Source organism: Leopardus geoffroyi, chromosome B4, assembly GCF_018350155.1.
Source record: "Leopardus geoffroyi isolate Oge1 chromosome B4, O.geoffroyi_Oge1_pat1.0, whole genome shotgun sequence".
Classification (NCBI taxonomy): Eukaryota; Metazoa; Chordata; class Mammalia; order Carnivora; family Felidae; genus Leopardus; species Leopardus geoffroyi.
This window is the reverse complement of record NC_059341.1, coordinates 115295185-115424611: the sequence shown is the minus strand read 5'-3', so window position 1 is coordinate 115424611 and position 129427 is coordinate 115295185. Positions and strand designations below refer to the sequence as shown.

Sequence of the window (129427 nt, the reverse complement as noted above, 5' to 3'; positions counted from 1 at the left end):
TTGTATAGTGTTTTTGTTTTTTTGTTTGTTTTACAAAATTTGAATTCATGTCATCCATTTAAAATTTGCCTAAGCAACCATAAAACGATCTGATTTTAAAAAGGAGCAAAAGACTTGAATAGATGTTTCTCTAAAGAAGAAATCATTAGAGAAATGCAAATCAAACCCACTGCGAGATACCACCTCATACTCATTTAAGGTGGCTACTGTCTAAAGAAAAGAAAATAACAGGTGTTGATAAGGATGTAGAGAATTTGGAACCCTTGCACACTGTTGGTGGGAGTGTAAACTGGTGTAGCCACTATGGAAAACAGGATGGTATTCCTCAAAAAACCCAAACTAGAACTAGCATATGACCCAGTAATTCCATTTCTGGGTGTAAACCCAAAAGAATTAAAAGCAAAGGTCTTGATGAGGTATTTGTACACCCATGTTCATGGCAATGTTATTCACTCTAGTTAAAAGGAGAAAGCAATCCAAGGGTCCACTGGTAGATGAATGGATAAAGAATTGTGGTATATACATACATGGAATATTATTCAACTTTAAAAAAGGAAATTCTGACACACACTACACTATGGATGAGCCTAGAGGAAATCATGTTAGGTGAAATAAACCAGTTGCAAAATGAAAATATTGTATGATTCCACGTATATGAGATACCTAGAGCTGTCAAATTCATAGATACAGAAAGTGGACTGGTGGATGCCAGGGGCTAAGGGAAGTGGGGGAATGGTGAATTGTTTCATGAGTACAGAGTTTCAGCTTTACAAGATGAAAAAACTTTTGCACACTGGTTGCACAACACGAATGTACTACAACTTGAATATTTAAAAATGCTTAAGATAATACATTTTACAGTATGTGTATTTTACCATAATTAAAAAAAATTGAGAGATGACTCATGAAAATCTGAATAGTCATCTTTTTTTGGGGAGAGAAATAACAGAAGATTAGGCACCTTGGGCCTTAGATACCAACTGGCAACAGCCAGCTTGAGCTGACATGGTGCTCTGCTCTTCAGATGCACCTCTTTGCTACTCTCCTTAGGCCCCCACATGCTGTCTTCTTTCAATTAAGTAATCTGGCCACTACACGCCTTTGGATTTGTCACCCGTGGACTAAACTATCTCTATGGTCCTTTCTAGCACTAATATGTTTGATTCTAGAATCTTAGTCATTAGGAACACTCTAAGTAAACGCGGTGAGTGAAAATGCAGGCAAAGTGCCATTCAAGTTACCTTCTTGGCATCTCTTGTCTCAGGTCCTTGGGAAGGTTAACACCCATGCCCATAATGGGCAGTAAAAACATTTAGCTAGTAACATTTGTTTAGTTGCTCCTTGACCTTTGGAAAACCCCAGTCCCTGGTGGGGGTTTCTGCTCCAAGTCTAAGCCTCTAGTGTGACTCAGGGTGCTGTGGCTTGCTGACACCTTGATCCAGGGGAGACTGTTGTCACCAAGATAGACGAAATCCTTAAATATTACAAAATGGATGCCCCTAATAGCATGAGAAAATGATGAGAGAAATAACCTAGACAACTGGAATATTTGCTTCTAGAAAAAGAAGATGATTTAAAAATGTCTGGAGGAAGCAAAGAAAAAATAGATCTGTTCCTTAAACAGCCCTCCTAGTTCAATATCAGTATGCTGTGTATGTAGTGTGTGACACCATGATATGCAACTCTATTTTTGATCCTGGGAAAAAACAACTTTATTATTGGAAGTCTGGAGTAAAGTAATTTTGGAAGTTGCCCCCATCCCTTTATGTGGAGAAAAATAAGATCAGCTCAAATAAAATATCAGACGGTTCTACTTTAGGAAGATTATCCCTGCCTTGGTCCCTCACTTGTTCATTCATCCATTTATTCTACCAATATTTGTTCAGCATCTACTTGTGCCAGTCCCTGGCTAATAAGCAAGACAGTTAAGATTCCTGCCCTTGTGCAATTTCGATAGTGGGGAAAGACAGACAACTAAATAACAGCTTGCTGATGTCTGATCAATAATTTCCTAGAGGAAATTATTTGGTTTCCTTTTTCCACTCACTATGTACAAGGCACTTTGGTAGATGCTCTGGAGTCAGCTTAGTGGACTTAGTGGACAGGCATTGAACAAGAATGGTAACATAGAGTTTTGTATTTTTTATTCGTTTTGACTGCAAGGAATCTGGGAAGTTGCCACAGGAGTGGTATTAGTATCTAGTCTTAGAGGATGTCTATGTTCTTAGTAGGCAGAGGCTGAGAGATTTATTGCAGGCTGAAGGTGGAACAGAGCCAGAGGCAGGAAGTATGGAATGGTAAGAATGTTTGTGGAGAGCAAGACTTTCTGTGGAGCTGGTTGGGCTGTATTTCTTCCAGTAAGCCTGAATATTGTACTGAGATATAATTATAGAGAGAGTCATTCCTAGGGGTAGCCTCTCTTACCGCAGTGCCTGGAGACCTGCTGAGAAGAGGCTGCCACAGGCCTAAGATTCACGCTGAAAAAATTTTGTATTTTGTAAAGTGTATTTATGATTAGGGATGGGTAGTTGTCATGTGCGAGATGACAGAATTGAAACTTCTGCATAGTATTTGCACCGTTTCATGGGCTACACTTAATATACTTGAAATTAAGCTTGTGGATTATAGTAAGTGATTCCAGAAGTATCTGGTGACCTTAACCTAGTAATTTGGCAAGAATATAAAATGCATTTACTTTAAAAAAGATAAAGTGTGCTATGTACCATTTTGGGCAGCTAATAGAAGAAAGTTTTGTGACCACTTCAGGCATATACACTTTACATATATGTACATAATAATAATAGCTAACATTTGTGTAGTTCTTACTAGGTGCTAGGTATCCTTCTAAATAATTTGCATATATTAACTCAGATGACTATCCTGATAACTCTTTTGACGCTAGTATTATCCCCATTTTACAGAGGAAGAATTACAGGGAGGTTGGATAACTTGCCCAAGGTAGCCTGGCTAGTAAAGGTGAGGCTGGGATCTCAACCCAGGCCTGGCTCCAGATTCTGTGCTGTATATAATGCCTCTGAAAAGTGAAAAAAGAACAAATTAAGAAAATGGTAAGCGTTGTGATATTGGAGTGGGTTGTGTTGGATTTGTACGTTTTCCGGTATTTATTGAGCACTTATTGCATTGTGTGAGACACTGGGAATGTGCTGGGACACGGAGAAGTACACAAAGCAGATGAAACCCTGCCCTCAGGATGCTTATGTCCCAATATGTCTACTCCTTTGATTCTAAAGACATTGATTCTCTGTTTGACTGTCTTCCAAGCTATGTGTTAAAGGACCAGTTTTCTTTTTTTAAAATTTCAACTTTTGAACAGACTTTAATGAAGTCCAAAAAAAAAAAGCAATGACTAGACAAATGAAATTAAAAAACCCCAAAGGCATATAAAATGCAGCCCGTTTTTACAGTATTAGATCCCATAGATACAAATTTACTTTGTCAGTTTTCTATAAATGTCTAAGGCTTACTCTCAATCCTCTGCTTATCTTATTATGGATCATGATAGCTCACCAACTGGCAACAGGCTAAGGCCCACATTTGGGATAGCTGCCATATGCTCTATCTTTGACAACTATCTGGACAGTTGCTGCCCATAACACCATGTGATCTGAAAAATAAAGATGGATTGGCAATACAGTAGACTTTTTTCTGTAAAGGGCCAGATAGTAAGTATTTTAGGCTCCATGGGCCAATCTCTGTCTCATTCACTCACCTCTACTATCTAGCTTTCCAGGAGTCATGGATGATATGTAAATACATGAGTGTGGCTATGTTCCAATAAAGCTTTATTTATAGTCAATGCTATATGGATTCTATATAATTTTTATGTACCACAAAATATTACTCTTTTTTTGATTATTCTATTTTTGATTATTTTAAGTGTAAAAGACATTCTTAGCATGTGGGTCACACAAAAACAGTCAGCAGGCTGGACTTGGCCTATGGGTTATAGTTTTCTCATCCTTGCAATAAGCGAATTCTGGACAACAGAAATATCCTAGAATATCTAATTTCCTTGATTTTGCTAAGGAATAAATGCAAGCTATTATATTGTTGTACTTTCTAATGACTATTCCTGGTAATATCTAGCTGTAAACACAAAACAACTTAAAAAGCCAAAACTGCACGTTGTAAATGATAATAAATATTAACAGAAGATTAGAACCCTCATGGATTGCTAATGGGAATGTAAGATGATGCAGCCAATTTGGAATACAGTCTGGCAGTGCCTCACAAAGTTAAGCCCAGAGTTACCATATGATTAATAATTTCACTCGTAGGTACATACACAAGAGAGTCAAATACTTGTATATGAAGGTTCAGAGCAGCATCATTCATAATAGCCCAAGAGTAGAAATTACCCAAATGTCATTAAATGATGAATAAACAAAATATGGTATATCCATATAATGGGATATTGTTTGGCCACAAAAAGGAATGGAGTAACAATACATACTTTAAGATGGATGAACCTTGAAAATATTAAGTGAAAGAAACCAGATACAAAAGGTCATGTATTGCATGATTTCCATTTATACAAAATGTCCAGAAAAGGCAAATCCTTAGAGACAGAAAGTAGATACTGGTTGCGAGAGGCTAGGGGCATGGAGACGGGAATGGGGAGTGTATTTTTGAGATGATAAAAATGTTCTGGAATTTGATAGTAATGATGAGTATACCCTGTAAATACACTAAAACCCAATGAATTATATACTTTATAAATTTTATGTACATGAATTTTATATAAATAAAGCTAATTTTTTTTAAATGTTTATTTATTTTTGAGACAGAGACAGAGCATGAACGGGGGAGGGTCAGAGAGAGAGGGAGACACAGAATCTGAAGCAGGCTCCAGGCTCCGAGCCGTCAGCACAGAGCCCGACGCAGGGCTCGAACCCACAGACCGTGAGATCATGACCCGAGCCGAAGTCGGAAGCTCAACCGACTGAGCCACCCAGGCACCCCTAAATAGAGCTAATTTTTAAAAATTAAACAAGGAGGTATTATTTTTTTACTGAAAAACTTCATTTTTTAATTTTTAAAATTTATATACAGTACTATATTAGTTTCAGATATATAATACAGTGGTTCAACAATTCTATACATTGCTCATCATAAGGTTGTTATTTTTCCAAAACTTAACAAAAAGAATCAAATTTTATCAATAACATTTGACCTGGAAAAAATTGACCTCAGTAAAAATAATAGCCATAGCAAAAACTTTATAAAAGTCTATAATTGATAACATTTTATTTAAACAAAACATTGATTGATAAATCTTTGTTGATGAGATGTGGTTCAACACATTTTTATCTACTATTGATAAAAATTGATTCAATGAAAATGACTTGAGCTGAACAAAATTAAAACAAAACAAAAAAACAAAAACAAAAAACCCTGGAAGTGGTTTAGCCCATCTCCATGGAGAATGGACTAAGAAATAAACTGGATTTAATGGCATTCACCCCCCAAATTATTTCTTAACCAAAATGAATAAATATTAGTACTACTCAATTATAATATTTGTATTACAAATGCAGAATCAAAGCATCCTGAGTCAAAATGGCAGACATGGGGCACGTGGGTGGCCCACACAGTTAAGTGTCTGGCTCTTGATATGATCTCATTGTCCCTTAGTTTGAGCCCCCATGTTGGGCTCTGCACTAACAGTGTGGAGCCTGCTTGGGATTCTCTCTCTCCATCTCTCTTTGCCCCTCTGCTGCTCACTCTCTCTCTCTCTCAAAACTAAATAAATATTTAAAAAAATGGCAGATAAAACACATCGTGCACTGGGATTCTAATATTGCTATAAAATTTGTTGTATTTGTTTGCTAGGGTTGCCATAACAAAATACCACAGACTGGATGGCTTAAACAACAGATATTGCTTTTCTCACAGTTCCGGAGCCTGGAAGTCCAAGATCAAGGTATGGGCAGAATTGGCTTCTTCTGAGACCTCTCTCCTTAGGTTGCAGATAGCCGCCTTCTTCCTGTGTCCTCACATGGCGTTTCCTCTGTTCATATGCATTTATGTGTCCAAATTTCCTCTTCTTATAAGAACACCAGTCACATCGGATTAGGGCACACCCTAACAGCCTTATTTTAACTTAATCACTTCTTTAAAGGCCCTATCACCAAAAAAAGTCACATTCTGAGGTACTGGAGGTTAGGACTTCAACATATGAATTTGTGGGGTGCACACTTCAGCTCATAACATTTATTTGGTAATAGTTCACATACGCACTTTATGACTTCAAAGACTCCTTGAGAGTTAAGAATTGGAAACCTCAGATGTCATCTTTCTATCAGAAAGAGGAATGGATGCAACATTACCCAAAGCACATGTCTCTGACTTTCAGCTTTCTGTCCCAGGACAGAAGAAGAGTCTATATTCAAGAGGAAACAATATCCTTCAATATTTGTTGTCATAAATGACATCCTGTTCTGTAACTAAAAGAGTGCTCTTTGGGAATCATGAAAATCTTGTTTGCATCGTTTAGCAATGATGGAACATTACTTATGAAAAAATAATGAACAACAGACAACATCTTTATAACCCCAAAGCTGGACCACACCCATACATAGTTTTAAAAAGTGCTTCAGGATTAAGTTCACCTTAGATTAGCATCAAGATTCTCACCTGGGTTGCCTGGGTGGCTCAGTTGGTTAAGCGTCCAACTTTAGCTCAGGTCATGATCTCACAGTTTGTGGGTTTGAGCCCCACATCGGGCTCTGCCAGCTGACAGAGCCTGGAGATTTCTAAGGATTCTATGTCTCCCTCTCTCTCTGCCCCTCCATTCATGCTCTGTCATACTCTGTTTCAAAAATAAATAAAATATTAAAAAAATTAAAAAAAAAAGAGTCTCTCTTAGAGGCTTCAGCTCTCTGATAACAGGTATTTGGGCCTGTTCAGAGGTCATTAGTGCTTGGTTTTTGGAGCCTCTTTACTTAGCTAGAGAAATTTAGGGGCTTCTTAAATTGCCGGGGAGATGTCATGAGGGCACCAATTTTTGATGAAATCTTACAGATTCTTTTGACAGTGTCTTAAAAGTGTCCTGTTTAGAAGCAAATTATAAATGATTATTATTAATTTAATTCATTCACTTTTATATTCCTCCTTCCACCAAATGTTTATTAAGTGTCTACCATATGTCAAGCATGTGCTAGGTGATTTAATAATGATCACATGGAGGCCACAGTTAGGAGACAGGCCATTAAACAAGTGATTACCATACAGTCTGATAAGGTCTGTAATAGAGAACGTCAGAGTGGATCATAGGAGCCTACAGGGAGAAGGGCACCCAAGTCAGGCAGAGTGGTCAGGAGAGCTTTCCAAAGAGGCATGAGGGCTGAGACCTGAAAATAAATAGGATTCAGGAGAAGATGGATGGGGGTGGGGATGGGGGTGGGGGTGTCCTGGTGAAGGAAATACCACGTATATGGCTTGCAGGCAAGAGATGCTGATGGGACCAAAACACATTCACTTTGGCTGAAGTGTAGCATGCAGATAAGGAGGGGACATAGGGGAGGCTGCAGGAGTAGGTGGGGTGGGGATGATGGGTGGGGTGTGGGGGTGCAGGTCCTAAAGACCTCTTGAGATATGATAGAAAAAGGAGCATATTCCGAGAGCTCCTTATTTACTCTTGGTCTGCTTCTACGATTCTGAAGTTCTCCAAGGAGGCTGTATTGTGACTGTGGGCCTTAGAGCTTCTTAACCTCATTACCTAATCTCTGTGTTTCAGTGCCCTCCCTCATCTGTAAAATGCAGCTAAAATAGTACCTACCTCAGAGGGATTTTGTGAGTATGAAATACGATTATGCATATAAACTGCTCTGGAGGAATGCCTACAACATAATACATCCTCACAAAAGTGTAGCTATTAACAAAATCCTTATTGTGAAGCCCATCTCACCAAATCCTAGGACCTCTTTGTTCTAGAATAAAATGACATTGTTTTTGGCTGTTGAAGATTTCTTGTCTTTCATACCTTGCATCCTGGGTTTCAAAATAATGGTAAGAATTTGTTCTAATTGCTTTATGACACATGCTTAGAATTATGGTCTCTTGACTGTTATTATGCCACAAATGCTCTGAGCCAAGAACCTAGGACACTTATGAGCAGGTGAGTCATGGAGTAGTATACAAGTCCAGACTGCTGTAGGGAACTTCCTGTTGGTCAGTGGCTGTAAGAGCTGGGATTGTCTGGATAGAGTCATCCTCATGGCCAAATGTCCACTGCTCAAGAAAGCTGAAGGAAGCGAGGGCATCCTTTGTGCCTTGTTAATAAAGGGACAAAGGTTTCAAGTGAACCTTGGAATTTGTGGTTTCTCGGTGGGAAGTTGGGTTAATGACTTGTTTGTACTTTTTATTTCCTTTCATGGAAAGCTAACAATAATTCCCTGATCTGGTGATTGCTATAAGAACTAGGCTTGTATAGTATTGTCCTAACAATATAAAAGCGGTTAATGAACTCACTTAGTCAATTACTTTCACAAGTATTTATTGATGCTCTATTAAGAATGGGATATAAATATTACTAGTACATGGTTCCTACCCATGAGGGGTGAGATGGTTGTGTTTACTAATAATTGAAGCAAACACTAAATGCTAACATAGAGTTCTGTTTGAGATGCTACAGGATCAGAGAAGGAAAAATTCTAATCTTGTTCATGGTTGTGATGGTTAATTTTATGTGTCCATTTGCCTCTGCCATGGTGCCCAGATACATGGTCAAATATTATTCTGGGAGTTTCAGTGAGGGGATTTTAGATGAGATTAGCATTTAAATCATTAAATTAGATGAGATTAGTGGACTTTTGAGTAAAGCAGATTGCTCTCCATAATGTGGGTGGTCCTCATCCAATCAGTTGAAGGCGTCAATAGAACAAAAGACTGGCTGACTTTTTCCAAGCAAAAAGGAATTTTGCAGCAGATGACCCTCATCCCAAATTGTAACATTGGCTCTTCCCAGGTCTCCAGCCTGACAGCCTTTGGACTTGAACTATGGCACCTGCCCTTCCCTAGATCTGTAGCCTGCCAGCCAATCCTACATGTTTTGAGTTTGCCAGCTTCCACAATTGCATGAACCCATTCCTTAAAATTAATCTCTTTACCCCTATATTCACACCCCATTGCTTCTGTTTCTCTGGAGAACCCTGAATAATACAAAGGGATCAGGGAAAGCTTCACAGAATAGGTGATATTTGAGCTAAGTCTTAAAGGATGAATCAGAGTCATCTATACAGGGTTGGGTGGGGGCATTCTAGGCAGAGAGACCTGTAAGCACAAAGGCATAGAGACTTCCAACAGCATGGGGCTTTGGGAAAACTGTAAACAGCTTGGTTTTCTTAAACTCAGGATGTTTGGGAGGCATGGAGGGAGATGGGAAGGGGAAAGAAGGCAAATCATGAAGGGTGTATATATGTATAATGGTGAATATGTGAGCAGTCACTCAGAGGTGGTGGGGAGTGGAAAGGAGAGTTGGAAAGAGTTGGAAGCAGGTGGGGTTCAGGCAAGAGATGACAAAGGGCTGCATAAGGTAGTGGTGGTGAGGAAGGGGCAGGAAAATAGCTTTGAGAGTTGAGAGGGATATTTATGGGACCTCGTGGATTAGATACAAGGTGGGGGTAATGGCAGCAAGGGTGGAGTAAAGGATGGCACCTAGCTTCTGGCTTAGTCCTATTGGTTGGGTGGTGGCACTGTGACTCATCTATTACAGATTTTATGATGTTGGATTATCCTGGACAACTTCCAAAATGGTTTAATTAACAAGGTGCTAAAACGGAACTAAGCCACAACAACAAGAATAGCAGGCTAGTGAGGTTCTGGAAAATGAGAGAATTAAAACATACGTTATAGATCCACAGCTCTTATCAGCTTCACTCTACATTGAAGATAGTTAATTTCCCACTCAAGCTGAAGCCTGTGAATTCCAAGGGGGCAACCTGAGCCTAAAGTAATGAAGTGATGCCAGCTTGTCTATTCCATGTATGTAATTGTCCCCACTGCCTGTGTAACAAAGCATAGTATGAACTGACACCATGTCCTAGAAAAAGAATGTGGTTGTTCCTTTGGGATAACATGATAAGACTGATTTTCCTGTGTTGCCCTCCCTTCCCTGTTCATTTCACCTAATGTGTATGATTCTAACCCCAGCTAACTTCCTGCTTTCAGGAACCTACCCCATATGATGTCAGCCTGCAATTAACTTGCTTGTCCCCATATTCCTTTGCAGCACTTTGGAGTTTATTATACATTGCCACGAACATCTCATTTATCTATTCTGTGAGTCCACAGCCCTCATCTTATTTACCGTCTGTGTTTTTCTTGAAGTTTCAAATTTCTAGTCCCTACCTTTGTGTACTGATTAATCTGCACTTTTTTTTTTCCTCCCAAGTTTTTATTTAAATTCACGTTAGTTAACATGTCGTGTAGTATTGGTTTCAGGAGTAGAATTTAGTGATTCATCTCGTGCATATAACACCCAGTGCTCATCACAACAAGTGCCCTCCTTAATGTCCATCACCCATTTAGCCCATCCCATCCCCACGACCTCCCCTTCAGTAACCCTCAGTTTGTTCTCTATAGTTAAGAGTCTCTTACAGTTTGCCTCCCTCTCTGTTTTTATCTTATTTTATTTTTCCTTCCTTTCCCCTATGTTCACCTGTTTTGTCTCTTAAATTCCACTTATATTTCATATGAGTGAAATCATATAGTATTTGTCTTTCTCTGGCTGACTTATTTTGCTTAGCATAATACACTCTAGTTCCATCCATGTTGTTGCAAATGGCAAGATTTTATACTTTTTGACTGCTGAGTAATATCTCACCTCTTCTTTATCCATTGATCAATCAGTAGACATATTTGGGCTTTTTCCAATTTGGCTATTGTTGATAGTGCTACTATAAACATTGGGGTGCATGTGTCCCTTTAAATCACTAATTTTGTGTCCTTTGGATAAAAAGCTAGTAGTGCAATTGCTGGGTCCTAAGGTAGTTCCATTTTTAACTCTTTGAGGAACCTCCATACTGTTTTCCAGAGTGATTGCACCAGTTTGCATTCCCTCCTGCATCCTGACAACAGCTGTTGTTTCCTGAGTTGTTAATTTTAGCCATTCTGACAGGAGTGGGGTGGTATCTCATTGTGTTTTTGATTTGTATTTCCCTGATGATGAGTGATGTTGAGCATTTTTTCACATATCTCTTAGCCATTTATTTGTATGTCTTCTTTGAAGAAATGTTTGTTCGTGTCTTCTGCCCATTTCCTTTTTTTTTTTTTTTTTAATATTTATTATTTCGAGAGGTGGGAAGGGGCAGAGAGAGGGAGAGAGAGAATTCCTAGCAGGCTCCGTGCTATCAGCACTGAGCCCCATGTGGGACTTGATCCCATGACCCACGAGATCATGACCTGAGCCAAAATGAAGAGTCATACACTTAACCAACTGAGCCACCCAAGGTGCCCCTCTTCTGCCCATTTCTTAACTGGATTATTTATTTTTTTGGTGTTGAATTTGATAAGTTCTTTAGAGATTTTGGATATTAGCCCTTTATGTGATAGGTCATCTGCAAGTATCTTCTCCCATTCTGTAGGTTGCCTTTTAGTTTTGATTATTTCCTTCACTGTGCAGAAGCTTTTTATCTTGATGAAGTCCCAGTAGTTCATTTTTGCTTTTGTTTCCCTTGCCTCTGGAGACGTGTCTAGTAAGAAGGTGCTAGGGCCAAGGTCAAGGAAGTTACTGCCTGTGTTCTCTTCTAGGATTTTGATGGTTTTCTGTCTCACATTTAGGTCATTCATCTGTTTTGAATTAATTTTTGTGAATGGTGTAAGAAAGTGGTCCAGTTTCATTCTTCTGCATGTCACTGTTCAGTTTTCCCAGCACCATTTTTTGAAGAGACTGTATTTTTCCCATTGGCTATTCTTTCTTGCTTTGTTGAAGATGGGTTGATGAAATAATTGTGGGTCCATTTCTGGGTTCTCTATTCTGTTCCATTGATCTGTGTGTCTGTTTTTGTGCCAGTACCATACTGTCTCGATGACTACAGCTTTGTAATACAGCTTGAAGTCCAGAATTGTGATGCCTCCTGCCTTGCTTTGCTTTTCAACATTACTTTGGCTATTTGGGGTCTTTTTTGCTTCCATACAAAGTTTAGAATTGTTTGTTCTTACTCTGTGAAAAATGCTGGTTTTATTTGATAGAGATTGCATTGAATGTGTATATTGCTTTGGGTGGTATTGACATTTTATCAATATTTGTTCTTCCAATATATGAGCATTGGTTAGCTGCACTTTTGCATAAGGCAATAGGAATTACCTGCCCTTATAACTGACATTTACCTATTCATTCATTCATTCATTCATTCATTCATTCAACAAATGTTTATTTAGTATTTACTAAGAGCTAAGTATGTAAGCAAACTACATCCTGACTCCCTCTTCCCCTCACTCAGTTGCAATCATAGAGACTTATTCCCATCTCAAGGCCTTTCCACCTGTCTTCTGGCTGCCCGGAGTGCCCTCCTCCAGAACTTTCCAATACTCAGGTTTCCTTAATCTCACATCCTCAAAGAGACTAGCCTCCCATGCATCTGCTCTCAATCTCATTATCCTTTTCTTTGTGTAGAGCACATATTGTTATAAAAAATCAGCTTGTTTGTTTAGTTGTTTATGGTCTATTTCTTCCTATTTGGATGTAAGCTACAGGAGGGCAGTATTGTTTTGTTCCCTGTGTAACCTGTGCACTTAGCATGGTGCCTAGCTCGTAGTAGGTGTTCTGTAGGTACCTTTTGAATTAATGAATCAGCTGTGGTAGGCAACTAGGCACCTACCTGCTACTCTTCATGGAGAAGATGGGCTTTAAGTACATACTTGTAATGAATATACCTTACAAAACAGTGCCTATAGAAGTATGGTAACATAACAGGGGGAATTCATTGAGACCCTGGGTTCAGAGAAAGGCTCCTGAACGCGGTGAAGTTTAAGTGGAGATGCAAAGGTCTTCACAACCTCTTTTACACATTACTCAGTATGTCCCAATTTTCTTGTGCTTTCTGCTACCCAGAAGCTCCTTCAGCTTTGACTCCTAGGACAAGACCTTTGATTATTGATGGGGTAAGTTCCATATAATGGACGCTTCTAGCTATTTTAAGACACTGAGTACTTTTTAATGTTTATTTATTTTTTTTGAGAGAGAGAGCCAGAGCATGAGTGGGGGAAGGGCAGAGAGAGAGGGAGACACAGAATCCAAAGCAGGCTCCAGGCTTTGAGCTGTCAGCACGGAGCCCACGCAGGGCTCAAACTCGGGAACAGCGAGATCATGACCTGAGCCGAAGTCAGACCCTTAACCGACTGAGCCACCCATTTCACTATAATGTTTATTAGTGGAATTCAGTGTTTCAGCTGTTTATTAATTCATTTAACTATCACAAGCATTAAGCTGATGCCACCACACACTTGACAGATCTTCCTTCATGTGTCTCCTCGTATGCAGAGGCAGTTAACCTTCATGCTGTCTGCGATTGTTTATTCCACTACAACAGCACTGTTGTGTTAGGATTTAACTGAAGAGAGTTTTTCTCCCTTACACACCACAACATTGCCAGTGAAGGACTGTCTGGTACGCATTTGTGGGTTGTTACTCTGATGATCTATTTTATTAAAGCGTCCCTTTGGATATTATTACCTTGATTTTGCCCTTGATATCAAAAATGTCACTGCCACATGGTTGATAGAAAAATGTTTCATTGCTGGGAGCAGAGCCACATAAACACTCAATCACAGCTCTCCCTTTCTCTGTTTTATAACCCACCATAACCATAACTATCTCCCCATATATTTATTTCATTGCTACAAAAATTGATGTTTGTTGATTCAGTGCCTAGTTAGGGCTCATTTCTAGTCGACTGAAAAGGTCTTTGTGTTTGGGGAATCAAGTTATAATTTTAGCCAGTTTCTCCATCACTTCAACAGAAAAATGGGTGTGTGACCAGAATGTGCAATATGTAATTAGACTGGAAGATGGGACTCTGTTATTCCAAAGCTACAGTCAGGCACCAGAGGATGAGAATCGGAGGAGGAATGGCTATCTTCGGAGTCCTCTGTCTTCTAGCCTTCTTTCTCTGTTGTCTGTGTGACCTTGGACAAACCTCACCTCTCTATGCAGCCATATCTTCCTCTATGAAGCCACGAGGTTGGATTGGATTGTGTGTGGATTCCCTTCTGGGAGGCAGCCAGAAGATTTATTGACAAGGTGTGGAAATCTCTTGCTACGGAAAACTTCTATTTGGTAGAACTGCTGAGGGACTCAGTGCAGGCGACTTTATGGCCTCTGGTTACCTCTTCTAGCTTTTAGCATCTTTGAAACCAGCTGGAGGGAAAGAGAGACAGAATAGAAAATTGTGCTTACTGTGTAAACAGTTAATAATGCTATCAATTTCTACCTCATTGCCATATAATGGAGATAGGAATCTCATTATTCAGAGACATGCAAATGTAGCAATTCTAGTCTTTACATACAGCCTCTGAATCACCATGCTGCTCACACTATGTAATTGCTCTGTGAACTCAGGCACATAAAAAATGTCACCCTAATCACTGCCAGTCATGGCAATACTGAAGAAAGAGCCAGAATAATAGGTATTTGAAGAGGGACATGCTGAGGATTGCACTGTTGCAAGGCAAAAACAGGTTGCCAGACACAATGACCTCTGATTGGCTTTACAGAGCAACTAGCTGGAAACTGACACAGCTGTCCCCGAAATAGTGGCAAAGTTTGAAGGTGGCTCTGAGAGACTTATTTTAAAATTGAACTAGCAAGGTTAGAAATGAGGGCTGTCTGTGTCTTTGAAGAATGCTGTAAGATCTTGTCCTCAACTACATTACTTGCTTCCACTACACTAGCAACAGGGACTTTTGGGGCACCTGCGTCGCTCAGTCTGTTGAGTGTCCAACTCTTGGTTTTGGCTCAGGTCATGATCCCACTGTCATGGGATTGAGCTCCATGTCGGGGTCCACGCTGAGTGTGGAGTCTGCTTAAGATTCTCTCTCTCTCTTGGGGCACCTGGGTGGCTCAGTCGGTTAAGCATCTGACTTTGGCTCAGGTCATGATCTCACGGTCCATGAGTCTGAGCCCTGCATTGGGCTCTGTGCTGACAGCTCAGAGCCTGGAGTCTGCTTCGGATTTTGTGTCTCCCTCGCTCTCTGCCCCTCCCCTGCTCATACTCTGTCTCTCTCTCTCTCCCTCTAAATAAACAGTTAAAAAAAAAAAAAAAAGATTCTCTCTCTCTCTGTCCCTTTCCCCCACTGCATGCTCTCTCTCTAGAATAAAAACAAACAAATGAAAAAGTAAAAAAAAAAAAAAGAAATAGAGACTTTTAGGAGTTTCTTTGGTCTAGATATGTGCTGTCCAATATGGCAGCCACTAGCCACATGGCTATTGAGCACTCGAAATATGGCCAGTGCAACTGAGGCAAGCTGCAAATGTAAAATATATATTGGATTTCCAAAAATTATGGAAAAAATGAATGTAAAATAGCTCCTTAATAATTTTATACTGGTTATATGCTAAAATAATAATACTTTGGGTATATTGAGTTAAACAAAATATATATTCAAATTATTTTCTCTTGTTTCTTTCTACTTTTTAATGTGACTACTTCGAAAATATAAAGTTGTATATGTGGATCACATTTTATTTCCCTTGGACAACACTAGCCTGGAGACATCAGATGCTTGTTTACTCTGGTTGCTAAGATTCTACCTTGTTTTTCTTGCTCTCTTGACAAATTCAAGTTCCTTTAAAGGGGATTCTTCACATTGATTCAAGGAGCCTGGTTCCTTGTTGCTGTTCGGGTGCAGGGTTCCTCATATCAGCCTGCTCACCATTCTTCCTGGCACCTCTCTGCCTGGCACCCCTAACCATAACTCCCAGTATGAACAGCCTGGGTAAAATATGTCCCTGTTTTTGTAAAGAAGGTACCATTTCCAAGGACACCTGTCTCCGTTCTAGGTAGACTATGACTCATGGTGGTCATTGGAGTCTAAATCTGACACAGGTTTAACCTTTTGATGGGATTTGGGTTTTGTTTCAGAAAGACTATGGGGGCATAAAAACAGCAGCATATCACAAACAGTATGTGGATGTAGAGAGAAGTAGGGGTTGTAGTTTGATGTCAGAAAATGGATTCAAATCCCTGGTCAGCCACTAACTAGCTATGTTTGATTTGGACAGATCACTGTATTTGAGCCTCAGTTTCTCTTTCTGTCAGATGCCTGCAAGGTGAACTCAACAATGCTTACTTCAGAGGGTTGTTGATATATCAAATGAGATAATGTATAAGAAAATACTTGTGAATGTGAAGCTCTGTTTATGGTGGCAAATTTATGGCCAGAGGGGGTAGATCCTGTGGGCAGATGGTTTTGTTTGGCTAGAAAACTGTGTTTTGTTTATTTGTATCAGAGTGTCTGCAAGAGGATAACTCTGTTTGTCACAGACTTTACTACTCTTGTTACCTTAATTCAGCTGATTGGTGTCACTTGCCTGGCTGCTGAAGACTGATGTGTTGGTATACCTTCTAAAATGGGAGAGGCGGGGCGCCTGGGTGGCGCAGTCGGTTAAAAGTCCGACTTCAGCCAGGTCACGATCTCGCGGTCCGTGAGTTCGAGCCCCGCGTCAGGTTCTGGGCTGATGGCTCAGAGCCTGGAGCCTGTTTCCGATTCTGTGTCTCCCTCTCTCTCTGCCCCTCCCCCGTTCATGCTCTGTCTCTCTCTGTCCCAAAAATAAATAAACGTTGAAAAAAAAAATTTTTTTTAAATAAAATAAAATAAAATGGGAGAGGCAACACTTAGTAATACAACCATGCCTGATGCTAGCTGATATGGTTCCTGTCCCCAGGAGCTCAAGGGAAGCATATAAGTTATACCATAACCAAGTCTATATGAACAAGTGTTTACCAAGCACCTGATGGCTGCTCCAAATTCCAGGGCTAAAAATTAAGAGGAACAAATCAACTGTGGATAAAATAAAAGGATGGGAAACCAACGCAGCCCTGGGGAAGGATATTTAAGAGGGGGGTATAGGAGGAAGAAAAGTAACATTTTTAAGCCGAGACTGGGCTATACTTAAAATTAGGCACTTGTCATACACTATCTCATCTATTCCTCAAAAAGCTCTCAGAACTGAATATTGTTATCTTCATTTTGTAGATAAGATCTGGTGGCTTATGGAACCCACCCAAGGTCACAGACAATGGACAGAGGTCCCTCTGAGTGGGCCCAAGGCCACCCAAGTGCTATTCCTTGGGATTAATGAAAGCGTGATTCATACCAATTGTTTTATTTCTGTTTGCTGTGCCTCTCTCCTACTCCCTACCCACTGCTTTCCAGGGGAGTTGTTGTTTTTTTAACCTAAAATTTATTATTTGTTAAAGTTACAATAACATACTTTTAAATGCATACGAAATCGCAGAATGAGTTTTTTCAACAAGGGTACCAGATATATTTAAGGATAAAGATATGCCTAATGACTTTTGTTCTGTTTTAAAGTCATCATGAGACCAGAAGTTGTACACCTAGGAAATGTACCAATGAAGCTCTCGTCTACTAGTGTATATATTTTAATTGGTGTCATGTGAGAGTCTCTTCCATTTTGGTGTTTGGCTAGAATCCAAGGTTGTTTGGAAGATGGTACTTGGAGTTCATAAGACATTACTAACTCTTCTAAGAGGCGATGGAATACAAACGCCAAAGAGAGGGAAGTGTCAGGTGCTAAATCCATCTTCCTGTGTTTGTTCACTTCCTAAGGAGACTGTGACCTAGGTATCCAGGCTTATCTTTCCTTCAGCGTAAAGGGGATGTTTATGGCCTGTGGAAGTTTGTTGCTAGGACATCTGACCAACCTGCAGTGAACTCTGTTCCCAGCAGTGACCAAGGTTGTTTGATTATAAAGGCTGGGGGACTCTGGTTCTTTTTTTTTTTCTTTTTTTTTTTCCCATTATTTTTCTAACGTTTATTATTTTTGAGAGAGAGAAAGAGAGAGAGACAGAGCATGTGGGGCAGGGACAGAGAGAGAGAGAGACACAGAACCCAAAGTAGGCTCCAGGCTCTGAGCTGTCAGCAGCACAGAGCCCATTGCAGGGCTCGAACTCACAAGCTACAACATCATGACCTAAGCTGAAGTCGGACAATTAACTGACTGAGCCACCCAGGTGTCCCCCCCACCCCCGCCAAAGTTTTTAAAAAATGTTTATTTTTGAGAGAGAGAGAGAGACCAAGTGTGAGCAGGGGACGGGAGAGAGAGAGGGAGACACAGAATCGGAAGCAGGCACCAGGCTCTAAGCTGTCAGCAGCACAGAGCCCAACACAGGGCTAGAACCCAGCAAGGGTGACATCATGACCTGAGCTGAAGTCAGGCACTCAACCAACTGAGCCACCCAGGTGCCCCAGGGGGGCTCTGGTTCTTGACTGTAGTAGCCTTTAGCATTGATTCTTAGTGATAAACAACCCCCCCCCCCCCCCCACCAGGTAAGTTGCTTTAACCCCTTTCCATTGCTCTCACAACCAAAAGGCCTTTGTCTTGCCCCTTTACTCTGGGCTGCCTTGGGATTGGCTCTTTAAGTGGGCAAAGGTCAGGGTCGGAGAGTTGCATTCCCGGGGCAGTGGCCTTGTTTGGGCTTACTGTGCACCAGGAGACAACAGCCTTTGTCAGCCTGTGTTTGACTTTCCTCTGCTACAATTGGGGGTAAAGGTCACTGTGGGCTCATTCTGAGCCCAGGCTCTGGAATTTGACACACCTAGGTTTGAATCCCTACCACGCCAAGTTCTGGGTGGGTCACCTGGCGCAAATTGACTTAACCCTTAGCCATCTAAGCTCTATTTCCTCATGTATAAAATTTTGTAGTAAGAATAAGGCTGTTGTGAGATTTTATTAACAACAAGCACTTCTATTGCTCTTCCTAAGTGTTAGACACTGTTTTGAGTGTTTTACATGTATTAACTTAATGAGTCCTACAACAACACTATGAGGTAGGTACAATTAGCATCCCCATTTTACAGATGAGGAAACTGAGACACGGAGAGGTTAAGTCATTTTCCCAATGTTCCAAAGCTACTAAATGCAGACCTGAGATATTAAAGCAGTAGAAGTCAAGTCTTTTCCTAAGCACTAGGCTATGCATAAATATTAAACACATGCAAATTTGGAACACAGTAGATGTTCAAGAAATACTGTCTGTTAATCCTATTATTGTTATTTTTAATGGTCCTGGCTTTCATGGCTTCCATGATCTGCTTCCGAAGTGGAGTGAGACTTTGAGGCATTTTTGTGAGATTCTGACTTTTTTTTTCCCCCTCATAATTCTGAGCTTGGATGAGAGTATTGTGCCTGAATTCAGTTCCTCTGTCTTTTAACTATAACTTAAACCTAAATATTTTCATCACATTTTGTAGTTTACATTTTACATTGTACTTAATGACGAACACTGACATCTTCTCATAGGTTTCTTGTCAGCTAAAGTGAGTTAATATGGGTGAATATGGGTTAGACATGTGCTTGAAAATATGTACTCTGTCAAAAAAGGATATAGAAGGATATAAATATGATTTTGCCTGATCCTCCACTTTGATCTTTCCTCGTGGGGATGCATCTGTCCCCAGGTCATCTAGGACCAGTCCAGACAGCTTACAGTTGCTGGGTACCGTGTTGCCGCCTGCCAGGTCAGGAGCTCCTTAGGGCCAGAGTCTGGCTTGATGCATCCCTAATAGTCAAGGCCCACCACACTGACTGGGGCACTGAAAGGAAGCAGGAACTTGGCAAGAAACTGAATTACCTTTCTTTGTGCCAAACTCCAATAGGGAACGGGCAAAAAGAAACAAGAGGAACATGTCCTCATTTCCCAAACTTGCTTTTCTGCCTTTTAGGTCCTTCATTTCAAAGATTATTTCATGACACAAGGAGTTAATAACACCTGAAGGGTGTTAATCTAACATTACCTCACTCAAATTGTCAAACATGGGAACTATGTCACATTACATAGAAAATAGGGTCAAGGGACTATAGGTACAATAAGGACAACATTGTCTCATTTGGTTTCTGTAATGTGAAGATTCTTTGCACATATCTTTGTATGCATATATATATTTATATGTTATATATTATTTATTGAGATTTACCTATGTATCAGGCATTGTATGTATGCATGTATTTAAATTTGAGAGAGAGCACAAGTAGGGGAGAGAGTGGGGGGGGGGCGAGGAGACAGAGAGAGAGAGAGAGAGAGAGAGAGAGAGAGAGAGGAGAGAACCTTAAGCAGGCTCCACATTCAGTGTGGAGCTCTATCCACATGGGGCTCTATCCCATGACCCTGGGATCATGGCCTGAGCCGAAATAGTTAACTGACTCCACCACTCAGGTGCCCTCAGGCATTATTTTACAAGCTTTATGTGTATTAACTCATTTAATCCTCATGATAGCCCATGAGGGTAGATACTTTTATGATCCCTGTTTTAGGGATAAGGACACTTTGGCACAGAGAGATTGGGCAGGCTACCCAAGGACACAGCTGGTAAATGGTAGGATTTGAACCTAGGAGACGGGCTCTGATATCTTACACATCACACTTAACAACTGATTCCTTATTTTGATGCAGTCTTTCACTTTCTAATCTATAATTAACATAGAAAACACTATGTTAGTTGTTAAACAAACACATCACAGAGATTTCAGAAGGTCTTGCAACCCCTCTAAGAGAGCTCTCCTGAGTAGTCAGCAACTATTTCCCTTCTGTGAACTTCCTCTTTAATAGCAAAAAGCTGGGAGAAGTGTGACTTCCCCAGAGAAAGTGACACAATTGGCTACTTTAATTGAGTGGCTTTTACCAGAGGTAGCACACTTGCCTTCACCTGCCGCTCTCATATCTTCCGCAACGACCCAGCCCGGGAACCGACATTTCCACTCTCCCTTTGTTTTAGCCAAGGGCTGTTATAACAAAATACCATAGACTGGGTGGCTTAAACAAAACATTTATTTCTCATGGTTCTGGAGTTTAGGAAGCTCCAGATCAGGGTGCCTGCAGATTCATTTCTTGACAAGGGCTCCCCTCTGGCTTGCAGACGTCTGCCTTCTCACAGATGTGCCCTCCTCCTGTGTGCTCCTACATGCTCAAGAAGAGAGAGAGCTCCTCTTCTTATAAGCCCACTAATGACGTAATGATGGCCCACCCTCGTGACTTCATCTACACCTGTATTCCCAAAGGCCTGCTCTTCAGATATCTTCATTTTGGTTAGGGCTTCAATATATGAAATTTGGGGTACCGTGGTCCCTAGTGCTATTGATACCAGTGCAAAGCGAGGCACTGAGTAGATAGATAGTAAGCACTTGTCGAAGTGGAAGGAGTTGAATGATGCCTGGTATTGTAAAGTCCTTGAAGATTTGGGCTTTCCTTTCTGCCCAGAAGAGGGACCGCAGAATGTACTGAAACTGCCAAAGTGCCCAAGAGGAATAGGGGTGGGGGTCAGAGTCACCTTTGCAGTGTCTGGTGAAGCCACTTCTCTTTAAGGTAAATAGAGGAAAGAGATGGGTGTCAGAGTGATGAAGCCCCAGGTGTGCATCTTGTTGCTGCCCTGGAGAGGCTCTACAGCCTGGGCAGGTCAGGTAACCCCTGTCCTTGCTCTTCTGTAAAGTGGGATGATACCAGTCTCATGGATGTGCTGGGAGGGAGGGGTGGAACAGCATCTATAAATCACTAGTACAACTCCTAGCTCAGAGGGGGCACCAGAAAATGTTTCCTCTTATTAAATTAGCCCTTTATCTGTGCCAAATGAAGCTTTCGGTAGGATGCGGGCAGCCAAGAGAGCAGATATGGGAATGCCATGTGCACGTGAGTCACAGACGCATAGAATCTGAAGTTGGTAGATGACCTAAAAGGGATATGTCATGGGAACCAAATAGAAGTGTTTACCTTGGAGGCCACCCACAAAGCCTGGGGTTATCTATTAGCTGAACACAAAGAGCTCTTGGGTGTCTCTTGTGGGGAGGGAAGGAGAGAAATGAAGAAAACCCACTACAGGTGAACTGTGCCTGTAGCCCTTGTAGCTCTCAACACCCTCGTCCCTCAGAAACTTTAAAAGAACTGGGAGTAGTCGGTAAAGGAAAACAGCTTATGGAAAAAGGCATACTAGACACACACAAGGAAGAAGGGGCTAATATGAAGCAAGTATTCGGAAGCAAGGGAAACTTGATTCGTTAAAACTGGAACAAAACTTACCCCCCTGGTTAGCGCTGTGTGAGACAAGGAAGTTTCCAGACCTTCTGTGTCCCCTGGCTCCCATCCATCATTTACCTGGGCAGCCCAGGTGCCTTCCTCCACCACTAGCTTTGACACTGGGTTAGCTGCTCACTCTCTGCAAATCCCCATTCTCATCACAAAGCCCATGACGAAAGCCCAGATTATCAGGAACCAAAGGGCAATGAGAGTTTAGAAAAGGCTGTTGAGGGGTGCCTGGGTGGCTCAGTCTGTTAAGCATCCGACTTTGGCTCAGGTCATGATCTTGTGGTTTGTGAGTTCCAGCCCCTGTCAGTCTCTAAGCTAACAGTTCAGAGCGGGGAGGCTGCTTTGGATTCTGTGTCTCCCTCTCTCTCTGCCCCTCCCCACTCATGCTCTGTTTCTCTCTCTCTCAAAAGTAAATGAACATTAAAAAAAAAAATTTAGAAAAGGCTGTTGATTCCCCTTCTTCAAGAGTAGTGTTTAAGGACATAGGCTCCACAATCAGACTCATCTGGCTCCACTGCTTATTTGTTATGTGACTTTAGATATGTTTCTTAACCTCCTTGAGCCTCAGTTTCCTTATCTGTAAAGTGGGCATTAATAATAGTACCTACTTCTTGTGGTTGAGTGAATTAAATTACATAATACAAGTGAAACACAATAGCGACTGGAAAATAATGAACACGTAGCAGAGGATAGCCATTATCATTCTTAGTGGTGATATTTTTACATACTGGGTAAAATCCATTATCTGTTTCCTCCCTGATCCTGATGGTTGAGGGCTGGTGGAGAGAACAAGACCAACAGATGGCTCTGCCATTAATTAATGGTGCAACATTGAGCAAGCCTGGAACCACGTTGAGCCAGAGTTGCCTCCTCTCTGAAATAAGGACAACGGTCAGGCTTCCACTTAGTAGACTACCAGTGTCCTTGAAGGTGCACAAGAGACAATGCAAGGCTACATGGGGAGGGGAGATGTAAGATAATATCCGTAATTACATGGCCATCCTATGGTGGTTCTCTACGTGTGGACCACAGCACCCCCTCTTAGAAATGCAAATTCTCGGGGTCACCTCAGGCCCTGTAGACCAGAAACTCTGGGGGTGGGGCAGGTGATCTGCATTTACCTGGCACTCCAGGTGATTCTGCTGCACCCTTCAGTTTGGGAACCCCTGCATTATGGTTATCCAGAGAAGGGAAGGGATGAGATGCCCACAAAAAACTAACTTTTTACTGAGTAATTCTTAACTTTGGAAGATATTTGTAAATGATCTTTCCCATCTCCCTTCTTATGCAGAAGGATATTCAAAAATATTTTTTATTTAGCCAATGTTATGGGCTAAACTGTGTTCCACCAGAATTCATATGTTGAATGCCTAACCTTAGGATGTGACTGTATTTAAAGAGGTGATTAAGGTAAAATGAGGTCATGTGGGTGGGCCCTAATCCAATATGACTGGTGTCCTTGTAAGAAATTTAGATATAGAGAGGCATAGAAGGAAGACCATGTGAAGACACGGGGGAAGATGACCATCTATAAGTGACAGAGAGAGGCTTCCAAAGACTCCGGTCCTGCCTACACCTTGATCTTGGATGTCTAGCTTCCAGAATTGTGAGATAATACATTTCTGTTGTTTAAGCCACCCAGTCTGCATTATTATGGCAGTCCTAGCAAACTGATAGGGCCACAGTGGGGCCCTAAGCAAAGTAGAGAATGAGGTTTGCATAATCGGGGCTGGCAGCTACAGGCAAAAGGAAGTGAGTTTGGGTTTGGACTCCTTTGAGGCAGCAAGGGGAAAGCCATTCTGAGATGCCTCTTTTGATGAAAACAAAATAGGTGGGGTGATCGCTCACTTTAAAAAGAATTCTCCACTTTACAAGTGACTCACTTGTCACGAGAGATTAGAAGCAATGATAAGAACACTATGGATCAGTGTTTTTCAGATCAGAATGAAAGTCAGTGGAAAAGTATTATTTGTTCTACAAACACCGCATTCACATATAACCTTTTAGGAATGTGTTTACCTCAGGAAGGCAGACACCTGGGACTACAGGCAAGGGATCACATGGAGCCTCTGGAAGAAATTGGTTGGAAGGGCCAGAAGAGCCTGGCCGTTTTCAGTCCACAGAGCAAGGGGCAAGAATATTTACACTTGCACCTAAGGAAAAAAGAAATGCAGGGCCCTGATGGTACCTTGATTATTTGCTGAATGGGTTGACCGCCCCTACCTTTGAGTTTCATCTGCATTTTATTTATTTGTTTTTAAAAAATTTCCCTGGAGATTTAGACTTAGAAGTGTGGCCAGATTAACTGGGGGCTGGATGGATAAGTGAGTCACAGAATTTGAGAAAACACCTCAAATAGTTTCTGCTGTCTAGCCCCCTTTCTAGGGTTTAACCATTGATGTCACAACAGAAAGACAGATAGATACACATACAGAACTTGCTTTCCCCAGGGCTTCCTCTGAAGCCATTATCCTGGGGTGGACATTAGACAGGTCAACATTTTATCTGTCTACTTTTGGAAACTGCTTATGAGAAGCGAGGCCTGCTCCTTTTTCCCCACCCTCACCCTCCAAATTTATACTGTGTGTTTTTTTAAAACATCATTTAAAATGAATATACCATAACTGAGTAGAAGGCTGACTTTCCTCGTTTTAAATGAAGAGACACATGTTTTTGTTTTGTTTTGTTTTGTTTTTTTAAGCATTCAGTATGGGATGCAGAAGTTCTTCCAGGTCCTAATCATTTCTTTCTCCCATTGGATAATCCTTCTGGGGAGTCTGTGGCATACAAAAAGCGTGAAGATTGCATGATCAAAACAACAATTTGACCTTTGAGCTCTGCGGAAAGGACATACCCAATAATAGACCATTTGTCTGTCATAAAGATTTCCATATAAGATTTTTCTTCCTCTGTTCATTCTGTCTGTTGGCATTCATATAAAAACTAATTGCAGGAGTCCCATGGACTAAGTGTAGTAGGCTCTCTTATATGAAATGCAGTTCATTTTGCAGCCATTGGCATTTGTGAAGGTATTGTCAAATGCTGGGTAAGGGGCTGAGAGGAGTGGGTAACTTGCATGAGGTTCAATGCTGGGCTGTTTTCAATTTGGGGCAGAGGAAAACCTGGGATCAGTCTTGTGCTGAATATAAGATGCTGCATTGTCTTGTCAGTGTCATGAAATCTTACCTCTGGTAAAAAGTTCCATGGCCCATGATTTGTTTTCTTTCTTTTTTTTACTAGTCTGCTCTTTGTTTAGGAAGTAGCCTTTACTTCCTGGGTCTACATAGACATTTTCCTGGTGAGAATGAAAGAATATGTAGTTCACACTTATGGTAGGCACTAGAGTGTGTCACTCTAGTGTGCTGCCCAGATGGCCCACGTCAGGACTGCAGCTGGAGTTGGGACTGGCTAACAGCTCACACCCGTGTTCTCATGCTCCCCCAACCCTGGTGAAGAGGAGCCATGTATTTCAAGATCATGACCTTTTCCTAGGAGCAGCTAGAATCCCATGACTGGCTGATGTGGGGGTAGAAAGTTTTAGCCTCATTGCCTTATTTTGGGACATTTCTGTAGAGCTGTAGAGCCGTCCCAGCTCCAGAGCTCCCCATGAGATTAACTGAGGTCTTTGCTGTAATTGTATTGCAGCTTATTTTCTGCTTTTGCCTGAACTGGCAGCTTTTGTTTCCACACAGGTGTTGATGCCCAGATCCTTCCCCAATAAACCTCTTGCATGCAGTTCTCCATCTCTGATTCTGTTTCCCAGGGAGCTCAACCTGCCAGCAATAGTTTCCCTTAAATGGCTATTGTTTTATTTCTCATATGGATAACTGTTAAGAGATAAATTCACATTTTAATTTCAGGAATTGATATGTAGTGCTTTTCAGAGACTTTATTTGTATGGACATTTTTTTTTCTGTGTATGCAAAGGGCATGTAAGAATTGAAAACACTTTGAAATCCATTTGAACAAAATAGCAGTGAGGAAGCTCAGTTGGTTAGGCCTGAAGTTTTGGTCATCATGTTTGAATTGACTGCCAACCACAGAGTGTGGCCATATGGCAGAGGTGCAAGTCTAAGACCAGGGGTCCTGTTGAGAAAGATCAAAAGTTCACTCTCCTTATTGATTGGTCTGTTTTCCATGGTTTCCTGGCCTCAAGCTGTACTCTAACCTGGCCAGTCATAGTAAAACTGTTCTCTTGACCTGACCTTGGAACAGGTGATAGGATGTGAATAACCACTGCAAATCTGTCACCGTGGCTGGAAAAACAATTCCCAGCACCTGCCCTCCCATGTATGGAAAGCAGAACATTTATCAAGATCAACCCAGGAGAAGCCAGTTTGGAATTTTTCCCCAAAAGATAAGAGAGTAGGTTTCCACAATTTGTTTTTTTCAAATTTAAAATAAACACAATTTTGACACAAAAATAAACACATAGATCAATGGAACAGAATAGAGAGCCCAGAAATAAACCCATGCTTATATGGTCAATTAATCTAGGACAAAGGAGGCAAGAATATACAATGGGGAAAAGATAGTCTCTTATAAATGGTTTTTGGAAATTGGGCAGTCACCTGCAAAAGAATGAAACTGGACCACTTTCTAACACCATACACAAAAATAAACTAAAAATGGATTAAAGACCTAAATGTGAGAGCTGAAACCATAAAACATCCTAGAAGAGAATATAGGTGGTAATTTCTTTGACTTTGGCTGTAGCAGCATTTTTCTAGATATGTCTCTTAAGGTAAAGGAAACAAAAATAAACTACTGGGACTACATCAAAATAAAAAGCTTTTGAGGGGCTCCTGGGTGGCGCAGTCGGTTAAGCGTCTGACCTCGGCTCAGGTCATGATCTCACGGTTTGTGAATTCAAGCCCTGCTTTGGGCTCTCTGCTGACAGCTCAGAGCCTGGAGCCTGCTTCAGATTCTGTCTCCCTCTCTCTCTTCCCTTCCCCTGCTCACTTGCTCATGCGTGCTCCCTCTCTCTATTTCTCAAAAATAAATAAACAGAAAAATAAATAAAAATAAATAAAAATTAAAAAAAAAGCTTTTGGAGTGCCTGGGTGGCTCAGTTGGTTAAGTGTCCAACTTCAGCTCAGGTCATGATCTTGCAGTCCATGAGTTCAAGCGCCACATCGTGCTGTGCACTGGTGGTGTGGAGCCTGCTTGGGATTCTCTTTCTTGCCCTCTCTCCCTCTGCCCCTTCCCCATTTGCATGCTCTCTCTCCCACTCTCAAGATAAATAAATAAACCAAAAAAAAAAAAAAGCTTTGCACATCAAAGGAAACCATCAACAAAACAAAAAGCAACCTACTGAGTAGGAAGAGATATTTGCAAATAATAGATCAAAAAAGGGGTTAGTATCCAAAATATATAAAGAAGTTCTACAACTCAACAACAACAAAACAATCTGATTAAAAAATGAGACATTTTTCCAAAGAAGACCTACAGGTGGCTAACAGACATGAAAAGTTGCTAAACATCACTCATCATCAGGGAAATGCAAATCAAAACCACAATGAGATATCACCTGACACATGTCAGAATGGCTAAAATAAAAAGGACAAGAAATAACAAGTATTGGTGAAGATGTGGAAAAAAGGAAATCTCGTGCACTATTGGTGGTAATATAAATTGGTATAGCAATTAGAGGTTCCTCAAAAAATTAAAAATAGAAATAATGTATGATCCAGTAGTTCTACTACTGGGTATTCCACTACTTGTGGAAAAAACCCACAAGACTAATTTGAAAAGACTATGTTTATTGCACTTTTATTTGTAATAACCAAGATATGGAAACAGCCTAAGTATCCACTGATAGACCAATGGATAAATAAGCTGTAGTACATATAAATGGAGTATTACAGAGCCTTAAAAAAGGATGAGATCTTGCCATTTGCAACAGCATGGGTAAATCTAGAGGACATTAAAGGTAAGTGAAACAAGTCAGTCTGAGAGAGGCAAATACCATATTATTTCACGCATGTGGAACCTAAAAAACAAAATGAATGAATAAACAAGCAGAATCAGATCTATAAATACAGAGAATAAACTGATAGTTGTCACAGAGAAGGGGCTGAGGTTGTTTACCAACAAGGAGGAGCAATGAGTAAGGCGGAAATAGAAAATAACATTAAAAATGTCTTTGGCTTAAATATTTTGTTAGGTTTTGTGAGCTGATGATTGCAAATTTATTGGGAACTTTGATGTTTTTGAAAATGAGTGGGCAGAGATGGAGGAATAGTCAGAATTAGTGAAAATTCAATGTAAGTATTGGAAAGTAATGAGAATTTGTATATATTTCATTATTGTATGTATGTATGTTTTATATCTTTCTGTCTAACATATGAACACTGACAAAGTTTGGGAGGATTGTTTTCCTAAAGTAAAAATAATCCTATTAGAGGGGTGGAATTAGACTAATTAGAAAGAATTTTATGAGCATTTTAATAGTGTTTTAATAAATTACTGTTTAAAAATAAGTATCCACAGAAAAAATAAAATAGAAGTTACTAAAATCGAAATGGAAAATGATAGGACAGGGAGATGTTGACATTTGAAATAAACACATGTTCCAGAGCAGCACTTAGCTGGAATTTAATTGATAACAAATTCTATTGTGCCTACTCTTGTGTCTAAGTTGGGTTTTAGTCTGGATTCAGATGCTTTGGGCATTTCTGATGAGCAGGTGGGCCTGGTAACCTGTAAGCATTTATTAGCATGAACTGATTTGCTTGGATTGAAAGGGTCTGCTCAGAGGAGGAAGAAAGGAAAAAGGATGGCCTGGTGCCAGTGTCAGATAATGACCCCTGGCTAGGTCCTGGGGATTCCTGGAACATAAGGGGCTGTTTTATGAGGAGTGGGAAATGTGTATGTATGTATGTGTGTGGGTTGTGTTGGGAGCCAGCAACAATGGAGAGGAAGAGCACTGTGGGTGCCATGAGGCAGTTGTGGCTAGTGGACTGAATTGTGAACACATGTGAGCTGAAATACTCAAGGAAGATTTGACAGGAATTGGGAAGCCTACAAGAGCAGATACCAGTAAGAGCCAATGGAATTTGAACAACAGATGTTACAAGTTAACATTTACTGAGCATCTACTATGTGCAAGTGCCATGCTAAATTCTACAGTCATTAGCTCCACTAATCCTCCAGCAACTCCTTAAGGAGGGTACTTTTACTCTTTTTTAACAAATGAGAAAATTGGAGCTTGAGGTTAAATAACTTGCTCAAAAATGGCTAAGCTACACATTGTTTATCAATTTTCGGAAATTCTATTGGCTGTATTTTCTTAATGGGAAGCACTTATAAGTAGGTAAAGTCTTGAGCTAAGAAGACAAATTTGGGTTTCTGTTATGTCTTTGCCAGTATCTGGTTGTGTGGTCTAGGATATGTTATAAAGCCTCTCTGAGCCTGATGGAGTTGTTGGAAGGGTTAGAGATAATAGACACAAAGAAAAATACTTGATGATGGTTGTTATCTATCATTCAGGACCAAAGCCTAGCTAATGACTATGAGTTCATTGATGAGTTAGCTGCTATATACTTTTCGGCCAAAAGGAAAAAGTAAACTTTGACCACAGGCTGTGACACTTGGTAAATTAATTGCACAGACAAATCTTTTTTTCAATATTCACTTATTATTAACTCAATGTGATAGTTAATTGTGTGTCAACTTGACTGGGTGACAGGGTGTCCAGATATTTGGTCAAACATTATTCTGGGTGTTCCTGTGCAAGTGTTTTGGGATGAGATTAACATTTAAATTGGTAGACCAGTAAGTTTGCCCTTCTTAATTTAGGTGGGCTTCATCCAGTCAGCTGAAGGCCTGAATAGAACAAAAAGGCTGACCTGAGTAAGAAAGAATTCTTTCTGCCTGGCTGCCTTTGGACTGGGACATTGGCTTTTTCCTGCATTTAGACTTGAACTAAAACATCAACTCTTTCTGGGTTGATTCTGCTGGCCTTTGGACTGGCACTGGAACTTTACCATTGTCTTTTCTGGGTCTCTATCTTGTTGACTCACTCTGAAGATCTTGGGATTTATCAGTCTTCATGATTATCTGTGCCAATTCCTTATCAATCTCTCTCTGGATAGATAGATATGTATATGTATATATGTGTGTATACACACACACACACACACACATCTTAAGTTCTGTTATGTTTCTCTGCAGGACCCTGAGTATATATTCACTCAATAAATATTGATCTAGTGATGTCTGGATCCCAGGCAATTGACTCCAAGTCAGAGGTAGAGAGTGAATGAAGCAGTCTGGTATCTTGTCCTCATATAGTTTAAGTTTACAGCCTAGGCTAGTTGGAGAAGCCTTAGAGACCTTACATATTTAATTGCAAATAATGAACTAAAATTGCAGTAAGTGCCACAGAGAAAACATAGCAGGGTCTGTATGTGCACAAGGCAGGGCCCTCCCCCACTTTGGGCTTCCCTGAGGAAATAACGCATGAACTGTATAAGCTGAGATGTGAGGGGTGAGTGGGCATGAATCTGGGAGCATGCAAGGGAGTGTGAGGGGAAGCATCCCGGGCAAAGGCAACAGCATGTGTTCATTCTTTTGAGCGGACAAGGTGCCTTATAAGTTTCAGAACTGAAAGAAGGCAGCTGCAGTGGAGCAAAGAGGTGCACGTTAAATGAATGAATAACCCATTTATTCCCTCATCTTCTATTTTTTGGAAGAGATTGTGCAGAATTGGTGTTTATTTTTCTTTAAATATTGGATAAAATTCTCCAGTGAAAATTCTGAGCCTGGAGATTTCTTTTCAGCAGTTTTTTTTTTTAAAGCTTATCTATCTATCTATCTATCTATCTATCTATCTATCTATCTACCTATTTTGAGAGACACAGAGAGAACAAGAGTGGGGGAGGGACAGAGAGAGAGGGAGAGAGAGAATCCTAAACAGGCTCCACACTGCCAGCGCAGAGCTCCATATGGGGCTCTACCTCATGAACCATAAGATCATGACCTGAGCTGTTATCAAGAGTTTAACTGCTAAACTGACTGAGCCACCCAGCTGTCCTTCTTTTCATTAGTTTTAAAGCTATAAATACAATTTCTTTAATAGTTACAGGGCTAATCAAATGATTGGTTTCATATTGGACGAGTTGTGGTAGTGTGCGCTTTTTGTAGGATTGGTCCATCTTATCCAGGTCCTCAAATTTATGTGTGCAGAGTTGTTTGTAACATTCTGTCATTTTGATGTCTACAGTACCTATAGCAATATCCCATTTTGTTCCTGATATTGGTAATTTGTGTTTTTTTCTCTTTCTGTTCTTTGTCAGCACTGCTAGAGGTTTGTCAGTTATTATTTACTTCTTTATGCTTTCTTTGTGTTTATTTTGCCCTTTTTAAAAAATGTTTATTTATTTTTGAGAGAGAGATAACGTGAGCAGGAGAGAGGAAAGGGGGACGGGATCAAAAGTGGGCTCTGTGCAAAAGACAAGTATCATATGACTTCACTCATATGGAATTTAAGATACAAAACAGATGAACATGAGGGTAGGGAAGCAAAAATAATATAAAAACAGGGAGGGGGGACAAAATATAAGAGACTCTTAAATATAGAGAACAAACTGAGGGTTGCTGGAGGGGTTGTGGGCTAAATGGGCAATGGGCATTAAGGAGGACACTTGTTGGAATGAGCACTGGGTGTTATATGTAGGGAATGAATCACTGGATTTTACTCCTGAAATCATTACTGCACTATATGCTAACTAACTTGGATGTAAATTAAAAAAAAAAAAAAGAAAGTGGCTCTGTGCTGACAGCTGACAGCAGACAGCCCAATGCAGGGCTTGAACTCAGGAACCATGTGATCATGACCTGAGCCGAAGTTGGACGCTTAACTAACTGAGCCACTCAGGTGCCCTGGGTTTATTTTGCTTTTTTAAAACATTTCTTTAAGTGGGAGCTTAGGTTATTGATTTGAGACTTTTCTTCTTTATTAATGTTAGCATAAGTGCTACAAATTTCCCCCTTAAGACTGCATTAGCTGTGTCCCACAAATTTTGTTATATTGTATTTTCATTTTCATTGAGTTCAATGTATTTTTTTTTTAATTTCCCTTGAGACTTCTTATGACCTATGGAGTATTTGGAAATGTGTTATTTAGTTGCCAAGTGTTTGGTTTCTAATTTGATTGCATGTGGCTAGAGAACATATTCTGTATAATTTCAGTTCTTTCACATTTCTTGATCTAGGTTTTATGACTCAGGGTATGGTCTCTTTTAGTATATGTTCCATGCATGTATTTTGCTTTTGGTGGGTGGATTATTCTATAAATGTCAATTGGATTCTTCTGGTTAGTAGTGTAATTGAGTTCTATATCGTTGATGATTTTGTGCCTCGTTGTTTCATTCGTTGTTCAGAGAAAGGGTGTTGAAGTCTAAAAGTATAATTCTGGGTTTGCCTATTCTTTCATTTATATCAGTTTTTGCTTTATATATTTTGTAACTCTCTTTGTTGTATACACATTTAGGATAGTTATGTCTTCTTGGTGGATTGACCCTTTTATCATTATGTAATATCTTTATCTCTGATAATTTTCTTTGCTGTGAAGTTTACTTTTTATGATACTAATATAGCCACTCCCACTTTCTTTTGATTAATGTTTGCATGATATGTCCCTATCTTTTTACTTTCAAACTGCCTACATAATTATATGTGAAATGAGTTTCTTACAGATAGCATATAGTTGAGTCATGCATTTTAATCCACTCTGCCAATCTGTCTTTTAATTGATGTGTTAGACCATTTATATATATGTCATTATTGATGTGTTACAGCTTATGTCTGCTATTTTGGTATTTGTTTTCCATTTGTTTTGTTTCCTCTCTGTTTTTTTGTTTGTTTGTTTCTCTGTTTTCTTTTTCCCATTCTCCTATGGGTTATTAAACATATTTTTGGAATTTTACTTTCTTACTGAGTATATTTGAGTATATCTCTCTGTATAGCTTTTTTAGTGGTTACTGTATTACATTATATATACATAACTTAGCACAGTCTACTGGTATAGACATTTTACCAGTTCAAGCACAGTGTAGAAATCTTAACCTCCCCTTCTCTCCTTTTATTCTACCTGTTTATAAGTGCCTTAGGTAATCTATCTGCATACATTTAGAACCACAACAGATGGTGTTATCATTTTAGCTTCAATTGTCAAACAATTTAGAAAACTCAAGAGGATTTATTCATTCATATTTTTACTGTTTTTGTTGTTCTTCTCCCTCCGTCCCTTTCTCCCTCCCTCCTTCTCTCTCTTCCTTCCTTCCTTCCTTCCTTCCTTCCTTCCTTCCTTCCTTCCTTCCAGATTACTTCTTTTATTATTTCCTTTCTGTTTAGAGAACTTCCTTTAGCTGTTCTTTTAGGGTATGTCTGATGGTGACAAATTTTCTTAGTTTTCCTTCATTTGAGAATGGATACATTTTTCCTGCATTCTTGAAGGATATTTTCACTGGATACAGAATTGTGGGCTGACAGAAAGATGTTGAGCTACTTCCTTGACTGCCGTGATTTCTGATGAATAATCTGCTGTCATTATAATCACTTTTTCACATATAGGTAAAGTGTCATATATTTCTTTCTGCTTTCAAGATTTTTTCTTTGTCTTTAGTTTTCAGAAGTTTGACTGTATGTCTTAGCAAGGTCCCTAGTGGTCTTTCTTCTTTCTACCTTTCAGAGTCTTAGGTTTGTCTTATATATAAGGTCCAGAGTTTTTAGTTGTACTTAGCAGGAGGAATAGGGAAAAGCACATCTCCATCTTTCTGGAAGCACAAGTTCCAAATGTGTATCTAGATTATTTATTTAGTCTTTTATCCTGGCCAAGAAATGGATATAAATGAAACTTTAGTCTTCAAAATTGAATCTAAATGGAGGACTGCTAGTTTGTGTTCTTTGAGATATTGTTAACCAATATTTTAGGGGAGTAAACTTCACACCCTGAATATTCCAGGGAAGTCTGAGTTTCAGGCAATTATTTTAAATTAAAAAAATCCATAAACTAAAAAATGTGATTTTTCATGTGAATAAACTAAAAATGTTAGAAAAACCCCTATATCTGATCTTAAGTTCCTATTTTTATTTTGGAAAATGAGGTTGCCTTATCTGGTCATGAGATGCTAGTGAACCATAGGTAACTAGCATTTGTTTTGAGGCACTCTTTGGCTAAACATCTGGATGATTATTAGAGATGAATGATAACAACAACAATGATAAAAGTGAGCGTTTACAGAATATTGTACTATGAGCTGGGCTCTGTGGTAAGTTTTTTGTTCACTGCCTCATGTTAAATTTTCTACAGGCCTATTCAGAAAATAGTAAAATGTATGTCAATAGAATCTTTAATAATATACCTCTAAAATTGATTTTTTAGTTTAAAATTACTTCTTTACTTTCTAATTACTTTGCAAAAATAATACAATGATTTTTAAAAAATTCCTAAGAGGGTTCATGAAATTAAATACTACTATGAAATGGGTTTAAGTACAAAAGATCAGGAACCAGTGTTTGACCCCAAGGTATAATGCTATTTCTTTTAGCTCTGATTTCTCTAAGTCATTTGCTCTTCTCCCTTTCTAGGACCATTGCCTATCAGCTAGTCTTTCCGTCTTATTTCTCGTTCCCCCTACATTAATTTTCCATACAGCACAGCACTAGCTACAACTTAAATCTGAGTAAAGTTCTGTCCCGTTGGTGATTCTCCACTGCCTACAAGAGAAACCTAAGTTTTTAGCATAGAATGAATATAAGGTCCTCTGTGATCTGTTTCTACCTATTTCTCCTTCATGCATTCAACAAATATTTACTGAGCACTTACTATATATTAGCCTAAGGTGTTGCCATCCCTGACCGACACTTTTGCTCAACACCATGCTTCTTGTAATTTCTTGAACTCATACTGTTTCTTATCTCTCTGGGTGGGCTCACAAGTTATTTTCCATTTGGAATGCCCTTTCCCAAAGTCACTGAGTATCTGAGCCAGGGTTCAGATTCATATTTCCTGGCTCTTCCCTGCCCCCCCCCCCCAGTTTTTTGTGTCTGCCATACCATAGTTCGGGACCAAACACCTGTCCTGCTTCAACCATAAGGTGGGTAGTAGCCTCTCAAAAAACGTTCCCTGAAACAATGAATGCTATGGTAATAACCAGACCAATTCTTAGGATATTTTTACCCTAAGAGTTCTTTTGGAAATTATCATATATCACGTTCTCACGACTCTCTTACTGTTAGTGAGTTTCAGATTCTTTAATCTTAGAAGGCACTTTGGCATGGTCTTTATTGTACAATGTAGGAGGAGACGTGCTGTGTCTCATATTGATCTAATACATGGGTCCGGACAATGGGGCTAAGATATCTGATATATCCTCTGTCCTTCAACACACATTTGACTGAGGCTGGAGAAGCATAAAGATAAACTTCTGGGTGGTCAACTCCCTATTTTCTCTCTCTTGAGCCTGCCGTGGTCCCTCTAGCTTAGGCAATCATTCATATGTTTACTGATTCAATCAGCAAACCTTCATTCAGTGTCCATTTTGAATCAAGCATTCTCTAGAATTACCTCATGTGATGCTATAGTTCCCTGCTTTATAAACTCTTCTTTCTTCCCCAAGTGATTTCACCCATCAGGTGTGGGTTGTTTGCTTCTTTCTCCCGGGTCCTGTCCTTGTCTGACCATGAAGTTTGGCCACCTCTCGTTGTTTTATCTCTATTCTCCTGCCTTTCTAGCCTTCAGACTGATTTGCAGGTCTAAAAAGTCTTTTTAATTTCACTTTGTCTTATTTCTTCCATAGGTGAATATAGTAATATGAGAATTTCTATAAGAATATAGGAACTTTCACTCCAAAGGTGACTTTCTAGGACATGTCTACTGAGAACCTGGGCACAGACAGTGTGTGTTTGGGGGATGATGGTGGTATAGATATCAGAGTAGAAATTAGGGGTTTTGCTTAGAAGTTAGTTTGACCAAATCTTAAGTTAGAACATGCTAGGATCACTGGGAGAAACAGGAGAGAAAACATGGCATAGAATACATTCCATAAGCATTTTTAAAATCCCATATAGATTAGTTTGGATATCAGACTAGGAAAACCAGGCCTGACTTTTAAGAAGAATATATCATTTGTGTCATCCAGCTGCTCTGCAAAGGCTTTGCTTAAGAAATACAATGTAAGAGGTAGTGGATTTCAATTTGCAGAGCATCATTGTTTTTTTCTAGGAATAATTATTGTCTCTTGCCTCATTTTCAAAAGCTACCTGTGACAGCGACAGACTGAAGTCAAAAGTATAAGAGGATTCATTATTTTAATTCTTTTGTTTCTGAAAATGATCATTTTACACGTGGATTCTCCTTAGTTCATAGAGGAAAAAAGATTCTAAGAAAAGCTTTGAGCTGTTTTGGCTTTCCCCAAAAGACTGTCTAGCTGGAGTGGAAAAATAATAGCACTGTACCTGGGCTGGTATTGACAGATACCCTATCTGTATCATTGCTCCAGCTCCCTTCCTATCTTCCCCCCATTCTTCCCCCTCTTGCCATTCTCCTTTCCCTATTTTTATTCCTTCTCCAAGGCCCAGGTTTTGTCCTAAATGTCATGACACCACTCAAATGGGAGACAGTAGTGACATGAGTATAAACTCTCTTCTCAGGCTGTCCTAAGGTTGCTTAGCACCAGCCTGCATCCTCTCTGCCTCCCTGGCCCACCTTCCTGGCATCTTGGGGCCCTGTACTTGTCTACTTGAGCTGATCCAGTCTTTCTCAACTTCAGTCATTTCCAAATCCTCTTCACAACTTTGAGATACCTAAGTAGTGCCCGTACTGTCAATTCCTTCATGGTTTTAATTTGATTTACTTTAAACCTTAAACTTATCTTAGAAAGGAAATTTAATTCATCACCATAAATAGAAAACCACTATCACTGTTCTAAAGCCCAGTGTGATGGTATTAGGAGGTAGAGTCTTTGGGAAGTGGTTAGATTTTGAGGGTAGAGCTGTCATGAATGAGATTAATGCTAAAGAGAGCTCTCTTGTCCACTGTCACCTTGTCGGGATATATGGAGAAGTTTGCAATATGAATGAGAGCCCTTGCTTGACCATGGGGACACCCTGATCTCAGACTTCCAGCCTCCAATACTGTGAGAAATAAATTTCTGTTGTTTATAAGTTACCCAGTCTGTGATATGTTGTTATAGTAGCCTGGACAGACCAAGATAGTAACCTTAAAAACAAATACAATAAAAACAAAAAATAAGTGTCCAACTGTATGCATTTAAAAGAATTTCTTAGACTACCTGTGTTTTAGTATTGCCTTTTGGAAAATTTCCTGTGAGGACCCACAGGTTTCCTCCTAGAACACTGAAGTGGGGGCTAAGGTGACATTCTCTCACCACCTGCAAGGACCTTGGGCTCCATGTTCACTCTGTGAATGACTTGGGGCAAGTTACTGTCTCCTGGGAGATTTCTATGTTTCAGAGCTATAGAAACAATGGCCACCTCTTAGAATTTTTATTAGGATCAAATGAGAAACATCTGTAGGGCCTACCACATACCTAAGAACAGGAAGCATTTGTTGGGAAGGAAAGCTTTTCTTTCACCTTTTAAGATTCTTCTGGCTGGTCTAAGAATGAAATTGACAAGAGACAGATTAATAAGAGAAAATCAAATTTAATTACATACATATGGGGAATCCATATAAACATGAGATCCTAAAGAGAGGCAAAATGAGGTATTTATGTCATCCTGAACTAAAGGGAAGGGAGTGGGAGTCTGAGACTTAAATGGGAAGGACAGCAATTCACGGGAAAGTAAAAAAGACTAAATGTTTGGTAAACAAATGTTTGCTGGGCCATACAGAAGCAATGGAACAGAGAGGACTTTGATCAAATAGGCTTTGCTAGGTTCTCCCTGTCTACCATACCTAGTTTGTATTATACTATAGTTATCTATGGTAATAACTCTCTTCCTGAAGCAGATCCTCTAAATTCTTTTAGGCAGTTAGAGAAAGATCACAGTTTCTTCTTGCATCTTTTGGGCCTTGCTTGTTTTTAGCTCACAATAATCCCCATGCCAAAGTAGCACATCTTGGGGTGATTTGTTCTAACCCCTACACACTCAAATAATTTTCATTTCTTTACCTACTCCTGTTACTGAGTCAATGAAACTTGAATGGTAGACCCTCCTGCCTTTGTATTTGGCAGTGTGCTAAACTGGGTGATTTGATCCTTAAAACAGCCATCCTCTCTCCCCATTTTATTGACTTTTCTAGAGTGACACAGTTATCAGTGGTAGAGCTAGGATTTAAATTCATGTATGTACGATTCCAAAATCTATGTTATTAATAATTAAGATGTACTGACTTCTAAAAAAATTAACCTTTTTGAGATATACTTTACATACAATAAAATTTAGCCATTAAAACACCTATTTTGATGAATTTTGACCAATTTGTATGCTTGTGTAATTACCAACACAATTTAGGTTTCATCTCTAGAAGTTCCCTTGTGTGCATTTCTGGTCAGTTCCCTTTTGCTGAACCTCTGAATTTCTGTCCTCTGAATGGTCTGTTCCTTTTCATTGCTGAGTAGTCTGTCCACAGAGTGGAATGAGTTTTTTCTTACCCCTTGCCTGTTAATGGACATTTACTTTTGCAGTATCTCAGTCCTGTCTGTTTCTCTTCATCTGTGCTAATCGCTAAGGAACCAGCATCTCTTGCCTGGACTACCGTGATTGCCTCTTCAGCTGATGCCCCAGCCTCCTTCATAGCGTCTTCAACTGATTCTCCACTCTGTAGGAGAGTGATCTTTTGAGAGGCAAATCTGATCAAGAATCATCAACTGCCTCTAAAATTCTTCAACCCAGGATAAAGATCAAAATCTGTATTTTGGCTGGCAAGGTCCTGCATGGCCCAGCCCCTTCCTACCTGCCCCACTGTTCTTGTGACTGCTTTGCCCAATGGCTCATTGCCCTGTGGGTATCTTTGACCTTCTTTAGATTCCTCTTTCACCCATGCTGCTTGCTGCTCACAAAAGCCTCAAGGCTTCTGCAGTGCAGTTTCCTTCATCTGAAATTGTTTTTCTTTCTTCAACCCCTCCTGGCAGCTCTCTGATCCCCCCATTAGTGCCTACTTACTCTTCTTTCAACTTCCACTCAAATCTTGTTTCTTCAGGGAAAGCTTTTTAACCCTTCTGGTTGGGTCAACTCATTAGTTTTCTCAAAGAATTGTAATTCTTTTCTCCCTCCAGGATACTTTCTCAGTTTGTAGTTTTCCCTTCTCTGGTGGCATTGAAGCAAATGATTAGTATCTGTTTCACAGTGCTCAGAGATCTGGGCAGTCAGGGTCTCCTGCTGACTCACTGTACTGCTCAGTGCTTGGCACATAACAGACACCAAGTAAATAGAAATTAAAGGAGTGAATGAAAGAACTGACCCTTAGATCTGCCAGTATCCTCCATGAACACTTGTACCTGCCACAGCGGGGTAAACTGTTGCTGACCGCTGGAAAGGAGGCATTAAGAAAGTCATTACATTTGGGAAGGATTTATTTTGTGCTAGATCAGGTAATTATCTTACTATTGGTATTTGGGAGAAATGGAGATGTACCTACCGTTGTGCTTTGAGCTTTGGAAACGAGATTGTCTTCTAAGAAAGGTAAATTGTGAAACAAGAGTAAAAGGAGTCCGATTATAGAGGTGGATTACCTGAAAGGATGGAATAGTTTCCAGGCTCCATGGCCTTGACTGCAACAAGCTTGAAGTTATTCTCAGAGATGAAGAAAGAATGAGTTCTGAGGGGATTAATAGCCTCAGAGATTCGAAGATAAACTAAATTAAATTGTCTGTGAGGGCTTATCTGCAGAGCAAAGGATTGGACCTATCAAGCCCCAGTATGAACTCTTCAGTTCTGATTACCCTGGAGATGACTCGATGTACCTTCTTACTGGTTCTACATTCACCAAGTAGCCTTCTAATTATAATCCAGTTTCCCATGCAGATTGGTTCACAGGCAGTGAATACGGCCATCAACTAATCTAGTCTCAGATCTGTTTGATGTGTTATATGTCCTTGTAATTAATCATTTGGCATTCTGGTTTTGTACATGGGTTTTGCTGATAAGCTTGGTTAGGGGGAATTTGTCCAAAAGAGATGGCTGTGTTCTTCTCAGCGGCAAGCTCCTGAGGCTGCCTAGCCAGTAGACCAGGACCTGGAGACTGGAGAATTCACCCTGAAAATGCCCTGCTGTTGGGGGGGGGGTGTGTCAGTTTGGGTTGCCCATTTTACAGATCAGTACATTGATTCTTATTGGAAAGGTGCCTTAGTATAATAGTTATTGCAGAATGTAGGTCTCCATTCAATCTGCGTAATTTATTGATGTGCTTTGGATATAATCAGTAATGTAAGAGGAAGGGTCAAATAATAATTGACAGCTAAACATTTTGTATTAGAAATCTACACTTGGAACTCTTTGTGTTCAGTTTAGGCAAAGCACCATTTTGAATAACAGAGAGTTGTTTTCACAGTGATCTCTGTTTATTATAGGTTGAAAAATAGCTACCATGTATGAATATTTACAAAGGCAAAATATTATAGGTTCATTAGTTAGATGTTAATTACCATTTCTTTAGCAAATAGACTTTCTCTGTCTCAGTTTCCTAGATGTAAAATGGGAGTAACAATAGCAAACGTTGGTTGAGTGTCTGCCTTGTGCCAAACAAACACTGTTTTATGTGCTTAACTTTAGTATTAGCTCATTAATTTTCATAAGCAGTCTAGGAGATAGATGCGACTGCATGATGATTCTGCAGAAGAGGAATTTGTCCAGGATTATGTAGCTAGTAAATGGGAGAGTTTTAAACACTTTACTATCTCATAGAATTAAATGAGCTAATACACATAAAACTTTGACCAGTGTCTGGCTCACTTTAAGGTTCAATAACTGTTAGCCGTTATTATTATCAATTTCTTTTTATTGCCCAAGTTTCTGGGCTAGGAAAAATGGAACTGGGATTGAAACCTTCTGTATCAGAGTCCACGCCAGCCTTTTCCATTATTCTTTGCTGCTGTGCATGTTTCCCTAAGGAAAACCAAAGTCAAAAAACACTTCAGCTTGAATTACTCCATTTGAAACTGTCTGCATAACAAAAATCACATATTTTAAAACCTAACATATTTTTTGATTCTGTCTTTCCCCTATTATTCTGACTCTTTCCTCTTTATTCCCTGTGCACTCCCAAAATTGTTTCACTACTTTTAACCATATGAAAAGCCAACTATCCATAGGGACTAAGTATTTTGAATCTTGTGACAAACTTGTCCCAATTTTTTTTTTTTTTTTTTAAGCATCACGCTCATTGCAGAGCCCAACATGGGACTCAAACTCACAACCCTGAGATCAAGACCTGAGCTGAGATCAAGAGTTGGATTCTCAACTGACTGAGCCACCCAGGTACACCAGTCTTGCCCAAATCTTAAGAACATTTACACGTGGTACTTTTATTGCTAATATCTAAGAAAATGGAAAGGTTAAGTCTGTTAGGAAAGGCAAGATTTATAAGACTATTTACAGTGCTAGGTATCATATTCTAGTTGGAAGTCAGAAGGTTTTAAGATCAGGGGAGATGCTTTTGTTATTGTTTCCTTGTTCCATAAGCCAGAGAGAAATAAGATTTTTTCAGCTTGTAGCTGACAGCTAAGATGTTTGTATCTACAATAACAAGCCAGCCACAGAATTAAATCTTTTCCAAAGGAATTATCATCCTGAGCTCTTTAAAGTACAAACTATTTTTCATGGAAAATAGGATTAGGACTTAAAACCAGGTTGGAAACCAGTTTCCAATTTTGTTGACCGAATATGTGAAGGTTTCCTATGAATGATACAAAATGGTTTTCAGTATCATTGGAAGTATATCGGACTAAAAACCTGCTTTTCCAACAGTGATAATATTTTCTTTTTTCTTCATCAGTTAATCAGTTGGTCATCTGATTTGAAGCTCTTCAGCTTGTTTTAGTCTTGGTATCTCTGCAGTATTATTCTCTGTCATAGAAGTTTTAGGTTTTGCCAGGAAAAGTTTTAAGTGAATTACTTTAACATTAGTTTAATGAGGTATTTCTGTGGGATATTAATCTCACTATATACATGAGGGTTATGTGAGCTTTGTCTGGCATTTTGGATGGGTTCTTAGAGGTTTCTAACAGTTCAGAATTAAATAATGTTGGCTTTGGTTTAGACTTGGGTATTTAGAAATCCACTGTTAAAAACCACTAATGAGAGTGAAAAATTCAATAAAAAAGTCATATCCTAAAGACCATGGCTTGAAAGAGCAGACAGTGGTTGTAGACAGTAGAGCTCATTTCTGTCTTCCCTCTGCTAATTGCTTTCAATTTTTTATTTGAAATGCAATCAATGTGTCTGCTTCCCTTCTAAAGATACTAACAATAATTCAGTGTGTAGAATAATGGACAATTTTGTTTTAACACTTAAACAAAGTGAAGGAAACACCCCCTTTGCCCTTTGGCCAACAAATGCTCTGTGGCTTCTTTCATTTAGTCTCAGTAGATTATTCCAGTCCCTAGATTCCAAAGCAAACACAGATTTGAGAATGAGAGCCAGGCGGGACGAATCAGGCAATGATTTAAAATTTTCCATCCATGGGCTGTAGAGTGCTTTATAAAGGCTTCATTTATTTATTTTAAAATTTCACCGGAAGAACTGTTATCACAGATTCATGATAAAAGAATGGAAAGATCTATGAATTGTGTTTCATAGATGTGTGTGTGTGTGTGTGTGTGTGTGTGTGTGTGTGTGTGTGTATGCTGTTTACTGGAGAGGAAAGAGTGTGGGCCTAGGATCTGGGTTGAGTCCTGGTGACGTCACTCATTAGCTGTGTGAACTTGGGCAAGAAACTTGACCTATCTGGACCTTGATTCTCGTCTGTTAAATATTCACATTGCACATTTTTAAAAAGTGAGATTTAAATCAACTAATGAATATAAAAAGCCACAATGGTGCCAGGCACTTATATAAATTATATATTGAAATGGTGTTTGATTGTCCTATAATACCTTTGTAGAATGAAACACAGTGTTATGTTAAGATGAGGGTAACACCTCTTCTGGAATCATAGACTATTTAAAGTCTTATATTTCTAAAAAATGGCCCCAACAATGAATCCATGATGTGTAAAAGATCAATTATGCTTTGGTATTTCTGGCCAATGTAGAAGTATAAATTTTTCAAATGACATATATTTTACATACAGAAAAATGTACAGATCTTAAATAAATAATTCAGTGGGTTTTGACAAATGTAACCATTGCCAAATCAAGATATAGAACATTTTTCTCACCTGGAAAGTTCCTTTCTGTCCCTTTCCAGTCAATACCTGCTCTTTGCAGAGGTAATCATGCTTCTGATTTCTGTCACTACAGATTAGTTCTGCCTTTTCTGAACATTCTATAGAATATACTCTTGTTTCATTTAAGATCATGACTTTGAGATGTGTCCATGTTGTTGGACAGTTTATCAGTTTGTTCTTTTGTGTTGCTAAGTATTATCCCATTGTGTGAAGATATTATACTTTTTCCTTTCTCTTGCTGATGGACATTTGGGTCTGTCACTTCCAGTTTGGGTCTATTAAGAGTAGATCTGCTATAAACATTCTGGTACAAGTTGTTTTGTTATTTTCATTTCTCTTGGGCAAATACCAGTTTCCCACCAGCAACTTATGAGACTTGAGGTTGCTCCACATCTTCATCCACACTTGTTATTGTCAGTCTTTCTAATTTTAGTCATTCTAGATACAGGAATTTAGATCAAATGCTTTATAGCAGTTATACTTAACCTGAATGTCTTGACACTGTATTGGGTCTGGATTGGTTTTGAAGTATCATGATAAATTTGTTAAAAAGCAGTAATAGTAATAGTTTAGGCAATCAAGCTTATGAATAGTTTTGTTTATATTTTGAAGAGGATTCAAGGTCATCTCCAAAATAGCATACCTCTGAATTATGGGTATCATGATACATATTTTTTCTGAAAGCGATAAAAGAGATACAGTTAATGTTGCAGAAATTACATGTGATAGACTCTTAACTATGCTTTAATCTATGGCAAGTGAAAGTTATAGGTGCATTCTTAAAACCTGTTGCAATTATGAATTACTGAAAGATAGGATGAGAAACTCAGGGGCCAGCAAGTAAAACATTTTCACAACCTAGTAAGACAGTGGGTGGTGTAAGTTAAGGTAGGTTATCTATCTGTCCTTTCATCCATCGATCTATTCATTCAAAAAATATTTACTGAGCACCTAACTTATTCCAGTAACTGGGCTAGGCTCTGTGAATACAAGAATGGCAAAAATGCAAAGAAATTTTCCTGTCTAGTGGGGTTAACGGACACATACATAGATGGGTTATACAAGAGTTGGTCATCACCTAAAACAAAGAGATCAAGATTACAAGTTTAGCATTATGATTTTTACACACATCACAAGAGAACCTAGGGACAAACCAGTGACACTACTTATTAATTTGCTCAACAACATTTGTTAAGCTCCCACTAAGTGTTAGGGACTTTGTTGGTCACTGAAGGACAAAATGAGAAAACAGTTCTGTCCAGTGGGTTTTAAATGTTAGCATGCACAAGAAAAAAAAAATGCTTTTTTTTTGTTTTGTTTTTGAGAGAGAGTGCACGTGCAAGCTGGGGAGAGGCAGAGGAAGAGGGAGAGGGGGAATCTTATGCAGGCTTCACGTCCAGGGCAGAGCCTGATGTGGGGCTGGATCTCACCACCATGAGATCATGACCTGAGTCGAAATCAAGAGTCAGATGCTTAACCAACTGAACCCCACCAGGCACCCCAAGAGTGCTTGTTAAAATTTAGCATAGATTTCCTGAATTAGTGGATGAGGCATGTCAGGAATCTACTTAACAGGAACTCCAGAATATTTTGATATCTTTGATATGTGAGCTACACTTTGAAAAATATCTTAGTCTATTAGTGAAGGAAGACATACATACTTATATGACCTCATGAATGAGCAATAATGAAAACATAGAGGAGGAAGGTAAATCCAGTCCCACCTGCAGGAAAAGGAAATCTCCTGTCATTATTGTATATGTCTATAGGTGATTGAGCAACATTAGCAGTGTGTTCACATCATAATTGTCAACAGGTAATTCCTGCCCTGCTGAATTCAGACTCAAGATGGAAACATCAACTATTACCTGAATTTTTGGCCTTCCCTATAGATTTTGGACTGCCAGCCACCATAATTATGAGCCAATCCTTAAAATAAATCTCTCTCTCTATTTTTAAAAAATCAATCTAGTAACACTGACTCTGCTTCTCTCTGGCAATAGTTGACTAGGACATTTGTGTTCCAGTTTCCTTACGTGGTACAGGTACTCATATCTCTGATCTGCTTGACCTCTACAGGTATTTGGGTTACTAACCCTTAAAATACAGACATAAGATGAAGCCTTTTTGGTATTTAATGGGCCAGGTCAGAATAGCATGGGAAAGAATATGGTGCCTAACTTCTTCTTTTTTTTTTTTTTTTTTAACGTTTATTTTATTTTTGAGAGAGAGAGAGAGAGAGAGAGCCAGAAAGAGAGGGAGACAAAGGATACGAAGCAGATTCTGCACTGAGATTAAGAGCCTGATGTGGGGCTCAAACTCACGAACTGTGAGATCATGATCTGAGCCGAAGTCAGACACTTAACTGACTGAGCCACCCAAGCGCCCCGGTGCCTATCTTCTATTCCCTACCCTCACTCTGCCTCTAACTATTTAAAACTGAAAATGATATCAAGCCATACAAAAGTGTAGGTCAGTTCAATAAAATTCAGACTTTTTTTCCCCTCAGACTTTTTGAGAAATACTGATTTCTTTCCAAAGTAATGTTTTCAATGCTACTGCTTTGCTGGTGTTGAACTATGGACTTGCTTAGTCTCAGGATACTAGGTTGCCTCCAACCTGCACCACTTCCCTTTACCCAGGTTTTTCTGTACTCTCTCTGCATCCCCAGTCTAGAATGTAACCCCAACCCTAGCCTGTGTGACTGTAAGCTTGGATAGTCCCTGTCTCTTTCGAGCCCTTCTCTTCTTAGGCCCTAGAACCTGTTCTCCTTGTCTCTGCAGCTCTAGAGGCCAAGCTATGGCTGCCAAATAAGTACAGGTCCCTTGGGCAGAGGGGGCCAGGGCTAATGCTCACAACCTGACCTCGAGAGGTTTGCATGTGGAAGTTGGCAGTGACTCTGGTTAAGAGACTGTCCCAGGAAGGCTTTGAATTTGTGTCATGCCTAAGGCTAGGACCTTTGTATGTATTATCTTACCAAATCTTCATTATTAATCCCATTCTCCAGATGAGGAAGTTGATGCTGATGATTTCTTGGTAAGTGGCAGAGTCTGGCTTTGAACCCAGGTCTGTGTGACTAGTTTTGGTGTTTTGTTTGGGGGATGGAACTTGAGCAGTCACTCTTGCCCTGTGGAGCCTGAGCAGATCACAGGGAAAACTGCAAGTTTAGTAATTAGGCTATCCTTTCTCAACTTAGCATGATGATTTTAGGAACATGAGTCCTTTGGACTCTGATAAGGAAGAAGACATTTAAAGGCAACAGGTAAGACTTCTGGGCTCTTCTTTACTTCTCAGTCCTCTGAATTACACTGTGAGAAATATTATCAGATTAAATCTTCTTTCTCTTTTGTTTTCAATCTGATTCTTGTGGCTAGAAGCAACAACACACAATTCTCTTATTCTTGTTCCAACGTGAAATGATATCCATAAAACTGTAGGCTACAGGAAAGCAGACCCCAAGACCAAATGTTAGAGTTGTTAGCATGTAAGTCTGTTTGGACCCCTTTACTTTACCTGGAAGAATCCTGATGGATTTGATTTTCCAGTTGTGATAGTTACAGGGCCCTAAACGAAGACTTCCTGAGCAGGGGAGGTAAAACAAAAGAGGTATAGAAGTGGATTCGGGGTGGGGAGTGGGGGCCTCTCCTAGGCTCACATTGCAGAACCTCCTGTATATGGAGTTGTGTTTTTACCTGTGTGTGTTCTCTCTGGACCATAAACTTCTCAAAGTCAAGGACCACCATCTCTGGAATCTCTGTGTCCCCTTCACCTAGCATAGTGCCTTGTACACTATAAGTGGCCATGGATGTCTGAGGGACAAGTGAATGCATGGATGGATGGATATGAAGCAGAAGGAAAGGTCTATAGGTCACAAATTATTGTGGGAAGCATCTAGGGATGCAGTACTGGTGAGTAGGCTCTGAAGTCAGACTACTAGGGTTTCTATTCTGGCCCCACCTTTCCATACCAGATAACCTTGGACAAAGCACCCCACCTCTCTAGGCTCCCTTTTCTCATCTGTAAAATGCTAGTAAAATGGATTATGATGGTCTATCTTGTGAGATTGTTATGGGGTTTAATGAGTGATAGTATCCTAGGTTGGGCAGAGCATTACATCCTTATGATAGTCAATCTGGATTTTAAATAAAATGTGAAAGGTATATCGAGATAGAGATCTTGGAAGGTTTTGATGGATGATATGGAAAAGTCAAGAAAAGTTCAAGACATGTGAGGATATTGGGTTTGGGAGAGAGGCTGAAATTAGGAAATAAATGGAATTCCAATGAGATTGTCAGAGGGAAAATGAGAGAATTGAGTGGTTAGGCAGCTTGTGTCCTGAGCATATGAAATTCCCCACAGTGACCAATGGACTTTTCCTTCAGGTAGCTTAAGAGTTTTTGACTAGTATTATTTACCCCAATTTTTGGTTCTTACGGAAAATAGATCTCCTCTTTAGTCTTCCAGGAAGTTGGTAATAGGTAAATTTTATGCTATTTTGAAATTTTAATCTATTCTGAATTTTGAGTCATTTTTGTTTCTTTTCCATGAAATTTCCTGTACTGCCATGAAACTTCCTAACTCTGCCTTCCACATATTACATGTTATATTCTATTACATGTTATGTATTAATATCATATACTCTCTTTAAATTTAATTTATTATTATTTTTTGATCATCTAATACATTTGCCTAATTCAAGAATCAGCATGATGTGAAAGCCATGTCTTGCAAAATCTTGCTCTCTCTCCAGCTATTGACCTTGCCCCCTGTTCCCACTTAGGTAGCCACAGGCAGTAGTTTCTCCAGCCAGTGTTTCTTAATGCAAATTAGGCAAATACAAATATAGTTTTTATTTTTCTCATTCTTATTCAAGCACCACAGTTTATTTTTCCAATTCTCTAGAGAAGGGCCCTTGAATTACTTCAGATCTCTTGCTGTTGCAAAAATGCTTGTCTGTACTCCAGCTTTGTGTTTGCAGGACTATCTGAGAGATATCCCACAGGAACCCACTGGAAGTACGCTTGCTAGACAGAGGGTAGATATTGCCTAAGGACCTTCTTATGGGTTATGTCATTTCTATGAGCAGGTATGAGCCTGCTTGTGTCCCCACAACTTCCCACCCAGTATCTTGTCACACTGTTCCTGGTCTAAGAGGTGAAATATGTTTCCTCAGTATAGCTTTAACTTGTATGCCTTTTACTATGACTGTATTTAAGCATCTTTTCATGTGCTTGAGAACCACTCGTATTTCTTTTATTTTGTAAATCGTGTGTTTATGTCCTTTGCCTGTTTTCCTATTACTTAAGACTTTTTGTTGTTTGAGTTCTAGAATACCTTGGGCATTCATTGATCAAATATTTACTGACCAACTGTTGTGCACTGACTCAATAGAGTTGAATAGGGCATTGCCTTCCAGAAGTTCACATTCTAATGGAGCAGCCATTATATCTATAATTACCTATCTGTCTATCTCTACATCTATCTTTATTTATATTTATACCTATAGGTAGATATCTATGTGTCTATATCTATCTCCCTATCTATCTATATTTCTGTGTGTACACACACACACACACAAAGAAAGAAATACAGTATAATTCTAAGCATTATACTGTAGGGGTGTGGAAGTTGTTTTGGGCCCAGTGAGGTGGGCTAATGCCCCCATCCAAGTTGGGATGGGCTGGAGTTCTAAGTATATTCTTTCTAGACTGACAGTGGGGCAAAGAGCAATCCAGGTTGAAGAAATCATGCGGCTCCTAGTTTCTTGTTCCTTTGTGCTGCTCTCTGGTCTTCATGCCCACACCCTCTTCAGCGCCAGTCACTTAGTGAGTGCTAACTACATGTTCCCTGAGTGCAGTAACTGAAGAGGAGTCTGACGTAAGAGCCCTGCTGAGGTGTGAGAAGGCTGGGGCAGTGGCGTAGGGCAAGGTCATTGTCACGGGGCAGACAGTGTGGCAGCATTCTGTTCTTTCTCAATCCTTTCCCTTACTGGCAGGGAATGCCAGAACGCCAGACCCTTCTCCCTTTCAAGGAGCTGACCCATCAAATTTGCTGTGGTTCTGTCTCCCCTTTTCACCCCTTCACTTCCATTAAACCCCTCATTTCCCTACCTTCATCACCCACTTCTGTCTGTCTCCCTTTTGTGGCTGGCATCCTCACCCTGTTCCCCAGGCCACTATGCCAGATATAGTCTTTATATAATTTGTCTGAAAGTTGTCTTGCCTTTTTCTCCCCTCCCCGCAATTCCTGTCACCCTCCCCCTCTTTCTCTGTAAACTCACAAAGACTGATGCTATATTCATTTCCTAAGGCTGCCTTCGCAAAGTGTCCCAGACCTAGTGGCTTCAAACAGCAGAGATTTATTCTCACAGTTCTGGGGACCAGATGTCCAAAATCAAGATGTTGGCCAGACCACATTCTCTCAGAGGCTCTAGGTGAGGGTCCTTCCTTGCTTCTGGTGGTTTCCAGCAATCCTTGAAGTTCCTGGGTTTGTGGTAGCATCTCTTCAATTTCTGCCTCTGTCTTCACATGGCCCCTTCCCTGTATGAGTATCTGCATCCAAATCTCCCTTCCTTACAAGGACTCCAGCCACTGGATTAGGGCCTACCCCTAATCCAGTATGTCCTCATTTTCACTTGCTTACATCTGAAAAACCCTATTTACAAATAGTACTTTCCAGGTACTAGGGGTTAGGACTTTAACATAACATTTTTTGGAGGCACAATTCAATAGATAACAGATGCCCTAAAACTGAATATTGCTTGGCATTTATCAGTCTGCTCACAATCCCTGTGGAAAGCAGCTTTACAACATCTGGATAAGAACACATACTTTGGTGCGGATCTGAGTTTGAGTCCTGCCTCTGCCTCTTAGGATGTGACCTTGGACGACTGACTTGATCTCTCTGCACTTCGGTGTCCACATCTGTAAATGAGGAAAGTAGTCCTACCTACCCCAAGGTTGCCACATATTAGGTACTTGGTACAGACCCAACACATAGGACATACTCCAGAAACAATAGGCCCTGGAGACTGTTCTCATTCCTCCTCCATTCGCACATGGTCATGTGGACTTAGAGCAGAGCTTGACACAAGACTTGCCAGTTCCAACTGAATGCTCCACGCACAGAGGCCTACCCATTGTTGGCACAGTAAGCCCTTTGGAGTATGAGATGTCAAGTCAGCTCAAGATTTATCCATGAGACAAGTTGAGCTTTCCTTTCTCTGTGTCCCTCATTGTCCTTGTCTGGTCTGTGTGCCAAGCTTCAAGTGGCAAAGAGTAAACGTTAAAAAAACAAGCTTTTGGAAATGGGGTGGGGGCTGTGAGCTTAGGTCACCCCAGTGAGATGCTCTTTGCGCAAAGCTCCCCTTTCCCCTCCCTTTTTGTTTGTCCTGTAAGCAAGCAAATTCCCTAGTGGGTAGGGTAGAACTACCCTGCCTTGGCTTTCTGCTGATTTCATGCTCTTTGATGCTGGTGTGGCTCTGAAGGAGCTGCTGGTAAGGACAAACCACCATTTGTTTTGGGGGGGAAAATGAAAAGAAAGGAAAAAAAAAGTCAGGTCTTTTATATCTGTGTCCCTCTAAAATGCCAAAGGTCTTATTGTGGAGAGAGGAAACAAGTAGGGTTTTATCTTTCTGTTCCTGCCAGGCAGCCACATGAGCATCAAAGCTGTCAGGGCCCTGGGGTGTGGGGTGTGGGGTGTGGGGGTAATGTGAGTCTATACAAACCCAGGCTGGGCTCCACCAAGGAATGACAGATGCTCCCAGGGAGCTGGGCTCATTTGATGGTGGCTCTCTGGGCAGGAGGAAGGAGGAGCTCCCAGTTGTAGCATGGAGAGGGGAGGCTCTAATGAGTGTGAAGTCAATTGATGAAACCACTCTGTGTATGGGGAACAAGGTGCTTTCCTCACATTGAAAATGCTGGCTGCCTATTGAAGAGGTAGGGTAATAATGCATGGCACAATGATAGTAATAATCATAAACACCATCAATTTTTTCTGTGCAAATATAATGTGCCAGGAACTGTGATAAGTACTTTATTTTTTTTTTTTTTTTTTCAACATTTATTTATTTTTGGGACAGAGAGAGAGACAGAGCATGAACGGGGGAGGGGCAGAGAGAGAGGGAGACACAGAATCGGAAACAGGCTCCAGGCCCTGAGCCATCAGCCCAGAGCCTGATGCGGGGCTCGAACTCACGGACCGCGAGATCGTGACCTGGCTGAAGTCGGACGCTTAACCGACTGCGCCACCCAGGCGCCCCTGTGATAAGTACTTTAAATGTGTAGTTTCACTTAGTCCTATCACAACCATATAACATAGTAATTGCTATCTATCCCCATTCTGTATTCCAGGAAACTGAGACATAAAGGGGTTAAATGACTTGCTTGAGGCCACACAGAGGCAGAATTTAAACCCAGGTCCACCTGACACCAAAGTTTGCTCTTAACCACTAGGCTCTATAGCTAAGACATTTTAAAGGATAAAAACAAACATCAGTAAGAAGTAGGAGAAATTAACCTTCATTTACTGACTAATAAACACAGAGGAGGTAAGTGGTATGGGAGAGAAAGTAGGTCTAGAGTTTGAATTGGTACAGATTTTGTCTTATGTGTGACTCTGGGTAGGTTACCTTGGATATTATCAAAAACCCAGGAATTGACCTTCTTTCTACTCTTCCATGTTTGGAGTGGCAAATTTTGTCTTTAGTCACAATAGCTGCTCTCATGAACACAAGATGGCTGCCATTGTTCCAGGCATCACATGTAGACTAAAACGAAACAAAACAAAACAAAAAAAGGTGTGCTTTTTCCCCAGTTTGGGAGTTGCATTATCCCCATATCTGCCCTCATTTTCATATGGCATCCATTTTATGTGCCTGTCTGTGTCTTTGTCCAAATTTCCCCTTTTTATAAGGGTTTATATATTGGTTTAAGGCCCACTTTAATAACCTCATCTTAACTCAGTCATTTGCAAAGACCCTATTTTCTTTCTTTCTTTTTGTTTTTCAGTAGGCTTTACACCCAATGCAGGACTTGAACTCATGACCTTGAGATCAAGACCTGAGCTGAGATCAAGAGTCAGACACTTAACACGATTGAGCTACCCAGGTGCCCTGTAAAGACCTTATTTTCAAATAAGGTCACATTCACACATCCTGGGGGTGAGGACTTTAACATTTTTTTGAAGGGGGGACATTATTCAACCTGTAACAACTGTTTCAAAGGAAAAACCAAAACACGGATTGATACAAGTAAAGGAATGTTGAGATGAATTGCAAATGGAGACGAAACTGTTCTGTCCAGTTTTAAGGACAGTTGGGGTGATGGTGGGCTGGTCAGTTAAATCACTACCAGACAGGATAAAAATTATACATCTATCCGTTACCTACAGCTTACAAAGCTTTACGAAATAATTAAAATACAATGAACAGAGCTAGAATCTCATAACCTGAAAGATTAGTCTGTAGAAGGGCGTGCATAGTTTTCCACTGAAACATATAACATTTTCCTATACTATTGTTAGTCCGTGTATTTTATTCTGTGGATGAAATGGTCTGAAAATCTGCTGTGCATTAAGTGGTCCTGACATCTCATGTGCATGATTTACTTTCTTGGCAAACTTACACCCATCTCCCTTTTCTAGGTCTGTTTCCTGTAACACTGAGTGGGAGATTTGACCACGTTTCCTTAGTGGCCCTTTGGGATGCTTGAGGCCAGCACTACCCTCTCTGGAGATGTATAGAGCATGTTACAGATGCTCTCTGTTCTTTCCTTCTTAGTCACCTTGTGGAGGCAGGGAAGCAGGGCCCTCGGTAGATGTGTCGCTACAACTACATAAGCTGCAAGATAGGACACATGGGCCAATTTCTGCATCGTATTTATGATCTGCAGTCCTCACACCTCAGCCTCCAAAATGTATAAGGGCATAACTTGTTGCTGTTACTATCTCCGTCGGCTGGGCCTATTGAAATTCTTCCCCCAGCCACATGAGAGAAAAGAACACACAGAGACAGAAACACATATTCAAAATGTCTGCACATTAAAAAATGAAACCCAAGCAAGAATTTCATAATAAAGTGTTTTTAAGGAATCACAGATACAGGGGCTCAAAAAGGAAATCTCTTTCTCCTTAATAAGAATAATGTTAGGAAAAATAAATTCAGGAATTCTCTCTCTGGTGATTCATATTCTCAGACGTTTTTTTGGCATTCTCACTACATAATCCGCCCCCCCCCCCCACTTTTTTTTTTTTTTTACTGTATTGCTATTTTTTTTTTTTTTTTTTTTCAGAAAGAGAAAATATTACTGGAGAAAACCATGCCAAGCCTGAGAATGTTGAGTACCCGAGGCCAAGCTCAACAAGGCCAGGGAACTTTCCGGTGAGAAATGATCCTATCTGTAACAAGGCCAGTCTCATGGGCTGTAGCTCACAACTGGCAGGAAGGCAGTGAAGTGTCCTTTGGTCTGTATGTCCCGCTTTTTGATTTATTCCCACTTATTTAACCTCTTACCAGTTTCCTAAGCTTCACTCTGCCCGAAAGTTTCACGAGCAGATGTCCTGCCCAAGTCAAAAGTCTCAATCTCGAATTGTTTCAGCACCCTCAGCCTCTTCAGGCAGAACCCGCACTGCAATGCCAAGGGGGCCCTCACCATGTTTCTTTCTTCTGTCTTGGTGAACTTGTCTCATATGTCTGGAGAGAAAACACAAAGGGGATAGGGCCACTTTCCACTCTGTCTGTAAATCCCAGGCCGGCTTCTCTCAGGCTGCTGCTGCAGCGGCTGCTTCTTCTTCCTCTTCTTCTTCTTTTTTAAATATTTATTTATTCTGAGAGAGAGAGAGAGAGCAAGCAGGGGAGGGGCAAAGAGAGAGGGGAACCGAGGATCTGAAGCAGGCTCTGAGCTGACAGCAGAAAGCCCAACGTGGGGCTCAAACTCACAAACTCAGATCATGACCTGAGCCGAAGTCTGATACTTAACTGACTGAGCTACCTAGGTGCCCTCTTTTTTTTTTTTTAAATATTGATTTATTTCTCTTGAAAGAGACAGAACTCAAGCATGAGTGGGGGAGTGGGGGGGGGGGAAGAGAGAGAGAGAGAGAGATTGAGAGAGAGAGAGAGAGAATGAGAGAATCCCAAGCAGGCTCTGTGCTATCAGTGCAGAGTCCAACTTGGGGCTTGATCTCACAAACTGTGAGATCACTGTGATCATGGACACACGGTTGGTTAAGGGCTTAACCAACTGAGCCACCCAGGTGCCCCAGGCTTCTTAATTTCTTTTGAGACTTGGCAAGTGTGCTACTTTGCCTAGTTAACTCATCCCTTGGAACCCATGGCACTTGTATCTCTTAGGAGCTATACACTCTTTCTAGACTTTCCCAGTTCCCCTCACCTACCCCTTCTTCTCACATATCTTCAATTTACTAAGTGCTGACTCTATGACAGGCAATTCGCTAAGCACTTTGGCGCATTATTTTTATCCCACCTTCAAAGCAGCTCTGTGGGTTAGGTAAAATAATGACTCCAGGCTTACAGTTGAGAAAACAATGTAAGGGCAGTTAGAAAACCTGTGCATGATCACTGCTTAACCGACTGCGCCACCCAGGCGCCCGATATATATATTTTTTTTTTCAACGTTTTTTATTTATTTTTGGGACAGAGAGAGACAGAGCATGAACGGGGGAGGGGCAGAGAGAGAGGGAGACACAGAATCGGAAACAGGCTCCAGGCTCCGATGATCACTGCTAAGTTAGAATCAGGATTTGAACCCAGGCTTCACTGACTGAAAAGCCAGTATAATTGACTTCCCTGATCATGTGCCATAGGGCTGAAACTTCTTTTATGAGATTCTAGGAAAAGAACAGCCAAATCTGTATATTTTGTCACTTATGCAACTTTAAGGACACTTGAGTTGCTAGAAGTGATTTAGGGTGGAGGACTAGGGTTAGGAAAATTATGATGGGTTATTGACATTCTTATAATGTGATGCTTCCCTCTTTCTATTGGATTGTTTCCTTTCTGGGACTTCTCTCAAAGGCTGAGACTATCCTGGTGCCTTGTTAAACTCTCTGGAGGCAAAAGATTACATGATTTTCAGGGGGCCAGACTTAATGAATTCTAGCAGGGATGGCCTTGAGTTAAATTTAGAAAAATCTAAAGTTTTATATCTGGGATGCCATCTCCAATTTTTGTTATTCTTTTCCTCTTTAAAATAAACCCGTTAACAAAAGTACTTTGAGCAAACGTTAATCAGGCCCTTGGACCTTCCTCTGGGCCCATCTTTGTGTGTCCTTATAAAATCTAGTTTTAGTGAGAACCTTGATAAGTCAGTTTAACTAGAGCCACTCACTCTTGATATCTGATCACCTTCGCTATCTGATCAGGTTCTTCATCCCCCAGGTGATGTCTGATCATCCTGGCCTGTTGTCAGCAAGAATCCCATTAGGTGGGTTTAGCCAGAACCCCTCTTATACCTTAGTAAGTTTTCATCCACTACCCCCCACTCTCTCCTTGGCTTTAAATTCCCACTTGTCCATGCTCTACTTGGAGTCAAGCCCAGTCTCTCTTCCCCACTGTAGAATCCCATTGTGGTATTCCCTGTATCTATCATGATGGTCCTGAATAAAGTCTGCCTTCCCTTCTTTAACAAGCCTCATTGAGTACTTTTTTCTTTAACAGTTATGGTGCTGTGACTCAGATAGGATCAGATTCATCATCTGGGCCCCTGGGTGACCTTAAGGCCACTTAGGACCTTAAGAATGCAACGTTGAAGTCTTTATCTTCCCTTCTGCCTGATAGGTTGGGGATCCTATGGAGAGTCTGACTCTGGAACCGGTGCTACAGACAGACGTTGTTAAAGCTGGTAAGGACAGATTTTGACTTGTAAGATTCTGAGTATACTCTACAAGCTGATTTAGAGTCCCAGACAAACAGATGCTGGGGTATAGTCCTACATTTCTCTATTTGTAAGAAGATGAGTTGGAGTCCCAGGCTTCCTTGAAAGGTACCTGCTGAGCTGGAAGTCTCTTCTTTCTGGATCTCTTTCCTGAGAGGGGATTATTTCCTACCTCTCTGGGCTGGAAGTCTTTCTTCTTGGCTCTCTGTGAGGCCTCTCTGTTGTCCTCATTGGATTCTGCTTCTCCCATGGGAACGTCTCAGTTGACTGAAACCCCCTTCTTGTACCTCTATTAATTATGAGCTCTGCCAACTCCACTGCTTCTTTTCTTGTTAGCATGATTTTGCTGAGGACAATGTAGAACTCCACTGGTCTCTTTGGAAAACCTGAGATCTCCCCAGACTGGCTCCTCTAAGGCCTCTCCTTCTCCATTGTGTCTCTCCTCCTTCCTCCTCTTACCATCTTCAGTATTCCCTCCTATGCCTTGAATCCTTTTATATGTTCCCCCTCACACCCCTTCTTCCTTTATTCCTCTGTCCAACCTTGCCAGACTTCTCCCTTCTCACCTTATCCTCTCAACTCCCTACAGCCACTTGAATTTTAGGCCACCTATCCTCCCTCGGGGGCTCTCAGGAGACTCTGGGACCTCTAAAAGCAACCACCTGAGACTGAAAAGAGAAAAAAAAAAAAGCTGGAACCAGAGATAGCTGTTTTGTCCACTCATATGTACACTGGAGATATCCAGACAGCTGCTAGATGTCTCTGTAGTCACCAGCCTAAAGTTTAGTTTACATTCAGAGCAAAAGAAAATGTTAAGTCTTCTCCACAAATATTGACATACAGGTACCTTAACTTGTCCATTTGCTGGAAATACAATACAGATAAAAACATAAAGTGGAGATAAACCAGTGAGTTTGTATTGCTATGTTTTATTAACTTTAAGACTAAAATTTTAGAATGAAAGCTAAAAAAAAAATCTCTATTTGAATATATGTTTATGTACATGTGTATGTATGTCTGTATGTTATTTACAAGTGATATTTTTCCCTCTCCAGCTGGTATTACTAAATTAATTTATAAAATCCCCCAGATGAGTTCTACTCAAATTGGTTTAGAGGCAAGTGGGTACTTACATAAATTAATTGTCTTAAAACTCTCAGATATAAAGAAACTAACCAATGTGTGTGTGTGTGTGTGTGTGTGTGTGTGTGTGTGTGTGTGTGTATGTGTATGTGTGTGTTTTAGGTTCACATGATCAGGGATATTCTTTGGTAAATAAAGCTACTTAAAAATGGTTGGTAAAATTAAATAGGTGTACCCTCAGAATTCTGAAGATTAATTATAATGTGGATATACAATTTTTCCTACCTAGATTTACCAGTCAAACAAGCTTATATTACCTCTACTATATGTTTAAAATTATAAAACTATAAATTTACCCTAAGAATAAAATGTACAATAAAAATAAATTGCTTGATGCATGTCAACATGGCAGTAAAAAAAAAAAAAACAAAAAAAAAGAAAAAAGGGGGGAAGAACCAAATGTTTAACTTTTAGATTCTTTGCTTCTGTGATTTGTTTGAAAGTTGCCTGATTTTCCAACAAGAAAAATAACTTACAATGATGGCTAGCTTTGTTTAATGTCTCATGAAATTTTCATGAGCAACTCAAGCATAATTATAAGAACAGGTGAATTAAAACGATGTAAGTGGGATACAAGTTTATTAATGAACTCTTCAATAATAATTATGCTTTATAATATGTCTACTTAAAAATAGATGCAAAAATCTAAGATTTTATATATGAACCTAATGGTAACCATAAATCAAAAACCACTAGTAGATATGCAAATAATAAAGAGAAAGGAATCCAAGTATATCACTAAAAAAAACCCAGCAAACCATGAAAGAGAGCAAGAGAAGAAAGGATCAGAGAAAAACTACAAAAACAGCCACAAAACAAGTAACAAATGATGATAAATTCATGTCTATCAATACTTAATTTGAATGTAAATAGACTAAACACTCAACCAAAAGACATAGGCAGACAGAGTAGATAAAAAAAAAAACAAGATCCATTTATAAGTCACCTATAAGGTACTCATTTTAGAGATAAAGACACCTGCAAATTGAAACTGAGGGGATGGAGAGCATTTATCATGCAAATGGATGTCAAAAGAAAGCCAGAGTATCAATATTTATATTGAACAAGATAGACTCTAAAACAAAGACTGTAGAAAGAGACAAAGAAGGACACTGTATAATAATAAAGGGGAGAATCCAAGAAGATATAACATTTATAAATATTTATGCACCCAACATGAAAACACCCAAGTACATAAAACAGTTAATAACAAACATAAAGAAATTAATTGATAGTAATAAAATAATCGTAGGAGACTTTAACACCCCACTTATGTTGATGGACAAATCACCCAAACAGAAAATTAATAAGAGGGGTGCCTGGGTGCCTCAGTCAGTTAAACGTCCAATTTCTGCTCAGGTCATAATCTCACGGTTCCGGAGTTCAAACCCTGCGTTGGGCCCTGTGCTGATAGTTCAGAGCTTGTTTCAGATTCTGAGTCTCCCTCTCTCTCTGCCCCTCCCCCACTTGTGCTCTGTCTCTCTCTCTCTTAAAAATAAGTATTTTAAAAAATTAAAGAAAATCAACAAGAAAACAGTGTCTTTGAATGACACACTGAACCAGATAGATTTAACAAATATATTCAGAGCATTGTAACCTAAAACAGCAAACTGCATATTCTTTTCAAGTACACATGAAACTTTGACCAGAATAGATCACATATTAGGCCATAAAACAAGCCTCAACAAATTCAAAAAGATCAAAGTCGTGGCATGCATCTTTTCTGCCCACAATGCTATGAAACTAGAAATCAACCACAAGGAAAAATCTGGAAAGACTACAAATACATGGAGATTAAATGACACGCTACTAAAAAATGAATGGGTCACCAAGAAATCAAAGAAGAAATAAAAAAGTACATGGAAATAAATGAAAATGAAAATGCAGTGGTCCAGAAACCTTAGGATGCAACAAAAGCTGTTCTATGAGGGAAGTTTATAGCAATACAGACATACCTTAAGAAGCCAGAAAAATCTCAAATAAACCTTACACCTAAAGGAGCTAGAAAAAGAATAACAAACAAAACCCCAAACCAACAGAAAGAAGGAAATAATTAGAGCAGAAATAAAGATTAGAGCAGAAATAAATGATATAGAAACTAAAAAATCAGTAGAACAGATCAATGAAACCAGGAGCTGGTTCTTGAAAAGATCAACAAAGTTGATAAACCTCTAGCCAGACTCATCAGAGAGAGAGAGAAAGAGAGAGAGAGAGAGAGGACTCAAACAAGATCACAAATGAAAGAGGAAAAATAGCAACCAACACCACAGAAATACAAACAATTGTAAGAGAATATTATGAAAAACTATATGCCAACAAATTAGACAACCTAGACAAGATAAATACATTCCTAGTAACATATAACCTACCAAAACTGAAGCAAGAAGTAGAAAATCTGAGCAGACCAATTACTAGGAGAGATTGAATCAGTAATAAAAAAATTCCCAACAGACAAAAGTCCAGGACCAGACAGCTTCATGGGTGAATTCTACCAAATATTTAAAGAAGAGTTAATACCTACTCTTCTCAAACTATTCCAAAAAATAGAAGAAAGAAATTTCCAAATTCCTTCTATGAGGCCGATATCACCCTGATAAAAAAAACCAGATAAAGACATCACACACACACACAAAAAGAGAACTACAGGACAATATCTCTGATGAACATAAATGCAGAAATCATCAACAAAATACTAGCAAACTGAATCCAACAATACATTAAAAAAATCATTTACCACACTCAAGTGGGATTTATTCCTGGGTTGCAAGTGTGGCTCATTATTTGCAAATCAATCGAGGTGATACATCACATTAATAGAATAAAGGATAAAAACCATATTATCATTTCAGTAGGTGCTGAAAAATTATTTGACAAAGTACAGCATCCATGTATGATAAAAACCCTCAACAAAGTAGGTTCAGAGGGAACATACCTCAACATAATAAAGTCCCTGCATGAAAAACCCACATTTAACATCATCTTCAATGGTGAGAAACTGAAAGCTTTTCCCCTAAGATCAGGAACAAGACAAAGATGTCCTCTCTTACTACTTTTACTCAACATAGTACTGGAAGTCCTAGCCACAGCAATCAGACAACTAAAAGAAATAAAAGGCATCCAAATTGGTAATAAAGAAGTAGTAGTTTCGCTATTTGCAGATGACATGATACTATATATAGAAAACCTGAAAGACTCCAACAAACTACTAGAATGGATAAATGAATAAAGTTGCAGGATACAAAATCAATGTGCAGAAGTCTGTTGCATTTCTATACACTAAACATGAAGCATCAGAAAGAGAAATTAAGAAAACAATCCCCAAAAATAATAAGACATCCTAACCAATGAGGTGGAAGACCTGTACACTCAAACCTATGAAACACTGATGAGAGAAGTTGAACATGGCACAAAGAAATGGAAAGAACTTCCATGCTCATGGATTGGGAGAACAAATATTGGTAGAATGTCTATACTACCCAAAACGATCTACAGATCTGATTCAATCCCTACCAAAATACGAACAGCATTTTTCACAGAATTAGAACAAACAATCCTAAAATTGTATGGACCCACAAAAGACCCCAAATAGCCAAAGCAATCTTGAAAAAGAATAAAACTGGAGGTATCACAGTCTGAGACTTCAAGTTATATTGCAAAGCTGTAGTAATCAAAACAGTATGGTACTGACACAAACACAGACACATAGATCAATGGAATAGAAAACTCAGAAATAAACCCACAATTATGTGGTCAGTTAATCTTTGACAAAGCAGAAAACAATATCCAATGGGAAAAAGACAGTCTCTTCCGTAAATGGTTTTGGGAAAACTGGTCAGCCACATGCAAAAAATGAAACTGGACTGTTTTTTACACCATACACAAAAATAAACTCAAAATGGATTAAAGGCCTAAATGTGAGATCTGAAACCATAGAAATCCTAGAAGAGAGCACAGGTAGTAATGTCTCTGACATCAGCCATAGCAACATTTTTCTATATATGTCTTCTGAGGCAAGGGAAACAAAAGCAAAAATAAACTTTTGGGACTATATCAAAATAAAAAGTTTCTGCACAGCAAAAGAAACAATCAACAGAACTAAAAGGCAACCTACTGAATGGAGAAGATATATGCAAATGACATATCTAATAAAGGGTTAGTATCTAAAATGTATAAAGAAATTATACAACTCAACAACCCCAAAACAAATAATCCAATTAAGAAATGGGCAGAAGACATAAACAGACATTTCTCCAAAAAGGACATCCAGATGGCTAGCACATGAAAAGATGTTCAACATTACTCATCATCAGGGAAATGCAAATCAAATCCACAATGAGATATCACCTCACACCTGTCAGAATGGCTAAACTAAGAAGGAAGTGTTGGTGACGATGGAGAAAAAGGAACCCTCTTGCACTGTTGGTAGGAATGCAAACTGGTGTAGCCACTGTGGAAAACAGAATGGAGGTTCCTCAAAAATTTAGAAATAGAACTATCTTACGATCCAGTAATTGCACTACTGGGTATTCCCCCCCCTCCCCCAATCACAAAAACATGAATTTAAAGGGATACATGCATCCCTATGTTTATAGCAACATTATTTACAATAACCACATTATGAAAGCAGCCCAAGTGTCCATTGATAGATGAATGGATAAAGAAGATGAGATGTGCATATATAATGGTATATTATTCCACAATAAAAAAGAATGAAATCTTGATATTTGCAATGACATAGATGGAGCTAGAGAGTATAATGCTAAGTGAAATAAGTCTGTCAGAGAAAAACAAATACCATATGATTTCACTTATATGTGGAATATAAGAAACAAAACAAACGAGTAAAGGAAAAAAAAGTGAGAGAGACAAACCAAGAAACAGACTCTTAACTATAGAGAAAAAACTGGTGGTTATGGCAGGGAGAGGGGGAGGTTAAATAGGTGATGGGGATTAGGGAGTACACTTGTGATGAGCACCAGGTATGCGAGTGTTGAATCACTATATTGTACACCTGAAACTAATATAACCCTAATTTAATTCCTATACTGGAATTAAAAAAACATAGTTGTGGGATGCCTGGGTGGTTCAGTTGTTTAAGCGGCCAACTTTGGCTCATCATGATCTCAGTCTCGGTGTCAGTTCAAGCCTTGTGTTGGGCTCTGTGGTGACAGTTTAGAGCCCGGAGGCTGCTTCCGATTCTGTGTCTCCCTCTCTCTCTGCCCCTTCCCTGCTCATACTCTGTCTCTCTCTTTTCCTCCCCCCGCCCCACCAAAAAAAAAAAAAAAATATTTGCAAAAATCTTTTTGATAACTTGAAACCTTACTTAACACTATACTAAGTTTAGTTAAATTATAGACATTCATTGAATATCTAGATCACTTCCAAGTAAGATACAATATTAAAACAGTTAATTGCCAAACCTAAGTTTATCTACTTTTGGCATCTTGTTTTTATACAGAATACAAAAGCTAGAAATATTTGAGTCTGTCAATAAACCTGAAAAATTGTACTGGGAGAAAGATACGCCTCTAGAGAATTATGAAATAATTTATTCATAAATTTGCTACAGAATGATAGTATGTGGCAGACAGCTCACAACAGCCTGATTCCTGGTTTTCACTGAAAACTAGGGTTACTGATGGTTAAAAATTCTAATCCATACTGTGTAAATGAATCTACTAGAAATAATAAAAGTTAAGAAAAAAGAAACTCTGTGTGCAAAGAAAGATGTATTTTTGATAAGTGAAAATATGAAGTATGTGTTTTTGTTAAAGGAAAAAGAGAGAAATTTTGTTCTAAAGTAGAATGACTAACTGTTCCAGACTTAAAATAGGAAAGAGTAGGACAAAAACTGAATGAATATTAAAATAAATTTTTAAAGAAGGTTTATGGAAAAGGAATCTTGGAAGAAGAATTTTTTTCTTGGGTGATCAGTACTTGCCAAGATTGGTTGGATTTATTTGTATATTTTTTTAATTAGGCTTAACATTACTAACTAGTACAATAATACAAAATTAGAACTTGTTTTTCTCTCTCTGTTAAAACAACAAAATTTTCTTAGATTACTGGTCTGCTCTTAATAAGACACTGTAAAAAAATTTTTTTTCCTTACTTGTTAAGTCATCTGCCTGGGAAATCAGGATTTTGTGTCTTAAAATAATTTCCCGTGCTTCATGTTGTCTTTATCAGGTCTTTGATTACTTAAGAAAGCCAAGTATTCTCAATATAAAAAGAGGTATGATTTTTTAATTTTTTTTTATGTTTTATTTATTTCTGAGACAGAGACAGAGCATGAGTGGGGGAGGGGCAGAGAGAGAGGGAGACACAGAATCCGAAGCAGACTCCAGGCTCTGAGCTGTCAGCACAGAGCCTGACTCGGGGCTCGAACTCACAAGCCCTGAGATCATGACCTGAGCCAAAGTCTGTTGCTCAACCGACTGAGCCACCCAGGTGCCCCAGAAAGAGGTATGATTTTTAAAAATAACTATGTAACTTTCTGTATTTGCCTTTGAAATCTTTTAATTGTCACTTTGGTTGAATGAGTAACTAAGTATTGTTTCAATGTGACTTGTGATCCTGAGTGGTCATGTGTTCAAACCTTTTGACATTTTTGATGATTTTCCAAAATCGAATGCTAAATGGAATCTTTGTTACTTCAAACTAACTTTGAGATTTCCTAGAGCACTCCTGGAAAGTCTCAAAGGATTTGTCTCTTACTTTGTAAAAGAGAGTGTTAAACTAATTAGGATTATTTGGTATGTTAAATTATGTGGGAAGCATTGTCAAATTGGAAGTGATTCCATATGAATCTTCATAGGTTATATGTGTATGGATATATACTAAATTGTGTGAAGGTCTTAGAAATTTGCAGTACTCTCATTGTCCAGTTATTATGTTAAAATGTTGTATGCCATAGAAATAACTATTTTTCCTTATCAAATGAACTCTCATCAGAACTTTAACCATGGCTATTTTATGTCTTACTATTCATAGATAGTTACTGTCTTACTCTGACTCTTTGAAGGGATTTATAACTATAGCTATAGTTATAGCTGTAGCTATTGACCTGTTAACTGTATGTCAGAATGCTGAATGATGGCATCACTTGAATAGTTTTGAGAGTATGCCACTGTACTGAGAATTTACAGATCTAATGAAAAAAAGCTGATGGATTCATAAAATGCTGACCTCAGATCAAACAGAACAAGAATTAATTCATGGGATTATATCAACTCATGAGGATGATTATAAGTTTTCTATGAATTTTTGTTTGAAACATTCACTGCTGGCTCTTTAATATTTTCCAGATTTAGAAAACCTTTCCCCCTTTTTCTTTTAAAGTAAACTTGCAGAAGTTTGGTAAATTACACCTTTGTAAACAGAATTGAAACATTTATCTTTTCTTTGTACTTGATCCCTTCAGAATGTGGAAACTCTTAGCATTCTTATTTTCTTTTTTTTTTTTTTTTTTTTTTTTTTAATTTTTTTTTTTCAACGTTTATTTATTTTTGGGACAGAGAGAGACAGAGCATGAACGGGGGAGGGGCAGAGAGAGAGGGAGACACAGAATCGGAAACAGGCTCCAGGCTCTGAGCCATCAGCCCAGAGCCCGACGCGGGGCTCGAACTCACGGACCGCGAGATCGTGACCTGGCTGAAGTCGGACGCTTAACCGACTGCGCCACCCAGGCGCCCCAGCATTCTTATTTTCATGACAATATAGTTATTTGCATAAGTTCAATAAGAATCTGTTCTTGTAATAAGACACAATTAGAAACATTGGTTATATTAGCAAGGCTTTGACTGGAATGTTATATTTGAGAATGATGTGCATCAGATCAGGTGTGACTCAACAGCTTTAAGGAAATAAGGTTGACTCTCAGGAGCCAATGCTCATAAGGCTCCCCCTTAGAAAATCTGGACTGTATCTGGCTTACATCATTCCCCACCTTACAGATGAGTAAGGAAGGTCACTTCTTGGCAGATCCAGGAATCTTAGGATATTTGGGAGATACTGAGAAGAGAGGAATCCCCCCAAATCAGTAGATATTGCAAGCAAAATATGGTAGTGAAGTCTTAGCTTGGCTTCCTAGCCTTGAGAGGCTTTTAAAAGTCCAATCTATAATTTCCAGTGAAAAGTTCCAGCAAAGCAAACCAAAAAGTGGGCTCTTGCTTCACTGGTGTAAATAATCAGGCCAAGATTACTTACACAGACCGGACTTACTTCACAAACAAATTAGTCTTGCTTTGATTACCTTTGAAATCAAGAAATGGGGTGATTATAGAAAGAATTTGTTTTTTATTTTGGTGGAGAACTATAGTGTACCCTTGTGGGCTCTGTCTTGCACGTTTTGCCAAATCTTAACTAAGTCCTGAATTCTTTCATTTTGCTCCAATATCTGATTACAACTCTCCAAATTAGTTTCTAATTATTCTCCTTTCTGATTTGGAGTTAAGACTGCCCTTTTCTGGAATTAAAATAAAAACTAAAATGCAGGAGGAGGAGGAGGAGGGGGGCGGGGGGGGGGAGAAGAAAAAAGAACGCCGTTTTCCAGAAGTCCTTCAAGCTAAAGCTGGATGACTTGATATAGACTTAAAAAAAAAAAAAAATGGCCACAACAGATTATGTATGGGCAACCTTCATGCCTTCTGTTGTGTGGACCGTTCACAAAGTTCACTGGGACACCTGATGCCATCACCAAAGGCATTCAAACGGCAAATCAGGAATATTGATCAGATGGCCACTGCCATCCTTACTCTACCTTCTAGAGATGCTTCAAGCTCAAGCCTAAAATCTGAACTGATTGCCCTCTGGACTCAGAAACTGGGTTTCTAACAAACTCTGTTTTTCCTTTAGTTTCCTAGAAACTCCCCTCATTAAATGCCTGACTACTAGCACCATCCAGCAAAGTGTCATTATATTTTTATATATCTATACCACCTATTCAAACCCCTGAACAAATCTCAAGGACTTGTGGCCATGACCTGTGCTATTAGAAGGAAAATTGATCAGATAAAATCATTCACTTGCTGTAATAGGGTTATTCTTCTGGGCATAAAAGAGCACTTTAAGGGGCAAACAATCTTAACCCAAAGCATGCCTGAATAATGGTGGGACTTAGACATCAGAGGCAGAGGTAGTTAGAGGTTGGTCCACCTTCCTGGTGACACTTAGGTCAGATCTCTTCTGTCTTCCCACCAAGATGGCTCCCTCTCAACACAAACGCTTTGCATCTGCCGTTCCTTTGGCCAAGACTTTGCCTCTCACCCCTATTGCTTTGTCTAGCTAATGTTCAATCATCCTTTAGATCTCAGTGGAAGCATTGCTTTCTCAGGGAAGCTCTCGCTGACTTCTCTAAATCAGATTTTTCCTAACTTATCAAAGCACCGTGACCACTCCTTCTTAGCACTTGTCACAGCCTCAGTTTTTCATGTAGTTATGTGGTTATTTGATTGTTGACAGACTCCTCCACTAGATACCAAGTTTCAAGAGGATTTGAGCGATGCCTGTTTTTGGAAATTTGTATCCGTAGCACATGGCACCTTACCTGGTACGTGGTGGGCCCACCCTAAATAGTTGTTGAATGAATGGACCTGGGACTTTCAATGACTTTAGGCATTTCCCTTTCTACTGCCTCCACCCCCATCTCATACTAGAGGGGCCAAAGATATACATCATTATCCATCTATGGAAGCATATTAATGTAAAATAGTAGAGCAAAGCAAAAGACATTAAATAGCCTCTCCTTTCTTATTCTTTCAAGGTATTCCTTTTTCAATGTTCTATATCAACACAGTTGATTCATGTTCTGCACGCACATGCGTGTGTCTCCCTGACATGGGGCTTTTACTAAGCTTATCATAATATTCCTTGGCATTCACTTGGGAATAATGCAAGATAAGCATACTATGAACCAACCTTGTAGGGCTGAGCTCGCTGTTTGAGGCCCACAGCATTAGGACAGAGGACTCCTCAGAAACTGATTAGCATGACTTGGACCACTGAATTAAGTAGGACTCCCTACCTACCCAAGTAAAGATTAGTTTGGACTGGTTCTGTTTTTGCATTGGAAAAAGAATTTTCCAGCCTTTGTAGATAAGATCTTGGTCATTTAAAAGGCTTTTACCTTTTTTCTATGCCCTGCAGGCCATGATGGTCACATATGGTCATTGCTAGGTCCACCTCACCCTGGGAGGTCTTTCTAAAAGCTGAAAGACAACACTCTGGCCTCAGACCAAATGTGGAGTGGAAGTGGCCTGGCTTCTTGGCAGTTTCTCTGTCCCACTGACAGCAGCCCAGTTTGTAGAGGCATCTGGTATCAGGAATATCCTGAGCTCGGGTCCTGGGAAAATTTTTCTCTGTGGCTTTTGCAGAAAAAAAAAAAAAAAAGATTTAAGGACTCTGTGTGTGTTACATATTATATGTCAAATATTTTCAAAAACCTTAGAACTAACCAAAATAGATTTTATTCTAGAAACATTAACTGTCATTTATAATGGAGACTTTTTATAACTTTTAAGGTTGAGATTACATCACATTTTTTCTAACGGCAGTTATTTTGGAAGACTGGGGATGGGAAAGCAGATCATAATGTAAATTGTGTGGGTAGACACTTTCCATGTGGTTTAATATGAAGTTTTAGGAGTCAGGCTCTGGGATCTTCAGTCCAAATAGATTTCATTCTTCATGCAAGGAGAGCGCAAAAGAAAAGAACAGTGATAATAATAGTGATTAAGTGTGTCAACTCAGGTGTCGGTCAAAATCTCAGGTTGTTAGCTATGCGACTCCCACACAATTACCTCTCTGCAAGCTGGTAAGGGTAATTTCCACTTTGCAGAGTTGTAAGGACTATTTGCTATGATATATGTAAAGTGCTTAACATGCATTAAGTGTCAGATAAATGATGAATTTTATTGTAATTATTATTCCTGCCATATGTCCAAACCATACTTGACACTTTTGGGCAGTAACCTTAAGGTGGTGAGAGGAATCCGGATTGTGGTTTCTAGATGGAAAGAAGGGTGCAGCGATTCAAGAAGCAGAGGCAGAAGCCATTGTGGAGTAGGTGCCTCTGATCTCTATTACTAGCAATCCCATTCAGGAACCATTTGTAGTTTATAACAGACTTTATCCTCCCCCCCCCCCCCAACATTTTATATTTTTATACAAAAACATGTGGGGTAGATGATGTTAGCCTAGTTCTTAGATAAGTAAGTGACTAGCCCAGGGAAGTTAAGTGACTAACCCAAAGTTGCATGGCTAATAAGTAACCGAATTGCAAAACAGGACCTAAATTTGGGTCTTCTAATGCCTAATTCAGGGGTTCTTTCTATATACCAGAGCAGTAAAACTCAACCAATATTCCCATCAGAAGTTTAAAGCTTTTGATGCTATCTTTTGTTAGCCTGGCATAGTAGTTTGAAACTTTTAGGTGATCTTCTTTACCTATTCCCCATGACCACCCTGGAAGACATGTATTTCTTTAGATGAGAAGATATGGATGTTTAGGGGCTCACAGAGACTGTCCAGATTCACTGGGCCAAGTTGGGGGGTGGGGCTGGTGATGGTGCAAACCAGGCCTGCCCCCATCGAGAGCCCCTCTATTGCCAGCACAGGAGCAAGCACGCACTAAACTCTCAATGAGTGTGAATTGAACAGTCATCGCTAACAGGCCACAGTTACATGCATTTTCTCATTTAACCCTCAAGACAACCCACCAGGATCTAGAGACTTACAAGCTGGGGAATGCTCTCTCTGAGTCTAATGTCCATGCTCAACACTGCACATACTCTTTTTTGATTAACGAGGTCAGGCCTGCTGATTCTTAATGTGGTGCCCTTTCTGGTACTAACTGGTTCCAGTGTGGGCCAATAAAAACCAGGATTCTAAATCAAACACAAAACAAACCAACCAACTGATAGATCCCTGGAAACAACCAAGAGGCAAGAACAGAGATAAATGAGATTTGGGTAGCTCTTGCACAGCCCTCCTCCTTGTAACTGTAGTCAGTATACAGCACATTCTCCCACAGCAGCCCCCACCCTCAGCCTGGAAACGAAAATAGAACACTCCACGATGGCCCACATTGGAATGTATGGCCTGAAGAAACTCAATGGTCTTAAATTCATTTGTGTTAAAGAAGGACAATGCTTTTTAAAGGTAGTATGCTTTTGATCCCTGACTGCAAATAAGCACCTTGAATCCAGCTTAACCTCTTCCTGTCTTATCTGTGGCTCCTTCCCTTTCCCCTCTGGTATAGCTATGGGCCACAGATTCTTTGTCTTGTGTCAAAGACCTTTCAAGCACTCATCCTGAACCATCAAAGATTCCTTAATTTCCTTTTATCCTCTATAAACATCAATTTATTGTTCTATCTCTTGTATAGCTTGATTCAGGGGAAAGCTGGGATCTTAAATATTTCAGAGAGTGATGGAAGCATTAGTATAGCCACTGAATTGACCCTTGGAGCAAAAAAGAAAAAAAAAAAGTTTGGTTTCAGAATTATAAGAATTACTTCTTTTTTTTCTAATGTTTCCCTCCCTCAGACAACTGCCCCTCCCTCTGCCTGCATCTCACAAGCACCTGCCCTGGGCTCAGCAGGGTGGCGGGGGGCTCCCAACTTTTCCATTCAGAAGGGAGGGTCTTAATTAACAATTATAAGAATTTTTTTCATTGTACCATGTACCAACCAGCTGAGTGGCACATCAGCTGGGCAGTTCACAGCTGTGAACAACACAGACGTATTTGCTGCCGAAGAGGAAGGAGCTGGAAGACAAGAAGTGTTATAGGCAGGAACAGAAAGGGCTGGCAGGCAAAAGTGACAAACCATTGACCTGAAATGCACTGAGAATCTTTGTATCTGAGAAGCAAACAGCAGGGTCGAAGATGGCCTAGGAGAGGACTTGTCTTCCTTTTGACCATGAACTGGAGCAAAGCTATTCTTTTCCTGCTCCATGAGTAGTTAAGGGGAAAAAGAACAACCACTGGCCTGGCTACTGACAAGCCAATGAAATATGCTGGGTTTAACCCATGTTCTTTCTTAGCAAGGCAATTGGTACCTGCTGGTTCTCTTAACTTCTCAGAGCCTCTAAGCACTAGATAGCACAGTCCTTCCAGCCCTTGAAGATGATCTCAAGTTTCAATGCTTTACAGAAGGTAGCATGGTGTAAAGCAGGGCTTCTCAAATCTTACTTAGCCTGCATCACAGTTGTCTGGGGGGCTTCGTAAACAGAGATTGTTGGGCCCCACAGCACAGTTTCAGATTCCGTGGGTCTGGGGTATGGCTCGAGAACTTACATTTCTGCAGATTCTCAGCTGATACTGATGCACTGGTCTGGGGACCATGCTTTAAGAATGGTTGGTCTAGAGAAAAAACAGGGACTTGTAGGCAGACAGGGATTCTGGTCCCAGTTCTGCCACTTTCTGTGTGCCTTTGAGTAGACACTTCTTTAGGCTTTGTCTCTTTTCATCTAGTAGGGCAAATAATGGAGGATAATGCTAGTGTGGTTATCTATATGGACGGTGTTCAACTCTGGACCTGCCACTGACCACTGGTGTGACCTTAGACAGACTGACTGCTTCACCTTTGAATCCCTCAGTTTGTTCACCCTGAAAGTGAGGGTCATAGCTGTTGACCACCTAGAATTGCTGTGAGCTTTGTGAAAATAAGTCAAAAGAGTCACAGCGGTGACTAGCACATGGTAAATGTGATAAAAATATGCACTCTTGTCACTTTTTGTAGTTGTGTGACTTACAGGAGATGCAGAATATGAGGTGCCAAATGTCATGTCAGGCATATAGGAAATGCACAGTAAATGTCAATCGATTTCCTCTCCTCACACCGAAACAGGGAAGTTAGAGCTGGAAGCGCTGACTGAAAGAATGTCCTCTAAGTGGAGATCTCAGTAGGAGGCGTGGCCAAAAAAAAAGACACCAGCATGAGGATTTTAGCTGTTAGCGAAGCAGAATGTGCCAGATGCCTCCTCATTTCAAGGTGTCTATGCCTGTAGAGCCTTCCTTTGAGCAAAGATCAGCAGCTTGGGAGATGGAGCCAGTTGATGTCTGGCACTCATAAGTGTGGGCAAGCCTTGAGGAACTCCCAGCAAGGTGGTGGATGGCTAGCATTCCATTTCCCTCTGAGGGCTGGAACCACCTAAGTGTGGCTCAGAACACAGAGACTTCAGGCTGGTGGTACTCAGCCTGATCCATTTACTTCTTTGTCTTCATTATACAGCTCAAGGCAACGCTGCAATCATTCTGGAGCGAACTGCCGAGCTCTAAGATGGTTGTAGCCTTTTATTTTACTTCCTGTCCATATTGTCTTGTAGTGGTCTGTGGATAAAGGGCAGGGTGAAAGGTTAGATAAAATTGTCCGCCATCCCTATTGTATCCAGTGAGAATTTAGTGAGCTGCTTCAGGATAAAACATTCAAATATGTTTTGGCTGCATATTAATAACTCCCTTTTGGATGTTTTTGATTCCAAATAGTATACTAAAGGCCTTGAGAAGTCCTGCAGTAAAAAAATAATGAGTTTCATTCTTAGCAGTTCTCAAATTGTTTGTCCATGGAAACGTTTTTCTTTTAAACAAGTAATATTTCTTAACATCTCTTAAAATGTGGAATAAATTAAATTATAAATAAATTATAAAATATAAACTATAAAATGTACATTATAAATAAATAAATAAATTAATTAATTAAATTGTGGAATAGGGAGAAATTTAAGTGTCTAGATGTGAAACTATTTAAACATTGAGGGCTACTGATCCCTTGGGAAAATAGGTTAAAGGCCATATGTTAGTCTTCTACCCTTTTAGTTTATTGCTAGACCTGTACTAAGCCCTTGTCAAGTGCTGGCTCTCCAAATATCACCGATGCAATCTGTTGATGTGACAAAGCTGTGTTTATTGTTTATTGTGGTAAGGCAGATGGCCACCTAGACAGAGTCTGGGCAATGTCTCACAGGGGAAAGGGCAAGGTTAGATGTTATTGCAAATTGGATTTTTGGTTTAAAGTCATCTTCTAATGAGGACCTTGATTGGGTAAGGATAATGGTACAATAGTTTAGGATTAGAAACAGCAAGACAAAGATTTTTGAGTTGAGGGATTTGAAGATCTTTAGGGTGTTAACTGTCTGTTGATGCTTCTTATTGAAGAAGTGAAGGGTCTTTTGGGGAAGTTCCTATAATGAGCAAGCAAGTTATTTGCCTGGACAAAATCACCTGGATTAGAAAAGATATCATAATGAAGACAATGGAGTAGTAAAATCCTGTTAATGTATTGTAGAAAGTGTGTGTTTATGTGTGTGGTGTATTTGGGGGAGGAGGAGGGTTAGATAGTTCCAGTCCTCAGTCCTCAGTTTCTAAGCTGTGTACATGAGATAGATGGTTTCCACTCTCACTCTTCATTCCTGAACTTATTACATTGATCTTGAATACTTACCTATTTTATTTTTAATTTTTTTTTTCAACGTTTATTTATTTTTGGGACAGAGAGAGACAGAGCATGAACGGGGGAGGGGCAGAGAGAGAGGGAGACACAGAATCGGAAACAGGCTCCAGGCTCTGAGCCATCAGCCCAGAGCCCGATGCGGGGCTCGAACTCACGGACCGCGAGATCGTGACCTGGCTGAAGTTGGACGCTTAACCGACTGCGCCACCCAGGCGCCCCTTTACCTATTTTATTTTATATATTTCCTCCAGGCCAGACTGCAACAGGATATAAACCTGGGGATATTATTTGTGTGGGATTCTATAACTTCATCATTGTTGAGTTGCTATTGTGTGCCAAGATTCCCACCTTCTGCCTCCTCCCTCCCCAACATACTTTTGAATGTGTATTGTGTCAATGCACAGAGATGAACCTTAGATCACTCAGAGCTGAGAAACTTCTCTTCAGGATGGTCACATCTGGAGACATATTTGACAGGAATGGCATCCATTCCTTTGTTGGATTTTAGCATATTTTAGAGCAAGGATAGAGGACAACTTTGAAATGATGAGGTAGGCCTTTGTTAGTTTTCTGAGGATAGAACCTCCTAGAAGTGCTGAATTCTTGATAATGACCATGATGGAGGATGCATTGACATGGACTGCTTTCCATTTACTTAGGAAATTCACATGTCTTTAAGACATCTCTTATTTTACAAATAGAAAATAAGAGATGTTCTGATCTCTCAAGGTTTATATTACATTTTAAGAAAAAATGATGAATTTGCTCTCCACAGGGTCAGAGGGCAGACTAAGCATAGATTGAACTGATATCTTTAATAACAATGAAGTTATATTCTATGAATTAAATATGAGTTAAAAAAATTCAACCTCCAATTCAACCCCAAATCTCAATTTAATTTACAACTCAGGCAATATTTTGTAGGAAATTATTTTACCTTTTCCATTGGTAAGCTGTTTTTATTTCCTGGTATTTGATATTATTTTGAAAAAAGGAATATTTGGGGATAATGGCACAGTGGCTTTGAAAGCACAGGAATGTTGCTACCTTACATGCTACTTAATCTCTTCTGTTAAAAGTTGATATAATTTGGGGCTTTATGGCTGGCTCAATTGGTAGAGCATGTGACTCTTAATCTCGGGGTCTTGAGTTCAAGCCCCATATTGGGCCTGGAGCCTAGTTAAAATAAATAAAATAATAAAAAATTATTTTTAAAAAGTTGATATAATTCTACTGCATAAACAAAAAAGACATGTCTAAGGTCTTGGATAGTAAAGATTTAGTATTAACTTTAATAGACAAATACTAGTTGAATAAACGTAGGCCTGGTTTAGATGGCAAGAACTACCTGAATTCATGAAAAACCTGAAATACAGATCATCTTATTTTTTTTAAAGGACATATAGTAAGTAAAGATAGTTCAGTCCAATAATATATACTTATTAAAGTCCATACCAATTACAGCAATATGCTAGATCCTGGGAATCTGGTAACCCAGGGGCAGTATCAGTCCCTGGCCTTGAGCTCATTGTCTAGAAGGGAAAGCTGAGATAAAAACATGTGAGTCAGAATATAGCAGGTGCTATGGTAGAGAAGGCACAAAATTCTGGGAGTCAGTGAAAGGTTTCTACAGGAGATAATGTATTAGTTACGTATTACTGTATAACAATTACGCCAAATGTAATACCTTTAAACAATAAAATTTTACCATCTCATATAGTTTCTGATAGTCGAGAAACCTGGAGAGGCTTAGCTCATGGTTCTGGCTCAGCATCTCTTGTAAAGTTGTCATCATGATGTTGGGCAGAGCTGCTGTCATCTGAAGGCTTGACTGGGGAGAATCCATTTTCAAAATGGCTATTGGCAGGAGGCTTTAGTTCTCTGCCACAGGGGTGTCTTCACAGGGCTACTCATGACATTGTCTCTAACCTATCCCAGAGTGAGGGATCTAAGTGAGTGAAAGCCAAAAGCTACAATGTCTTTTATAACCTAGCCTCAGGAGTGACATTCTTCACTTCCTCCTTATTCTGTTGATCATACAGATCAACTCTGATATAATATGGGAGAAGACTATGCAAGGGTGTAAGGCAGGGACCATTGGGAGCCATCTTGGACACTGGCTACCATAGATATTACCTAACCCTAGTAGAAGTTCCCAAGAAATATACTTTAATAAACAGTGATTTTAAATAGATTTTAGTTAACTGATAGCCTTAACTGGTATTATTTAGCTGAAATATAAATGTCTGTACATAAAAGGAGAATAATAATAGTAGCCAATATTTATTGAACTCTTTCTATGTGGCAAGCACTGTCAAAGTACTTTCCATGTATCATGAAAGAGAGTACAGCTTAGTGTTTAAGCATCTGGATTCTAGAGCTACATAGGATTTTTTTTTTAAAACATTGATTTGTTGTGGCAGATTACTTAACCCTTTTGTGCCTTGGTTTTCTTCTTTATAAGTAAAAGGAATAGTATGTCCCTCATAGGATTGTCTTGAGGATAAAGTAAGCCAAGCCATCAGGGTCTCTCCTAATTGCTGCCACACTTATGTTCAGAAACAGATTTTTAAATTACTTTATTTTTTTATTTTTTACCCATGGGAGATGCAAGGGATAGGCATCACATTGGACTGACGCAGTGGGAAGCAAGGAAATCTGAGTTCAGAGTTGGATGTCCTCCACAAAACAGGCTGGTCAACTCCCATGATGCCAGTCAGCTAGGCTGGGTTTCAAGTTGTTAGTGCACTGATATGTTCACTCCTTCTGGAAAAATGAAAAAAACAATGTGGGTCACTCTATGGACTACTGGGCAAGTATTTGCTCCCTAGGGGAGGCAGATCTGCTTACTGGCTTGGAATAACCCATGCTTTTTCTGCGGAACACCGAAGGCTGGCCAACAGGCCACCCCATGGTGTCCCTCTGACCTCATGCCCTATGACTGAGGACATTCTTTCTTCTTCGCCCTGGCACCCTTTGAAGTCCCACCTGCTATTCTCATCTGGTTTAATCTGGTTTAATCTGGCTCTTGTCATTTTTATCTCCTTAACATTGCTCAAAATGTCCCTGCAGGACCCTCCCTCCTCAACTATTTCTATCTTTAGAAAATAGAAACTTGGATACAAGAGCTGGCTTTTCCTCAGCTAGGTCATCTGCCTAAAGCCTTCCCAGGTTATTGTGGGCATACCATTGTATTCATATATCATTGCTCTGGATTGTGAAAACAGCTTTTCACCAACTAAATCACCAAAAGCCCCAGACAAGTTTATCTGAATTTGTAAAGGTCTCTGGGAGTGTTTTATTTCCTTTTCTTGTATACAGTTACTTAGAAATAAATGGTAGGGACTTACAATGGCAATGTGATAAAAACTACGTTCAGAATGGTGCCACCCCCTCCTTTGGGAATAATACTGGTAAGGCCTTTTAAAATGTACAAGAGAAACACCAACTACTCACCAGCTTACTCTTTAAATAAGAACAGAGTAAGAACTTCGTTAGTTAAAGCAAAACCTCATTAGCTGAGAACCGTCTATTAGGTTCCTGTATTTACCTTTCCACGATGAAAGGCAAGACTTGCCATCACCAAGATAAAGTACTTGCCAGAAGTTTGAGCAGTCTCCACCTTTTCCTGGACAGTTGTCACCTTGGCCTCAGTTCTTGCCTGGCTGGTGACACAGCATCTGTAGTCCTACTGTCCACAGCTGGGATAGGTGGGGATGGGGGTCCAGGAGGCACAAGCAACCCCTGTTCCACATCTGCTCAGCCCTCTCCTGTCCTTGTTGAAAACTTTTTTCAAACTCGGTCTCCTTAGAGAAATCTGTTTAAAATCAATCTCTGGCCAACCCCTTTCTGTGTCCTCACAGTCAACCATCCGTCCAGTCTAGCCACTGCCTCTGGATATGTTTTTTCATAAACAAATGCAAACATGCATCTCTGCAAAGAGAATATAAAAGACACGAGAGTGTAAGTCCATCTTATTGCCTTAGGAACCAAAGAAATTAAAGGAATGACCCCATTCCGAGACTTTACACTGTTGCAAGTTACGGGCATGCTCAGGATAGTAGCTTTGAAGTAGAGCAAATCAGTTCCAGATCTGCCCCTTAGTAGAAGTGCTATTCAGCTGCCTCAAGCCTTATTTTCTTTACAGCTAACATGCAAATAATGATAAGCAACTTAGAATTGTCGTGAAGATTTGGAGACCATATAAAGCATCTAGGAAGTGCCTGGCACATGTAAGCACTCAATATTCCACCTATATATCATAATTATTTAAAAAAATCCCTCTACACTCAAGGCTTCTGGAAAGGTTGGACTGCTGATACCTCACTGTATCTTCATTGCCATAGCTAGTAATACAGCCCCATTTTATACATGATTATTATTAACTCACATTTTAGATGTGAAAACTGAGCCTAAAGAGTTCAAGTGATTCAACCAAAGTTGTGTTTTGTCAGAGTGGGCCTCACATGGATTTCCTCAAATTCTGACTGAGCACAAATCTCAGGGTTCAACATTAAATGATAGTTATCTTTAGCAAGGCAGATGGGTGGGTAAAAACAACAACAATGAAACTATCACCAAATGTAGTGAGCACTATAAAGATATGTACAAATTGCTCTAATAAATCAGATCAAAGAACAGTTAATTCCAGGGTAAGGGATGGGTGGAAGTGAGGATGGGGTGAAGTTAGGGAGGCTCTGAAGAGTAATTGTTAACCCTTATCTAGTGGACTTCTGAAACAAGTGGTCATAAACTGGGCTGCTTGCAGATACATTTTATTTGTCCATTATTATTATTATTATTATTATTATTATTATTATTATTATTTGAGAGAGAGGGCAAGAGAGAGTGAGCAGGGGAGGGGCAAAGGAAGAGGGAGAGAATGTTAGGTAGGCTCCATGCTCAGTGCAGAGCCAGATGCAGGGTTCAATCTCATGAATCGTGAGATCATGACCCAAGTAGAAATCAAGAATAGGAGGCTTAACTGACTGAGCTACCCAGGTGCTCCTTATTTGTCCTTTAAAGTGCCTAAAATTATTTTGAATTGGTTGCAAACATTTAAAAACAGGACATTTCATGTAAAAATAGAAATTTTTGGCTTCTCTTAGAAAATCAGGTTTTAACATGATTGTTCATCATTCTACTTGGTGTCAGTTGGCTGTCCACTTCAGCTTGGGCTGACCTCCAACATTGTCCACACTGGGCTTCTTCTTGACCTTTGTCAAGGGTCAAGAAATGGAAAAGATAAGTTTTTTCAGAAACCAAGCTTGAAAATTTGAAGTGCTAGTGGGGTAAGGAAAATCTTTGTTTACTTAAGTAGAATAAAATATTCAGGAAATCTACTATTTATTTATTTATGTTTTAAATCTTTTAAATTTTTTTTTCAACGTTTATTTATTTATTTTTGGGACAGAGAGAGACAGAGCATGAACGGGGGAGGGGCAGAGAGAGAGGGAGACACAGAATCGGAAATAGGCTCCAGGCTCTGAGCCATCAGCCCAGAGCCTGATGCGGGCTTGAACTCACGGACCATGAGATCGTGACCTGGCTGAAGTCCGACACTTAACCGACTGCGCCACCCAGGCGCCCCATGTTTTAAATCTTTAAAAAAATTAAAAAAAATTTTTTTTTAATGTTTATTTCTGACACAGAGAGAGACAGAGCATGAGCGGGGGAGGGGCAGAGAGAGAGGGAGGCACAGAATCTGAAGCAGGCTACAGGCTCTGAGCTGTCAGCACAGAGCCCGATGCGGGGCTCGAACCCACAGACCACGAGATCATGACCTGAGCCGAAGTCGGTCGCTCAGCCGACTGAGTCACCCAGGCGCCCCTAAAAATTTTTTTAAGTGTATTTATTTATTTCGAGTGGGGAGAGGGGAGGGAGAGAGAGACTCCCAAGCAGGCTTTTTGAGAGAGAGGGAGAGAGAGAGAATCCCAAGCAGGCTCTGAGCTGTCATCATGGAGCCTGATGCAGAGGGCTTGATCTCACCAACCCTGAGATCATGACCTGAGCTGCTATCAAGAGTCCAACCCTCAACCTACTGAGCCACCCAGGTGCCCTGCCTGAGAAGTTTGCTATTTATTGACTAAACATATCCTTTACTACTTAGATTTCAAGTATATGTCTAAACGTAATTATCACAAAGGGACTAGAGAGTTGGAAATCCTGTGGAGACTGTGAAGGTGTTGAAGTGAATTCAGAAAGAAATATGCTTCAGAAAAGGGAAGTAGTAAAGTAGGAACTCTAAGGGCTTGCATGCCACCATGTTTTGCTGATTTTGCTGATTACTATTAGATATATATTAATAAAAATTAACTGACTAATTTATAATTTATTCTGTTTTTTCAAATTCCCATATCTGGACATATGATTTAATGCAGAGGCTTTCAAACAATTTTGCCCAAGACCCACAGTATGGAATACTTTTTCATCACACATACATGCATGTACATTAATCTGTGGGTGGACACTTGGGTTGCTTCTACCTTTTGGCTATTGTGAAAAATGCCACTATGGATGTGGGTGTACAAATATCTGTCCAAGTCTCTGCTTTCAGTTGTTTGGGTATATACCCAGAAGTGGAATTGCTAGATTACATGGTAAATCTATTTTTAATATTTTGAGGAAGACGATGATATTTATAAGGATGATTTTCAGATTACAGCTACTGTGAAATAATGGACTGCATTAGAATGTTCATCTGCATCTCCATTACTCTCCAGTATGCTGCCATTTTTCAAAAAATTCTCAAAGAAATTTTGTTATTGTGGTTCTGAGGAGCATAGGACTTTGTAGGGGCAGTGTCAGAGTAGCACCAACCTCTGGGGACAACCTGCCACTGAATGATGAATGAATAATACCCAATAAGAAAACTTCATATGGAGATTAAGAAATTGCCTCTGCTTTCTGTGTTAAAATATATGCTTATTAATCTAGTCTGTTTTGTGTCATGACTATACAACCTTAAAAACTTATGCTCTTCTCCATGGGCTCTAAGCAGCCTCAAGTGAGATGGCAAGGAATGAAGAAAAGTCCTAAATTCCAGTCAAAGCCATCAATATTTACATGAAACAAAATAGAAACCCCAAATAAAACCAAGAACCCTAACTTCTATTTCTAAGAGGTACGTATCAATGTAGGTTCATTGTAGGATAATAAAAAAATAGACATAAAAATATAGAAATGGAAACCATCTGTTCCCATCCACTTTTTGTTAAATTCTTCCCAATTATTTTTCTGGACATAAATGCATTTTGTGCACATTTTAATTTATCAGACAAGTCATGCTATAATTTATTATTTTGTGACTTTTCCCCCCAATTTGTATGTTATATACACATTTATATACCATATCTTTTCTCATGAAATAATATTTATGATAGAAAAACATCAGTTTTTGTAGAAAAAAACATTTGACAAAATACAGCATCCTTTCTTAATAAAAACCCTCAAGAAAGTAAGGATAGAAGGAACATACCTCAAGATCATAAAGGACATATATGAAAAATCATCCTCAATGAAAGAAAACAGAACTTTCCTCCTAAGGTTAGGAATACATCATGGATGTGCACTCTCACCACTGTTATTCAACATAGTGTTGGAAGCCCTAGACTCAGCAATCAAACAACAAAAAGAAATAAAAGGCATCCAAATTGGCAAGGAGGAAGTCAAACTTTCATTCTTCACAGATGACATGATACTCTATGTAGAAAACCCAAAAAGCTCCACCCAAAAATTGCTAGAACTGATACATGAATTCAGCAAAGTCTCAGGTCATAAAATAAGTGTACAGAAATTGGTTGTGTTTCTATACATCAATAATGAAGCAGCAGAAAAAGAAATCAAGGAATCAATCCCATTTGCAAATGCATCAAAAATTCTAAAATACCTAGGAATAAACCTACCCAAAGAGGTGAAAAATCTATATACTGAAAAGTATAGAAACCTCATTATGAAAGAAATTGAAGAACACACAAAAAATGGAAAAATATTCCATGTTCATGGATTGGAAGAATAAATATTGTTAAAATGTCAACACTACCCAAAGCAATTTACATGTTCAGTGCAATCCATATCAAAATATCACCAGCATTCTTCACAGAGCTAGAAAAAACAATTCTAAAATTTGTATGGAACCACAAAAGACCCCAAATAGCCAAAGTAATGTTGAAAAAGAAAACCAAAACTGGAGGCATCACAACTCCAGACTTCAAGCTGTATTACAAAGCTGTAATCATCAAGACAGTATGGTATTGGCACAAAAACAGACACATAGATCAGTGGAACAGAATAGAGAACCCAGAAATGGACCCACAAATGTATGGCCAACTAATCTTCGACAAAGCAGGAAAGAATATCCGATGGAAAAAAGACAGTCTCTTCAGCAAATGGTATTGGGAAAGATGGACAGCGACATGCAGAAGAACAAACCTGGACCACTTTCTTACACCACACACAAAAATAAACTCAAAATGGATGAAAAACCTAACATAAGGCAGGAAGCCATCAAAATCCTAGAGGAGAGAACAGGCAACAACCTTTTTGAACTTGGCTGCAGCAACTTCTTACTTGACATGTCCCAGAGGTAAGGGAAACAAAAGCGAAAACGAACTATTGGGACTTGATCAAGATAAAAAGCTTCTGCACAGCAAAGGAAACAATCAACAAAAATAAAAGTCAGCCTATGGAATGGGAGAAGATATTTGCAAATGACATATCTGATAAAGGGTTAGTATCCAAAATCTAGAACTTTTCAAACTCAACACCCGAAAAACAAAAGAGATGGGCAGAAGACTTGAATAAACATTTTTCCAAAGAAGACATCCAAATGTCCAAAGGACACATGAAAAGATGCTCAACATCACTCATCATCAAGGAAATACAAATCAAAATCAAAATGAGATACCACCTCACACCTGTCAGAATGGCTAACATTAACAACTCAGGCAACAACAGATGTTTGCGAGGATGAGGAGAAAGAGGAACCCTTTTGCACTGCTGGTGGGAATGCAAACTGGTGCAACCACTCTGGAAAATAGTATGGAGGTTCCTCAAATAATTAAAAATAGAACTACCCTGTGACCCAGAAATTGCACTACTAGGAATCTATCCAAAGGATACAGGAGTGCTGATCTGAGGGACACGTGTACCCCAATGTTTATAGCAGCACTATCAACAATAGCCAAAGTATGGAAAGAGCCCAAATGTCCTTCGACTGATGAATGGATAAAGAAGATGTGGTATATATATATATATATACAATGGAATATTCTGTGGTGATCAAAAAGAGTGAAATCTTGCCATTTGCAACAACATGGATGGAACTAGAGTGTATATGCTATGCAAAATAGTTCAGTCAGAAAAAGACATATCATATGATTTCACTCATATGTGGAATTTAAGGAACAAAACAGAGGTACATAGGGAAAGGGAAACAAAAACAAGGTAAAAACAGAGAGGGAGACAAACCATAAGAGACTCTTAAATATAGAGAACAAACTGAAGGTTGCTGGTGGGTGTTGGGTGGGGCAATGGACATTAAGGAGGGCCCTTGTTGGGATGAGCACTAGGTGTTATATGTAAGTGATGAATTACTAAATTCTATTCCTGAAATCATTATTATACTATATGCTAACTAATTTGGATTTAAATTTTAAAAATTGTTAAAAAAATTTAAAAAGTAAAATATCAGTTTTATGGATACCACTTTATTTGTTTAATGTTGTATTATGGGACTTTGTCTTTGCAATTTTATTTTGCGAATACAACAATGAATATTTTTTTCATAGGTTAATTTTTAAGTTCATCTTGATTTTTTAGGATGAATCTTAAAAATAATATGGCTTTTGCAAATGTATGCATCAATTCTTATTTTTTCATATTTGCATATTTTAAAAATATATTTGCATATTTTTGATATTTTTAAAAATGTTTTTATTATTTTTATTTTTGAGAGAGAGAGAGCAGAAACTGGGGAGGGGCATAGAGAGAGGGAGACACAGAATCTGAAGCAGACTCCAGGCTCTGAGCGGTCAGCATAGAGCCTGACATGGGTCTCAAACACATGAACTGCAAGATCATGACCTGAGCTGAAGTCTGATGCATAACCGACTGAGCCACCCAGGCACCCCTGCATATTTTCAATATTAAAAGTAATATAAATTTATTATTATTACAGGCTTGAATAGTACAAAATAGAATAGCAAGAAGAGTTAAAATTTCTCTTTTTCCTCAAGGTAATTGTGTTAACAATTTAGTGAACATTCTTTTAGACTTTCAGTGCATGTATGCAAACATACATATTTATATAAATGAGATCCAATGCTACATTTGAGTTTGGTAACCCAAACTTTTTAACTTAGAAAATAGTGGATTTTTTCCATGTCATTAAATATTCTTTTACAGTATTTTTTGATGGTTTCAAACTATTGCATTGTGGTGGCAAAACTTTTCCTCTACTGTCTTTGGTTCAGGGTTTGGTGTCTATGAATTAAACTGACAAGAGACAGATTAATAAGAGGAAAAAACAGATTTTTTTATTTATCTATGTGCATGGGAATTCACAGAAAAATGTGAATCAAGGAAGTGGTTAGAATTTGGGGCTTATATACCATCATCATAGGGTCAGAAGAGGGGGAAAAGGGCATGTAGGGGAAAATAAAAGACTTTTAGGGAAGATAAATGGGCCCTTAGAAGAATAGATAGATGTAACAGCTTAGCAACAATGTCTATTTAGGTGATTTCTTATCCTGGTGCTGATCTCTGGTGATAGAAGGGCACTTAGGACAGCTTAATTCTTTGGGTGAGGCTCTGCTTTTAGGCAGATGGGGGGAAGTTCAGAAAAGAAAACTCTTCACAGTGGTATTTTCTGAATCCTTTCACCATATTTGTATTACCCAGGTCAATCCAAGTTTCTGCAGCCTCTGTGGAGGGGAACATGCCGGCTGACAGCCTCTACTAACAGGTTGGGGCTCCCTCCTGCTGCTCCTGCCCTCCCAGCCACCAGCTCATTGGAGCAAGACCAGGTACTGACCATGGGCAATTACTCTGTTTTGAGGGGGCATGGTGCAAAATCTTTGCTCATGCAGAGAAGCTGGATCAATCATGATCTCATTATTGGATTTGAGTTGAGGTATAAGTAGAACGTTCAACTGTTCACAGTGAATTCACGGCTTAAAGATGCATGAAGGAGAGCCATGAGGGAGAGTAATTGCCTTGAAAAGTCAAAAATAGGTCAGTTAACATTATTGGGAAGCAGGATGTGTAAGAAAGTCTATCAGGTTGATATAAATACGTAGAATAAATAGTTATGTTTTAGGGTAAAGACCGGAGATGAAAATTTGAATCTTGATACCCCACTTTATGGTATGTGACTTGCATCAATTAACCTTCTGAGCCATAGTTTCCTTATCAGTAACATGAGGATAATAATATGTCTGTTACTGAGTTGTAGGAAGAATTTACTGAGATAATATAGGTAAAACATTAAATAAATGTAGTCATTATTTAGCTATATCTTCCCATATTTACCTTATATTTGATATTCTTCCTGTGCTATATTTTTGCCTGTACTGTATTTTTGAATCTCTGGCATTTAATATATTAATTTATGAATATGTAATTAATGATTGCTATGTTATGTTCCAGGAAGTTTTCATAATGAAGTCTGGATTTTTTATTGACCAAAGTTCTAAAATAACCAAATAAATGTTTATTCTACAACTTTCTTTCACTTTGAAGGGTAAAAGGAATATTCTACCAAGACTGATCATTTGATTTTGGGCTTATAAAACTTGAATTCATTTAATTAAAAAGAATATCAGCAGTGAAATACCAGTTGACAACTGGGTAGACTACATGCATCCTCACAGGATTTGAATTTCTTACCTTATTATTTTTTTTTTCCTTAGAAAGGAAGTACCTAGAATTTTCTCTCTTGTGGAAATAGTATATAGAGGGGGTGGGTAGATTCAATTTTTAGAATATGTCAACTTTCTGCCTCTTCCCATCCCCACCCTACTAGATAATTAAGGACTACGTGGCATGTATAAATAGCCTCGGCTGAGAACATCCTCATATCTTTGCCCCTCTCATCACTGAGCAGGACCCATAACTGATGTTGCAATTAGAGCGCTGATTTAGCTCTGAGAGACACATTGCAAATGATCCACTGAGGAGGATGGTATTTATATCACTACTGACTGATGAGGACTTTGTCAACTGTGCCTTTGGCAGATCATTCAATGGCACACCCCTGGGTTAATCTACTTCTCATTATAACCGATGATCCATGGTGATATATTTTCAGAACCACTCATCTTACACAGGGTGCCATGATGTGGAACAGACCTACATAAATACAGGTAATTAGGGAAATACTCAATCCAAAGTATAGAGATCAACAGAAGAGCTGTAGAGGTCAAGATATTTAGTGACTTACTGGGGCACATTTGGTATCATTTGTGCCAACAGGAATTTACACTTCTGGTTTTAGGGTTTAATTGTTTGTTTTGACATAAGAGAAAGGAAATCAAAGTAGATTGACTACTTACATTTGCCATAGAAAAGTCAGGCAATTTGAAGTTGTCTTTTTTCATTTCTTAGATGCTATGAGTGCTTCAGAATCATAACATATTCTCAGGTCAAAGATTTAATACAGAGTCAGAAATCCTAGGATTATATGATTAAGAGTTGAAAGCCTGTAGTTCCCTATCTATTATCTATCTATCTACCTACCTACCTACCTATCATCTGTCTTATCTTTCCTTTGTGTAAAATGAATAGTAGAAACACAAATATGGAGTTGGGCTCATAGTCTTCCTAACTCTTCCTTAATGGCTAGAAGGTGGGATGTTGCAGTGTGTTAGAAGAAAGCTTAACTTTTGCTCTCTTCTTTAATGTGGAGAATTTATATCTACTATGCTTTGTGAAGAACTTTGAAAACATAGCTTCATGTTCCAGCAATCCTCCTACAATCCTGCAATACTCCTGCTCCATGCTGATCCTCCAGCAATCCCAAAGAGATTACCACCTCTAAACCTTTCCTACATAAAAACCTTTCTATCAAACGTACACTGGGAGTCCAAATGATATTGCAATATGGAAAGCCATTGCTCAGTACACACTGAGTCTCCCTAATGGGCATCAAGGAACTCTTCTCCTTTTTCCATGCTCTCCTTCTCTCAGGACCAACCTCTTTCTCCTTTCTGATTTCTGGCTCAGGTGCTCAGCCAGTCAGATGGGTCCTATTGGAGCTGGAGAGAAGGGAAGTAGGGTGGGGGTGTCCTTACTCCAAAGAGTAAGGGCAAAATGAAAATGGTACCTCCTGATTCAATCTTAAAGTGAAATAGCTACCAAGTTAACTCTTCCCTTACTGGCTTTGGCCCACTTTTAGAAAATGTTTGTGTTATTTTGTGTCTTTCTTCCCTCTTACCAAAGACCCTCGGTATTGTTCTAACTTGTATGGAACAGAATGAACAGAGTGAAAATCTCTGGGTTACTACACAATCAAGCCTTCCCTGTCTTCTTCTATAAACATCTGCCTCCCTTGTGACTAGTGGCTATGGTCTAAGGACCATCTCAATTAGCATCTCAAAAATATCAGATGTAGCCCCTTGAGAGGATAAAAAACTAAGCAGGAAGTCCATATGTGACTTAGGCCTTGTATCTAGAATATATAAAGAACTCCCAAAGCTCAAAAATAAGGAAAAAAAAAAAACCCCACAATTTAAAAAATGGATAAATGACTTGAAAAAAAACTTTAAAAATCTACAAATGCCCAATAAGCACATGAAAAGATGCTCAGCGTCATTGGAGAAATGCAAATTAAAACCATAGTGAGATGCTATCCACATAAAAGAGTGGCTGAAAATAAAAATAAAAATAAAATAAAATAAAATAAAATAAAATAAAGTAAAATAAAGTAAAATAAAATATAACAACTGTCATATGCTGATGAGGGTACAGAGCAATTGGAACTCTCATCCATTGGTGGTGGGAATGCAAAATGTATAGCCACTTTAGAAAACAGTTTCACAGTTAATATACACTTATTGTATGACCCGGTAATCCTACTTTTAGGTACTTACCTCAGTGTATTGAAAACATGTTCATTCAAAAACCTACATGCAAATGTTTATAGCAACTTTATTCTTAAGCACCAAAAACTGTAAATAACCCTGATGTCCTTCATCTGGTTAATGGATAAACAAACTATAGTTCATCCAAACAATGAAACCACTGAGCAATAAGAAGGAACTAACTTCTGATACATGCAACAATATGGATGAATCTCCAATTGTTATTCTGAGTAAAAGAAATGAGATTCAAAAAGCTCAAAATCATACCATCTGATGCCATTTATATGACTTTCTGGAAAAGGCAGAAAACAGAAAATGGAGACAACAAAGGGACATAAGGGGACGTTTTGAGATCATTGCAATGCTGTATATCTTCATGGTGGTGGTTACACGATTGTACATATTTCCTAAAACTCATAGGACTGCACTGAGAAGGGCAAACTTTACCATATGTAAATTACACTTCAGTAATTTAAAAAAAGAAATAGCTATCGAGAAGATAGAAGACAAAGATAAAAGTGGTCAATCATGGCAACTTACTTCTTTAAGAAAACTAACAAAATTAGACAAACCCCTGGTGATATTACTCAGGGTTGCCAAAAGGACCAGGGAGAGAAGGCAGGACATGTGGAATAACAGGTCCATCCAAGGCAGCCTCTTTTGTCCCTTGAGATTCAGGACTGTGGAGGAAAGGGACAATGAGTGAAGGCTGGGAAGATAACATCTATGAGGAAAAGTTGATAGTTTCCCTAGCAGCAGGGGCTGTAAGGGTAACTTGAGAGCCATGAGTTTCCAAGCCTCCTTCACAGTTTGATTACAGTTTGATTCTGCTATTTAGAAGTGAATAGCTGTAATGATCTTTAGCATATTATAATGGAATTTTGTCTACAACATTATTTAAAAACTAACAATTTATTGTGCTTATGATATGCTAGACACTATTCTATGTTCTTCATATTTATTAACCCATTTAAACATCTCATCAATCCTATGAAGGGAGGGATTATTATTGTCTCCATTTTACAGATATAGACATGGAGGAGCAAGAGAGGGAGTTGCATTTGCATCTCCTTGTTGAAACAAAATGATGTTTTTTTGCAGATTTCTCTTTCCAGTGTGTCCTTTTTCTTTTAATAGCATTCTTTCATTTATATTGTCTTTTATACTTGACAGAGTACTTTCAAAAGCCATATTTTATTTGCAACCAGAGGAATTTTGGTGTGAAGTAGTAGTTATTTGTATGTGTGGTTGAAGTGTAATGATGATAGTTTCTAGAAAGTTCTAGGAAGAGTTAAATGCTGCTCTTCTGAATTCCTTATCTTAGTTTTTATTTTCTATGCCCTTATAAAATTTCCCCTTTTCTTTTTTGATTCCTACTGATCCTTCAAGGTCCAGGTAAAGGCCCCACCTCCCCATTCAGTGATGTTTATGAAGTGCCTGCTATATGCTGGGCATCAGCTTTTCTTCCCTGACCCCTGAGAGGGTATGCCACCACCTTTCTTCACAATGAGAGTACAAAAATGAATGAACCCTGCCTTTGGGAAGGTCACTGTCTAGTTGGATAGTGGACGGATGCATGGTCCACTCTATATCACATATCACTGCAAAATGGAGGCAGTGAATGAGTCTAAGGATACACATATTCTCCTGAAATAGGAAGAACAAAGAAGAATAGAGTAAAAGATGAGGTAGAAGAGAAAATGAAGAATATCCATTTGCCAAGAATAAGAAGATCAGGGGTAGAATTGGGAGCCTAAAGAAATAAGGGAGTTTTGGAACAATTACCTTGGGGAATAGGAAAGGAGTCAGCTCACAATTAGTAATAGCAGTCATTCTGAACCTAGTGCACCATAGAATCACCTGATTAAAAAAAATACCAATGCTTGTTTCCTATCCTAGAGTTGCCAATTCAGTTGAGATTGTGGACGGGGTTCAGTCACTAATGGTTTAAGAAAGCTCCCAAGTGAGAAAGAGGATCTCTTTTGCATTGCTGGTGGGAATGCAAACTGGTGCAGCCACTCTGGAAGATAGTATGGAGGTTCCTCAAATAATTAAAAAATTAAATAATAGAACTATCCTATGACCCAGCAATTGCACTATTAGGTGTTTATCCAAGGGATACAAGTATGCTGTTTTGAAGGGACACATACACCCCAATGTTTATAGAAGCACTATTGACAATAGTCAAAGTATGGAAAGAGCCCAAATGTCCATAGATGGATGAATGGATAAAGAAGATGTGGTATATATATATACATACACATACATACACACACACATACAATGGAGTATTACTTGGCAATCAAAAGAACGAAATCTTGCCATTTGCAACTATGTGGATGGAATTAGATTATATTATGCTAAGCTAAATAAGTCAGTCAGAGAAAGACAAATATCATATGACTTCACTCATATGAGAACTTTAAGATACAAAACAGGTGAACCTAAGGAAGGGAAGCAAAAATAATATAAAAACAGGGAGGGGGACAAAAACACAAGAGACTCTTAAATATAGAGAACAAACAGAGAGTTGCTGGAGGGGTTGTGGGAGGGAGGGATGGGCTAAATGGGTAAGGGGCTTAAGGAATCGACTCCTGGAATCATTGTTACACCATGTGCTACACTTGGATGTAAATTATAAAAAATAAATAAATTATAGAAGGTAAAAAAAAAAAAGAAAAAGAAAAATAAAGCTCCCAAGTGATTCTAATGTGAACTGGGATTGAGAAACACTGCAAATATTGCTGAATAGTGCTGAGGGGCTTGTGCTTATCCTGTGTAAGTAAATTTCTCACTGTTACTTACTCTCAGATTCATTTACTTGTTCATTAAAAAATGTTTGTTGAGCACCCATTATGTGTCAGGTACCTCACTGGACAGAGAAAAAGTCATCTAAGTGCTTTGATAACTATTTCCCTACCATTTTGGCACTCACATTGTGGATTAAATCTTCTTTAAAAAATGTAGTAGAAGATATTTGAACACTTACTATGTATTATTGAAACGTTACAATGCCTACATGTGGTAGGCCCTGTCCTTGTCATGCCCCACATTTTATAATGAGGGAAATGAGCCACAGAAAACTGAGGTAACTTGCCCAAGATCATACAGCTAGTAGCTGGCAGAACAGAGAGACTGTAAAGTGGTGTCCTTAACCACAAAGCAGTATTGCCTCTCTGCTGCCTCTATCTCCATGCTGAGCCTAAAGCCCTCAGAAATACTGAAAATACCATAAGCCAGTTATATTCAAAGTGATGGAGGGTATCTTGTCCTGAATGAATGCATTTCATTGACCAGTATGCAGTCAGTCACATGGCTACATCTTGTTGCTGACAAGGCTGAGAAATGCAGTCTGACTATGTGTACAAGAAGTAAACACAAAAGGACAAGTGAACAACTAGGCAGCCTTTGATACAGTCTCCTCTGATGAGACAGAAGTTATATATTTAAAGTAGTCAAATGTGTCATTTTTTAAATAAGTTGTACATTTGGTGACTTCTCTATTATAAGGATATAAAGACATTATGCCGTATTCTTTCCTAAAGGATTTTACGTTTTAACTTACATACTTAAATCTATAATCTACCTGGCATCAATTTTGGTGTATGGTGTGAGGTAAGGATTACATTTCTTCTCTTTGTGTCTGGTGTTCTGGAATTTCATGATGCTGTTTTTGGTCTAGCTTTTTTCTTTCATGCTAAATTCTCTCACTCTGAAAATTCATGTTCTTCAAGCTCTAGGAAAATTTCTTGAGTTCTTTTTTTTGATAATTTTATGTCATCTGCTTTTTTTTTCCTCAAACCCCTATCAGATATGTGACCTGGATTGATCTTTTATATATTTTATCTTTTCTCTCATACTATACATCTTTATCTTTTGTTTTTACATTTTAGTGTGTGTGTGTGTATGCCTTTAATTATTATCATTAATTTAATACTAATTATCACTTTACATAGCATTTTCTCAGACTAGCATTGACAAAGACCATTAAAAAAAATAACAACTGATGTCACCATTTTGGCTGATGGTGGCAATAAGACTGCAAGCCAACAGGTGTTCTGACACACATGATTCTCTGGAAACTTCATACCACAGCCTGGATATAAAACCTGGTCTGTGTAATTCCGAGGCCAATGTTCATGTACTCATAAACTTTGCCAGGAATCTCTTCCATGCAGAGGGGAGAGAGAATATTCAGGAAGGGGCAGCATAAACTGAGCCAAGGGGGCTGGCAAAGGTATGACACTGGAGGGAGCTTCACTGCTGCCATCAATCACTCAATCTTTACTTCACTCATTGGATATTTGCCAGCCTCATGTGCCATGGGATTTAAGATTACAGATGTCTTTAGTGGTCAGGAGACCTCCAGGGTAGCCCAGGGCAGGGGACATGGAACAAAAATGGGGTAGGAAAGTTAGAATCTATGCTGCCGCTGTTGGGGGGAGGGAGAGAGGATTGAGAACAGTTGGAAAATAAAGTAAAAAATATGTATTATATATAAAAGTTTTATTGAATTTTCAATTTTAGCAATTCTATTTTTAATTTTACAAGAACTCTTTCTTGTTCTCTGTTATTTTTTTTCATAGTATTTTTATGCTGTTTTATAGATGCAATTATCTTCCTTAATCTTTCAACAGATTATAGTTCTTTTCAGTTCCCTGTCTTTTCTTTATTTACCCAGAGATGCCAGTATCTGTTTTTCTTGGCATCTCTCTATTGTTAAAGGTCTGTCTATTATTAGAATGGGGAATGCTTCTGACCTGGGTGGGGTTCACTGCCTGATGGTAGTTGTTTTAGGGTGATTGGCAGGGAGTTAGCTCAAATGCTGGGAAACTTCCAGATGCCATTCTATGGAGGTCTTTTCTCTGGAGCCATTCAGTTTTTCCAGATAAGAAACTTCATAATTCCTGTCTGGAGGAAAAAGGGCCTGACTACCAGGAAACTGGTCAGGCATGTTTGGGTGCATAACAATTCATTGATTAAGTGTTTCAAATCAATCCCACCCTTTGCCATAATAATAATAGAAATGGTAAACTCTCATCTATAGCTTACTCTGTGTCATGTACTAATCTAATTGCTTTACACTGTTCATTGCTGTAGTAATTGCTTTAATCATTTAAACCTCCTAACAAAGCTATGAGGTTACAGAAGAGGAAACTGAGGCACGGGGAATTTAAGTAACTTGCCTGAGATCACAGAACTACTAAGTTGTGAAGCCAGGATTTGGACTCAGGCTCTTTGACTGACCATAACGCCTATGCAATGCTGCCTCAATAGAAAAATGACATAGGCTGGTATTTGGACAATATTAGTTCCACAAGACAGGGCATTTGCCTATTTTACTCACCATTGCATATCCAAATGACAGATCAGGGCAATAAATATTCACGAAATGAGGAAAAATATAAACTTCATACAGAAAAGGCATTTACCTCTCCTGAGAGTGGGCTTACTAAAGGAAGGTGTAGTATGTGCCTGTACTGATGCCCTCTCTTTTTTTTTTGAGTGCTAAAACTCACTTTTCCTTTTTTGTCAGGGGAAGAAAGTGGATCTGAGGTTGAAGGAGAGGTGGACCGGGGTACATTTCTCCAGTAGAACTTTGTCATCTCCTCCAGTGGTTGGTTATCTCATTCTTTATGCAGAGACAGCTGCTATTACTTGGGAAGGGAGCTTATTAAATTTTTCTCAATATTGTATGCAATGAATCCACATTCCCATCATTAGCTATCATCTGAAGTTCAAGGCAATCCCTAGCCCTCACCATTCCCATTAAAAGGAAAAAAAAAAAAAAAAAAAAAACAACAAAAAACAACCAAGACCAAGGCTTGTTTTTTTATATTGTTCTGTCTGAAAGAAGACTCGTACCATTCTTTCCCTTACAGAATAGGTTTAATTTTACAATGATTATTTAAAGCATGAATTTCCTGAAATGGAGTAACTTGAAAGCAATGGGCATACACAGGCTTCTTACATGCTTGAGTGAAAAAAAAATATGGTCTTATTTCAATGATTTATTGCTGTTTTGACAATGTGCTATCTTCCACTGAAATGTTTTTGTAAAAATGGGCCCATGCATAATCCGGACCTGAAGTTTTATTGCCAATGCTGCTAATATTTATGGTAGTCTGTGGAGTAGAAATGATTACTTTTATTTAGACTGCTTGTTTGCAATTCCAAACTTCTCAATGGCTTATGATTAAGGAAAATACTTTCTGTGGACCTTCCCTGTTTTAGAAGGATGGCTATCTTAGTCAGCTCTGTCTGCCATAACAGAATACCATAGACTGGGTGGCTTATAACAACAAATATGTATTTCTCACAGTTCTGGAGGCTGGGAGGTCCAAGATCACAGTGCTGGCAGATTAGGTTTCTGGTAAGAGCCCTCTTCTTGGTTCATAGACCACTGTCTTCATGTTTCACATGGCAGGAGGGACAGGAGAGCTCACTAGGTCCCTTTTATACAGGCACTAATCCCATTCGTGAGGGCTCCACTCTCATAAACTACTCATCTCCTGAAGCCCTCACCTCCTAATACTATTGCTTTGGGGATTAGGATTTCACCATAGGAACTTTGGAGGGATATAATCATTCAATCCATAACTGTGGCTCTTATAATAGTTTTTTTTTTTAATATATTAAACAGAATAATTGATGGGAAGAAAGTATACTATCAAGGGAAAAATGAACAATTTCTTAAAAGAAATTAGCAGGTCTCAGGAATTGCTTGGTTATAAGTCACAGGAACCCATTCTATCTATGTTAACTAAAATAGGAACGTTTATAGAAGATTATAGAAGCCTAGGACAGAGAATACAAAGAATTATTTGAACCAGGAGCTGGAAAGATCTCAAGCTCAACTGGAGAGCCTGAGATCTCCCTCCCACCCTTCTTCCCTTCCATCCTTCCTTCTTCCCTCCCTCCCATCCCTGCCTTCCTGCCTGCCTGCTTTCTTGCCTTCTTCAGACCTCCCTAGTGCCAAGCACTGTGGATACAGTGGAGAAATAGTTAGATGAGAGCTTAGAGGCACGGACAATATATGCTAAGGAGCATATATTCTTGTAGGAGGAGATAGACAATAAGCCAAAGTCAAACAATTACAGTAAAACCTTGGTTTGTGAGCATAATTCGTTCCAGAAACATGCTTGTAATCCAAAGCACTTGTATATCAAAGCAAAGTTCCCCATAAGAAATAATGGAAATTCAGATGATTCATTTCACAACCAAAAATTATTCATATAAAAATGATTACAATACTGTAATATAATACAAAAAATAAATGAAATACAAAATATAAAGAAAAATAAACAAATTAACTTGCACTTACCTTTGAAAACCTTCGTGGCTGGTGTAAGGGAGACAAGAGAGAGTAGGATTATTGTGTAGGACAGCTTCACTATCACTAACAAGGTCACTGCTCTCTGTTAGCTCAATGGAATCTTTTTCTTTTCGTGCAATTTTAACAAGGACCCTAACTAATGACCCTTGTTTTTGCCTCCTTTTTAGGATTTTGCAGAAATGTGATACTGCGTTGTCATGAAACAGATTCATTGCTCACACTGCTACAGCCTTATTCGGGTGGTGCTTTTCTACAAAATTTTGCACTGTTTCTCACATTTTACACATCCCCCTAAGCTCATTTGAAGTGAGGGATTCCTCTGCCTTTTTCTCTTCCTCCTCTGTAGACTAGATACAGACATAGACTTCTTATAAAATCTTCCAATTTGAGCCACTCGCATACCTCTTTCTTACTTCCCAATGATTTCTTTCTTAACTTCCACCATAATCATCTCCTTCTTACCGCCTTTCTTTTCAGACTTTTTCTGCATGGGGGCCATTGTATACACTTGCACGGATGTTGACTAGAGTATACTTGACAATAAGTGTAGTAAGCTGTTGTCATATACTGTATTTAATGTAACTGGCAATAAGGCAGCAGAGGAAAGGGTCTATATCTGCAGGCAGCCTGACCTAGAATGAAGCAAGGCATTCCTAAGCTTACTCTTGTATGGAAAAACAAAGGACTGTCCATAGGTGCTTTGAAGTGAGAAAAAATACACTAGTTTCAGTTGTGGGCACCTTCCAACTTGGCTGAAAAATCACTGATATCTGCCAAACACCATGGCCTGAGACGGAGCATCCAAGCATGGGAGACAATCACCCACAATCCCACAGGGAGGGATGGGGGTGGGGGAAGAACCTTTGGCTTAGCTTGTGATCATGTGACATTTGTTGTCACGTACTACTCGTATTGCAAGACATTGCTCATTTATCAAGTTAAAATTTATTAGAAATGTTTGCTTGTCTTGCAGAACACTCACAGAACAAGTTACTAACAATCCAAGGTTTTACTGTAAAAGATTCTTATAATTCCAGTGACCATAAATTGCTTGCCCACATCTGAGATCCAACGGGGTACTATTAATAGTCACAGTTGACAATAAGTGTAAACCTGTCCAAGGCACACCAGAAATGTCATGGGCAAAGGACTATGGAGAGAATTAGGAGAGGGTTATGTTGTAATGACTGCGTGGCTACTTGAGACTGGTGACAAGAGGAGTTCTATGTAAGCTGAGACCTGAATGACAAGAAGGAGCCAAGTGTAGGAAGATGACAGGGATGAGCCTTCTAGGCAGAGAGATCAACTAAGGGCTCTCAGGGAGGAACAGGCATGGAGCATTTGCAGAACACAAAGAAGGCCAGTGTGGTTAGCATGCAGTGGATGGAGAGAACCTGGCTGGAAAGGGGACCAGAGACATTGGCAGGGGTCATGTGAGGTCAAACCTTCTGGGCATTAGTAAAGAGTTTGGCTGTGTTTATACAAAGCATGAGGGAAGCTGCTGAAAGGTTTTCAGCAAGGAAGTGACACAACCTGCTTTACCTTTGTAAAGAGCATCCTGTAATGTTATATAGTTAGAGTTTTAAAAAAATTGTTGGCAATTTTTATTGATCTTTCTTTGATGTAGTTATTTTTTTTCTTTTATTTTTTTTAAAAGATATTTTAAGAATGTTTATTTTTGAGAGAACACACACACACACACACACACACACACACACACATACACACACACAAGTGGGGGAGGGGCAGAGAGAGAGGGAGACAGAGGATCTGAAGCTGACAGCACAGAGCCCCATGTGGGTCTCGACCTCACGAACCACCAACTGAGCCACCCAGGTGCCCCTGTAGTTATTTCTTTTAAGTTTCCTATTTTGAAGAGATGCAAACTTATGTAAAACCATATCATTGTATATCAAATTATATGACATCTGAGATTTTCCTTAAAATTAGAGATAGAGGTGCCTGGGTGGCTCAGTTGGTTAAGCTGCTGGCTTTTCATTTCAGCTCAGGTCATGATCTTGCAGTTAGTTGTCAGTTCAAGCCCCACATTGGGCTCTGCGCTGGCAGCATGAAGCCTGCTTGGGATTCTCTCTCTCCCTCTCTCTCTGCCCTTTCCCTGCTCTCTCTCTTTCAAAAATAAATAAACATAAAGAAAAATTAGAGATGAAACAGGATTGGCCATGATTGGGTGCTTGTTGAATTGGGGTTTGATTTACTATTATTTCTACTTTTGTATATGTTTGAAGTTTTTTTTTTTTTTTTTTTTTTTTTAATAATGAAATGTAAAAAAGAAAAAAAAAGGCCCACTCTGGCTGTGGCAGGTTGGCTGTAGTGTGGACACAGAGAAGTGAGTGGATTGGGGATACATTTTGTAGTTAGAGCCAACAGGACCTACTGGTAGGGGGGTAGTGAGGAAATGAGAAGATCCAATGGTAACTCTTTGATTTTTAGCTTAGCGACTGGTTGGATTAAGATGCTATTGGCCAAAAAAGTGAAGGCATAGGAGGAGCATGTTTGAGTGGGAAGGGAGGAAAAGTTCTCTTTTGAGCATGTTAAGCTTAACATTAGACATTCACATGGAAATGTCCAGTGGGCAAGTGTGGAATCATGCCAAAAGGACGGACATATTGTATAAGACACGTCTTATGAGCTACTTCAGCCACTCTCAGACTCACCTGACCCAAGAGCCTTTGCTTATTTGTTCTATCTCTGTTGCTGGTTCTGTGTGGGCTCCCACTGGCTTTTTGTAGGTGCCACCTGACAAAGTAAAAGCCCTGTTTCCCAGGGGATTCCGTATTGAAGCCAGCCTGCTTAGTGCCTGTATAAAAGCAACTGGGAAGTGAGGAAGAATTAACGCCTCATGGAGTCAAGCTTTGGTCAAGGGGGAATGGGAGCCAGTGGATAAATTATTCCCTCTTTCTCTCTTTGGAGCCAGTCCTGAGATGCATTCACTCATGTGGCCTCTTGGAAGATGGTCCAGGGAGTTAGAGCAATCAGTCATGCTTGATCCCAAGCAGAAGCCAGCTCTGTAATGTACCATTGTATTTGCTTTCCTTCCTTTCCTGCCTCACTCTTCTTTCCTTGACATTTGCAGAACAAAAGAAGGTAGATTCAGTAAAGCAGATGGAAAAGGAGGCAGCAAAGTAGAAGGAAAGCTAGGAGAAAGGAGGGCCATGTAAATCTTGCAAAGGAGATAACGCTCATCTTTGTTGAATGCTGCAGACAGCTCAAGAGAAAACTAGGAGGGTGATCCTTAGAATTGGCAAAATCAGAGGTCACTCATTAGTAAACCTGTTGAGACCTTTCTCAGCTTTCATGGGATGATTGAGAAGGAAACATGACTACAATGGACTGAAAAGAGAATAGAAGATTAAAAATTTTTCAAAAGTGTAGACAGTAAATAGAGACATCCTTTGCTTTGAAGGGGAACCGACGTGGTGGCTGGAAAAGGATTGTGGAAGAGGAAGGATTTTCATTTTTTAAAGAAGGGCAATAATTACTGTAGGTTCATGGGAATAAGGGGGGGGGGCAGCATAATTGTGAAAGTGAAGTCTGTGAGACCATCATAGGGAATGTATTTAAGGGCTCAAATGAGAAGTAGGTGGGCATGGGAGGACTAATGTTTGAAGAGGGGAGAATGTGCATTTTGGGAATGGAGAGGCAAATAGGCCAGGGATGTGTGGTAGGATCACTTGGCAGTGTTAAGGGCAAATTGAGAGTTGTGGCTGGGACAAGTCCCTTTGGGTGGTGCCAGTCTCTTTCAGTGAGCCTGCTTTCTTGTTCCCACTCTTCCCTGCCAAGGTTGACTTTTCATTTCTTATCAGTTCTAGAACCTCAAGGGAAGGCACAGAAGTTCCTGAATTCTAGTCTCTGGGAATGTTCCCTAACAGGGACAACTGGTCCCATCAGCTATGGTAGGTAGGTTGGTCATGGATGAGGCACAGCTGTCAAAAGATGAGGACATAGTAAGGCAGGCACCCCAGGAGATAACTCCAACCTGGTCTTCTGGACTTCCTGCCCAATAAAAGGGCTGGAGAATAGCTTGCATGCATTTGGCTGATTTTTTGTTTATTTGTTCGTTTGTTTCTTGGGAGATCCTTGTTATAGGTATGGCAATCATAGTCAGACTGTATTCTGAGTTTTAGTTTGGGACATTTGCTCTCTATAGCTGCAGGGAAATATTTTCTTTTATTAGACCCAATCATCTCAAAGAATTTGTGTAGGAGGAATTACAAATAGAGATGAGAGAGAGAGAGAGAAAGAGAGAGAGAAAGAGAGAGAGAGAGAGAGAGAGAGAGAGAGAGTGTGTGTGTGTGTGTGTTCTTCCCATTAGTGGTATTTTGGCTCCTGTTCCTTGCCGAATACAGGAGGACCAACCTTTTTTCTGTAAGGGAGGAGTCTTGTGTAGTGATTTGCTCACAGGAGCCAGTGGCCCATTTCAGGGAATGTCCTGGGGAACCTCCTTTGGGGTTGCAAGGGGGTAGAGGAGTTTAGAGTTCGATGATTCAGCATTTTGGCCTTTCCTACTACTTGCAAGTCTGTGTGCCATTGTGTTTTCAGGGTTGCCAGGTTATTCCTATAGCCAGGCAGAAAAATGCCTTGTTTGAGAGCTCCGGCCTGTAGTCAGATATGGTTAGGTCTCCACTCTACCATTTACACGCTTGGTGACCGTGGGACAGTCTTAAAATATACCTTCTTTATGTGGTTCTTGGGGAGAGGAAACGTGTGAGGAGCCTTCAGCGAGAAGCCTAGCACAAAGTAGGCATGGCACAAATGATAATAGTTTAATTTCCAGGGGCACCTGGGTGGCTCAGTCGGCTGAGCCTCTGACTCTTGATTTCAGCTCAGGTCATGATCCCAGGGTCATAGGAGGGGAGCCGAGCATGGAGCACGGAGCCTACTTAAGATTCTCTCTCTCTCTCCCTTCGTCCCTTTCCCCTGTTCACATGCTCTCTCTCTCAAATAAAATTTTAAAAATTAAAAAAAAATAGTTTAATTTCTAGGAGGACCTATTGGCATAAAATGCTATTATTGGATGCTCAGTGCAGTGTATGATCTAGAGAAAGAAGACAAAGCTATTTGGTGAATGAGGTGAGACTGGTGAATAGAAGAGTACCAGGTAAAATACAGAATTATGGAACTTGAGTTTGTGAGGAAGATTTTGATTAACATCTCAAGTATGCTGCTTGGACCCTTGATGAAATTGCATCTCTAGGCCTCAGTTTCCCATCTATAACATGGGAATAATAATTTCTGCCATTGGGTTGTTGTAAGATACAGATCAATAAAACACTAAGCATAAGGCCTGACATTTAGTAGCTATTCATTAAAGAACTTTGATGATTAATAATAGTAGATGGTAATCATTACTCACACAATAGAGGCAGTGTAGTTGAGTGGGACAGAGTGGCCTCCTGCATTCCTGAAATTGCACCAAATTAGTAATTACCCACTTTGCTAGGGCAGAGGTTGACCCTGCACAAATCTCAATTCTGATTATTTCACAAAGGTTGTTAGATTTGACATGACAAGGGCTCCTTTCAAATATATAGAAGTTAATAATAATCTTGGACATGAATCTTGGATACTCATTCTTTCATTTTGCTTTGGACATCTCACCCTTCTGCTAAAAGCAGTATATATTAAATCTCATTTTTTTTTCTTACTCTTTTGAATCTGATCACTCAGGCCTTGATAAAATCCTTGTTCTGGAGTTTGTTCAAAGTTCATGGGAATAGCATCACAATGTATTATTCTTGTCAAAATTGCTTAAGTGGAATTGAATCACAAGGAAACAATCAGATTAATTCAGAATATGGCACATTCTACAAGACATCTAACTACCCTGGACTCTGCAAAAGACTTGAAAAACAGAGCGAAACTAAAAGGTCAGGATTGGAAGTATGTAAAGTTAGATTAAAAGAGACTAATAAATATATAACCAGATGCAATGCCTGCACCTTGAATGAGTATAGAGAGCCCTCCACCTGAAAGAAAGAAGGAAAGGAATAAGGAAAGAAAGAAAGAAAGAAAGAAAGAAAGAAAGAAAGAAAGAAAGAGAAAGAAAGAGAGAAAGAAAGAAAGAAAGAAAGAAAGAGAAAAGAAAAGAAAGGAAAGAAGGAAAGGAAGGAAGGAAGAAAGAGAGAAAGAAAGAAAAGAAAAAAGAGAAAGGAAAGGAAGGAAGGAAGAAAGAAGGAAAAAAAAGAAAAAGAAAGAAAAGGAAAGAAAAAGAAAAAGAAAGGAAAGAAAAAAAAGAAAAAGAAAGAGGAAAGAAAGGAAGAAAGAAGGAAGGATAGAAAAGAAAAGAAAAAGAAAGAAAGAGAAATAAAGAAAAGAAAGAAAGGAAAGAAAAAGAAAGAAAGACAAGAAAAGGAAAGAAAGAAAGAAACCCAACTATAAAACATATTATGAGACAACTGGAGAAATTTGACTATGGACTATATATTATAAAATATTATTCACTTTATGATAAGTTTCTTGGGTATGACAATGGTAGTGTGGCTATGTAGGAGAACATACTTGTTTTTTTCAGGTAATACACATGTAAATATTTAGGGGTAAAATATTATAGTTTCTGCAATTTCTTAAAAATTTTTTAATGTTTATTAATTTTAGAGAGACAGTGCAAACAGGGGAGGGGCAGAGAGAGAGGGAGAGGACACATCAGCATGGAGCCCAGTGCAGAGCTTGAACCCACAAACTGTAGGATCACGACCTGAGCCAAGGTCGGATGCTCAACCGACTGAGCCACTCAGGCGCCCAATTTCTGCAATTTCAAATGGTTCCACCAAATAGGATGTAAATGTGTACATCTATATCCATAGGTAGATGTATAAAGAGAAAGAAAATATTCTTTGGAACATGGAAAATACTAACTATTTAACCTATATGAAAGGTTCATAGGTATCCATGAACTGTTCCTTCAACTTTTCTAAAGGTTTGACAATTTTCAAAATAAAAAGTTGGGGGAGAAAAGCTTGTGGGAGAAAACCAGCTAGCCCATCTGCATAGTTACTTCCCAGGAATGCTCATTGAGGAGCCCTCTATCCAACCTCACAGACACTGGGGCTTTTATCCTTTCAGGGACTAAGGGCTCACATCATAGATTTGAGCCATTGGCCAATTCTCACCTGGGAAAGCCTCTGTTCTTTACAGTCCTGCAGCTGAAAATCTGGAGTAGGAGATGGATGTGGAGAGAAGGCTTGTTCAGAAAAGGAAGTAGTAAAACAAACATGCATTTGAGGGGGCAACCATTAAAAAGATCCTAGGAGGTAAAGTCCTTTCAGTTTTCAGCAGGCATATGGCCCATTAAGCATCTGTGTAAATTTAGTAGGAATCTTGTCTGCCTAGGTGATGAAGAGTAAGAATTCCAGGGTAAAAATAATTCAGGAATTTATACCTGGAATTTCTGGGAGAAATTGATAGAACTAGGAGAAAGAATTTCCTTTCAAGAATGGATTTATTAAGGACAGATGGGTCCTGGGGTCATTCTTCTTAGAGCTTAATTACCATGTTCTGAAGCAGTTTGAGATCTTAATGACTTGACTCCTTCCTATCCACTGGTGTCAAATTTAAAACCAACCACACAAAATGTTGGGGACAAAAAGTAGTCCAGTAAACAAACTTATTAATAGAAATGAAATTCCACAGGGAACACAGGCACACACAAGTCAGTGGGATATTAAATTCCTGTGATAAGTTAACATGGATTAAGCAAAACTTTTTATAGTGCAAGTTCTTAGTATCAAATTTTGAAGCACAGCAACATCTAATAATATAATTATAATATATTAACTATTTCTTTTTTTAATGTTTATTTACTTTTGAGAGAGAGAGTGAGCAGGGGAGGGGCAGAGAGAGAGGGAGAGAAAGAATCCCAAGCAGGCTCTGTGCTGTCAGCACAAAGCCAGACGTGGAGCTTGAACCCATGAATCATGAGATCATGACATCAGCCGAAATCAAGAGTCGGTTGCTTAATTGACTGAGCCACCTAGGCACCCCTATATTAACTATTTCTAATAGGTTGCAAATAATGCTAAAGGGCTATATTGAAGGAAAACATTGATTCACTCAATAAATAATTATTGGACACACTTTCTGTTCTGCATTTGGGAATAAAGCCAGGTACATGTCTTCCTGGAGTCCACTCTCCACCAATGAGGTAGACTTAATATGTGATGAGTTACAATAGTAACAAAGGCTACAAAAGAGTAGTTTGTAGATCTGTCATCTGGAATAGCTTAGATTTTATGAATGCTAATCATCACAGAAGAAAATTATCAAATGTAGAACTATTTTTTAATGTAATTTATTTTAGAGAGAGTGAGAGAGAGAGAGAGAGAGAGAGAGTGTGTGTGTGTGTGTGTGTGTGTGTGTGTGAGTGGGGAGGAGCAGAGAGAGAGGGATAGACAGTATCTGAAGCAGGCTCCAGGCTCTGAGCTGTCAGCACAGAACCCAATGTGGGGCTCAAACTCATGAACCGTGAGATCATGACCCTAGCCGAAGTCAGTTGCTTAAGGGACTGAGCCACCCAGGTGCCCCTGTAGAACTATTTTTAATATATTTAAAGTTTTTCTGAAATTTTTTCATTGTAAAAAGACTTTAATTTTCTTTTCTTCTTCTTCTTCTTCTTCTTCTTCTTCTTCTTCTTCTTCTTCTTCTTCTTCTTTTTGAGAGAGAGAGGGCGCAAGTTAGTGAGGGGCAGAGAGGAAAAGAAGGAGAGAGAGAGAAAAGCAGGCTCACCCAAAGCCCAGCTCATGTTTACTCAAAGCAGGGCTCGAGCTCACCCAAAGCTGGGCTCAAGCTCACCCAGTGCAGGGCTCAAGCTCACCCGATGTGGGACTCGAACTCACAAACTGTGAGATCATGACCTGAGCCAAAGTCAGATGCTTAATGATTGAGCCACCCTGGTGCCCTGAGGCTTTAATTTTCTAAGACAACTTTAAATCCTGAAGGTTGGGATTTTTGTTCTCTTGTTTATGTCCCCCACCATCATGCTTGCAGATAGAGTGATTGACAGGGTCAATAGCTATGCATGTGGCTGTCGGCAGGAAGGCTGCTGGGACAATGCTCACGGTCCTCTATGCCACCAGCATGGCAGCATATAGCCAGTGGTTAAAGGTACCAATGCTAGTGTTAACTTCTTGAGTTCAAGTCCAGGCTCTGCCACTTGGTAGCTAGGTAGTATGGACAAATTACTCACTCAAGCTCAGTTTCCTCAGCTGAAAATGAAGATAGTCGTAGTACCACCCTCCCCAACTCTTTTTTTTCCTTTTAGCATCCTAAATAAGATAATGCAGATAAAGCACTGGGCAGAAAGTAAGTCTTCAATAGATTTTAAACATTTTTTTTTTACTTGAAAATCTAATTTTTTTTATTAAGCAATCCAGGAATCAGGCAGCATCCCATCTAGCAAAAAGAGGGGAGCTCCTTAGGTTTTAACTATTATATGGTTGCTTTAATTTTTATGACTAGTCGATTGTCTGATCATCCCCACTCTGAACATGCTCACTGGCTTTTTGTTCTTATTTTTCAAGTTGAATGTAGTCAGGTCCCTGATTTCACACCAAATGCATTCACTTCTAGTCTTGTATGCACAGTAATCAAAGTGGGCTTTTACTGTCCTAGAGGTCAAAAACCATAAAATTTTATCTGTAGTATAAAAACCCAAAGCTGACATAGGAAAGGAAGTTGGAAAGTAGCAGAAATTAATACAAGAAGGTTCAGGCTTTTCAAAGGCAAATATGCAAAGTTGAGAATGATCTTTTCCCTGAATGAACATCTGGAATGACTGTATGTAGATTAGTACACTCATGATACCAGCAAGTGCCGGCTACTTCTGAGTCCATTGGAGCTTTTTTTGTAGCAACTTTGGGAAATCCACATCTTTATTACTTTTGTTTTTTTAATGCTGGACTGTGTGACAGAGATGGCTGATTGTCTCAATATTCATCTCTCCCTTCTTTTTCGTTAGAGGACACTGATTGTTAGTTGGACTTTTGGCTACCCAGAATATGGACTACATTTCCCAAGCTCCCTTGCAGCTAGGCATGTGATCATGTGACTAAGTTCTAGCCAAAGGGCTGTGAAGAGATGTGTTCTTGCAAGGAAAGATGTGCTCTCCTTTCTTTTCCAACTGAGCCAGGATGTGGATGTTGTGGTGAGCTACCTGGACCATGCAGATGAGAATAACACCCTAAGAAAGGTGGAAGGAACTTGAGTTTGGACACTATGGAGCAGCCACATTATATTAGAGAGAAATATAATTCTATTTTGTTTAAGTCATGACTACTCAGTCTCCATTAACTGCAGTTGTATCTAGATCATAAATAATACAGGCAGGAATGAGTATGGAAGTAGAAGTGTCTCCTCAACACCTCCCCCTCACCATTGCTCTTTTTTTGCTGGCTTGAATCCTGGGGGGGAAATGCTGATGTGTGTGTGTGTGTGTGTGTGTGTGTGTGTGTGTGTGTGTATTATTTTACTCTGTATGTAAGAATTCATTCACTGAACATACACAGTATTTATATCGAGAGTTCCAGGCATTTTACTTTGAATGTGTGCATGTGCGTGCGTGCACACACACACACACGCACACACATATGTACACTTATATATCAATCACAATTATCATGTTTAATAAGCATACAGTCTAGACTGGAAAATCTATATAATATGAGAAGTAATATATTGCCAAATGAACAAGATAATGAGCTCAGAAAGTTTCAGAAAGCCTGGGCCATCATTTTTACTGTGAACCCAATGAATTACCAATGAAAGTAGAAAGCTAGTCTCCAGAAGGACAAGGGATGGGATTTGACTTCATTTAGCTTTCCCCATTGTTTACAGAACACCCTACTCATAGCTTTCCTTCAGTTCTGTGTCAGGTTGCCCTCTTTGTGGTCTTCTGGCTCTTTCTTGGCACCCTCCTCTTTCCCATCCACACGATGCCTGTTATCTCACAAGCCTGGCCCTCCTTCATCCCTTTGTGTGAGACAAGCAGCTGGCATCTCTGTCCCAGTTTCATAGATAGAGCAACGGTCATTTTTCTATTGTTACTAGACCAAAGTTAACTAGTGAGTCATTCTAAAGTCCTAGAACCGGATCCTAATTCTTGTTCCTGGAATCATTTGCCAAACCGAATTACACCGAAGGTTCAAGAGGATGCTGGCCTTTGAACAGCTCAGTGAGGAATGCATTTGCGTGTGACTTAGTTAAAAACAAGGATTAACTCTCTATTGAAAACTGCTGGCCTGAAAGAGAAAGGGGAGAAATGTATCAATGTAAAATCATCTTCATAGCAAAAAGATGCTTAACCACTCTGAAAATGCACTGCAAGCTCTTTGGTTCATGGCTTCCTAAGTACTAGGTTTTTAAACAGAATATGTCTTATTTGCAGTTGAGGAGATCAATTTTCTTCCTCTTACAATAGTCACATATGTGAATTTAGATCTGGGAGGAAACAATTTATTTCCTTCTTTTCACAAGAGGATCTTTAAAGTATCTAACAACAACAACAACAACAATAACAGCAACAAGAATAAATTTAAAAGAAAGTATCTAACAGAGAAAAAATGAGCTTGCTCATGTATTAAAATTAGTACACAAGCCATTCCAAACACAAGCTGTTCATATTTAGTAGGGAGATGCTTTTTATGTAGCATTTTTGGCATAGCTTAGAATTTACTAATTTTTTCCCCTTCCTTGTGTCTTTCTTTGCATCACATGTAATCCTGTTTCTTCATCCTTTCACGCACCCTCCTAGCCAACTTGATGAAAGGCACAAAGTGTGCCTGCAGTAGTAACTCTGGATTTAAAAGTAGAAACAACGTCAGTGTGAAGACAAGTTAGAGTTTGAATATTAAGCTTAGTGACTTTATCCTTTGTTTCATAGCTATGGGAAAAGGAAAATTTTGGAAAGCGGAAACAGGATTTCTTACTTGGAGTCCAGGAACCCTTAAAGCTGTCTTTCTTATAATTATCACCTGCAACTACCCTTTGGGCTCTACCCAGACACCCTGAGTCAGGATCCCTGAAGATGGGTCATGGGAATCTTCTTTTCAACAAACTTCCCAGATGGTTCTTATATCCATTAACAGTTGGAGAGTCTCTGCTCTGAGGAGTTCATGGATGGTCTTTAAGGGCTTTATGAAGCCCCTCAATATGTATACAAAGTATGGTGCAGGTGCACAGGTGTGTTTTTCTTTTTCTTTAAAAATCTTTTTTAAGTTTATTCATTTTTCAGAGACAGTGAGACAAAGCGTGAGTGGAGGAGGGGCAGAGAGAGAGGGAGACACAGAATCCAAAACAGGCATCTGGCTCTGAGCTGTCAGCATAGAGCCTGATGCGGGGCTCGAACTCACAACCGTGAGATCATGACCTGAGCTGAAGTCAGCTGCTCAACAACTGAGCCACCCAGGTGCCCCACAGGTGTGTTTTTCTAAGGGAGATTCTCAAGGAGTTCTGTGACCCTGGAAAAGGTTAAGGGTCTAAATGGTCGATAAATGTAGGGAAAAAAAGTTCCATCGCACTTATTAGTGAACAGGAACTAAAAAAATTAGTGAACAGATTGAAAAATCTGACACAGTGTTTGGCAAAGATCTAGAAAAGTAGGGATTCTCATACATTGATTATGAAAACCAATGGTTACAGACATTTTGGGGAGCACTTTGACAATAGCTAACAAAACTTAAAATGCATTCTCTTTACAACCCATTTTAAGTAAGTACAAACTCTTGAACACATGAACATGACTTGCTTAAGGATATTCTATGGGGTATTGTTTGTTTATAATTGCAGAAAATTGGAAATAACCTAAATATTCACCAATAGAAGAATGAATAAATAAAATGTAGTATAATAAAGTGTTCATTACTATAAAGTGATTACAAGGAATGATATAAAGCCTCATATTAATAATTATGAAAATAATGGTTAATACTCACATGTTTACTGGCAGTAAGAGTTCTGCATATATTAACAAAAAGTCTGGACCCCAAAACATAATACTGAGTTAAAAAAAGACATCACAAAATGATACACATTGTGATACTACTTATGTCTAAAAGCACAAAATAATACTTAAATGATTTATCAATACACATGTAGTAAAAATATGAAAACATGGATTTCCCAAATATACACAAAATTCTCTATAATTGCGATCCAGGGTAGCACCAGGGAGGACTTATAAAACTGGGGGCATTTCAGTCTGCTTCAGTTTATCAGAAACCTGTCATTTTCTAAAGACCTGTAATTAACAAACATTTATATAGAACTGTACTCTTACAACCAGTTACCAAGGGGTGATGAATAATTTTATATGCCAACTTGACTGGGCTAAAAGGTGTCTAGAGAGCTGGTAAAACATTATTTTTTGGTTGTATCTGTGAAAGTGTCTCTGGAAGAGATTAGCATTTGAATCAGGAGACTGAATAAGATCACTTTACCCTATGCAAATGGGCATCATCCAATCCATTGAGTGCCGTCATAGAGAGAAAAGGAAGGGCAAATTTGCTCTTCTCTTGAGCTGAGACGTCCACCTTCTCCTGCCCTCAGACATTTGTGCTCCTGGTTCTTAGCTTTTGGATTCATATCAGGACTTACACCACTGGCCCCAATTTTTTAGATCTTCTCAGAATTCATGATAACTAGGGAGTAAAGGGCTTGGTGTTGCCAGACATATGCCTTAAATTTAAGATTAAGAAAACTGGAGAAACTCAAAATATGCAATTTTGATTTAAGAAAATCAAGTGTCTTTCCCTCTTTTCCTACCCCACTCCATATTAAAAAAAAAAAAAAAAGGAAAAAGGGCTAGGAAAAAAAAAATTATGGTTACTCGGGTAATTATTCTTTCAACCAGATTTCAAATTTAGAGCTCTTTACCTCCAACTTCTGTCCTCTTTGTTGACAGGATTAAGTAGACCTACAAGGATCTGCACATTTGGTCCCAGTACCTTCCCAGTTCACCCCATATCCCACCCACGTGGACTCCTCATCCTCATTTTTGTACTGCCAACCTTTGCCTGGGAAAGGCTTCTTTCTGACCCTGCTTGCCTGGAAAAGCCCAATCATCCTTCAAGAACCAGCTCAAAGTTCACCTCCTCTGTGAAGGCTCCCCTGAAATAGGAGTTACTCATCCCCACATGCTGATTGAATACTGTCAGTGCCCTTCAGCCAAAGACCACCAGGAACACACCAACAGTGAGACAAGGTAGGTTTATTCCTCATTGATGGAGGGAAAACATACTCCATGGGGTATAACAGAGTGTCACAGAGAACTTTTAAGATTTGGGCTTTGGTTGGGTGATTTGGGGAGGGTCTATTAACTCAAAAATCTTCTCTAGATTGGAAACCACCAAAGAGCAAAGGGCAGTTCTATGCTTTGGTGTTTTATGGGTGGCACAGTGACCTTGTTTTTGTCTTGGCATAGACAAAATTATAAATCACAAATTTGTAAAAATTTACAAATTACAAATTTACTGTGAACTTGTTTTGTTGTTCTTTATCATGGTTCAGAGTAAGTTTATCTGAGGTTGGTGTACTATGAGATTATTTATGTCCAACCGGAGAACAAGATGGCCTGGCTATGAGTGTCAGACCAGCTTGTAATACTATTGGGGTCTAACTGTGATTATTTGTGGGTGTCAGGGGCTGCTTTCCTTTTTCTTTTCTTTTTTTTTTAAAAAAAATTTTTTTTTTCAATGTTTATTTATTTTTGGGACAGAGAGAGACAGAGCATGAACGGGGTAGGGGCAGAGAGAGAGGGAGACACAGAATCGGAAACAGGCTCCAGGCTCTGAGCCATCAGCCCAGAGCCTGACGCGGGGCTCGAACTCCCGGACCGCGAGATCGTGACCTGGCTGAAGTCGGACGCTTAACCGACTGCGCCACCCAGGCGCCCCTGCTTTCCTTTTTCTTAGCACCTACAGTACAACAGTTATTGGACTTTGATATTGTTTGTGTGTCTTTTACATTACTCAGCATGTCGTGTTGTGACACAGATAGTGCTGTCCATCCAAATCCTCCCCGCCCCCCCCCCCCCCCCCCCCCCCCCCCCGACAGTGGGGCAAGCATGGAATGTCAGTGGGACTGACCCCACCCCCAGCTTCAGTGATGAGACTTGATTTGTCTAAAACAACCCAGTGACTGGTTCAGGGATGGGCAGTGCAGATGATGTTGCCTGGAAATAGACACAGAGATTTGTATGCAAGAGAGTTAGTGGGGAAGGCTCACAGGAAGGATGTTAACAGAGAGGGAAATCCAATGGAGCAGTAGGGAAAGTTGACCTGCTGTGCGGTTGCAGTAAAGGCCTCATCTGATCCTCCAGGGGAGCTCTGGAGCTGGGATATCCCTTCAGAGAGGTCTGAATTGAGGCAGGACGAGGCTTTTGTACCTGCCCATTGACCAGCAGTTTCTTCCCAAAAGGGGCAGGCAGCTCCTATTGGCTAGAGCAATGCCTGTAGAGGAACTCACTTATGAACCATCAACAATCACCCATCCCAGCGGTGGAGGATGGGAGTTTCAGTCCTGAAAGGAAAATCTGGTTGGTGTAGCCACTAAAATGGACAAATGTGAATAAGCTATTTTCTCGTCTTACTGATAATTTCACCTTCTAGAAGACATGATTTTGGTGCCAATTCTATCCAACAAGGAGCACTTGGTAGGTGAAATGGAGAGCCTTGCAAAGCAGTTACTATTACTTATTTAAACACATTGCTCAAGGCCAGCCCAGTTGGGAGTGTTCTTTGGGTACAGTGATTATTTCAGGGAGCTCAGGAATTTTTTGGTACTTAAGGGTAGAGAAGCATGTTCTCCATTAGATGCCAGAATAAAGTGTATAGTCTCAGCTGCTGGTTGCATCGTCAGGACAAAACCAGCATATAGACCATGGAAGAATGGAGAAACTTGTAGAGAAATGAGGGTGGTAATAATGGACTGGAGCTACATCAATCATCAGGCCACAGGTGATTGTGCACCTCTCTTTCCAATTCTGTGTTCCGTGATTTTATACTCTTAGCTTGAAATAGGCCATGGTGGGAGTATTTACAACATGGAAATCGGCAAACACTGTAAGTCAAGGCTTTGTTCTCCAGAGAGTCAATTAGTTGTTGTACACACTTTCCAGCAAACCACTAGTGGAGCCCTAATCAAACCATGCCTGAAGCCTGTCCTGTTACATGACAAGACTTTACAGTTCCAGGAGTCAATAGATTCTCTTTGTAATATAACCTGTTTTGACTTCTAATTACCACATATTATTGTTTATCGATTTGTACTTTCGTTTTCTCCAATAAGCTGAAAGCTTCCCAAAAGTCAGGGAACATATTTTTCTTTGAATTTTCAGTGCCTAGAACATAGTCAGTATCCCACATACATTGAATACATAAAGTAGAACGATCCTTGAACTGAAAAGGATCGAACAAGCACTGATAAAAAGGTAACAGACATTTAAGATTAGTGAAAGTGCAGGTGTTCAAACTTGTCCATTTTGTTGGCCTAAAGAAATTACATTCCAGAGTTGAGAGAATTATGACAAATTGTGGATGTGGGAGAGAAGATGAAAGATAGGCAAATGCCCATCTGGTTTTTTAAGAAGAAAGAAAGCAAATTCTGCAAGCTGTGTAGTTTCCTGGTTATCTCACATCAGGTTCTAGAACAGATTGTTGAGGGGCGCCTGGGTGGCTCAGTTGGTTGGGCGACTGACTTCGGCTCAGGTCATGATCTCGCGGTTTGTGAGTTCAAGCCCCACGTCAGGCTCTGTGCTGACCACTTGCTCAGAGCCTGGAGCCTGCTCTGGATTCCGTCTCTCTTTCTCTCTGCCCCTGCCCCACTCACACTCTGTGTCTGTCTCTCTCAAAAATAAATAAATATGAAAATAAATAAATAAATAAATAAATAAATAAATAAATAAAAGAGATTGTTGAAATACTAGTGAAGGAGAAGAAGCAGTGTTCACCAGGATATGCTCATTAATAACAAAATCAAAAAAACAAAAAGCAAAAATGGACAGGCAAGGGTTTGCATGATATGACATGGCCATAGAGTTAAATTTAATGGGGATAAATGAAAGATACTGTATTTGCATCCAAAACACCAATGGCACACTGTCAGGATGTGACTTGGCTTAGCAGCAATATGTACAACAAAGGTGGAGAGATTATACTTGAAAATCAATCCAGTTTGAGTCACCCATGTAATGTGACCATGAAGAAAGCCAATACAATCCTGGGTTGCATTAAATTAAGCTTAGTCTGGTCTTGTGACTTACTGATTGATGTGCAAGTCTTACCTGATGACCTAAACAGAAACAGATCCTGTTTGAACAGCATTTTGAAAAATTAGTTCTCCTTCCTCCCTCAAACCTGGCAGCGTCTTCTTGTGGAGACACCAGTGTGTGTGATTCAGTCAGGGGTAGTACCTGCTTATGAATCACGTTGGTGGCTGCATGGAGAGTAGGGCCCACCCAGGTTCAGGTGATCTGTCTGTCTATTCATGTGCCATTACCATGCTGTATTATTTATAGAGACTTTGTGGTGTGTTACTATCTGATAGAGCTGGTCCTCCTTCGTAGCCCTTCCTTTTTAGTGTTTTTGAGAAGATTTTTGATGGTGTCCATGATCGACAGGCTCCTATCCTCTCTGGCACCTATCTCCCCATTACACACCAACAGGAACTATATATGGATGAGAAAAAGGAAACAGTGCTTCTGGGCATTCATCTCTCTCTCTTTCCCCACCTCCACACCCCTTTTTCTCAAGGACTCTTGGTGAATGTGGGCTTGGCTGACAGACAGCCACAGCCTGACTCCCATTCTTGGCTGCTTATCACTTGTGATCCTGGACAAGTTCCCTAAAATCCCTAAGCCTCAGTTTCCTCATCTGTTAAGTGGGCAAAATGATGCCTTCCTCAGAGTGAGAATGAAGGGAAATGAAATGCAGAAAGCACTTATCCCAGAGCCTAGTATAGAGAAGAGTCTCCATACATGGCAGCTGTGTCTGCTGCTGTTCTTGTAGGAGATGGTGCTTTGTTAGTATAGTTCCTGTTACTATTATCATCAGACACTCCTTTGTTTACTTTATTCTGGTTCATGAATTTGAATGGGAAGAAATGATATCTCTATTTTATTCAACTTTCTTTGAAATCTAGCTTTTCCTTCTGGTAAGAGTGCGGGCAACTTGACTGCAGTGGTATTAGCATTGTGACTTTGTCGCCATTGAAATCACAGATCTTTTCACATCACCTGATAGTTATTGCAGACATCTCAAAATATCTCCCATCACTCTTTGTTTTTTTCTTTTTTTTTAATTTTTTTTTTTTTTTACCGTTTTTATTTATTATTGAGAGGCAGAGAGAGACAGAGCATGAGCAGGGGAGAGGCAGAGAGAGGAAGAAACACAGAATCCGAAGCAGGCTCCAGGCTCTGAGCTGTCAGCACAGAGCCCGATGTGGGGCTCAAACTCACAAACCGTGAGATCATGACCTGAGCCGAAGTCGGACGCTTAACCGACTGAGCCACCCGGGCGCCCCATCCCATCACTCTTTGAAATGACAGTAGCTTTTTGACCCTTCATCAGGTCTTAGTATGTAAAGCATTGATTGGGGTGCCTGGGTGGCTCGGACAGCTGAGTGTCCAACTTGGGCTCGGGTCATAATCTCACGGTTCGTGAGTTTGAGCCCCACATGGGGCTCTCTGCTGTCAGTGCCAAGCCTACTTTGAATTCTCTGTCTCCCTCTCTCTCTGCCCCTCTCCTGCTCATACTCTCTGCCTCAAGAATAAACCTTCATTTTTTTTTTTTTTAGAAATAAAGCATTGCTAAAGGAGTACACATATTACTCTGGTACATTACTTAAATATTTGATGACCATAACAGTATAATTATTTTCTTTTGTAATTTTATGTATTTAAAACATTATTCTGAGAAGTTGTCTATAGGCTTTACCAGCTTGCCACTGGGAGCCATGGCACATAAAGGATTAAGTGCCCCTGTGCCGGTCAGCTCAGTTCGTTAAAGAGCAGTGAAGGTCATAGGGGCTCTCTTGTAAGGTCAAGATCACTTCACCTCCCTTCACTCTGTGCCTCAGCCCCAGAGACTGGCAGCATTTTCAGAGACACAGAAGGGACTAAGACCCACCCGAACAAGCCCGTCTCTGGCAGGAAATAGAATGCCTTGTGGATGGTGGATTAGCTTTGGCATAGCATTATGGGAGAGGCGGACCATTTGGATATGAAAGCTGATAGTTGGCAAAGCAATAAAGGCAGAATGACTCACTTGTAACTGGTGGCGGGACCTGTGATTGATCAGCAGTCCTTCATTCTGACTCTCTCTCTCTCTCTCAGTCTAGGCCTTTTTTTAAAAAAATTATTTATTTTGAGAGAGAGCAGGGGAGGAGCAGAGAGAGAGGGAGAGAATCCTAAGCAGACTCTGCACTGTCAGAGAGGAGCCCCATGTGGGGCTCAAACTCACAAACTGTGAGATCATGACCTGAGCCAAAATCAAGAGTCGGACGCTCAGCCGACTGAGGCACCCAATGCCCCTCTCAGTCTAGGCCTTTTGTTCTACATCAGGCAAGACTCCACACTTCCTATTCCTCTCTCTCCTCATCCCTACTCATGTCTCTTTCTCCATCCTGTCTCTGCTTCTCTCTCTATTTCCTTCCCTCATTTTTTCTCCTCCTCCCTCATTCCCTTTCCCCCACTTCTACAGGGAAGAAGCAGTAGAAACTTCTGAATTTAGTATTGAACACATAGTGGACATTCTTCTCTATGCCTGACCTCATGTTCTTGATACTGATACTTGTTGGCTTTGGGCCTGTGCTCGCACCCCTTTCTGTCATCACATGCACACACACACACACACACACACACACACACACACACTCTCTCTCTCTCTATCTCTTTCTCTCTGACACACACTCACACCTCAGAAAGATTATATTTATAATACCCTCGGGTATTTCCAAATGCCAGTACTCATTTTGGGAGCACACTTGTCTCTCCTGCTTGGAACAAACTGAACTTTCCACTGGCTCAGAGTTTTGAAGTTCTTCCGGCTGAGGGAAGAGTGAGAAACTCCAGGGGACCAGCCATATGTCAGAGCACTATCAACTTTCTACTCTGAGGGTCGTGCTCGCCAGAGCAGAACATTTGTTGAAGGATTCGCAGCCACATTTGGCCCAAGCAGCTCATGTTGGGTCTTTTAAAAAAAAAAAAACTTGCTGGTGGAAAGGGCTTCTGGAGTAGAGAGACCAGGTGTCGAGTGAGAATAGATCCTACCAGGCTGACACGGGCCATCAGAAATGATGTTTCGGGGCACCTGGGTGGCTCAGTCAGTTAAGCGTCTGACTTGGTTTCAGCTCCAGTCATGATCTCACAGTTTGTAAGTTCAAGCCTCACATCAGGCTCAGCTCTGATAGCATGGAGCCTGCTTGGGATTCTTTCTCTCTCCTTCTCTCTTTGCCCCTCCTTTCTCTTTTTCTTTCTCTCTCTCTTTCTCTCAAAATAAAAATAAATAAACTTAAAAAAAAAAAAAAAGAAATGATGTTTCTGAAGCCTAGAGAAGAGAAGGGTTTGAAACCAATAAATCCCCAAAGGACAAATGATAACTCTCACTCAATGTCTGTGAATTAATCTGAATTCACTTTCAGTTTGGAGTGAGCTGAAGGCTCTCATTTCTCAAAACTGGACTCAGGGCTGCCTTTATGCACAGGCAGATTTGAGCAGTTCCTCTCCTCTTCCCCAAATTTAGCTGTTTCATGAAATATCCTTAAAGGGGTTCAAAACAGTCATTCCACAATTAGAGCTATGGCCTGAAACCTCATTCCTGTGAGAGTTGACTCACTGACTTAATTCACACTAAAGTGTGAATGACTAACCCAGGATTCTTTCCTTTCTTGCAAACAGGCTTATGAAATAAATATAGTGAGAGAGAAGGCAGGAGACTCAGAGAGAAGAAGAGGGAGGGAGAGAGAGAGAGAGGGAGGCAGATGTTTGAGAGGAAATTGGATGGAGGGACATAGAAAAATGAGATATTGGACATTTTATAACTTCATAGATTTTTAACTTTATAACTTTATAGATTTTACAACTTGTATGCTCAGAGTTGGTCCCAATTAATTTTCAGGAGGCAATTGCCTAGCTTAATTATGGATAAGGTTTTAGCACTCAGTTTCAACTGTACTTTATATTGGTTGGTTTTCTTAGCCTTTCATATGAGAAGCTCTTTTGTGGGTAAAATGGGAAGGTGGCAAGAGAGAGGAGGAGGTACTGAACTGGATCAGAACCGTTGCTCAGAGGATGATGTTTCATCACCTTCCACGTAATTTTATCAGATGTCATTTCAAACCAGTAAAGAAGCTCTTCCCTTCTACTTCACAGTAAACAAATCTAGGGAGAATCCTTTCACTTCCCCCAAATCACCATTCTTTAAGTGGAATTTATTTGAACAATTTGCTTTGTGTGGACAACGTCGATGTCTAGTCTGGCTTCCATTTGGTTCCTGTGTGGGTCACTAAGCCAAAGGGCATAATATGTCACATGTTCCACATATAAATACCACCTGATTTGAGCTGTTCGGTGAGCTCCAAGGTCAAAAGAGGGATTACCAGCAACAGAAAAGTATCGCTTCCAACACGGGATGTGCTGTACCACATGCACAAGTCCCACATGCGTTAAGTAGTTTGTGTAGGTTTTCATGACCTTGTTATCAGGGTCTGGTGAGCTTCGCAGCGAAAGTCACTTTGCACTCAGCCCAGCTTCTTAGCTCCCCAGGCAAGAAGGCAAAGAACATGGAGGAGGAGGAAATGGGTTCCAGGGTACCCTCTGCCTTGAGAGGCTTCTCCCTCTGACATCTGGAAGGGAAGAGGGTGGTTGAGTTCAAGGTTGCGGCCCCCGGACTGAGACTTGGAGAGAAGAATTTCCCTCAGATTCCTCTCCCTTTGGTAGGAGAGTGGGGCTCCAGGCCCAGACTGGGGGGCTTGGTCTGCTTCTGTTAAGTTGGAGGACGGGGGTTGGTCAAAAATGTCTGTCTGATTAATTCCTAGTCTTTCTGGCTTGAAAGACTAAATTGCAGTACTTGAGTACTGTCAATATAGCACTATATGTTTTGTATTTATATATGTTTTATTATTTTCTTGCTTTTTCTGGACAGTGACTTTGTTTCCTTCTTACCACTCGGTATGGACATACCGCGTGATCACCCGTTATAACACTAGCTGACATTTAGCACTATGCTTTTATATGGTTCTCACGGTGTGGTCCCTGACCAGCTGCAGCAACATCCCCTGCCTGGGAAGGTAGAAATGCAAATTTGCAGGCCTTACCCTAATGAATGGAACCTCTGGGGGTGAAGCCCGTAGTCTGCGTTCTGACAGGTGCTCCAGGTGGTGCTGACAGAACCTCAAGCCTTCAAACCTGTAACTTTTGAGTTAGTGAGTTCTTCGTTCATTTAGTAGCAACGCTCTTACATGTATTCTCTCAGATGTCATGTTGACCCACCTCTGCTTTAGGGCTGGAGAAGTGGAGGCTTAGAGATGTGATGGGGAGGGTCCAGGCTACTCTGCTTCTGTAGTTTTTCTTTCTCCTCTGCGTTTCAGAGCTTATCACAGGATGTCTCTGCCTCTGCTGGCACGCCGGAAGGGAGCTATCCTAGAACACCACTCAGAACACTTCCCCACAGCCTCAGGCAGGAGAGCAGCGCTGGGCAGGCTGTTGAGTGACAGCTGATTGACAGCTGGCCTCATCTGCTACCTCGCCCTCCTGGCTCCCCTCTTAACCTCTGTTCCCCTCTCTCTGCTGTTGCACCCGCCGAGATCAGCTGAGCCACTGTGGCTGCCTGTCGTTAGAGAGGAGCTGTGGGGCCCGAGGAAGTTGGGTGGATGGAATGGCCTCTCCTTGGAAGCAGGTTCTCTTTAGGTTCAAGGCCTTTGGGAGATATCCACTTAGGACATGGGCAGTCTTGTCTGTTTATTTAGGGTGTGGACTGGGAGTCAGGACAGGAGGTTTATGAACAGGGAGGGAGTTTTGTTGTGTTTTTACCTTTGTGCTGATTCTTTCAGGGAAGTTGAATAGTGTGATAGAGAAAACTATGATGAGAGGGAAAAAATCAATTTTAGCGAAGTAAATGTAGGTTCACTTTCATTTGTAAATATATTTCTTCCATTTGTTGTTACTCCATCCATAAGTTGCATGCATATAAACCTTAGATTCAGATTCTTTAAAAAAAAATTTTTTTTACATGTATTTATTTTTGAGAGACAGAGAGAGACAGAGCATGAACGGGGGAGGCACAGAAAGAGAGAGGGAGACACAGAATCCAAGCAGGCTCCAGGCTCCGAGCTGTCAGCACACAGCCCGACGCGGGGCTTGAACCCACAAATCGCTAGATCGTGACCTGAGCCGAAGCCGGACGCTCAACCGACTGAGCCACCCAGGCGCCCCTAAAATCTTTTTTTATTCACAGTCAGTGTTGCTTTCTTTCAAGGAGGCACAGAAACTTAGTATCTGCCAGTGTGATGGTAGGTTCTGGCTGCCATACACAGGGTAGGTTGTGGCTTCTGTTAGTTGATAGTTACTGATGGACAGCATGTACCCCTCATTCTGTGGTGCCCACACACACAGGCACACATATGCATGCACACATACTCACGTGCATGCATGTGCACGCACACGCACACACACACACACACACACACACACACACACACACACAGAACCTCTTATGTCTTTTTAACTTCCCAAAGCCATTAGACATATAAAATTTGCCTTAACCTAAAGTTTGAATAAAAATTCTGAAATAATGGATGATATCCATTCAAGCAGCTTGATGGCTTAAAGCAAGGCTGAACTTCCTATGTCTTGAAAAGCTTATTCCCAGAAATAAAGCTAAGTGGGCAAAGGAAGACCTATATCTCCCTGCTGAATAGGAAACAAAACTGCACATATTAAATGATGTCTCCAAGGTGCTATGCTGCTTGGAACAAAGGTGCTGTAGACACCCAGGCACTTCGTGTTAAGATTGAGCGCATAGTTTCAATGTGAACTATAAGGCCATGGTAAAGTTGCCTGAAAATGAGTCAGCAGGACTTTGTGAGCCATTCATTCCCCTCATAAAACACCTTCCTCCCTAATAAAACATCTCTTGCCTCTCTCTTTTGACCTTGGGCAGTCTATAAAGGACAATGTCCTTCCTTTGGGATTATCTAATCTCTAAGAGAAAATGCCTTGCCCTCCTATATTGCTGGTGGGAGCATCAAATGGTGCAGCTGCTGTGGAAACACTTTGGCGATTCCTCAATAAGTTAAAAACAAAGTTATTATGCGTGTTTATAACCCAGAATATTCCACTCCCAGATATATAGTCTAAGATAATTTAAAACATATGTTCATACAAAAACTTGTACATGGGTGTTCATAGCAACATTATTTATGATAGACAAAAAGTGGTAACAACCCAAATGTTCATCAACTGAGGAAAAGAAAAACAAATGTACCCACACAATGGAATATTACTCAACCATAAAAAGGAATGATGTATTGACACATGCTATGACCCAAATGAGCCTTGAAAGCGTTATGCTAAATAAAAGAAGTCAGAGACAAAGGGCTGCACACTGTGTGACTATATTTATATGAAATGTCCAGAATAGGCGAATCCATGGAGATAAAAAGTAGAGTAGTAGTTGCCAGGGCCTAATGGGAGAGGAGAAATGGGGAGGGACTGCTAATGGCTATGGGCTCCATTTTGGGGTGATGGAAATATTCTGGAATTATATAGTGATGATGGCTGCACAATAAGACTATACTAAATACTCCTGAATTACAACCTTAAAATAAGGAATTTTATGGTATGTGAATTATCTCTCTCTCTCTCTTTTTTTTAAAGCCTTAACAGGGCTCTGCCACTTTATTTTTTTCCTTTTGGATTAAGACAGGTAAGTAGAATGCATCTCAATTTGGGCCTCTGGTGAAGTGTTTATTAGGCTGAGGGCTCTCTTTTGCCCTTCTTGATATGCTCTATGGAGCTGGAGGAGCAGATACTAGGAATCCAGAGGTGTGCAGGAGAGCACGGATGAGAGCTGGATGGGTCAGCTGCAGTCTTTGGGGAAGAGCAGTACTCTCCATTTACTCCGTTGACAAGTGTCCCCAGAGCCCTTTGATGGGCTGAATCTTGTGTGATTACTAACATGAGTAAGACCAGTCTCCACCTTCACGAAGGTCAGGCTAAGACAAATGTGTTAAGCAAACAATCATAATTCAAAGTGATCTACCTACTACAGGAATGTACAGTTGACAGGAGAGCTTGTGGAAGACATTGGGGGGTGGGAGGGTCGTCCCAGCCTTATCAACAGGAACAAAGGGGAGAAAGTAGGAATGATGGTGTGCTTGGGACAGATGGGGAAATGGACAGCATTTCATTGACATCCTTAAGGCAAGTAATTACTCAACAATTAACTTTATCTTTTTTTTTTTTTTTTTTAGTTTATTTATTAATTTTGAGAGAGACAGAGACAGAGCACACGGGGTAGGGACAGACAGAAAGGGGGAGAGAGAGAATCCCAAGCAGGCTCTGTGCTGACAGCTGCAGAGTCCAGCCCAGGGCTCAAGCTCACCAACCATGAGATCATGACCTGAGCCCAAACCAAGAGCGTGTCACCTGACTGAGCTTCAGTGACCCTTAGTTTTGTCTTTTGTAAAGCTTCTTTCTAAAGGTTATATATGCACTGGCTGAAGTTTTGAACAGATCAAGAGGGAACACAGTGGATAGTTATCTTCCTTGGACACCCTTTCTTCTAATTGTCCTCTCCAGAGGGAACTATCTTCAGATAGTCTTCTCTCTTAATAGATCCCTCTTTGCTTTATTTTTGAGAGACAGAGACTTCATTGTCAAGACTAGATCACAGAGAGTTAAGATGAAATTTTAAAGATCAAATTCTATAGATTGGTTGGTATTCATTTACCTGATTCAATTCCATTCAGTTCAGTTCAATTTGCCCCAACCAATTCTGTTATCTTTACCTTGTGGCAGGCCTTTCATGTCAATTAATTGATTTTAGTGACTTAACAAAAACTTTGGTTGTTAATTCACTTATTAAAAAAATATTTCCTGAGTTTCCTACCAAGTGACGAGCTCTGTTCTAAGACTTGGGGATAATGTCGTGAACAAGAGAGACATAATGTCTGTCCTCAGGGAGCTAATTGGGGGGTACAGAAGATAAGAAAGTCAGGTCAGGGGAACTACTCTACATTATCTAGTCTTTGAAGATGTGATATTTGAGACCTGAAAAACAAGAAAGAGCCATGCAGATATTGGATGGACCACACAGCTAGTGCAGAGGACCTGTGGTGGGAACGAGTCAGGCATATGGAAAGAAACAGAAAGGAGGCAAATCCTCAGAGGAGGAGTGGAGAGGGAATGGGCTTGTATTTATTTGTTAGGGCAGCTGTAACGACCACAGCCTGAGTGGCTTAAGTAACAGAAATTTATATTCTCAAGGTTCTGAAGGCTAGAAGTGCAAGATCAAGGTGTCAGCAGGTTTTATTTCTTCTCGGGCCTCTCTCACTTCCTTGTAGATGGCTGCCTTCTCCCGCTGTCTTCACATGGTCTTTCCTCTATCCCTGCCCGTGTCTAATCTCTTCTCCTTGTAAGGACACCAGTCACACTGGATCAAGGCCCACTCATATCACCCCATTTTACCTTAATTACTTCTTTAAATACCCTATCTCCAAACCAATCACAATTTCTGAGGTACTGGGGGTTAGGACTTTAATATATAAATTTGGGGGGACATAATTCAGCTCATAGCAGGGCTGGTAAAGTCTTAGAAGTGGCTAGATTGTGTAGGGTTTTGTTGGCCAGGGTCAGAAGTTTTATTTCAGAGTGATTAGGAACCACTGGAAGCTTTAAAGCGGGGAGGGGGGCAGTGTCTGATTAATATTTGGGAGTTAGTTTCTCTGGAGATCCCAGCAAGGGGAACTAAAACCCCACTGGCCCCAAGCCCAGAGGTGATCTTCTCTATCAACCCAGGGCCTGGATTACATTTTCTTCATCCTGTTCACTGTTCTTGTTTTTCAGCAGAGTTTGCACAAAAAGAAAACAACACACTCAGGATAGTATGCCTCAATATTCCAAACAAATTCTGAAATGCATAAAAGCTTAACCATAAATACACATTTTGCAAGACTCTCTGATCTATTTATGGCACAAAAACCTCCTAAATAGAGGGACTGGATCAACTGCAAATAGCCATTGTTGACTTTCTATGAGTACATTGGCTATCACGATGGCTTGTGTGCCGTGGGATTGTTACAAAGACACATTTCTGTGTGCTGGTACTTTTCTGTGCTCCTCAGTGGATTTTGTTTTGTCATATGGGTCAAGATCTCCAACCATAAACAAAGAGGAAATGTTGGCTTGAGAAATACCTACTTTAATTTGTTAATAAGCAGAGCTGAAACTGGAAAAAATAATTTTGTTATGTAAACAAAAGTTTGTTGTTTGGTTAGTGCAAAGTATAACTCTTGCAAAATGCTAAGGGGACATGGTCCCCATGGGCGAACGTTTAAAATGGCTTTGGAAGAAAAGAAACAGCAGCTCTGTTTATTGTGCAAATGTAGGGAATGTCAAAGCCGAATCGTCAAAATCATTTTCAACAACTGAATGCCATTTATGAGCTGTGAGGTACCTACTTCAACAAAACTCTTTCAAGTTTAAAGGGAGAAGAATCTCTTTTTATGCATCTAAAGACAGCATCAAAATTAACATCTGAGTTATAAAAATAGTCCATGAAACAGATGACTTGATTCTGTGACTTGATATTTTACCAGATAAAATTCCAAGTGAATCTCTTTTCTCTTTTGCATTTTTGAGAGCTATTTCCCTTCTCTGGTTTGGTCCTCTGGTTAATGTGTTGAGGCAGGCTCTTGTCAGCCAGATGGAATATAATCTATATTTAGAGCTTCCATTAGCTCTTGTGTTTGAATGTGCTACCATGTCCTAATTTCAACACAAATATTCTACAAGAGTGGATTGCCATTTATATTACTGCTGCATAGTAAAGTCAATTATGCTAATACACCTTATTTTTTGTGAAGCTTTTAAAAAAACTCATGCATATTCCCTTTTTATTGGGTACCTATTGATAAATGGGAAGTTGTTAACTTGATAACATTTACTAGTTTTCAGACTGGCCAGCCTTAGTTCTGGTTTCTCTCCATGTCCCTTCCAAGCTGGTTTGGATGCTGGTTAGTACCTCCTTTGCAGCTTGGGAGAGTTCAGCAGCCCAGTTAACCTTGAGAATGGAAGAATCAAAAATGGAACCAGTCCATCCTCAGCTAAAAGGTTCATTTTGCCAGAGTAATTCTTTTTTTTCTAAAGTAAGAAATTATTGTGTTATCCCAAATGCACAGGTACTACTGTGCCAAAGTGCTGTGGAAACCTTAATGCTGAACTTTCCTAAAATCAATTGAGTGTTAATGAAAGTTTGGGGGTAGCAGAATTCAAGAGAAAAGTACTCTTTGTTTTAATCACCATCTCTCAAAACTATATAGTGGAAAGCTCTGCTGACATTTATAAAAATAACAACTCCCCTTGCTTGTGCTGGACAGAATGGAAAGCCATTTCATAAGCTTTCTGCATGGAATCAGAGTAATCCTCCTGGTGCCCCCTGGCAAAGACCTCTTCTGGGTGAACAGAATGCTGGCATTGTCATCAGAATCCTGGGAGCGAGGCCTTGGACCAGGTCTTGGGATTTTAATAAACATAGCAGATGAACAACCTTCTGGAATCAGAGTCTTTAACAAAACAAAACAAAAGTCTGAGGCTACAATTACTGGAAGGTTTATTTGGACCTTGGAAGGGAGATGAGGAACCTATAAATGGCCTTATGTACAGGAGAAGGCAGATAACCAAATTCATGCTTGTTCTCAATCAGAGCAGCTATCTGTACTCAGAAGAAATATCTGCTGTGTGATTTGTCACATGAAGGAAAAGATCAGGGGTTCAGTGGAGTCGCCAGAAAAATTGGGTTGTGTCATTTCCAGTCACCAAGGTCAGCACAGAAGATCAGACATGGGTAGACGTCTGGTGTTTGCTCATTCACAGGTCAGCTGAGACACACTTCTTGCTACCATGTCCTATGACCCCTGGTTGGAGGGGATGATAAGTGCAGACCCCAAGTTACACCAATAATTCTTAGGCCCAGCTCCTGCTATTTTTATGGGGTCTTTGTTTTCTGCTCACAACTGGACCGCAGCCACTGCTGGCTTCCCTCCTACTTCTCTGCCTGCTTTTCTCTGCTTTCCTCCTGGGCCTCTATGACTCTTGATTCCAATTCCAGTGGGTGGATTTTTTGCCCCCATGCTTCCAAGCAGTTCTCTGACCCCAACTAGATGTCCTACAATTCAATTCAATTCTGACATCATGTACTTGCAGACAGTGCCAGACCCTATAGGAAAGGATTCAGTTCTCTCAAACCCTGTCCTTTTGGGTTTTTATGGAGGCTTCATTACCAAGGCATGATTGATTAAATCATTGATCGCTGGTGACTGATTCACGTCCAGCCCGCGCGCCACGCCCCCCCCCCCCCCCCCCCCCCGCCCCAAGAGGTCAGGATTGGGGAGAGGTAGGAATGAAAGTTCTAACCTTGAAAATCATACTGTTGGTTCCACTGGTAACCAGCCCCCACCCCCCACCCTTAGGTGCTTTCCAACTGTCACCTATTAACATCACAAAAGACACCTTGATGGCTCTCATCACAGGAAATTTGAAGGGTTTTAGGAGGTCTGTCAGGAAGGGGACAATGGCCAAATATATATTTCTTATTATAAACCACTTCCTGAAACTGTCACTTAAATGTTGACATTCCCCGGGGTGTGCCCTATAAACCTATCTGTTCTCACTTTATGTGCAGACCAGAGCTCTTTCTCTGGTTCCATAGATGTCTCATAGTCAGTACTGAGTGATCTGAATTCATGATGCTCCCACCCCTGAGATTGTGCCTTCTCCTGAGATCCTCATCTCTAATAGTGATGGGGATTCATGGTGCTCGTGATTTTACTGGCTCTGTTCCAAGCATCTGACATGCTTTACCTCATTTCACCTTTTCGAAAACCTGGTACAGAGGGTACAGATATTATCCCCATTCCACACATCTGAAGCACAGAGTGATTCGGTGCCTTGCCACAGGTTCAACAGCTAGCTGTAGGTAGAGCTAGGGTTTGGCTGCAGGCTGTGTAAGCCAGAGCCCATCTTTTGAACAACTCTGCTGTGCTACTTGCTGTTTGCATTCACCCAGGTCAGAAACCCGGTCATCATTTTTGATCCCTCTTCTCCCTTGGCTGCCTCTTCCAATCCAATGCCCATCCCATCGCTCTTACCTCCTGAATAACTTCACTGTCACCACTGAGTCCAAGCGATTGCCCCCTAACTGGATACACACAATGGGCTCCCAACAGCTCTTCCTGCCTTCATCTCTTTTCTGCTTCCCACCCCATATACTTCTGACATTACAACCAAAGCAATCTGTCTAAATTGTAAATTCACTGTGTCACTCTGCTAATTAAAATGCTCCAATGGTTTCCTGTTGTCCTCGGGTTAAAGTTGTTAAGAAATAAACTGAGGCATATTAAAAATTTTTCAAGTTTATTTGAGCAAAAATCTGTTCTAATTGGAATAGAATCCCAAACTGGAAGTAGTTAGGAGCGCTTCCTTGACAGGAGCCAGGGGAAAGACTTACATAGAGTGGATGTAGAAGCCAAGAAAGGAAATTATTTGATTGGCTGTAACTTTAAGCCTAGTTAGAAGCTTGTTTGTAATTGGTTACCCTTAAGTTTCGCTTTCTTAACTTGGAGGCATTTACAGGCTTAGATTTTGGTTTGCTTATGTCAGTCACCCTGGCATTTAGAGCCACTTCTGTCTAAAGGCCTCCTTTTTAAAACTAATTTAACACCCTTAACATTACGAAAAAGGCACGATTTGGCCCCGTTCTCCTTTCCAGCATCATTCTTTCCGGACTCTCCTCTCACCTTGTGCTGTCCACATGCTCCAGTCTTTCTGAATCTCTTTCCTTTCTTGATTCTTAGAAGGGCACCTGCTCGCTGTTACTCCTTGGCCACGGGTTGTCCAATCCCTTTGCCTGAAACACTTTTACCTTTTGCGTTACCTGGTTTGCTGCTTCTCATCCTTTAAGCTTCAGGATCGCCTCCCTAAGAGCCTAAAGGGAATTTGGTGCCCCGTTTAGGGGAGCAAACTCCCTTTGCCTGTTCCAGAATAGCTGCTACTTGCTTTGTGCTGGTTCTGTTCTGAGTACTTCAAATATATTCACTTGTTAAATTTCACAGCAACCCTGTGAGGTAGGTACAATTAGCATTTAGCAGATGAAGAAGTGCAAGTACAAAATGTGTCTGTCATAGTCCACCAGGAAAATGATGCTACTCCAGTAGCTCACCAGAGGAAACTTGATACAGGGCTCTACTACGAGGGTGTGGCAAGAGCACAAAAGGCAAGAGGACGGGCGGCAAGGCAACCTGGGAATGAGCAACAGTAGGAAGCTGCTTTTGCAAGTTACAGGGGTGGGGGTGGGGTGACTGGCGTGGAGGGGATGTCACCAGAGCTGAGGTTCTGGGGCTGCCCAACAGGAATTGGAGCCCAGGAGGAGATGCGGCCACTTCCAGAGCGGCCACCCCAGAGAGGGGACGAAACGCCTTGACGTTTCTCTCCGCTTTGCGTGTTAAGCTCTACCACTACATCCCGTTGGCCTAGCTAACCCGACACTCGATGGCAGAAATGTCGTTCTCAGAAGTCACAGGGAAGATGGGGACTGGGTTGAGAGCAAACAGGCAGGAGGCAGACCCAGAGAAGTGAAGTAATTAGCCCAAGGTCGCACGACTTCTAGCTAGAGCCCAGGGAGTTTGTTCCCAGAGTGGGCACCCTTAATGACTAGTATATCTTGCCTCTCTGAGAACCTTAGGCAAGGCACTGAATCCCTCTGCCTCTGATGTATAAAATGTGGATAATAGTACCTTCTGCATAAGGCTATGGAAAAGATTAAATGAATTCAAATATGTCACATACTTTGAACAGTGCCTGGAATAACACATACACAGTCAATTTTGGTCCCTATTGCAGAGACAGGGATCTCATGAGGAGGCAGTGGTCTGGGGGTGGAAGCTGTGCCCACTACCGTTCCAAGCGTTTTCACTATAATGTAATTGCTGTCTCCATTCCGCAGATGCTAAAACTGAAGCCCCAGGAATTTGACTTGTCCTGGGTGACACAGCAAAAATGGAAGTAGGATTCAGGACCTCGATCCAGAGCAGGTGTGTGCAACTACCATATTGAAATTCCTGTATAATAGACGAGCTAACCTGAAGGCGGTGGCTCAGTCTGTACCTTCCGCCTATCTTTCCCTAGCTCTAGCTGTGCCCGGTGCCTAGAAGGTACTCACCTGCTTCATGAGTTTGCTGGTGCCCAGGGAGAGGGGATGTTCCCAGACTTGTTTCTGGACTTCTCAGTCAGCAGTGAGCTGACCAGTCCAGTCATGGGCTGCAGGCACAGCCTGTCTTCAGAAACTGATTGGACACTGTCTCCACAGTGTATCCCGGGGAGTCCCAGCTTGGCCATTTCACCTAGTTCTGTGCTGTCTTCTCCTGACTGCCCGCTCCTACAGGCCATCTGTTTTTCTACCTCGCTGAGGGCTCCGGGGGTGCCAAGGCTAACAGTTACAATGGGGGAAATTGCCACAGGACAACGTAAGAGAAAATAAAATGGGGTAAAAGGTCACCATGGGAGAGTTCTGGAGAGCACTGAAAGATCCGAATTTGGAAGCACATCTGGACGTAAGATGGGACGGAGAATTACACTTGCTAGGACACGTTATTTCTATTTTTATCTGTGTAATTGACTTGGTGTATGAAATGGAAGCAAATCACTCTTTTCTGCCTGTTTAAGAAGGCAAAGTAATTTACGCCAAATATTGGAAGAGCTGTACTGGATTAATTACTGACTCAAGTTTTGGCTAAACTCGGCGTTTGATCCTTTGCAACAGTATGCTTTGGGGATGCTGTCCTTCCTGAATTTTCTCTCATCTTGCCAGCTGAAAGAGTCAGTCTTCTTGTGAGAGGCCAGTGTGTATTTGTTTAAGAAGCAGTATGAATTAGGTGTCTGATAATGGTTCCCTTTTCCCTTTCGCTGTGTACAAAGGGAGAATCAAACTGCTCAGTGCTTAGAAGCACCTCGAATTTCAAGGCACGTCTTTTATGTCCTCACTTCACCACTGCCATGTGCTTTCTATCCTATTTTCTTGGTCTTTTTTCCCTCCTCATTTATATTGTAGTAGATTGCATCTTGCTTAATTGTATGCATCTTCATAAGCCACCCTCAGTCCTTCCTGGAACAACACAAATAAATAGATACTGTCTCAAACGTTTTTATTGTAGACTTGATTCTTCCCCTTGTTTTAGTGCAGTTCTTTGAGTTACTGACAAGCATCATTGTCCCATTGCTTTCTTAATGAACTCATGTAGCAGAGGCCTTTTTAAGGCAAAAAGTTAAATACTAAGTTCCAGGATTCCTAGCTGAGAGAAGTTGTAATTTAGAATTTGTTGATCAAGAAATATACGTTGAGTGGTTGCCGGAGGCAGGGAGTGGGGGGCAGGTGAAATGGATGAAGGTGGTCGGAAGGCACAAACTTCCAGTTATAAGATAAATTAAGTTCTGGGACTGTAATGTGCAGCATGGCAACAAGGGTTAACGATACTGGACTATATATTTGTAAGTTGCCAAGGAAGTAGATCTTAAAAGTTCTCATCATAAGAAAAAAATGTGTAATTATGTGAGGTGATGGATGTTAACTAAACTTATTGTGGTGATCATTTCATAGGATATACAAGCATCAAATCTCATTATGTTGTACTCCTAAAACTAATACAATGTTATATGTCAATTATGTCTCAATAAAAAATACACAAATGACCCCCCCAAAAAAATCAGATACACATTTCAACAATAATTGAGTCGTCAGAAATGATAGTGAGTGACCAGGAAGGAGTGTTTGCTGAAATGGTAAGGACCAGAGATGGGGCAGTCCTAATGTTTTAATACCGGCTTGCTATGCACATTCCTATCCATTACACTTACTGTGTTTTGGCATTTGATTTTGTAAAATTTAAACACGGTATACAGTATAGATCAAGGAAAGGAAATCATTTGAGCAAGTAGATTAATACAAATAAATACAATTTAATACAAATTAATTAGTACAGATTAATACAAATAAATCCACAATGGTCAGTGCTGAAAAACAATGAAAAAACACATGCTGAAAATTTACTTGATTTTGCTAATGTTTTAAAATGAGTTTTTATTTTATTAATACATATACAGAAATAAAATTAAGGAATTTATAACTTATCAATTATATCTTATTAATCACAACCAATCTATATACATTTGAAAAATAGTTGCATATACATATGGAACTTGCCACAACTTCAGAGTGCCCCAGAAGCTGATCCTTGCCAGCTAGGAACCCATCATTTTACCTTTATTCCGTTTTCAAGGCATATTCGGTTAGGTACTAGTGTCTCCAATATATACTAGAGTGTTTTCTTTTCATGAAAAATGGACAACAATTGGCTAGACCTCAACCTTTATTGATGAAATTTCCCTTCTGCCTTTCTAGACATGCACTTCATTAAAAATCACTTCATTAAATCTGAACGAGATTTTAAACTTGTTTAAGTGCTTTGATGCAATATTTTGTTTTTGTCAATTATATATAATTTAACAATTATATATTCCTATTAAAGAATAGTTCTGAAAGGAAACTGTAGGAAAATGAATGGTTTGACTGAGGTCACATTTCAAGTCAGAGGCTGACCTGAGACTAGAACTTTA

The 129427-nt window shown here is 39.9% G+C and overlaps 2 long non-coding RNA genes across 2 annotated transcripts; one reads left to right on the top strand and one right to left on the bottom strand.

Moving 5' to 3' along the window:
- Positions 1-53925: 53925 nt before the first annotated feature.
- Positions 53926-126999, top strand: LOC123590405. Its single transcript, XR_006708748.1, has 5 exons — positions 53926-54016; positions 56432-56495; positions 84022-84146; positions 108449-108748; positions 126762-126999. It is a non-coding gene; the product is annotated as an uncharacterized LOC123590405 (long non-coding RNA).
- Positions 123349-127086, bottom strand: LOC123590406. Its single transcript, XR_006708749.1, has 2 exons — positions 126978-127086; positions 123349-123675 (listed from the first exon to the last, which is right to left on the bottom strand). It is a non-coding gene; the product is annotated as an uncharacterized LOC123590406 (long non-coding RNA).
- Between the last annotated feature and the right edge of the window lie 2341 nt (positions 127087-129427).